Source organism: Colius striatus, chromosome Z (assembly GCF_028858725.1).
Source record: "Colius striatus isolate bColStr4 chromosome Z, bColStr4.1.hap1, whole genome shotgun sequence".
Classification (NCBI taxonomy): domain Eukaryota; kingdom Metazoa; phylum Chordata; class Aves; order Coliiformes; family Coliidae; genus Colius; species Colius striatus.
In genome coordinates, this window is record NC_084790.1 from 81,022,465 (window position 1) to 81,166,643 (window position 144,179).

The following is a 144,179-nucleotide window of genomic DNA, read 5'->3' on the forward strand; positions in this document are numbered from 1 at the left end:
TGAAGGGTATGGAGCACAAGTCTGATGAGGGGCAGAAAGATCTAGGGGGGTTCAGTCTGGAGAATGAGAGCCTGAGGGAAGACACAATCACTCTCTAAAACTCCTTGACAGGAGGTTGTAGTGAGGTGAGGTGTCAGTCTCTTCTCTCAAGTAACGGCTGACAGGACAAGATAAAATGACTTCAAGTTGCACCAGGGAAGGTTTAGATTGGAGACTAGTAAAAACAATTTCACTGAGAGGGTTGTTCAACACTGGCACAGGCTGTTCAGCGAGGTGATGGATCCCCACACCTGGAGATATTTTAAAGGCGTGTAGATGAGGTACTGAGGGACATAGTTTAGTGGTGGGCTTGGCAGTGTGAAGTGGGTGGTTGGACTTGATGGTCTTCAAGGTCTTTTCCAATCAAAATAATTCTATGATCTGTGAAAAGCAAGAAAATTCCCATCATCTCCGCATTTTGTTCTGAGAGTCAACTCCCTTTTTAACTATAAATATGCACCTTTTCTCCATTTGAATTTGCCTTGTTTCCAGTCACAGACTCTTGTTAAGACTTTATCTTTAAAATTCAAGATCTTTTTACAACCCAATGTATTTCCCTTAGGAAGCAATCTGCCCATGATTGCAAAGGAAATAACATATAATAAGGAACCAAACCTTACACTCTGAAATCTCAGGATAATGCTGTGATCATCAGCTCATCCGTGTTGTTGACAGCACTTTAGAGAACAGGGATGAATAATGGTTATTAATGCGTCATGCAGAAAGGGTTTTACAGGTGAGTCTGTGAGAAAGGCTGCTACCTCTGTCTCTTCCCGTCATGGCAGCTGGGGCACCAACAGAAGAGATCTGTCTTTACAGGATATAAATGGTTCAGGATCTCAGCAATGTATAGCTCTGGCCTCTCATGAGGCAGACTGTTTCCTAAAATTCTGTTTCAACCTGTTGCTAATATAACAGTAAATGTCTGCCTTGATTGTACTCTGATTTCCATGGACCAGATGGTGCTATCTGCAACATTGCAAGCACCAGGTGCCCATGAATCTAGCATCCTTCCTCTTCCTCCAGCTTCCACTCCTGGCACCCTGAGGTTATTCTGGCAAAGACTCATAAAAGGGCAAAAACTTTTATGGGAAGTGGCAAATTTCTTATATGAGAAAGCACCCTCCCTCTCCCTGGAACTTCACCTTGCCATTGTGAACTGAAGCTCTGCTCTGTGTCTGCTGCAGCCCCACATAAAAAGAAAATTGTTTCTCATAAATTACTTCAGAAATGCACATTGCATGTTAATTGTAAAATAAACAGTTTAAATTCATTTCATTGAGCACAACATCAGAAAGAAAATGAGCCAACTGCAGTAGATTATTTTTGTTGGATAGGTTTCAATCATCTTTACTGATGCCCTTCATTCTTCTCGTGATTACCATCACTAAAAACCCCCACAGCAAATTTCATCTGGGTATCTAAAAATAGAGATATTTATAACTTGGCTGTTTTTGTCTCACATCTCTCCTTCCCCTTTCCTCCTTGCATTTATGATCAGACTTATTTCAGATTGTGGTGAAATACACAAAGCTTCCATACATGGACTGTGTACAGATCGGAATCTGAGGGCTTCACCATTTGATTTTCTACCTATACTGTAGCTGATCAAAGAAGTAATCCCAGTCCATTCTCAGTTTCTCTGTCAGGGGCTGGCTGACTTGCTCTCTGCTGTCTATGTGAACAGTGCCTATTGTCTTTCAGATTCAGTCAGGTTAGTAAAGAATTTCTAATTAGACTGGTTAAGGTAAACTACATCATTTTCACTAAAGAGAGAGTGAAACAGAACACACAAATTGTCCATGCATCAGGCCAGTGAGAGCAGATGTGAACAGATGGAGTTGAACAGGGAGCAGCAGCTTCCTCAGCTTTTTGCACTACAACCATGGAGATGTGTGATCAAAGCCTTAGTGCAAGTCATCTGGAAAAAAGTGGCACAGCTCTAATGACTTCACACAGACGAGGAGCCATCTGATAAGGTGGCTGCAAAAATAGCAAGTTTTGTAAGTCTCAGAGACAGGTGAATGTCACCCTTCTGAGTTTCTCTCTTATCTTTTGGTTGGCATCCCAAAAATGAAGCAATTCATATTGAAGCCAGGTGTCTACATGTTGAGCCTGAACGATCACTTTGTAGGTTCTAAGTCATACTTTTAGGCACAAGATAACTTGAAACTTAGCCCAGGCTTGTTTGAAATTCAGCTCAGGTTCATAAAGCTACAAACCTCAGTGAACCCTGTGAACTTGGCTCAATTTTAACGGTCTGAACAGTCCAATTCTAACCATATTTAAAATACTTTTTTCAAAAGCAGTCTGGGCAATAACTGAAAGCCTTGGGAAAAGTTCCTTTGCATAAGAAAATAGCTAATGCATCAAGTTATGGTTTCTTAATGGCATTCAATTAACACATCACCGTTGTTAGTTGATTAAAAATTAACTGTGAATACACATTTAACATTTAGTACTTACAAATGTTCCTTGATTTATTAAAATTGTCAGCAGTTAAGGAGTCTTGGGATAAGCAAGGAATATTTTCTTTGCCTATTTTGGTAACTGTAATGAAGCTAGTAGCTTTTAATAAAGAATTCAGACTTGCTGAAAACTTTTCTGTAAAGTACATTATAAATCATTCTTCACATATTAAATACTCACTTTGCTCAATTCATGTTTGAGAAAGCGTGTATCGGCTAGCAGCAGTTGCACTAGAAAAAAACACCTTTTTCAGAAGTGCTAAAAGAAGGGGCTATTGTTTAGAAGATTCCTTCAGGAATGCAGCTGAGTTTCCATTTGTGTCTGTGTTTGCTAATGGGGAATCTTCTCCAAGCTGAACTGGGTTGCAATATACCAACAAATGCTGTCATGTACCTTTTGCTGCACAGCATCCCAGTGCCACTGCTACAGCCTGTGGTCAGGAGCAAGGAGAAAGGTCATGATCAGGAGAAGCCCAGTCACCTGCTGTACAGTGATGTGCATCCTCCACATAGAGGGTTTTCAAGAGACTGACAATCTCACTCAACTTCTGATGTTCCTTACAGGACCAGCTCTGGCAGATCTGTCGATGCAGACAGCCTGTATTCCCTATCATTTAACACCAGCATAGCTATGTGTGATCATCCTAAATTTGGACATGTTAGTGCTCATGCTGTATACCGGGCTGACTCTGACTGCACATGCAGTCACTGAAATCACATGTTCAAACAGACATTTAAGCCTCTGAAGAAATATTTGTACTCTCAGATGTGGCTAATGTGTTTATTGAACCAAGTCCAGGCAATGACAGGCATGAGGACACTGCGAAAATAGAAACAGTCCAACCAAGAAGTAGCAATAGCAGTGCAAAGTGCTCAACATTTCAACCAAAGAAGTCAGGGGAAAGAGGGTTTTCTTCCTACCTAAGCACTGACACTTCAGATCTGCCTGCTTTAGTCCACAACTGTGCCTCTTTGATTAAGTGTGTGACATACGGATGCAGATCATGAAAACAAGACACCTACAATGTGAGCATTTGGTCACCCTGCTCGCAAGACACTGACAAAAGTCTTTTAAACACAGAAGTTCGTTTCCAGCACTATAATTTTCTTCCTTTGCCATTTCATATTGCTCTACCCTCAGTATAACTCAAAAACAAATGAGAAATAAAAAATAGGGAAAAAAAAATTAAAAAAAATTGAAAGGTTTGGAGCACTTTAAATCACATCCACCTCTGACTTGCCCCCAGGGAATGCAGCAGTGTTTTTCCCTAGTTCTGCACCTAATGAAACTCTTGTCATGATGCAGGGATTAATCTGACTATTTATTATTTGCATTAGGATGATACCATCTGCCTTTCCCTCCTCTCTCCTCTCCTCCTCGCTGCATGATTAGGGATCTATTGTGTTGAGCAAGATGGGTACTGTGTTAGGAAAAGGTTGTTATCCCCATTTAAAGGAAGGGAAGTGAGGTGGGGAGAATTTAATGATTTAGGTGGAGCACAGTCACGAGCATCCTATCCATTTCTGTGGGCTTCGCATAAGGCTCTAAGCATAAGCTTACTCTGCATAAGACATCACTGAGAGATGAGATACAAATTTATTTGAAAATAACTGTGTGTCTGCACTGCAGCATTGCCACCTAAAGAGATATTAGCTCTGGCCGCAGGAGAAGACTGGCCATCCCAGCTTGGTGCTGCTAAACTGAGATCTTGCAGTCTCCTCATTCAGAACTGGCTCAATAGAATTACAGAATCCTTTAGGTAGAAAAGACCTTTAAGGTCATTGAGTCCCACTATTCTCTCAGCACTGCCACAGCCATCATTAAATCATGTCCTTCAGCCCCATAGCTACACAGCTCTGGGATTCCTCCAGGGATGAGGACTCCACTACTGCCCTGGGCATCCTGGGATGGGGCTAGACAACACTTTACGCGAAAAAAATTTTCCTAATCCCCAATCTAAACTTCTTGTGGTGCAACTTGAGACCATTTCCTCTTGTCACCTTCCTTTCAGCTTGGTAGAACAGAACAGCACACAGCTCTCCACGATGTCCTTTCAGGGATTTTGGGAGAGTAATACAACTCTGAATCCCCCATGAGTTTTCTTTTCTCCAGGCTGAACACTCCTAGTTCCCTCAGCCATCTCTCATCAGATTTGTGCTCCAACCCTTTCCTCAGCTTGGGTGTGCATCTCTGGACATGCTTCAGCCCTTCAGTGTCCCTTTTGGGGGTGTGGCCCAGAACTGGACACAGAACTCAAGGTGTAGTCTCATCAGAGCTGAAAAATCACTGCCCTTGCCCTGCTGGTCACATTATTTCTGATATAGGCCAGGATGCCATTGGCTTTGTTGGACATTTCAGCACACTGCTGGCTTATATTTAAGTGGCTGTCAACCAAGACCTCCAGGTCCTTTTCCTCCAGGCAGCTTTCCAGCCTGTAGCATTGCCTGAGGTTGTTGTGATCCAAGGGCAGAACTCAAGTGCAACATAGAGTGCACCAGGGTGTATTGACCACAAATGTCCAGAATAATTTTCCTCAATTCACCCAAGAAGCAGTGAAATGAGAAAGTAATACTTCCCTTTATAAACTCTACTTTACCACTGCCATGTTGATAAACGAGGGTTTGGGCTGAATCTCAAAGCAAGACATAGCTTTCACTTTTGTCTCTTCTCAAGTCTGCTGTCACACTTAGTATATCCTTCACCATGTCTAAAAAAACCTATCCAGTAACTAAATGAATAACAGTTTCCTAGAAAAAAACGAAAAATATTGTTCTATGATACCAACAGTGCAACTTTAAATGCTCTGTCAGAAATGCTTTTAAGTGCTTATTTTTGAAATAAGGAATTTTCCATGTAGAAGTACTAGAAGAACTTCTTAAAGAAATATAGATACTTGAAGATACTAACAAGTGGTAACTGAAGTTAAGAAAAGAAGCTTATCTTTTGCTGAAGTTAATGGGAACGAAATAAACAAAAAACTTTAAAAAATCTTCCATTGCATCTGCTGATCTTAAATCGAAGCATCCTTGAAAATCTGTGTCTTGTGTGCACTCCACAAATGGGATCCCATTGTGCATGTCTGACACTCCTGTCAAAGTATTTTGCTAGCATCACTTACAGCCAATGATGCCTCAAGAGAAAGCTTGCACTAACAGCCCCTTTTGCCAAGTGGGGATGCTGTCTTTCACATGGTTTAAAGTCCATGAGCTGATGACCACAATCCCAGAGCCTCTCCAGATACACTCTACTCTATTTACTAGACTAATCTAACGTCAACATCTTCCCACACGAACCACATCTTTGCTGTTACCGGTATTTACTGCTTAAGCCTAAGCCTGACATTCTTCAAGAAAATTAAGGGAAAGGGCTTACTCCCCACAACGCTCTTCATGTAACAAGTATGACAGAGCTTAAATACCTCAGAGACAGAGAAGGATCTATCCAGGCAACAAAAAAAACTCTCAGAGAAAGCAGGTATTTGTCAGGTTGTGAGATAAAAAGCTCATCTCCACAGACACAGAGGAGCACAGAGCATAACTATGGGGATAGTAAGGGTCCTGAATAACTTCAGAGGAGAAATATACCCCTGCCATGGCCCCTCCCATGTCTGCCCCAGGAGACCATCACCCCACCATGGTAAGTCATTTCTCTGAAGCACCTTAGAGAGGGTTCACAGCCTATGGAGACAGTATGGGGTGCACAGGAAGAGTGTTCTGTGATTGATTAGGACTTACAGGATATCTTGGAAAGGAAAAAATTAAAAAAAAGGTTGGGAAAGTTAGGCATAAAAGTATCTTGGGAAAGTCACAAGTGTGTGCATAATGTTTGTATCCCTTGGAGACAGGCTGCAGCCTCAGGACCTCCTGTGTCCCAATACTGGCAACATAGGGGAAATAAGAATTCACATGCAGACTGAGTATCTGGGCTGAGCCACTGTAGGATCTGTATTTTATGCATCCATGTATACTTTGCACAGACAGACTTTCACCCTGCCCAGCCAGAGAAGGGACATGATGAGGCTGTTGGTGCTGATGACATTTGTGTGAATGCTTTCTGTGTCTGTGATCCATATGGATCTGAACACATCTATAGGTCAAAATATACATGCTGTAGATGTGTGTGAAGATGTGCCTGATGGGAACATATGCTCAGTTTCTCTACTGACCGGACCAGTGATGTGGGTCTACAGCAGACTCAGCTCTGTTAGACTAAATTCAGTATTTCCCCAACAATATCCTCAAGCCATTAAAAAATGCAGGACTGCAACAAACTGTCATCTCAGTATTTGGAGTCAGAGGACTGTAGAGGCTACTATATCATTAACACTCTGTTTGATAAGCTTCACCAGTCAGATCCGAGGAAGGGAAGGAGAAAAGGAGGTACCTTTGGACAGGTTTGCCAGGCAGATGAACAGGGGAGACTTTCTTTTCAATCAAATAATCACAGGCACAAACGCAGGGAACAATTCATGGTACAAAAGGAGAGATAAAAAGAATGTGGAGGAAATTTTCAGATAACAACTGTCTTCTTACTCTCTCTCTCTCTACAGGCAAATACTGCTTCATTTTCTGATACTCTTTACATCCGAGATGACTCTGATTTCTCTTGATGAAGGCACAAATAGCAGTTGGGTGCCTAAAAATCTGAATATCTCTGTGGACATAGGTCTAAAGACCCTGAGCAGTCAAAATTCAAAATGGAGTTAGATTGCAGAACAATAGTTTTTACAGCCCTTTGTCCTCAGACAGTCTCAAAGTCTGGAGTTGGAGACTGTAATGAGAAGTTTAGAGCAATTGATGTCTCTTTTTTTCATATTCGTCTGAATGAGGATAGCCTGGAACCTGAGATATCTCAGAGAAGTAAGCAGAAGAGACTCCTTCTTCTGTAAGCTATGCAGCATGAGTTACCTTCTTTATAGTTTTGTCTTTCTCTTTCCCTTGTAAGACAGAAACAGGATGCTTAGCTTAGCATAAGAAAAGGGAAGGCAGAAAAGATAAATTCTGCTCTTTCTTCCCAAAGTCCTTTCCTAACCAGAACTGAGTTTAAATCAGAGAAAACTTTGGGAACTGACCACCAGTTTAAAAATCTTATTGTGTAATTGAAATACATTCACTAGCACAATACAGCTTGTTAATTATGAGGCATTAAACATACGAGGCCAGATTTTGACATCTTGACAATGATGGCAATCTTGTATACAAATAGTTCTGCTGCAATAAATTGGACCATTTGTGCAATGGGATCTACCCAAGGCTACAAGTGACTCAGTGTGAATCCAAACCTGACACCTAATATTTATAACATGGGACTGGATGACTCAGGGCTTCAGAACAAAACAGAGCTTTTTTTCCGCCTCTGGCTACCTGCTTTAATCTCACCGCTGTCAGCCGTGACAAAAAGTCAGCACCACATGACAGCTGTTCAGAGACATCCTAATGAGCGGGTGATGTTGGAGGTCCGGGTGGACATCACCCGGGGAAGCAGTGTTTCTCCTGGGCTTCTGTGCTGGCAGCTGTGGTGGAGGAGCCATGGCCTGCAGGTCAGGGTCAGAGCATGTCAGGTGGCATAAAGAAATCGGCACCGCCGCAGCTCCTGCAGCATCTGTGTGAGGAGAACGTCACATTTCTGCTCCCCAGGCACAGGGAGGACAGAGCTTCCCATCAGCACGTATAACCAAAAATAATCCCCCCTTCCCCAGACAGCTTTGGCTCACCAGTGAGGCCTAAAATATGTATTCTTTGGGGATCACAGTAAACCTGGAGACCATAATTAAAATATGTTAATCTACACTGGGCACTTACCCACAGATAAACAATTCCATTTGGCACAATTTCCTGCAATCTTCTTCAGAGATTTGAGACTGATCTCAGAACCCCATCCCTTTTTCCCTTTTGACATTTTTGGCCTTACTTTTGAGCCAAAAAGAAATTAAATTGGGGGGGGGGGGGGATTAAATAAAGTGGGAAGGGGAAAAAGACAGTGAAAGGAAAAAAAAAACCCAACCAACCCACGCTTGTTTTCTTCGTAAGCCTTGCAATTCCAGCTCATTTTTACTGGGGGTGAGGGAATGCTGTAGCTAAGCTATGTGTTCATTACAGCCAAGGGGGAAAAAATGAGGTTGGCTCCTAGTTTTGCTTATGTTGTTAAAAGAGCCTCTGAAGCTGCAGTTCTGGAACAGGTCTCCTCTTTCTTTGAAAGCATGCTGTTTGATAGACTGTCATTTGTCCCCTCCTTTCAGAAGAGCCAGCTGGCAGCTAAGTGCTAAAGCCAGTGACTTGCATGTGTTTTTCTGACATTTAACAAATGGGAACAGCTTGCAAATCTGCATTAACTCACTCTGTCTCACAAATAATCATCGGCTACGCGGTGTAGACATTCGGAACATTAGCACAAACACAAAAGGGAGCGGGAGTCTGTGGGAAAAACAAGTTGGCAAATAAAAGATGTTTTACTAAGGGACAGATACTGCTTTCTGGTTCAGATAGAGGGTTTGGATATAGATCCTGAAGATGGGGGGTGGATGGAGGTATGAGAAGCGCATAGCGAAGGGAATTAATCCTCTCCCTCGAACCACAGAGGAAGCTATCGGATTTGCACCTGAAATGAGAGATTCTTTCACCTATCATTCACAAGTGTTTATCAGTGAAGCATTTTCATTTTACAGCCACCACCTGAGATAGTCTGAGGAAAATACAGAAAGTGCACCCAATGCCAAGTTGTTTCCTCATCAGTGAATCTGTGCAGGAGCTTATGGATGTCCCTGAGATTTTTCTCTTTGTAAATTAACATAAAAGTCTGTTACTAGGATAATGAATACTATCAGATGGTTAAGGTAATAAAGAAGCAGGGATAAACCCAACAAATGATCAGTTCTGAGGCTAAAATATAGCAAGCAAAACACCTTCTAGGCTTAGGTCAGAGATTTGGATTTTTCCTTTGAAGAAGAAATGGATATTTAATTCCTTTAGCCTTTCTAAAAACTGTAGCCACAGCTTTTACAGAATGAAAGAAAAATACAGCTGTTATTTAATCTTAACCTATTTTTGTTTTCTCCACTCTGGGTACTGAGAGAGGCACATCCTCTGGTAACAATGTGGACTTTTTTGCCTGGTCTGAAATAAACCCCTTTCCTTTGTAAGTTAACAGTCCTGTAGGTCATAAGAAGACATGTAACAATCGGGTAAGAAAGCTTCAAGTATGGGCTATATCAGTTTGGGGTGATCATCTTCCTTTGTAATAGCACCCAGGTCAGGACTACAGTATTTACACCAAAGCATCTTTCTTGCTGAGGACTGTCTTGTGCCTGGGAGTCCTCACTGAATTGTGGCATGTACAGATGCATCTCTCGAGGTCATGAAGAGTGAGTTGCTGTAACAGACTTAATCCCTCTACTACAGCAGAGGAAAACTACCACAACACTGGTACAGTTGAGCAAATATTGAGGCAGGAGACATGATTTCCAGGAAGTACTTGATGGATCTGAGTGCCACTAAAATTGTTTTGATGGGCAGATAGGTATGTTACTTTGCATTACTAGTAGCTGAGAAGGAAACATGCCTTGGCTGCCTCTATGGAGCACACTAACATTTAAGAAGTTATCACTCACTGTGAATGAATTCATAATCCACAATATTTCTGAGATAATTTAACCAAGAGGATTTAAGCTGTATACTAATCACTTTGGCCCTGAGTTGTCCTTCCCCACACTAGTTGCAGCTTAAAATACCGACTATATGTGAACTTTTAACTAGGATCAGACTTCATTACAGGTTTTAGACTAGGCAGGATTCAGCAACCTGCAAGATTCCATGAGGACATGGCCCTTCAGGAATGTTCCTGGCCTGTAGGCAAAGCCTTAGTGCATTCATGAAATTGTAGACAGCTGGACTTTTCTTCCATGGGGAGCAAAAGCAGCCTCCTGCTTTCCTGGGTGTGCCTGAGACGTTAAGCAGTTTTTGGTATGCAAAACCTCTCTCAGAAAGAGCAGCAGAGCCATAGGTGCTGACTTGCTGTATTTCCCCTCCCCTGAACATCTGCAGGCATGTTTTTTGTCTTTTGAGGGAAAACAATTTAGGATTCTAGGCAATCATGGGTTATTTTTTGTACTCAGCTCTGTTCCACCCACCTTTCCCCTCACAAATATTTAGTCTATAGTAAAAATAATCTGATCTTTCAAATCAGCTACAGGAAGTTCAAGACCATGGATGATAAATTGTATGCACCACTTTTAATTACTCTGTCATCTGTTTTCCCATAAGTACCAGGCAATTTCAGTGAAGGTTTAAGTAGGGAACTCAAGAACCACTTCCTTATCACATGTGCACTGTAGTATGTTTGACTCTGAAATATAAGAGCTGCCATTTTTCCTGTAGCATCAACATTTCTCTTCACTACATCTCTCTACCTCTTTCTTTCTCTCTCTCTCACAGCACTTGGCAAGTTCCTCCCTGGTAAAATGTCCATCTGTAAAAAATAACACCTTATAGGCATGATGTAAGTGTTGACTGCATTTTATTTTTGTAGAGATATTTATATATTTAATTAAATACAGTCTTGGTAGCTTTGTAATTGCTTAAGAGTGTTCTAACAAAAGCCTAACTGTTGAAGTGGGCAGAATTGCATGTTCTTTCATTTTTTTCTTGCTCTCCTTTAGTGTACTCTGTGCAGTTCAGCAATGAGTGTATGATTTACTATTGTCCTGGAACAATCTCTGCAAAATGTTACCTTTGATCCACCCCTCCACCTTCAAATGTTCACATGCACAGACAGACACTCTGTATCTAGAATGGTCCCAAGGGAAGATCAAATTCATCCCTTGCACAGCTACCTTGATGTCAGTGAAGTTTCACCACCACAGATGAGTTCGGCCCCTTCAAGCAAAGCTCTGCAGTAGTTAAAAGATATATATGTGAAACAGCCCAAAAGGTATTCCCTTTTCCCTTCCACACTGTGAAGCAGCACATCAGACAAGTGAAGAAACAGACAGAAACAGATAGGATTTGCTCCAAGAAGAAGAAATAGTGACATTTTAATGGTTGAGCTAAGAGCAAAGCAGTCCTAGAAAAAAATTTTGAAAAGAAATTCAGGGACGTGGAAGCAAGTTGCAAATAATGAAATTGAAGTTACCAACTGAAAGACAGAGGAAGTGTTTTTAAGCACACTTCCATCAGGTCCTGTGCTTTAACCCCCTTGATATTCTAGGACACATCCATCCAGCCGATATAACCAGTGTGTGACTTCTGAAGATGCTGTAGCATATCTTTACAAATCATGGCAGAACAAGACAAAAACTACTTCCAAACAATCTTGATGGTCAAACTCCAAAACTGCAGGGTAAAAGTTACATTCAAATATTTTGCACATAGACTCACTACCAAAGCTAAATCGTTGAGTACAAAACTATTCTGTGAGAACAAATCTCAGTAATGAGATCAACGCTATGACTATTCCTGAAACTTTGTTTTCATGAAAAAAGTTCCTGCTCACAGAAGCTGCCGTGAAGATAATGAATCGACTTTGTCCTCAGGGAGAACTTGTCCTTTGTGCTCAAGGAGCTTTAGATCAGCCCTGAAGCTGTTGGTTTTCTGTGATGAGTCTTGGTGTGGGCAAGAAAAGAAATATGAAGAAGCAGGCAGAAACTTACTTTTTCCTAAAGAAAAGTTAGGCTTTGATAAAAAAGTCATCTGTACAAAGTCTCTGGATGATCTAACACTTTGCAACATTTTTAGATGCACCTTTCTAACCTTAATGTCATTCATGATTGTTTGTATAAAGATATAGCAGGATTGTTTGCTTCTGTTTGTTTGGTTTAGCTTTTTTTTTTGCTGTTGGATAATCAGAGATACCAAACAAATATTTGCAGGTTTTAGAGCTCAATGGCACAGAATACCTCAGAGAGAAATAACTTTGGATACTTTTAAAAGAGATCTAGAGGCCTTTTTAAGAGGAAAAAAAAAAAAAAAAAGAAAAAAAAAAAAAGAATAAGAATCAGCCTAGCCTTTTGATGTACATTAAGTAACTATATTGATCTGGATACCTCCGGGGACAGTTTATAGGCAGATCAAGAAGAAACGCTCCCAGTTGCACAGCAGGGTGTTCAATGGGAGGAACTGCAGGGAGGCATTTTTTATTCATGATTTCCTGGAAAATCTCAGTAACTTCTTCATTGCTCCTCCTTGCTGTAAAAATTTATGTGAGGAATGGACTGAAACCAAAGCACCAGATTAAAACTATGGAGTCTGGGATTGAATGAGAGAGGTGTGAGTGAGGTAAAAGAGCAGAGTGAATGGGAATTTTGATTCCTAATGCTATAAAGTTGGATTGAAAGTCCAAAATATGCAACCAAGGTACATCTTCAGATTTTCAGCTATCCACTGCAATATCACTCCTATATTCCAAGTCACTTTTAGATATTGCCAAACATTGTCCTTTCTGGAAACTTGAGCTGCAAAGAACAAAAGCTGCAATTGAGCTATGTTTTCTCTACATCCTCCTTCCTATCTCTTCCAGCCTTTCCCCCAGAAAACAGAAAAGTTGCAAAAGGTAGCACACTGACATTTAGGTCTCTGCAAACATGTGTTTGCATACATGTGAAAGAGAGAGATGGGGAGAGGATTCCTGCCCCAGAAGTGTGATTAACTCCAAAACAGGTTGATAAAGGATCTGCTGTAGTAGGATGTATTAAAAAAGAGAGTTATTGTATCTTCTGAACTGATCAAGGTGATAAAGTAACTGATCACACAGAAGAACTGCTAGAACTGCACCCAATTCTACTCTATGAGTAAACAGAGTCCTGTGGCTCATTCAAGAGGCTATAAATTTAAGCTTAGTATTTCAGGTCTATATCTAAAGACTGACAGAACCTCATATTTCCTGATTCATCCAGAAAGAATGCATCATCTTTTTGTACCAATCTAATCAGGAACTTTTTTGCCACGTCCATTTTTCTTTTTAAGTCAAAAAAGGCACAGAAAAGATTTAGTCTCCTTTTTTTGCTGTTGTTTTTTTCCTCCTGGATACAGGAAAAATAAAACGAACCTCGATTTCGCTAAGCCTCTGACACAGGTACCCGGACTTTAGTTCTCACAGTGGAGCAGTTCGTTTCAACCCTGTGCTTTAAGTACCATCTAGTGGTTAAAAATATATTTACATTTCTGCCGTGGAGGGACTCTTTGGATTCAGATTTCTATGTCTTTTGGAGACGAACTAGTCTCATCATTTTCTGGTATCAAATTATAAGAAAAAGAAACATTTTTCCATTTATTATTCTTCTCCTTTTATTAACAAAAATAAAATCTTCATGTCATTTTGCTCATCTTGTCTCAGTCCCACCAGAAGCACTGCAACATTTAGCAATTTCAGAGAAATAAGAGCTCAAGAAAAATTCTTGTATATCTTTTTTTCTCTTTAGAAAATAAATGGCAAATCACGATCCTCCATTTAATTATATTTAAAAGCAAATAACAGATTTCTTCATAAAGAACTCAAGCCATATATCTCTGAATATGCATTTGAGAATTTGCCTTCAATTTGAATCACTTATTACTCTTGAAAGTATTGCTCCATCTATCTATCTGTCTTAAATTAATATCTCTCTTTGTGTGCTCCTCTTTCCATATTGTCTGCCATCTGTTACATGATCACTGAGAGATAATGCCTGATTTACTTGTTTGATTATCTTGCTTTCTGTTTCAGTGGACATTGCTTAAATGTAACCACAGTGCTACCCTCCTGCTATCAGCAAAGTTAGATCATTAACTAGTACAGGTGACCTCCTCCTTTCCACCAGATCAGTGTGATTCTTTCCTAGTGTAAAGCTCCAGATGATAGTTATGCAGAGTCATAGCTAGCCACCTTCAAACAACCATTTGGGAGAAATTAGATTTTGTATCATCCTAAACTAGACATTTACGATAGATTAAATTAAAATATTGCTTAAGGTACCTGTCTTTTCCCTTGATTACAGCAGAAGTATCAAAGCAGGTCAGGTGAGGCCTCTGGACCCAGATTTAGCTCCTCACACTCAACCTCCATTGTTGGTCAAGCTCCTCTGGGCACAAGAGAGCCTTTAGGAAACTTGCCATCTTCCTGACTAGCAGTCCAGGCCTGGAGAGTACTGATAGCAGGCTCAAAGGCCCTGGAATCAGATAGTTTGAGTTGAGTCCCTGTGTGTGCAGCCTCTCCCTATGTGCAAGGAAGACCTATCAGTGCAGCCCATGGAGCCCAGGGATGATGATACTCACTCAATAGCTGTTACAAGGACTGCTTCATTACCTCCCTCAGAGCCAAAGACAGCACTGACTAGTTCCTTACCAGCTATAAGGACAGCTTAAAGACCAGCCTGAGCATAAACATCCCCAGGTGTCCAAATTCAGATGTTTTCTTACACACACTATCCCTCCACTCAATATTTTAGTCAGCTAAAATCTGTCAAGATAAATTCCCCCTCAGAAAGTTGTTAATTTCACCTTGTAAGTCTAACTGGCAAGTGATGTGAGAAAAATAAAGACAATAAAACATTTATCATTCTCACACTGCCTCAGCATGGGTTATTACCCCTTCAGAGTTTGTCCCCACAAACATTCAATTTGGTGTTTGTCACAAGTGATAGAGCAGGATTCCATAAAGAAGGTCTCAGTGCTGCTGGAAAATTTTTCTGTCCCATTTGTTGCTCCCAGCTGCTTACTTGCTCCCCCCTACATTGGAGATTTCCAGCCAGATCTGCATGTAACCATTGTGTAACCCTGGAGATACCAAGAGCAAGTGCATGGGAGGGATCGTTACATGAAAGTTTTTAAAGGCCAGTTAAGTTCCTAAATGAGAACAGCAAGAATCATTTAAATACTTCCCATTTGACAAACTTGAGAGATTACCTCTTTTCCTGTTAGATCAGATCCCGTTTCCTCAGATCATATATTATAAATTGCTGCCTAATGTTGAGTTGGGAAGTATCATCCTAGAAATTTTGTTGGAGACACTTTGACATGAGCACAAGATTTATTGCTGGGCAGCTGGAGAACTTTAGGGCTGTGATGACAGACACTGGATTTTTTTTTCAAATGAGTATAATGACACTGAAAAGAATGCATCCCTGAAGTGTTTTCCTGTGAGTTGCAGATGTACCCACATGTAGGTTTCTGAGGAATCCTCATCAGCAGAAACAGCAACACCAAATAGGTTATCAAGAAAGAGAAATGTACATGTTTATTTTATAAGGCAAATGCATTTTGCCTGCAGGAGTGAGGGGCAAAAGGGCATGATGTAGTCCTGGACTGAAGCTAAACTAGTGAGGAGATCCTGCTCTTATACTGGAAGATATTGCACATCTGTGTGCTAAAGCCCATTTCTGTTATGTTACCCAGAGTGAATAGTTTATTACGTATCATTACCTCCAAACAACAGATAATCAATTTGGATGTGTCCTTATTTACCTGGACAAACACTGGAAGCCTTTGCAATTTAATGGCCTAAGTGTTTGTTAGAACAAATAGACCTATTCAATTCCAAGATCACAGTCAATCGGACTGTTTATAGCTTGCTGGTTTCTGCTTTTGAACTGTAAAACTCTGACTTGTTTTCAAGGTGTAAAATTAGCAGTAACATTTTCACATGCTAATGGATAAGTCCCTTATTGAAACATATGACTGCATTTGGTCTTTGCAGAGTGAAAATAGTCTTGCTCAAAACCCCAGCACAAAGCTTGTGGCCTGCCTGAATTTCACACAAGCCCTGATGTGATGCCAGGTGTGAACCGGCCCAGATACTGGCCGTCTGTGCAAGAGTAAATTTCAACTATTAATTTACAGGTTGAAGCAGGTTTTCCATCCATTATTAGATTATGCTATATGTATACAGCTCTGTAGAGCAGAAATAGGGTGCTTGAACCAAACACAAGCATTTAAAACAGTAATTCTTCATTTCATCTTTGAAATGTTTAGCCTTGTTAAATCTTTCTTAACACTGAAAAGTGGTGTTAAACCATGTCTCCTTAGTTTAGCAATACATTCTATGTTGTAATCACACCCTTGTAAATAAGCACAAGATTAAAAATGAAGGAACAGATGATATCAAACCTTTCCCTTTAGATCTTGGAAGCTGAAGGAGTCAGAACACAATATAAAGAGGAAAAGGAACAAGAGGAGAAAATACATTTTGTTATATTAATGTGTTGGTTATATTTCCTGCTTGGTTGGGTAAGAAAAAGTAAAGCCTCAGAATTGGACAGTCAGGTAAATTTTGAAAATATTAAAATGGACTTCAGTGAGAGATTTGATGATGGAGAAAGGAAAAGTGGGACAAATGAAACAGGCTGCAGAAGTAGCAGGTTCAGTGAAAAACATCAGGCCTATAAATCTGCTTTTTGGCCAGCATGGAATGAGTTTCTGTTTCCCATAAAAACATCAATGTATCCAGTAATATCTCAGTATTAATCTGCTTGAGAAACTTACTGGAGTTTGGACTTCTAAAGAAGACACTTACTAGGACCACTGCAGTATATATGGGGAGGATATTTGATAAGGTGGTACTGAAGAATATAGAGTGGTGTTCAAAGAGGGTGTCTCAAAGTGGCATAGGGATGTTTCCAACACACTCTGTCCAGAGGGCAGCCGCACACAGTTATGCAATATGTCTGCATTTATCTGAATCTTTCATTCTTTTTCTTTAATATATCTTCTCCTACTTTCAGTTATTTGTCCCCATAAGGAAAGATACTGGTATAGTGACAATATTACTTCCCTGCCCTTCTTCATTTAAAAACTCAATCTCTTTTAATCTCTCCACATAAAATAGGTTCTGTATTCCCCCATTAATTTTAACAGTTCTTCTCAGTTTTGAATTTGCCTTTTTGTGGCCATCAGTGTCTCCAAATTCCTGTTAGAATTTTTTTGTGCTCACCTTTCTTTTAGTTGCATTGGTTTCATGATTCACAGACATCACACAACCTCTAAAGTCCATGTTTTCCCCCTTTCTCAGTAATAACTGATGATCTCTCTATTTAAAACAGAAATAGGTTAAAATTCCTCCAAAGCTTATGAATGATATCACAGAAATTATTCAAAAGGGATTCTACCAGCAACGTGAAGGAAAGTTTCATATCTGACACAATGTTTTGATAAAGTCCATTTATATTTTGGTTATCCTACTAGTGTCCATGCTGAGATTGATTACTTTTTATTTAATAAATATTACTATGTGAATCATAAAGACTGAATACCACAATTTGCTAAATTGTGTATTAGATAATTACCAGTCTACAGAGAGCAGATACCTTATTAGATATATCACAAGCACCTCAAGGAGCTTGTATGTGAGAAGTAAAACTGCACAAGACACACAGAATACAACTGCTCTGGTAGCTCTAACCCAGACAGGGACATCTCGGTTTCCAGTAATACCATAAAGATCTCTGTTTAACAGCTCCATCATCCAATAATAAAGCTCATACACACTGCCACTTAGATTCTACATCACAGGCTCATAAAGTGCTCTGAATCAGTGGTATTTTGCTTACTCTTCTAAATTCTTATATTTTTTGTTTTCAGTTCTTGGCATAAGTGACCATATTTGTTATCTTGTCTTGAATTTTCAACTGAAGGTGTTCACCAAATGGAATAAAATTTCCACAGTGAATCCTTCTCCTTCTTATTATCACTAATGTTATCATTCTCATTACCTGACATGGATATAAGTTCTTTAGCTCTGAGGCTTCTTGACTCAGAATATCTGTGTCATGCAAAAAGGCTTTTATGGGAGGTCCAAAACAAACTTCCAGAAACAATTTTGGACCAGGGTGCTATGAGGATTTCCTAAGTTATTGCCAGGGATTCATCTTTAAATTAACTGTGCCTTTATAGTACTAAAATTCTGCTTTTTCATTAGTGACATAGCTTAATTGCTTCACAATCAGGGGGAAAAAAAATTAGAAATAAGAAGAAGCAAGAAAAAAAAAGAAGTGTAGCAAATACCTGCCTGACTTAACCACATTAAGCAGCATGGTGCAGAATATAACTTAACAGTCCAGTGAACTGTCAGTGGCAGAAGTAATTGGAAATTGGTGGGATAGTTCTTCCTGTGATGGGGATGGGAGTTTTTCATGCCTATTTTTAATGGGCAAACAGCTCTCAGGGCAGCTTCATATTCTGTCATTAATTTGTAAAGATCCTTTATAATGTAGAAAAGTTAAGATAGCAAAAAAAAAAAAATTCCAATTATATGTTTAATGACTTGGCATTTGTGGTAATGCTATCTAGCACTAATTCACCTGTTAGAAAACAGTCTATCTTTTAGCCTCTGGGGTTAATAGAGTGCAAAAGCCTAGGCTTATCAGAGGGTGGGAGAAAAGTGATTAATTTTTTTCCAGCAAATAAGAAAGAAAAGGAAGAATGACAAAACTGATTAAGAGTTTTCAACTTGTTTCTTTGAGTTTAGACTATTTATTAAATACTTTTAAAAAGAAAATAATAAACTTCTAATACTGGTGTCTTCTGTCCCTCAGTATTTTGCAGAGAGGTGAGGGAGGACTTCAGAACCTTCATACCCAACAGGAGCACCACTGGAGTGAGGCATACATATTGTGTCATGGAGCTGCAGAGATGGTGCCACATAGCCTGCCCTTGAGATCAAGGCTTCCTTCACTTCCTTCGCTTTATTATGGAAATGGGATCCATAGCAAAAATATGTGGTTTGATCAGTCAATAGGTGGATGGATGGAACTAACTTGTCGTCAGTTGCATACTCATAATGACACAAAAATCAATAGTAGATGCTTAAATGAAACTAAGAGCGGAATTTGTTTCCCAACAGCAAAGAAATGCAGTTTATGCAAACATCCATGTTCATTTATATGTCTGCCTTTATCAGTCACTGCTGTATTTGCATCTCACCTTGGATAAAGGGCTAGCAAAGGTGATAGTAATGAACTCTTCCATTTTGGAACATTTAAGTAGTTTGTATTATGAATTGCATATTCTAACTGAATGCTCTGGGATGAATTTTCGAGTTCACTGAAAGGAAGAGAAGCAGCATTTGCCATGTTTACGCAACATCTTCCTTTGCTCAATGCCAGATTTGTCTTTGTCAAAGCTAAACCAGGATTAGCAGCAGAAATACTAAACAATGTTAGAATTCATGCAGTCCATGTAGAACACAGAGATACTGGTAATAACAAAAAAAGCCACAGAAAGCAAAACAAGTAATTGTCATCAGTCTAATCTCTAAACTAGGGAGTTTCACCTTAAAGATAAGTGCTGTCTAATGGCTGGAAAACAAGCCTAGAAATCAAGGCTTATCTCCTGCTTCTCACTCAGCTCATGGTTCATCTTCCAGGAGCTAATGAAAGCTGAATGCTGAGCATCCAGAGTACTGAAATCCAGTGACTTCACCCAGAATTCTATAACCTTGGATTTTCTGAGCAGTCAGTTCTTATAACCTGTTCCTGAGCCCTTTTGGGTCGTGCATGGTTTTGCATTAACTTCTGCTGGAACTTTATATTCTCTGTACCTCAGCACCTCCCATCTGTGTCATGGAAGCAACAAATCCAGTGTACTCTAATATGGACATGCCTGGTGCTTAAAGAACTAACACTTGCCCTTTAGTGACCTCCTGGTTACAGAGAAAATACATAAATCTCAACTAAAGGGTGGGATTTGTCTCATTTAATAGCTCACAAAAGCTGTGTGTAATATAAGCAAGTCATCTAGGTTCCCTTTACAATTTTTTTGAGAAAAATAGGATTGCAAACAGCAGTATGGTCCAGCCTCACACAATCATTAATGTTGTGATTATATCACTCCTAAAGTTTACTATCTGCTTCTCTTGACACTGGAGCAAGGTGAGGCTTGTCTAGACAAGGGAAATTACGTATTCTGACATAAAAATACAACTTAAAAGAAATTAGCAGTCTTTTGTTTATTGTCTGAAGCTTTATCTGCATTGAAAATTGACTCTTCTGTGAGTGGATGGACGGATGGACGGATGGACGGACAGACAGAATCAACTTTGCCTTTACATACATGGTAAAATTCATGTTTCAGTTTTGCTTTGGTTTTTTTTGGTTTTTTTTGTTTTTTTTTTTAAGTTCCTATTATTAAAAAAAAAAGACAAAAAAGTTTGGTTCTTATTCTTCTTGATCTGAAAGAGGTGTTCAGCCACTTTGGGGAAGCATAGGGTGCAGGTGAAAGTATGACCCACTCTTATAAAAGAGTCAAACTTGTTTTCCCTAAGTTAGTTGAAAGTGATATGCCCTCATTCCCATGGCAAGGAACATACCCTTTAGTGAAGCTGACAAGTTTTTCAAGGTGTTTCTGCACATCCTGTAGGGAAAGCAAATTGTCATCAAAATTGAAAATTCAGAATATGTTGGGTTTTGTTTTTTTTTTTTTCCCCTGAAGGTCTTTAGGGCTCTTGAAATGCTAAGTAGAAAACCGAGCTCAATGCATATGGAGGAGATTTTCATATTTTAAAAGACAGACAGAGTGTCAGCCGGCAGACGCAGCAGCTCCAAGCATCTTCAAAAAGGCAGAAGCAGGAAAGTTTACTGCTTGTTTGGCGGACACGTTATTTTAGCTTGTGTTCTGCAGATTGAGAGGTAGATTGCCTAGGGTCAGAGGGTGCCACTGCCCTGCAGAATGAGCATTATTCCTTTTTTTTTTGTTTTTAAGTGCAAATTTACATTTGGCTGCAACCTTCCTCCTTAATGATGGATCAGCCTTTTGTGCAGGTATAAGCTCTGATTGATGGGGCACAGGGATAGGAGAGGAGAATGGGGAAAACAAGTTTATAAATTTGACATAAGATTTGAATCTCAGCAGGAACTCTGCCAGTCTCCTTAGGCATAAAATTGGACTGGCTAGAGATATGTACTGCATGTGTGATGTTTCAGCACTTATTGCTTTCATTATATCTTTACTTACTCAGTTAACAGACTACTGAACTTGCAAAATTTGGCAGATTGGTTTTTTTAAAAACAAATTTTACGACAGAGTGAGGGGAGGAAGGAACTGGAAATACCTGAAAATTATACAAATGATCTTCATCAGGTGTAATCAAATGTCATTTAACTATTCTCATGGGAGTTTTACACTGGTTTTCTCCAGCGGATGACCTGATTCAATATTTTTGTTTTGCTTTAGCTTTTTTTTTTCCTCTTCTGAACAGGATGTGTTTCATGTTTCCTACTATTATTATCCTTTTCCCTTCTTTGTTTTGGGAATTATATGGATTATTGACTAAAAGGCATTAGAAAAGTAAACTCAGTGGGCCAAACTCCTACCCAGTGCAACTTTATTGAGTTCAAGTTATATAGAGATGAATGAGTTCAGGGACTCCTCCAAAGAGAGTTATTGGAGAGACTGATTCTATAATAAAAGGGAAGTCCACAGGTTTTTTTTTTTTTCATTTCAATGCAAATTAGGAGTTCCAAGAAGCCCAGTACTTTCATCTTCAGCTGATATGATAAAATCTAAGGAGGGTACTCCTCAACACAAAACATAAAATCTACTTCATTTTAATGGATTAGAAGAAATCCTTTCATATTGTCAAGAGTGCATTTAATAATATACCCTGGAGCACTCTCAGCTGTATGGCCAACTATAATGGCCACAGAGTAAGGGACTCCATTGATTGATACAACATCTGTCCCAGGAAAAAGTTGAGACTGCGAGGATTTGGCTCCTTAAAATAGCAGAAATGCAGTACCAATCTGGAGCGGTCTCAGAGAAAACTATTATGGACAGGACAAAAATAAGAATGTGATTGCTAACCAAGGTGTTTTAGGACAACCTTCTCATGGTCTTAACGAGGCCAAAACTTTTTGCTTGTAAAGTGGAATTTGCTGAGACAGACTGAAACAGTTGGGCCTGGTAATAGTATAAGACAGGATTGAATGTGTGCAGAGGTGCCAGAAGGTCTAGGATTCCTTAAGCACAAGGAATGATGCTGTTGTTCTTAGACAGAAACGTGGGGAAACAAGACCTTAGAAAGTTTCTTCACTGGTAGTGTCACCTAATGAAAAAAGGCCTGGAACACACTAGACAGAAAGTACTGTACTTCTTAATGGAGTGTTTCTGAACTAAATTCTGCAATAGCAGAGCACAGCAGAAATGCAGAAGGGTAGACGGCTCCTTCCTCAAATTATTCTAAATCTTATAGTCATTAGTCATAGAAAAACATAGAATCTGCTGGAAAGTGAACCTTGTTGGGTAAAATATCATTCCATAAACCTAAGTTACTGGTACTGTGAGTTTTCAAATAGACCTTTATTTATGGCTTTGTGTTATCTGTCTGAGAATCCACAGAACCACCCTTGTGAGAGCCTCACCTCTCTACAGAGATAAACGCTGCTGGCTGATCATTATTGGACATTTGCTCCCTGCCCCATATGGTCTAGATCTGAATGCCTTCTGAGTACATTACAAGGAGATTTTTCTTCCAAGTCTGGAATTGTGAGAAGGATCAGGCTTTTTGACTCAAACGAGATTGTTAGATTTACATTTAACTACAAATTAAGAGTTTGGTATTTTTTTTATAGCTAACTATTTTTCTGCGTGGTACTTAAAATTATTCAGTATCTCCAGTATATGAATAAATTACTTTTTAATGCACCTATAAATAAATGTAAAACACACATTTGAGGACAGGAGAGACATATTCTTTTCTTAAAATCCTTTCTCCTTCACTTTTAAATGAAATATAACTACTCTGTTAACCACCTATCCATTGTGGTTCTACAAACCTGTCTGTCACTGTGGTATCCAAAAAGCAAAAACTCTCTCTGCTGTACATCCAGCATCTAAAGTCTTTCTCAGGATACTACCAGAGGGAAAAAGGCAGTTGCCAATTCAGTTTTGTTCCAGTTCATTAGTGACCGAAAGTCATTACCATCTGACAGCTGTACTAAGGGTTATGTATAGTTATTAGTTGTCTCAGTCCAGTTTCTAGTGGACAGATGTCCACATTCAGAAAAGATGAAACAAAGCAAGTCTGACAACACAGATGCTTTCAGCAACTTTGATGAAAGTCTCTATCAAGAATGTGGGACCTGGTTGAACATCTGAACTGATGACTCCTCTTGCTTATCGTGGTAGTCTTGCTATCAGAAAATAAACGGTGTATGAGGAAGCAATGCTGTCCTCTAAAAGATGGTATATATTTCTTAGTAAGATTTAGGTTACATATTTCTCTGTGACTATCAATCTTATATGAACTGTGAGTGATACTTTTTCTTCTAAACAAGACAAACAGCTCCATTTCCTCTAGAAAGTCAAGTCAGTACAGAGCTCTCTGCTGCTCTCACGTTTTTTTGATGCTTCACCTCATCAGGCTTCTAGGACCTGACAAACCATAAGACTGAAAAACGGAAAAGGGATGGGGCAGATTTTAGTGCATGAACAAAGCAATGAAGAATGTCAATCTCAAGCTTGTCATAGGTTTTCCAATGACAAGAATGGCATACTATGAGTGAGTATCTAAATATAGGTGTAGCTAGCCAGTTACTGTAAGTCTTCATAGCAAAAATAGATTTCTTTTTGTTACCTTTCTTCAAAAAGAACACAGGAGAGGTGGCCAGGTCAACAACAGCCTTGAGCATGAGGCACCTCTATGGGTACGAGACATTAGTCCAGAACTGGAGGTCTGCTCAGTAGAGCCCATAGCTGGGCCAGGCAGGGCTGTGTTAGAGCAGGATTGGTATCTGTGGCATTGTTGGGACATGGAACTCCCTAAAACAGAATCCTGGACCACGAGCAGGGGAGATTTATGACCATTAAGGTCTATTAGTTCCTCAAGTTCCTTTCAGTCCCATCCCAAATCCAGAAAGGATTGATGCCCTTTTTCTGTTGGCAGGATGAAGGTCAGAGTTTGTTTTACATTGTACTTAGAGCATTATTAATCTTTACGCTCTGGTTCAGTTCTAGACCTTGTTCTTCTATCAGATAGCCTGCTATCTGGACCTTGTATCCAGCTATCATGGTAAGTTGCCTGGGCAGTGTGTGTGTGACTTCACACACAGATTCTCTCCTGGAATATACTTATTAGCCTCCATAAAGATAAAATCAAAGTAGAGTAGCCAGGAGAGCTTGCTTACAGGTGTGCTGCAGACTGGCAGTAGGAGAACAGATGTGCCTTGTTTGACACCCAGTATTTGGAATAATCATACCGTGCTTCAGTAGGCCAGAAACACTCAACCACCACTATATGCCCTCTCGCCATGCCCTAGTTGTCAAGCTAGAAAAACCTTCCTGCAGGCCACAAAACAACCCTTACATTACATCAGTCACTTTGGTCTGGAAAACATACAGAGAAATAACTGTGTCTTTTGGACACAAGAGTAATCACTGAAGCTTACAGGAAAAAAAACAGAGCAAATATTATTGCAGATGGAGTACAGATGGACCAGTCTGCAGGGGCCAAGTCGCGATAGGGTAGATGTGAGTCACACACACTACTTGGTTCAGGGTATGTAGCCTACAGTGGCAGTTTTCAGCAGTAGAGATGTTGCCATGAATGTCACGTTCCCTGAAGGATCCATAGAAGTGGCAGCAGAGAGTAAATGGGATAATGCCCTTATCTAGCTCCACATCTGCTCTGTACCAAATGGCCCTGTTCAGCTTTAGCATGCCACCTTGGTTGTAGCAGTGTGACATGTCATACAGACACTACACCAGCTCAGACATCTGTCACCTCCAGCAAGATCTGTGCCAGTAGTGTAGGTAATAACTCCCAGACACGTATGGTATGTTCATCGCTGTGTTTTTGAAGTACTTTAGGATCCTTCAGGGTGAAAAATACTTTATCTGCCCCTACGGCGTACATAAGAATTTGTAAATGTAACGTTATTAATAGAAAAAAGTATTATAAAGTGTCGTCTTTGACTGAAATGACATCATCTGACAATTTTGTTGTCCGAAATGTCTTTCCTATAGATTTTTTTCTTAGTTTGCCTCCCACGGATGTAATTTACTTTCTTGGTTAGACACATTGGGATCTGAGAAAGCTGGGATGCATACCACCTCAAAAACTCCTTTTAATGCCAACTTCAGAGGTCTTCTGCACTTTTTATTTAGCTTTTTTTTAAATAAGTAATCAAAACTTGAATAAAAACCCCAAATTTTTCTATAATGGTGAAATCAAGGGTGACAGTATTTAATCAATAATAATTCCATAAATTGAAAAAGGATCCAATTTTTCCAGAGAAAAAATATTATCAAAATGAACACACACATGCCACTTGTGTACACACTGAGATCTGTATTGCTTGGCTTTAAAATGGTGAGATATATTTGTCTTTTAAATTTTTACAGTTTTATGTTTTACTTCTTCTTCACGGCCAAGAAGAGCAATACTTTTGGTTATCTTTGTCATAGAAAGCAGAGATTTTACATAAAAAACCTAGGCTGGATAAAAGGTTTGGGTTTTGTTTTTTTTTTAATTAAAAAATTCTTTTAACATCATCTGTGCAAAGGACTTTGTTAACTTAATTCTGTTTAAATTACAATTTGGACTCATGAAACATGCCAGCTTGGAAGTAATGGAAACCAAAGGATTTAGTGATATGTGGTTCTGGGTCATGGCCTTCTCTAATTTCCTAGTTGTTTTAGACAAAAAAGAAAATAAAAATATCTAGTCAGAGCACTTGAGGGGAAAAAAATAACATTGAGGTGAAATAGTCCTTTTCTTAAAGAAGGTTCTTGTTTCAGCCTCTTCCCCCATTGCTGCTGACTTGCAAGTGAAGAGGACTGACTGACAACATATTCTTTTATATCCTTCTGCTAATGGTTCTTGCTGTGAAAATGGAGAAGAATGTTCTGGTTCCAAACGACAATTGTCTTTTATTAATACAAGCAGCATGTGCTAAGAGACAGCACCTCTGTCTTGATACTTCCTGAAGACTAACACTGCTGTATGTACAGTGACTGAGCTACACAAAGTATTTTTTTTTACTTTTCTTCATCAGCACCAAGAAGTTCAGTGGTTGTGATGGATCATAAAAACACAAATCTTCTCTTTAGTCAGCCCCAGATGCTTTGTCTGTGTAAACAGATTATGCATAGGGTAGTAATAACATGTATATTTTTGTCAATTAGAAGTGACTGCAATCCTTATTAACCCTCAAAACACTAAGGATTGTTTAAAATCGTACAATTATTTACAATGTGTAAGTTGTGGATGATTTTCAGTTGCCAATGTCAGATGTAGGGTCATTCTGTACTCATATTTTAAAATTTGTTTTCTATTAGTTGATGCTTGCTGACAGCTAAGTCTTCAGGAAAAACAAAATAGATGAGCAACAAATACCCTCAAATTAAGCATAGTGAGACTTGCGATAAAATCACCATGACGACTTCAGTGATCAACCAGCAATATCCACATCCTGCATGTGTTTGCTGCATGGTGGTAGAAGGCAACTGCCACTTCTGCTTAGCCTACTTCAGAGGAATCAGTAAAATAAAGGCATAATCCTTAAAATTACCTGACTGTCCCTAGGGAAATTTGAAGTACACAGTTTCCATGCCTCACAGAAGTAGACCACACTGTAACAAGGGCATAGAAGTGTTAACAGCGTCACATATGTTTTATTCTTCTTTGCTTAGGTGATACTAGATGCCAGAGATTTAAGACTCCCCATCTACAAGCATGAATGGGACATGGAATGATGAGAGAATTTCAAGAAAGGAGTTTAAAGTTCCAAAAGTGCCAGTGCTGCTGACATGTCGTGTGGATACCCTCAAGTGGGAGACTGCAAAATCAGCATGATAAACAGCCAATGGTGGGAGCTTTACAGCTGCAGGACAATTAGAGTTTAGATATAAATCATGGGACAGATCAGATAGATAACTTTGAAACAATTTCAGCAAGGCCTCAGTGTCCAGAGTGAGATCTTTGCTTCATTAACTGAGAAATTAATATTAGTTAACACCTCTTTAACACCCCTAAGTATGATAATGAACTAGAAGGAGAACATGCTAAACATATATGACCACGATCCTCAACTCCGGATCCAATTCCTGCTAAACATCACCCTGCATTGCATTAGGTAGGTGAGAATAGGGAGTTTATTTCCTTAAATGGAAATAGGGTGCGTTCTGCCTCTTGGTGTGCTGGCATTAGAAAGAGAGACCTCCCATGCACCCAGCACTGTAGGAAGGGAATGCTTACTTTCTAATACTCAATGGAGTGTAGGAGAGTCTCTTCCAAACCCATTTTTTGTAACAGAAGGGTTTCAAAGACAAAGCATTTGGCTGCAAAGTGGAGAGATGCTTCTGTGAAATCCCGGTGGTGCTGAACCTTCTGACACGAAACAGGAGTCAGAACCCCGAAACCTTCAAGCACATCGCTCTGGTGACAGCGGCCCTGCCTTTTCTGCTCTCAAGCCGCGACGAGCAACCATCTCACACTCAGCTGTGGAAGCAGCCATCTTGACACGCCTCTCATGGGAGCAGCCATCTTGTGTGCCGTACAGGTGGTGACAGCCATGACAGTGAGAGAGGGTTCGGCTGGCGGCCATTTCGGTAAAGGGCCCTTGCAAGGGAGGCTGTAGCATTCCGCTCCTTCCTCCCTTAAGCAAAATGGCGGCTGCGGCGCATGCTCAGAGCGAGGCGGTTCGTGGGGCCGAGGCAGTCCGGTCCGGTGCTGCTGTCCGCGGGTTCTTGCGTTGGAGACCGCGGGCACCACTGCAGCGGCAGCCGGGTATTCGCGGTAGCAGCGGCAGCAGCAGCAGCCATGGGCGAGACAGAGAAGCTTTATTACGTTTATAGCTGCGACCTGGACATTAACGTGCAGCTGAAGATGTAAGTGAAGCGGGCCGGGGACTGGCAGCACCCTCCTGCCCCGCTGCGTGCGGCCGCGGCTGTGTGGGAGGCGGACCGGCTCCTGCTGCCTCGGAGTAGGCCCGTCCGGCCGCCCGCTCGCCGGAGCTGTGCTGGGTCCCGAATCCTGGCTTCCCCGTGGGCGTCCCCTCACCAGCCCTGGGAGTTCCTGGGAGCCGCCTCCCGTTTCCCTCGGGGCTGCCGGGCGGGGGGCAGCGCGGCCGCGTCCCGGGGAGCGTCCCCACTGCCGGGCACGGGGCCGTGACAGCGGCAATGTCGGAGTTGTGAGCTTGGCTCTAAACTTCATACAGACATTCACGGCCTTGAGTCCCGCGGTGTGGTACAGTGCTCTAAGGCAAAGACTATCTGTCAGTTCAGCACTAGTGCTGCTGGTAGCCTTTCATCTGCTGGTGTCACAGCTCTGCTTCCCCCTCCGTATTCGGAGGAAGAGAGAAACTGTCGGCACTCTCTTTCCTACTTATTTGCGCGCTGCTTTGGAAACAAGTTGCTGTTAGTCCGATACTTTGTTATAGGCAGATATAGATGCTGCAGCACATAAATATGTTCCTAACTGGGTATGTGCAAGCACTCTTGTTGAAGCTGGTTTTTATCACACACAAATGTATTCATTTTTTAAATGTTTAAGTTTATGGGTTTTTTTCTGTATCACAGCAATAAAATATATAAGTTTCTGTAGGAATGGCGTGTCTGGATCTAAAGACATAGCTAATGCTGCTGGACTATGGTATATTGCATTTGTTTTTGAAGACTTAGGGAAGTTATTCAGGACTTGATTAACTTCTGAATGAAAAATCTGGAGTGTTATTGTGATACAGGTAGATTCTTGTTTGCCAAAAGATTGATCTTACATGTTTTCCTATCACCACAATTCCCTTTTTTGTGTGTGTTCAGATATACATCCACAGTCAGCTACTTATTATGCATGGTTGTTTTCATCACAGTACGGTTGAGGCCTTAGACCTTCCTTTGGTGTACTCTTAGCACTAGCATTGTACACATTGTTGCAGGAATTTAAGCAAGTTTCATTTAAACAATCTGATTAGTTGAGCTTGTGTAATCAGATGTTTGTTTAGGTGTTTTAGTAATAGCAATGTGTGTCATCTCATTTGATGCTGTCTGAGAATCTACACATTGTACTTCAAGAAGTTCTCTCCACTGAAAAGGCAAACAAGTCATTCATCCCTTCTCTGCCTTTCCATGCCACCTGTAAATCTGCATAGCAGTAAATTCTACTTTTGTTCAGCATTTCATCCTGAGTTCACCTCTGATACACTGGCTAGTAAAGCAAAGTGAGGATAGCCTCAGTACTGAGTAATCTAAATATAAGCCATGGAAATGGAATAGGAGTTTTAATATAGATAAAATTTTGATTTATGTTTGTTTTTTTTTTTTTTTTCTCTTCCCTCCACTCCCCCCTGCAGTGGCAGTCTGGAAGGGAAAAGAGAACAGAAGAGTTACAAAGCACTTTTGGAAGATCCCATGCTGAAATTCTCAGGACTGTATCAAGAAACTTGCTCTGACTTGTATGTAACTTGTCAGGTGTTTGCAGAAGGGAAGCCTCTCGCTCTTCCAGTTAGAACTTCCTACAAGGCTTTTAGCACTAGGTGGAAGTAAGTGACTGCCTTTCATTTCATATACTTCTTACTTACTGGGACATGAAGTTATATAAATAGACTTGTATGGATGTCATTTCTGTCAGAAAGAATTGTTTTCTGTAATCTTCTTCAAGTAACTTACATTTCTTCAAATGTCTGTGTGGTTATTTAGTGTTACCCTGACAGCACAAACCAACCTTTTAGTGTGATGTGTAAGTGATTGTTACTTGGGTGTTTAGGCATTGCTCGCTACTTAAATAACTTCTGGGGCCTGGACTAGGATGTTTTCATTCTGTTTACTGGACAGACTGATCTTTGGTTCTTAGTCATCAAGCCAGACTGTTTTCCATTTAGTCTCTAGCCTTTAATCATGCTCGAGGCTATCTGAATGGTTGAACTCAGGAAAGTAGTCCATGTATCCTTACAAATTAATATACCAAGGAGAATCAGTGTTGTATAAACTTAATAGAGAGTAACTTGAATTCCAGAGTTTTATGACTAATGAGAAGTGTTTTTCTGCAGCTGGAATGAATGGCTGAAACTGCCTGTGAAGTACCCAGACTTACCTCGCAATGCGCAGGTGGCCCTGACCATCTGGGACGTGTATGGACCTGGTAAAGCAGTTCCTGTGGGAGGAACAACGGTCTCGCTCTTTGGGAAATATGGGTATACTGCGTTTTCTTGTGTATAGATTTGAAGCTCACTTGTGAGTAGTAACATAGCAGTGTACAAGAAACTTACTTTGAAAACTTGTTTTTTTTAAACCAGCTTAACAGTTTTGTTCTTGAAAAGTCAGATACATGGATAGTTTGTTTCTTCCCAAATGTAACTTCATACATGCTACATTGTTTTAATACAGAGTCTTCTCTTCTGTAACACTTAAATTCAAGGGTTTTTTTAAAGGTAATGCACATTTTCAGTTACTAATTCAATTTCAAGCATAGGTGAAGAAAATGGTGTGTGGAGGATTGTGTGTGTGGTGGTTTGTTGGTTTTGGGTTTTTGGAGGTTTTTTTTTTGGTAGTTTGGCTGCTCAGAAGGCTGCTTTTTATCAGTTGGTTTTAAAGGGAAACTTGGGTAGTTTTTTAGCTGAGTATTTTTCTATCAGACCTAAAGTCAGTGTTACAATTTGCAAGTCAAGAGGAATAGCACCAGCTTCATTGCAAATAATAAAACTGTGAAGGCTAAGCTCAGTCCTCAGTTTGTATCGCCCCACTGACTTTCAGAATTACCTGTTTTTCTTCCACTTGCCAAATAAACTTATGTCAAGCTCTCTTTGTTTTCTTCTAAACTCTATGTGTTAGTGAAAGTAGAAGCTGTAGAAGGTGCAAGGCACTTTTGCAGCTCAGTTAAATTTTGCATAGCAGTACATGTTTGTATGTTTGGTGAAGTAAGCTATTTCATTTCTTGGAGCTGCTGCTGTGCTTTTGTTCCTAACAGTGGCGTTATTTTGAATTTATTGAAGTGATTCTGCATTTTTCCCTGCAGTATGTTTCGTCAAGGAATGCATGATTTGAAAGTCTGGCCCAACGTAGAAGCTGATGGCTCAGAGCCCACCAAAACTCCTGGGAGAACCAGCAGCACAGTCTCTGAGGATCAGATGAGCCGCTTGGCAAAGGTAATAGAAAAGCAAGTAACCTTCAAGATGCTTACAAAAAATATGCACTTTTGCTGGAGTGAAATGAAGCCAGGCTTTCTTGAAGATAGCCTTCTCATATTTTCTCAGGTGAAAACTATCACCTTTGTTTAGATGATTTAGGTTTTCAGAGGATTTATACAAATAAATTAGATGTTACTCATTTGCTTCTGAAGTATTTTTTATAAGGGGACATACTTTTCAATATTTGTAGCATTCTGTTTTAGCAACTTAACATCATAATTCTTTGTAAAGAATGACAATGTGAACATGCTTTGAAGACGCTTGAAGCCAGAATTCCATCAGGTTCAGTAAGAGCAGCTCTGAAGAGTAACTTCTGACAACAGCCTGGTTTCTCTCAGTAGCCATCCTTTAGATTTAAGGCTATCTGATGTGGTCTTCAGACACATGTGGTGTTCCTCTACACTAGAAAGAATCTGAGAACTGCAGAAATTAATCAAAGTTTCATTCATTTAAGCTCGTGGATATGTGTATATGTTAGTATTTTTGTCTGCTAGCTTGATGGCAGATTATATTTTTGCTATTAAAATTACTTCTGAAATTGATCAGTAAAAGTTAGTTATTGAACTGTTTTACTCAGTTCTGCCTCTTTCTTCAGGTAAGCTTGCCATGTGGCTCAACTCACTTTGTGTACCTTCTTTTTAATCTTGGTCTCCTAGTTTTCTTCCTCACTTTTGTGAAAGATAGGCCCAATGCCATGAATGTGTCCATTTTCTCATCTAGAGGCTTGCAACAGCAATAAACTTTCATTTAGGATCTTTCTTTTATTAGTCTGATCCACTTTGAATTTATAATGGCAAACTCATTAAATCTTTTTGCTACTGAAGATGTCCTATTTCTTGATCCTTATTGAATAAATCTCTTCTAGCTAAAGGAAGCTTGAATAATCATGCTCAAGGCTATCTGAATCTAGGCTTGTTCATGATTCATGAAATGGTTACATGATGTAGGCAGTGGGTCTTTTAGAAAGGGTTTTAGAGCATAGGCCTTCCCTTTCATGTCAGTTCTGTTATGCAAACATGATCATACTCTACCAGTGTGTTTTTTCTCTTCTTCCTTTCACTCCTTTGCTCCCTAGCTGAAAAAATACAAATAATACAGATATTTCAGTCATAAAATACGTGAACGCTTTCTAGCTTGTTCTTTTGCCACATGGAAAGTGAGGGTTCAAAGCCTCTGAGGAAGAGGAGGGAATTCTCCTTTCACCATCTCAACTGGGAGTTCTAGTTATTGGCTAATGGAAAGCTTATGACATCACTGCCAGCATTCTTCTCTTCTGAAAGCTGTTTTTGGAAATACTAATTTCTGAAAGGCAAGAGTGTTTTCACTAATATTGTATTCATTTAAAAAAATGTTTTACCATCAGGTGCTAGCAAAGTGAATAGGATTTCTGGATAGTATGTGGGAACTTTCATTTGCACAGTTGTTTAAGCAGAAGTTTTTGTGATGTGCCATTTCTAAATAGCCATTGTTTGGACATAATCAGCTTCAGTTTCTCTGACTTGCTTATCTGTTGTTGAGTGTCTCCTGACACTACTGTATGTGAAAGTATAGTTAAATGTAGGTAAGAGGAGTAGGACTAATTAAATACAAGGTTAGTTTGTGTTCACTTTTTTGCACTTGTGGATTTTTTTTTGTTTATTCAACAAACTTACCATTTATAAGTGTTATGCTAATGATTCATATCTGATACCAGAGGTCAAATTAGATTCCTCCACATTGTAAGTAACTTTTGAGAAGAGCTTGCTAAAGGTCCTTTTTCTCCATCTAAAAGATATCTTTTTATTTTCTTGACATCCTTCTGAATTTATGTGTATGCCTGTGATATTTATTGTAGGGAATATGCATAAAATCAGTGTCTGCCTCTTGAAGTAGTTGCATCCTTTTACCTTTTGATACCCTGGCAAGTCTGTCACTTCATGTGGAGGTGCTTTATGGTTGTGCACTTACAGACTATGTGAATGTTGCTTGTGAAATTGCTAGTGATGGAAAAATCCATACCTTTGTATCCCTGTGGTCACTATCAGTGCAAGTTTTTCCTTTACTAAGGAATATTGATGGGTAGAGTTTGGAATACCTTAGTACTCTCAAATATTAATGATATTAAGATATTTCTCCCATAAATGATGCATGAATTTATTCTACTTAAAGTACTCTTAAGGTTTTTTTCTATCCATTCATTTCCCTCACACCTGCTGGCTGAATGAAATTAGATAACAACAATAGTACCTAAAGGGATGCCTCTTATTTAGTAGCAGATGATAAATGCTTCTTTTCCTGAAGGGAAACTTCTATCTTATTTTAAGCTCTGAATATTAATCCAAGGCAACAGTTCTTCATGTTATATATATATACCTACATATCTTCTGGGTCTTGGATGCAGGCCTAGCTAGTTACTGTATTATAACTTTTCCTATAAGGGAGGTTTAAGTTTGCAGGTTTAAGAGACTAACAATTTTCCTGTGAAACATACAGAATGACTTTTCTCTTTATTCTCTAGTGCAGTGAACAAGAAAATGAACTAAGAATTTGTGACCAACATATCTAAATAATGTTTTTATTTTGCCAAGGCTTTGCTAAGTGCTGTCCTAAATCTCTGTATCAATGCTGGATGTCAATATGTAGTGTTCTGAAAAATCTGATGATTTAAAGTACTGGAAATAAGAAGGCAGCATTCAGTAAAAAATAATATATTTGTTAGATTTACAAAAAAGAAAAAGTAAGGAGTAATCTAGAAGTGGTTAAAGTGATGGACATGTAAGGAAAAGGAATTTCTTTATGACTAAGGATGAAAAGATTCTGAACTAGGCAAGACATTTGTGAATGGATTCATTTATGATGTCCATCCTACCTGAAACAGCGTTTTGGATTACAACTAGTCTACACGCTGCTGATTCTCTTTATCTTTGAAATAATAAGGTCACATAGAGTCATAGAATGGTAGGGGTTGGAAGGGACCTTTAGAGATCATCTAGTCCAACTTCCCTGCAGAAGCAGGTTCACATAGATCAGGTCACATAGGAACATGTCCACATACAAAGGGCAAGTCTTGTGTTATCCTGGCACACTATTTTGTAACATTGCTGAGATAGAATTTGATGAACTGACTGCAAAATAGAACATAAAATAGCAACATTAGTACTGTTTTGTGCTTGTGTTTATAATTCTGATGATAAGTTGAAAGAAGTTAAAGACTCTGTTTCTACACTTTGGTTACTGAAATGTTATGAAGTAATCAAATACTTTGCCTCTGCCACCTCTGCCTTTCATTTTCCTTTTGTACTATTAAGTTTCTGAAGTTGATTGAAGCTAATTTGAGGATTAGCTGTCACAGAGTTTACTGAAGACAAAGTAAATTTCAAAGCTCGTAGTATAATCTGATGGAGTTAATGAATTCTTAGGAGTTGCAGTGGTCTTCGAAGTTTATATCAAAATCTTACTACTTCTGGCAAGCTACTCTGCGGACTATAGCCTAAAAAGGTATTAGGTGAATCATATGCTTTAGTTGCTAATCAATTACAGTTTTGTGGAACGTGTTCAGAAAAAAAGGGCATCAGATGCTTATTGGTAATTTACTGTTTAGTGCTTCTTGAAATTACCAGTTCCTAGCAAATCTGGAAACAAGTTTAAAAGCAGAAGATAGGGTTTTTCTCCCAATATTCAATGGAAAATTTTGAATCTCCAAGAACTGAGCATCAGAAAAGCTGAATTAGTTAACAAATTTCTGAAGTGAATTCAAATTATTAGAGGACACAGTGGCCATGGCATGGGCTGTATTGTATTCCAACTCTTTCTGACATCAAGTGTATGAGAAAACTAAATTAATCAAGAATAATTGTTTCCTGCTTGGAGGCAGGAACCAGTGTCCAACTTGTTGTTGGACTGTGACACTAAGTGAAACTTTGGGGAGGTGAATAAGAGAGGAAAAAAAAAACCCAATGAACTTGTTTTTAACAGTAAGAGGTCCCTTTGTGGAAAGTGAACAAGCAAGATGGTTTGCTGTTAGATATGAAGGGGCAGTTGATCAACAATATGTAGATGTTGGAGTAAAAACTGAACTACTTTTGAAATTACTGAAAGGGAGCAAGCTTTCTGACTTCCATTAGGTCTTCAGTTGACCTTCTGCCGTGTATAAGCCCCAGTATGAAAACTTGATCGGGTAAGGCTAGCAAGGATAGAATTATTCAATAGTGTTTGAAATATCTTCTTTCTGTTTGGCTTGGTAAGTTAATATGGAACTTAACAAAGTCGTTTCTTTTTTTTTTTTTGTACTGTTATGTGGCTGTGCTTAGAAAATAAGTTCCTGTTTTTAATATGCTAAAAATGAAAGGGTGATGTGCTTGGAATATGGTTTTTGCCTTTGTGAATGATATTTGAGATGTAATTATTTTCATGATATGACTTAACTGTTTACATGTCTCTGCTGTGTGTTTTCTGTAGCATTTTTTCCAGTTTATTTTTTCCATTGATTTCATGTGTCTCTGCTGAATTACAACTTTAATACTAATTTTCTTGCTCTGACCAATTTAAGTGTTCCCATTTTGTGTTTTTTCATACAGCTCACTAAGTCTCATCGGCAAGGTCACATGGTAAAAGTGGACTGGCTGGACAGATTGACCTTTAGAGAAATAGAAATGATCAATGAGGTAAGTCGTTACACATCAGACTTGTAATACTTTTTATCTTACTTATATGGAACTTTTGCTTTCTTAGGAGACTAATTCTAAGGGCTAGTCCTATTTTGCATCAGCTGCTGGTTCATATGATAAAAGAGAAAGAAAAGTTTATTTACTTTATTGGTAATGGGAATCATAGAGTAGGTTGGAAAGGATCTTTAAAGGTCCTCTAGTCCAAGCCTCCCACAGAGAGCTGGGACATCTTCAACTGTATCAAGTACACAGAGCCTGACCAACCTGACCTGGAATGTTTCTAGGAATGGGGCATCTGCCACCTCTGGGCAACCTGTTTCAGTTCTTCACCACTCTCACTGTAAAAAATTTCTTCCTTGTATGCTCTGAGTCTCCCCTCTTACTCCTCTTACCACAATAGACCCTGCTGAGAAGTCTGTCCCCGTCTTTCTTATAAGCTTTCTTAAAGTATTTACAAACTGAACACAACCCCACCTCAATGTTTCTTCATAGGACATGTGTTCTGTTCCTGTGATCATCTTTGTGGCCTCCACTGGACTCTCTCTAGCAGCTTCATGTCTTTCTTATGTTGAGAGCCTTAGAGTTGAATGTGTCTTGCCAGAGCAGAGGGGCAGAACCACCTCCCTCAGCCTGCTGGCCACACTGCTTTTGTTGCAGCCCAAGATGTGATTGGTTTTCTGGGCTACAAGGACATGTTGTCTCATGCCCATATTTTCATGCACCAGAATAGACAGCTGTCATTTTGTCAAGTTTTCAGCATCAGGTGAACGTGATCATGAAAGACAGTTAATTAAGAATTTGGAATAGCTTGGAACAAATGCTGTTACAAATAACCAATTTAACACTAGGATTTATCTTGTGAGCGGAAACTTTCTGGACATAATCTGTTTGTTGCTTGAGACCCCCTAAGCTTGATTGGTTCTGATTTTGGGTACTAAGAAAAAAAAAACAAACAAACAAGTTGAAGGCTTTGAATGAATATTTTCTTGAAAATCTGGGAATTAAATATCTGAATCACCCCAAAAGTATTAGTTGATTATACTTGTCTTGCTCAACAGAACTCTGTTGTTTTCTGCTTTGCACTCTCAGGCTTTTGTTACTACACCTTTCAGAATCAGATTCTTTTTGAACTAATGTTTTTATGAACCTTTATGACTTTTTGTTTGTTTTGGAATTCAGCTTATACTCTTTTTCTTTTTAATTTATTCCCTTTCTGTAAAAATAGAGATAACTAAAAATTCCAGATTTCTAGAGCCATACCTTAAGTGCAGAACCACTTTGCCTTGCTGGAACGTTAATGCACTGTTAATACAAGGAAAAAAAGCTTGGGTTGCTTGTTATTAAAGGGGATATTTATTTTCTTTATCAAATATATGTTCCTGATTTGCACCTAGATTTAAAAATTCTTAGCACTTTTTCTAGGTAAAGCCTTTCAAAAAGGCATGCAAGAGCAAGTCTTCCTCTGAAGCCGAATGAGCTGCAAATCTAATCTTGTAGCCCAAGTTTATTTTGTCTCTTTCATGGTTTATCTAAAACTATGATTTTTTTTTTTTTATCTTCTGGTTTTTGACATGCTTAATTTTGTGTTGTCTTGTTTTTTAAAACCATTAAAAACTCCAGGTGTCAACTAGTCTTCATTGCCTTTTTGCAGACTTTCAGTCCACAGTTGCAAGCCACTTACAAAAGCAATGTAATATTATCTGTTACATGTGGACATTTATCATAAAATGGGAATATAAGGAAGTCAGAATGTCAGGAAGAAGGTGATACGGTTTCAAGTAGTTCTATGAAACGATTAACTGAATAATTACTGCAGCAACTGATAATCTAATTAATCAGTTACAGCACAAAGGAAGTAGAGTAATTGCTGTACGGAGAATGTTGAAAATTGATATGCTTTAAGACATGGTACACATCTGTGGTGGTTCTCTTCTCAGAGGGAAAAACGAAGTTCGAATTTTATGTACCTGATGATTGAGTTCCGTTGCGTCAAGTGTGACGATAAAGAATATGGAATAGTTTACTACGAAAAGGTATGTGCCTTGCAGGCTTTATGATCATCTTTAAAGAGCAACTTATGCACTGAAAATGGATAGGTTTTTCTGCTGAGATGAAATATTCTGCCGCAGGAGAGTGGCAGGCAGCTGTCAGTGGCAACTGTTTATGTATATACAAATCAAATGGCATAGATACAAAAAGATTGCAAAAGTAAATCATTTGTGTAATGCAGTTCAAGTTTACAGAATTTAATAAGTGTGAGTGATTAAAAACTTTTTGATTTATGGTTCCTTCAGTCATCCAGCAGTACTTTGAAAGTAACTGTAGAATTATGTCTTAGATCAGGAAGAAATGTACCTATATTGATTGGTAACTTCATAAAAGGTAAGTTATTAAAACTTTGCACAGGAACTCTGCTGGTGAACGTTTTCTGTAAAGTGAACAAATACAGAAGTTTAGTGTTTCATGCTGAAAATACTTTGGAAGTCAATTAAGCAAAAGACTTCTAGATTGCAGTGTCTTCTGTCTTTTTGTCCTTTTTACAAAATAGATCTCCAAAGCAGTGACTTCAAAGTTTTTTATGAGTCTGGATTTAATGGAACAAAGGGTTAACAGTGACCTTAATAAACATCACTGTTCAGGTGAAGGAGCACAGGAACAGGCTGCTCAGGTGGGTTGTGGAGTCTCCTTCTCTGGAGACATTCAAAACCCATGTGGACGAGTTCCCGTGTGACCTACTCTAGGTGGTCCTGCTCAGACAGGGAGGTTGGACAAGATGATCCTCTCAAGATCCTTTCCAACCCTTAAGATTATGTGATTCCATGGCATTGAGAGGAATTATTAGTGCTTTTTATGAACCTGTGTATGGTGGAAAGACATACTGAAAGAGGAAAAAATCTATAATTTGCCTTTTTTAAAAAAAAATTGTCAGTAATTGCCTCAAAATATTCAGCATTTTTAGACTCAGAGAAGTCAGAATATTACTGAATAAGGCAGCTTTATGGGAAAGAGAAAGAAGGTAGGAGACTGGAGACCTGTTTAGATCAGAGGCACTAACTTTAAGGAGCATGTATTCTAAATTTTTTTTCAAAATCTGTAATTCTGTACCAGTTTGTTATTAGAATGGAAAACAGATTACAAGTATTTCTATGCATGTGATATTAGCAGTTGATCTGGACAGAAGAATTGTGATCTAACTTAATATTTTTTAAGGTAGCAAAAAGTGTAGTAACAAATTACAAAAAGCAGAATTCCACAAAAAAAAAAATCTGAGAAGGCACAGATCTGAATTTGCAAGATAAAGCTTGTGAATGCTTGAAAAATGAACTGCTGTATTCACAATGAAAATGAGTGGCTGTTTAACAAATCTTCTGAGCCCTTCTCAGAACTGTGTCTTGTAGACATGATATAAAAATAGTGCAGATGTCCATACTCTGTCCACATATCCCATGTAGTTGTATCTGCATTTGTAATGCTTCTGGAGGAAATAGCGGTTCCATGTGGAACTTACTGTCTCCTCCCACAACCTGGGACAAATATCTGAGGTGTGTTTTGGGGAAGAGAGTTTTGTGGATTTTGTTGCGGTGTTTTTTTGTGGGTTTGATGGCTTTTTTTTCTCTTTGATATTTTGTATTTTTTTTTATTTATGCGGGGGTGGTTGTTCATTGGTTTATTTTTGGGGGAGAGGTTAGGTTTTTTTATCAGAGGGGTGTTTCGTTTGTTCTTTGGGGGTTCTTGTTTAGTTTTTTTGTGAAACTGTACCTTAGGCAGATGTCTAGGTTAGGTCTGTTGTTTTTCTTTTTGAAGACTAGTTGACACCGGCACCTCTCCACACCTTTGCAGGCCTTTTTGAATTTAGAATAGCTTTGAATAGAATCACTTTGGCTGGAAAAGACCTTTAAGATAACTTTGAGCCCTACCACTCGCCTCACATTGCCAAGCCCACTGCTAACCTATGTCCCTCAGCACCTCAGTTACACAGCTTTTCAATATCTCCAGAGATGGGGACACCACCACCTCCCTGAGCAGTGCTTGACCATGTCAAACAACCCTCTCAGTGAAAAACAATTTCTTATATCCAATTTAAACCTCCTGTGGAGTAATTTAAGGCCATTTCTTATTGTCCTATCACTCACTTTATGGGATGAGAGTCTGGCCTCCCCCTCACTACAACCTCCTTTCAGGTAGTTGTAGAGAGTGCTCAACGTCTCTCCTGAGCCTCCTCTTCTCCAGGCTGAACCCTTCCAGGTCCTTCAGCAGCTCATGGTAACACTTGGACTCTAGACCCTTCCCCAGCTCTGGTGCCCATATCTGGACAAACTGCAGAACCTCAATGACCCTCTTGTAGTGAGGGGCCCAACACTGAACACAGCACTTGAGGTGCAGCCTCTCCTGTGACAAGTAAGCTTGTTTCAAGTTCTTGACCCTTTTCTGGCAGCAATAGGAAGTGGTACATAAATTAATGCCTGTCTTCTCAGTTTTGTCATGCTTCCAATTACAGTGTATAGTGTAAGTATCCAGCATCACCAATCCACTGTACTGAGTCTAATGAAAGTAGGTTCTGTTGTCACCTACCTGTGACCGATAGTTGAAGTGGAGATTACTTGTCACAGTTTTGTTGATAAATTTGTTTTCAAGTGTTTACGAAGAACTAGCCTGTTAAACAGTAGCTGATAGAATTGGAGATTCTTTGACTCAGCATTCAATTACAATGAAGTGATAGCAGCTCTTTCCATGTTCTCTCTTCAAAGTTAATTTTAATACAGCATTCCTGATGTGAAGAATAGCAGTCTACTAGTAATGAAAGCATTGTTTCTGATTCTTGATTTAGGCAAAAATTCCATGTGCAGACTTCAACGTGGAAATAACACCAGCATTTATCATGAATATGCTTTGTGTGCACAGTTCAAGTGAAACCTTTGTTTGAATCAATAAATTGATTGTACTTCTGCATCTGGTTTATTTAAAATCAAAAAGTAGTCTAATGATCAGCCTTTTTCACAGCTTGAGTGAAACAAGTGGTGTCTGCAGAATTGGATGCCCTTGTACTTTGTGTGTAATAAGATGTCATGAAACTGATTTTCAGGAAAGTGCAGAAGAATCTTAGTGGTTCAGAAAAATTCTGCAAATTTTATTGACTTTCTTCAGTTTCTTAATATTTATATAAAGGCACACAAACTGACTAATGTAGTGAAATACCTCTAAAGCTTTGTAACATAATAGTATGAAACAAGTTAGTGCTGTTTAGTATTGCAGATGCTTTTGTTTCCCAGTGGCAAAATAGCAGGTCCTCTCAGGTTCTGGGTATGCTAGCATGTCATGCAGTCAAGGGGAGCAGATTTCCAGGCTGAAGAGGTTGCTCAAAGCCCCGTATCTGCACTATGTTTGTGTGCTTGTGACTACATTTAATGACTTTTAGCAGTTGCAGGTTATCAGGTATTTTTAAAACTTCCATGACATGAAATAAAGCTCATGACATGGGAATTATCACAGAATCCCCAGAACTTCCCAAGAACTCCCCTTCCTTCTCCCCCAGCAGCATAGGGGATGGGAGGTTATGGTCAGTTCATTACAGATGGAATTTGCCACTGCTGCTTCTCAGGGGGAGCACTTCTCACACTTCCCATTGCTTCGCTGTGGGGTCCCTCCCATGGGAGACAGTCCCTCACCAACTTCTCCAGCGTGGGCACTTCCCACGGGCTACAGTTCTTCACACCCTCCTCCAACACAGGACCTGCCACAGGGCAGCTCCTCACACACCGCCCCAACGTGACTTACCTGTGGAGAGAACAGTCCTTCAGGAACAGACTGCTCCAGCCTGGGTCCCTCATGGGATCACAAGTCCTGACAGCAAATATAGTCTGGCCTGGGCTTCTCTTTCCCTACAGACTCCCAGATCCTGCCAGGAACTGGCTCCAGGGTGGGCTTCCCACAGAGTCACAGCCTCCTTCAGGCATCCATCCACTCCAGTGTGGGCTTCTCCACAGGCTGTGAGTGGATTTCTGCTCCTCATGGTCCTCCATGGACTGCAGAGGGACAACCTGCCTCACCATGGCCCTTACCAGAGGTCACAGGGGAATCTTTCTTTCAGAGCCTAAGCACCCTCATCCCCTTCCTTCTCCACTGACTTTCATGTCTGTGGAGATGTTTTCACATTCTCACTCCCTGTTGCTGCTGCAGTTTTGCAACTGCACAACAACTTCTCAAATATGTTATTCCCACAGGCATTACCTCCATCACTAATTGACCAGGCCTGGGTCAGCTGCAAGATCCATCCTAGAACTGACTGTCCCTAGCTCTGTCAGCTACAGGGGAAGCTTCTAGCCACTCTTTGTTTGAAGAAGCCACCCCTGTAGCTCCATCCCGCTACCAAAACCCGGCCCAGGAAAAAACACTACAAAGATCTGAAAGATCTGTCTAGTGAGATGGCAAAGTTTTTAGTACAATGCAAGTGCTGTTCAGTCAACATAGCTCTGATGCAGTAGTACATTGTTATAGTAGAAATACTTTGGAAATACTATTGATGAGCATAGCTTCAACTTAGTTGTATAGAATTATTCAGGTGGTATGGTTTTAAAATAGACAAACTGGTGAACAAATACCCTCCTTGTCCTCTTCAGTGTTTGAATGTGTACTTTTTTCAAAGACTAATGGGAAAAGATGTTCTGGGACCATCATCAGCTACAGATTGTACATATATTTCCCTTAACTAGGAAGGACGTGTGTGTACTTACTACCATTATTTTGCCTATAAAATTGTTACTTCAGGAAGGCATAGGACACTAATAAATATAATGGCAGTGTCTTCCTGAATGTGCATTTTAATAACAAGAGATCTTTTACCATAGTCAGCAACACAAAATTTATGTAGCTGGGAAAAAAAAATGTTCATCCTGAAAGGTTAATGGCAATTTTAACTCCATCTTGGTGTGTGATGAATGATTCTTTTCTTCCCCTCGATATAAACCCCTCACTTCTTTGAAAGTTATCTCTGAAATATATAGAAACAAAGCCATCTCAAGAGACATATGTGATTGGAAAAGTAGGAGAAACAAAAAAAAAAGAAGGATGGGAGCAGAAGCAAACCTAGACCAGATTATCTTAAAGCTTACATTATTGAAAGAAATGTTAATATGTAAAAAAACCTTTATTCTGAGCTGAAATTTACTGTAAAATAAATGACACCAAAGTAAGTGTAAATGTAGCATAGCACACTTTATGCTGATGCTGTCTTTTTTTCCCCTGTTTTACTGTCTTTTAAATTGAATGTTCTCTGTAAGTGGTGTCTGTTGATGCCTAGTTACACTTCTAAGGTAAAAAAAAGCAAAGCCCAAATCCCTGAAAAAAAAATAAAACCCCAAAACCTTGCTATTTGTCACTGGAAAAGGGAAACAGTTTCTATTTTCTATCATGTGGTGATGAGCATTGCATTTTTCTCTTCTGCCTGGTTCAGAAAGGAAACTTTAATCTTCTGCCGTCCCTCATTTATGCAGCCGCAGGTTAGACTCTCTAGTCTCCTATCACACTGCTTCAGAGCAGCACACAATGATCTTCTAGAAGATACTGTCATGCTCTGTGTGGAACCTATCATAGATAGACACACACTTGTCTTCCTAAATTCATCCATATTGAACTGTTAAATCTTGTCTGCAACAAAGTTGTTTCAGTAGAAACATGGACTATGCTTTGGTTTCTCTTTGTGTTTGCAGTGGATGTGTGTCGTGGTAATGGCAAATTTCTCCATAGTCCTGCGTGCCATCATGGTAGAGAGCTGCCAAGCTGCATCTCCTCAGATGAGCCTTCATCTTGACACTTTATCATCTAGCAAAAGCTAGAAAGAAAAATAATCCATTTCTTATTTTCCATTTTCTCGTTTATAATTATCAAAAGTTTGTAAGGTGTTATTGAATCATTCTTTCACTGTACTGTAATTCACAATTTATATAACATGTTGTCTTATTCCTAAAACTTGTGATGTTTAATATGCCATTAACTTTTTGTCATTCAGGATGATGAATCATCTCCAATTCTAACAAGTTCTGAAATTGTTAAGATTCCAGATCCACAAATGTCTATGGTAAGCATACTCCATGTAATGCAATATGTGTTATAGCACTTTGATTGAAGTTTTCATAACCAGAGATGAAAACTTGCCTATATCACTGTCGTCAAGATTTTAAAAATACAATGGAAAGATGCATTTGAAGCAGTGAGAAAGTTCAGTGGGTTTGACTCTTTTTTTCCTGCTGCAGCTAGATTAAAATGCAATAATTGATTTAATGCTTATGTTAATTTCCTTTACATCCCTAGTATACTTGCTTCTGAGATGTAGAAAAGCAGAGAAGGGGGGATTATTGGCAAAAAAAGTCAGAGGGTGGGAATGTAAGGTAAGAGGGAGCTGACAGAGGATGGTGCAGTAACTCTTGGTCACTTTGTCTGTTAAAGTATGTTCTCCCTACACTCTCTTGTATGTTGTCTTTCATGTAGACAGTGCCTAAGTACAGTTCTAGAAAAGATTTCCATTATTGTGGATGCCAATTCAGTGGGACTGGTATTGGCAGCTTTGGGAACCTTAATGTAAGTGGGCTTCTACGGGCAACACTTTGAGCACTGTGTAATCTAACACTGCAAGAGCAAGTCTGACAATGCTGAAAACTGCCTTGGCTGCTGAAACCTTGTTGACACTGTGGCTCCTGTTGTGGCTCCTACTGTTGCTAACATGGTATTAACAGTGGGAAAACTTTTTTGAGATGTTTTTCTTGCATACAGAGCTTTGTACTGCAAACATCATCCCCAAACATGTTTATAAAGCAGCTAGCACGTTTGAGTGCTGTCTAAATCACGGATGTGTTGACTGAAATGCTTACGTTTTGCAGCAATTCACCAAAAAGCAAGATGGGGCTTGTAAGTGGAAGTAATAAATAAATAAATCCCAAAACTCAGTTTCTTCAACAATTCTCATGTTATTGAGGGTGTTTCTTCTAAAACAGCAACAAAAAAAAATCCAGAAGATGTGAATTTTAATTGCTTATGCATTATTCAGGGTAATGGTGAGTCTTTGTGAGATGGTTTCATTTCAGTAGTACTTTTCCCTGGAGTTTAGGTATTTATAAAAACTGACTTACTGTCTGCATTTAGGAGAACTTAGTAGAAAGCAAGCATCACAAACTTGCTCGAAGTTTAAGAAGTGGACCTTCTGATCATGATCTGAAGCCTAATGCAGCTACACGAGATCAGCTTAATGTAAGTCATGTCATGACTAAATCCAATTTCATTAGGTGGGTTGGTATTACTATATGGTGTCAATTAAAGGAAAATACAGTTAATTTCAATTTACAGAAATTTATTCATGAAGAAATGATTTGAAGCGTTGTCTCAGGTTTGGTTACATGGATCTGACTCAGAAAAGACGTCACTTGCTTATTCCTTTGTAAAGCAGTCTTAGAGGCATAAGAATACATATTGTGCACATATCAACTAGGTATTAATGATAGTCTTAAAGTAACTCTGTGTGCTTATCTTTACCGCCAGTTCAATCACATAACTTAGGGGCATCACCATGATGTCATGAGAACTTTGTGTTGTTGGAAAGACTATTTTCCCTGTTTCTGTGTATTGTCAGTGTTCAACTTTGTCACAGTATAATCAGTTAACTTGTTGATTATGCCTGTTCACGTTTTTAAACTCACTTTCTGACTACATACTTAATAGATCATAGTGAGCTATCCCCCGACAAAGCAGCTGACGTACGAGGAACAGGATCTAGTTTGGAAATTCAGATATTACCTTACTAATCAGGAGAAGGTAAGTTCAACGATTTGAGAGGACTTACTAATGTGAGAGGACTTACTAATGTGAGAGGTGCTGCTTCAAATACTCATTTTTCAGTGTCTTGCTTGCAGAGATACAGAGCTTCAGTGTCTTAGAAGCTAGTCAAGATAATTTTAACTTTTTCTATAATGTTACTGATTTTAAAATTAGTGTCAGTAATTACTCTCTTAAATCATCTGAACTGGCTATTACTGCACCAATATTTCTGTAAACACTGTCAGTTTAAAATATCAGTGTGGTTAATTTTGTCTTCAGCAAAGAAAAATCATTAAAGAGGAACTTCTTCATCCCTTTGAGAAAAGAGTTTGCATTACCAGAATACAGCACACCGAAAGCCAAAGTAAATAACTAATTAATACCCCAGCAATGGACACTTTTTAATGTAGTGGTTAATTGTGATTGACCAGTAACCATTGACTTGAGATTTTAGTTAAAAGGTAACTCAGCTGCAGTTTTTTGGGACATATTCAAACAATATTGTCACGTACATCAGTAAGATTCTCCAGATGCTGATATAAATATACTCTGAATCTAGTTTTTCTTTAATGTGAAACACTGATTTCTGAAATTGTTTGTTTAGCCAGGTTTTCCACTAATTAATTAACCAGTCTCTTTCTGTTGAGGCCTTGACAAAATTCTTAAAATGTGTCAACTGGGACCTACCACAAGAGGCAAAGCAAGCACTGGAGCTACTAGGGAAGTGGAAGCCCATGGATGTGGAAGACTCTCTGGAACTTCTGTCATCTCACTTCACCAACCCAACCGTTCGGCGCTATGCTGTCGCCAGGCTTCAGCAGGCTGATGATGAGGTATTTGTTGGTCTGTGGGTGCATGTGAAAGTCATCTGTTCTCAGCAATTTTAGTCTTATTGAATATTGTTTGCTGCTTTTTCAGGCATTCAATTGAATAATAACGATGAAAAAATAAGAAAATAATGGAATTCACTGAGGTGCTATTTACTTTCTGGAGCAAATTCTTCACGTTATTAAGTGCCACTCATTGATAATTGTCTTGGTGTGAACAGCCAGTGATAGCTGGTTTTGTCAAAGAAGGTGAAACAACCATATATTCATCCCTGAAACCAGTGATAAATTTTGAGTGTTAACCTTTCTAGAAGTGCTCTGAACTTAAATAATCTGACGGATTTCCAACAAATCCACTTGGTAAATTGAAGAAGTGTATCATCAGACTCTTTTACTGAAAATGTTTGTGGAAATAGGTGTTTCTAATTGTATCCTGATTAGAATATGATAAGCTATGATTTATGAGTAGAGCCCACTTAATAGATACAAATCTGTTACATTTTAATTATTTATATATTTTCTTTAATTTTTTTTACCATAAAAAGATACTTTGTCTATATTACCATAACTCTTGAAACCTTAGCAATCAATAGTTGAAAATAGGGAGATAAACACACCAAAAGTTTGCAAGCCTTCTTGAATAGGGAAGGTCACACTGCTTTGACTTTAAAAATGTTTTCTTTTATGGAACATTTGAAGGCAACTAAACAGCAAGTCACACAGTAGAGGAAACAGTTTATTATAAACAAATGAATAAAATTCTCCAGTCAAAAATAGGTGATATGTGGTACTGGGATTTTTTTGGTGTGTTTTTCTGTTTGTTTGGCTTTTTTTTCTTTAATCCCAGATACACAATAAAATAACTGATAAAATCAATATAAAAAGGATAATATATAAGAGAGCAGAGATTTTGATCTCCTTGTACCATGGTCCAGATTTTATGCTTGAATTTTTTTCTTGGGAGCCACAAACTGAAATTTTTATTTTGTGGATACTGGAAGCAAATAGGATAGCTTAACTAAAGGGAGCTTTTAAGTGGTAATTGCACTTCAGTATTCACTTAATTAGCACTTATACCTTTAAGAAACAAAAAATTAGTAGTGTGGTAATCCTGTATCTTTTGAGAGTTAAGTTTTTCTATTGCATATTGTTTACTAGGGAGACTTCAATTTCCATTTCTTTATAGGTCACTAAATCTTGATTAAATTTTTCTAGAAATCAATTTTGAAGAACTTAGGGAGTCGTGGTCAGCTTTGAGTGACCTCCTGAATTAATTTTCATTTTTCTTCCATGAGGATTTGCTGATGTACCTGCTGCAGTTAGTCCAGGCATTGAAATATGAAAACTTTGATGATATAAAGAATGGCTTGGAACCTAGCAAGAGGGACAGTCAAGGTTCAATGTCAGAAAGCATGACAACATCTGGAACTAATGGTGCTGAAATAGACAGGTAAGAAGCGTAGATTTCTAGTAGAAAAGCAGAAACATGTAACATTGTAAGCCTTAAAATTCTTTCTCCATTGTAGGGACCATTGCATATTCAACATCCTATAATATGATATAAAAAAATTGACCTCTGGACATTCACAAAATGTATTTCCTGGCTGTTGATGGTTTACAGAGCAAGTGTTGGTAATCTTGAAGTTGTGGCCTTTGACCTTACTGCACAAAAGGAAAACAACTTCTGGAGAGCAAGAGGAACACTGCCATTGCTTCCTTCTGTCCTTGAGTAGTTAGGATGCCTTCAATTAAGTTCTCTGAGGCTCTACACTTCCCACTTTGATAAAAAAATATGCATCTGAAAGTCTGATCAGTCTGAAATGGAAAAAAAATTTCTTCCTTTTCCTGCAAAAGAAAAGTGTAGACAAAGCCCTATGAATGTAAGGAATATAGGAGAGGACAGTTCTTTATCCTTGCAGGAAAGATAGGCTGAAATATGTAATTTAGTATTAAGGAAGGTGCAGATGAAACTTCATTGGCTGATACCTCCTGCTAATATTTTTTTTTTTAAAAAATTAGTTTTAAGCTTTGATATCTAATCACTTATATTGCTAGGGTATACTTTTCATATTACAAGTATACTGCTTTTCATTGATCTTGGTGCTAATCTCTAGAGTGAGTGTCCTGGGATGAATGGTGTATTTTGAGACTGCAATGACACTTAGACATTAGCAAAGATGTTTGATTACTTCCTTTCACATAAATTTACTGTCTGATAATTTTGCCTTGCAAGCGTTGGGTTTGTCTACTCTATTATGTGTAATTGCATTCCAGAGAAGAGTGCTTGCAGGTGTTGTGTGTTAGCAATTTCACCTTAAGAACATTTTCAAAAAGTTTATCCCAAAAATGTGAATATATCCTATCTATGTCTGCTTATTTTTTAAGGAAGTTGAAACAAAATGCTAAGTTTGATGTATGCCATAGACTGTTTAACTCTCCAGGCACAGATTTTTTTGCCATTTAAGTTTTGCTGTTCGTGCAGTTTGTTCTGAAACAGGATTGATATGCTGTCTTCAAAGATATTCCTCTTCCAGTTTTCTGAATGATTATTCTGTGGAAGTGAAATGCTGGTTCCATGCATGTTCCTTGGCCCACAAGCAGGAACTTTGAACCATGCCAATTACATGCTTTCCTTTGTGTAGTTCCCAGATCATGAGTCCTAGTCCACCTGTTTCCTCACCACCTCTTACTTCTAAGACAAAGGACCTTTCAGATAATGAAAACCTGGATGTAAGTCAAATGCTTTACTTTTTATTTTAGATACTTTTTTGGTTACATGATACTCTTTCTAATTTTTGTTTGTGCATATTTGAATCTTTCTACTGTAACTTGCTGAATACTTGAAGAGCTCAAAAAATATAATTGTAAACTAAATGCTAAGAAAATAGCAATAGCTAACTGCTTTTTTTTTCTTCAGTGGACCAACTGTCCAACTGACCGTCAGATTTGAGACAGGAATTTGTCTCTCAAAACTCTACAATTATTTGTGTGTTTTTCCTTAAACTTCATCTGTCTCTGAAGTGCTTAGACACTTTTATAACTTAATTTTGCTTTTCTTAAATCCCATCCAGCAAGACCTTTGTACATTCTTGATTTCACGAGCATGCAAAAATTCCACGTTGGCAAACTACCTGTACTGGTATGTTACAAATCATTTACTTGTACTGTACCAATGTCAAATGGAAATCAAAGCTATAAGGCCCAGAAGAATATACAGCAAAAGATGACCTGTTTTGAGAACTTGAGAATCTCAGTGTCACTCAGAATGAAGTAGTAGATGTAAAACAGTAAATGTTTTAAGAGAATAATTAGTAAAAGGAGGTTACTGATTTTGAAAATGCACAAATATGCTTTACTGTTAGACAAAGGAGGGTGATTTGTGGGTCATTAAGTACAGCGTTAAAAAAAGAGCCTAACTATGATTTCTAAATTGTCATTCAAATTGTTTATGATGATAGGGAGAGGATAAAGTTCCTGTCTGCTTTGCTCTTCTGTTTGATTTGCGTTTATAGTTTTTGACAGTATTGGCTGTATATTGAAGTTACACACTTTAGTAATAATCAAGAGTGTACTTTACGAAGGTTTATAAATCACTGATTTTTTTGTACTAATCTATTTTTTTAGATTCCATTTGTGGTTATGTTGCAAGCACAAACAAGATATCATTGCAGTTGTGTGCTTTCTTAAGGGAGAGCTTTAGGTGTGAATAGTCTTATAATAGTGGAATAGTGGAGAGGTAAGATTACATAGCTAAGGATCTTGTCGTATTTAAGTGACTTAAGAATTAAGTTAGATGCCTAAATTATTCTTCTGCATGCCTTCTGAGTAAGCATTTGCAGATAGGAATTATGTTATTTGAGAGCTGAGGTGAAGAGAGCTCTGTAAGTGTGTGTATATATTAATGTACATGTATGCATATTTGTAACACAAAGCTATTTACTTCTATATACACAAGTATTTTAAAATAGAAACCTTGGATACTATTTACATGGCTAAATTTAAGTCAAATGTTACTCATTTTTATCCTTAGTAGATGGATCTAAAAATTAAGATTATTAATACACATGGTCATATATTAATGTGCTATGAATAGCAACCACAGACAAGTCATGAACTGAGGACACTGTGATATGTAAACATAAAACAAAATTCTTAAGCATCCTAACCTATCCTGAAAGTGGTTGCATTTCTAAATGTCTTATACAGTTCTAGTGTTCCATTATTTTTTCAGTATTTCCGATTTAAGATATTTAAGTGCATGACTTTAGCTTGGAGTTCTTTAGTGTACATATTTCTATTGCAGCGGCTAAAGATAATATTTGGCTTCAGAAGAAGAGTGCTTTTAAATAATTAAAATAATTGCAAACGGAATCGATGTGTGTAGCAGTCAAATACTTGACCTAATCAAATATTCTTCATTAATATAAGTGTTAGTATCTTAGCTTATTTCTTTCCTATAGATAGAAACTATGCAGTTAGATTTCAGCAACGTCTCTGTTCAATCTAGAGAAAGTTCAAACATCCAAAACTCTGAAGTTTTAGTCTTAGGACTTTAAAAACAAGAGCCCAAACAAGCAAACAGAAAAACCCCACCAAACAAAATATCTCAGTCAATTTATTACTTATTTTCTTTTCAGACATCTCAATTTCTCAGTGACGAAATACAAATGTTGCAGCCACTTTTTGAGCTGATGCAGCCATAAATCCTCTTGACTGCTGATCCATTGCTTGTTTCAACTATCCAGACACAGCATGCACCTGAAATAATCAATGGAAAAAGTACAGTAACCCTTGAAAATCAAAACTCCTTCTCAGTCACTTGTCGTTGTAAAGCTATCCTGCTCTTTAACAGCAACTACAGGAGTTGCTGGAGCTGCTTTTTTTCTGTCTCTTCACACATACAAGAGACTTGCCCAAGTATGAAGCATTATTTTTCATTTCAAAATAGCTTTGAAAAATTGTCTAGGAGTTTTTAACAAATGAAGATGAAATTAAATGTTTCACTTTGTTACTTCTGTTTTTCTTGAAGTTTTAGTGCAGAGGCTTTGTAAATATGGACTTATTTTTATACACATTAATGCAATCCAATTTTGTCATTTTAATGGAGGAACAGTGTAGAAAAATATATTAGCAAAGTCCTAGAATTAATCTTTGCCTATAGCTTTCATTGAGATAATTCCAGCTGTCAGCGTAAAGTCCAACTGTATTTACTGACTTGCTAATTTATTTTCTTTTTTTTCTAATAATGGGATTATATGTGTTTACTAGATAGTATTAGGAGATGTACTGATCAGCTGAAAGACCTTCCCTTCATAGCTGCTTGTCAGTGCAGATACATACAAATAGGTACAAAAGTATTTCAAACAACTGCTTAATAAATCAAAATAAATATTCAATATAACTGTCCAAAATTGTTTGTGCACTCGAGTTGTAATTTTAAAAATTAAAACTTATTTTGGAATGTTAACTTTGTAGAGTTGCTTCAGTACCAGTACTGTTTGTACCATCATTGGTAATGGTAAAAGAGGTCACAGGTAGAGGGAACTGCTTTTTATTTTTACAGATGTTTGAATAACAAGTTTTCAGCCACTACATAATGTAGAGGGTTGTAGCACAGGTGGAATGCCTGCTTCTCCCATGTGTACTGCTTGATTCAAGTGTTAATATGATTTGGACTTCTGATTTGCCCCATTTGAATCATGCCAGTTCATTAGGCTCTCCTGAACTGTGGGAATTTGTGACACTGCAATTTTGAAGAGTTCATTTTTTGGTGGAGATTAAAATCTTAACTTTATTTTTAGTTCCAGGTGTATATAATAAAGGGCTACTGTGTTTCACTCAAATTGCATATCACTGAAGTACAGTATAACTTGGGTTGTTTTTGTGCCGCAGGTATGTAATAGTGGAGTGTGAAGACCAAGACACTCAGCAGAGGGACCCAAAGACTCATGAAATGTACTTAAATGTCATGAGAAGATTTAGTCAGGCTTTGCTGAAGGTAATGTCTCTGTGTAATAACATATATAATAGCTTGGGATAGGCATTCTTTAAAGAGACACAGGTGTTTAAGAGGACTGCTGTTTTTATGTCATATGTATTGAAAAGTTAAAACATGTTAAACTTTTCCTTGATTTTTTGAGTGAACCAAAGAAACTACTGAAAAAGAAAACACCAAATATTGAGAACACTATTCTATGTTTTAGTGCATGTTCCTGTTAGTAACATGTTGGTCATAAAATCCTCTGCCCTCTGTAATCAGTCTATTTACTGTATCTACTGGAAACACCTGGCCTTGCGGTGCAAATTGAGACGAGACTTATGTTTTCGATTTGCAAACCGTGTTGTTCTGCGTATCAGCAGCAGAGGGAGCTGGAGGAGCAGGGAAAAAAGGCAAAAACAAAAAACCCACCACTTCCGTGGATTGCAACCTACAATTTAAAGCAGATGTGCTGTCTTTTCTGATTTTTGTTTATGTCACACTTTATATTCATTCCAATTTGAGGGACGATACTTAAATCTTGACTGTTATGCTTCATATGAGTATTCCATGTGCTTATCCTTACTAACTTCATTTGGCTGTGTGAATAGGTTTGTCATGCATGATTGTTCACCACTGCAATTATTAATGCAAATTGAAGTGCACCGGTAGGTCAGATAATTGATTGCCAGCTACAGTGATTCTGATTGTGTTTTACAGAAAATACCTTTTGACTTGACAGGAAATTGATTGTTATTCACTTACCTCTTAAAAGCCCAAAGGTCTCAGAATAAAGGAATAATTTCTAGATAAAATAATTACAGAACAAAGAACTAATTTTGTTTCTTTTAATTCACTTAGGGTGATAAGTCTGTCAGAGTTATGCGGTCGTTGTTGGCAGCCCAGCAGACGTTTGTAGATCGACTGGTTCATGTAATGAAAGCAGTGCAGCGTGAAAGTGGTAATCGTAAGAAAAAGGTAGCTAAAGGATTAAAAAACTTATCTCTGGCTAGAATTTTACAATAGGAATGTTGACTTTTCATTGAAAACTCCTAGCACTGAGATTTGTAGCAGATGTCCATCTGTCCTGTAGTAACTTCAGCTAACTTTAAACAGACTTCAGGAGAAGTTTACATGGATCCAAGTTCCAAAGTTTTCTAAAAGTCTAGATGAAAGACATCAGAGCCCCTTGAAAAATCTTGGGATATTTTGGTAAAAGGAAGATATGAGTATAATTGAACAGTTGATAATCTAACAGTGGATGAATTGAGGGGCATGGGAAAGTAGCAGAGGTTTCTGTGGGATGAGAATAATGAAATTTGACTAGCAGCAGTTTCACTTCTTCAAGAGCTGCTCTTTTATAAGGGATGTTTTTAGTAGAACTTTACTTTCTGTTGTGACGAAGAGGATTTCTATCATAGGTGCATTCTAAGAGGAATTATTATTCTCAGCTAAAATATTTCAACTGAATTTGACAGTGGCATATAAGGAGGAAGCAGGAATGTTGAAGGGATTTTTATTAATATATTTCCTTTTTCTCTAACATGTATCAGTATTTTTAAACTTGAATTTTTCAGTGTATTGCTTTTTGTCACCTTTCCTTAAATCTGTGGAGTAATATGTGCAGGAAAATGAAATACATAAGTATTGTATTGTTTTTATGAAATCTTGTGCATATTTTGTGTATTGGTGATAAGAATGTTTCACTGAAAGAGAAAGAGGATTTTTCAATTTTTAATATTTCTTACTTATAAAAATATGTGACAGAATCCCAAGGTATTGCACAATTACCACGTTATTTCTGTAGAACTAAGGAACACATAGCTTTGATTTTTGTATACAAAGTCTAGCTAGCAGTAAGTGACCACTAGAAGTACTCTTAACATTATTGGGCTACCTTGCTGTGTATCTGTACTTACTACATTCACTAGGGCAAGAAACTAAAGACTTTTTTTTTGTATTTGACCTCTGTTATGTAGGACACTAGGTATAAAGTAGTCAAAAACTGACTGGTAGTGTGTTTCTGGTAGCTACAGATGTAGGAATGTAGAGCAAGCCCAAAAATCACATCTATACAAGCTGTTGGCAATTTGGTTCATTGCTGTTAGGGAAGTTAGGGATTTAAATGATTAGACCTGAAGACTTGAATCAAGTTTCTGAAACAGAACTAGCTTTTGATACTGGTGTGGAAATCATCCTGCTACTTGTGCAAGGCAATTTAGAAATAAATTTTCTTCAAACTATTTAATGTTTCATATATTACAAAATTTCGTTACAGTGCTGAAACTGGGTGGAATATCTACTTCTTAAGTGAGATTACTGCAAACAGAGCATTTTCACTTCATTGGATTTTAAGAGTGAAACCATGATTCTTTGGAAGAGTAAAGAATTCAATAAATTAGATGTTTATTAATAATACATGATTTGTTAAAAGACTTTTAAACTGTATATATATACACGTAATATGTGTTTTAGGGTTGGATTTTTATTAAACAAGTTTTTATTGTTTTAGAATGAGAGGCTTCAGGCATTGTTAGCAGATAACGAAAAGATGAATTTGGCAGATATGGAACTTATTCCACTCCCTCTGGAACCTCAGGTGAAAATTAAAGGGATAATCCCTGAAAAAGCCACACTCTTCAAGGTAAGATCTTCTGAATAGCTGAAATAGAAACAAATCTAATGAGGACTGGGTTTAGAAACATCGGTTAATTTAAAGGGGCTGATATAGTAAAAGTGATTTACACAGTAACTGTAGCATGCTCTTAAAGGAGTTGTTTTCTTTGTGATATTTTTTTCAAGTTAGTGTACAAACTTTAAAACAGCTTTTCTAAGGCTGATATAGTTAACAAAGTTTACGAAGTCCTCAAGCATGCTTCACAATTCAGAAGTTCTGAACTTTTGTTAGATTGTAGTCAACAGGAATGATACTAATGACTGAAATCATACAGGTCAAGTCAAGGTGTGTTGCATCTAAGCTAGATGGATGCATCTGTTCTTTTACCAAATAAAACTTAAATTGGTGGATGCTGGGGGCTAAAACAGTGGTCCATTTCATGCAGTTGCAGTGGACTGACGGGTAGGCCTTGTATTCCTATGTTTGGTAAGTCCTTAAACAAATCTGTAGCAGATGTCTTTGGTCATATGATCATGCCTTCATCTATTTAATAAGTCATATACTGTTGAAAGGGCTAGGGTTATTTTGCTTCCTATACTGCTTGGAGTGTAAATGCTTATTGCCTGAAATGTAAGGTATTAGCAATGTCCAGATATGTAGGACCTCTGTATTAATTTGCTATAAATTTATATAGGTGACTTATCTAATTTTAATAAACCAAAATGTACTTTACAAATGTCAGGCCAATTTCCAGAAGGCATTGTCTGCTGTTTTAAAACCATACAAGCTTCTGTGACCATCAATGGCAATCAATCATCTCTACAAAGTCATAAATTTATTATACCCAGAAGTTCGATACTATGATAAGCTGCTTGTCGATTGTGCTATCATTTGTGTTTGCATCAAATCAGGGGTGAACATTTTTGCATAGTTTTCTATCTTACCATCTCTTGATTTCCCAGCTTTGATTTTTGCTTTATTAAACCAGTTAGTCTCATGGAAGAGTGTGCTGCTGCAATTGCATGCTCTTGCACATCAGGTTGGGGACAACATTGTAAACATTTAATGTGAAGGGCTGGAGGAAAAATGTCTACAAAAAGACTACTGGAACAGCAACTAAATACATACTATTGAGAATAATAGCTTAACTTATCAGGACAAGCTCAGGTCAGATAGTCTTCTATGTATTGGTCTTCTGAAGCAAAGCAGAAAATATAGGACATGAGATATAATTTGTTTCAAACACAGAAATGGTTTTCATTCTTCTGATTTTGAAAGGTTACAGATGTTCATTTAGTCTTATCATTCTGTACTATGCGATTAAAAAACCCCAAACAAGCCCAAAGAGGGAAGAGTGACTAATTTTTGATGCTCTTTGACAACCCATGGCAGCTTTTGTAGGACTATTTAAAAAATCATTTTCCTTTTGTGGAACTCAGTAACATTCATTGCATGTAAGAATCCAATATAACTGCTCAAATATTGACCTCTGTTTTGATTGTTTGTTTTGGTTTTGAAGGATCTGACTTGGTCAGTTGCAATAGATTAAATCAGTCATGCAATAATTGATCCTCTTCAACCCATTTTATACAGAAAAATTGCAAGCAATCAAATTGGCTTTCACAAAAAAGAATTTAAAAAGGCATTTTTGCTTTTACTAAATACATTAGGGAAGCAATTAATTGTTTTAGATGTCTTGCCCCTAGCATTTCTTTGACGTTTATCCTGTAATTGTGTGTCTTTTTGATCTGGTCAGTTTAAATTTGTTTTGTTGTGACCTTTTACATAGTGCTTCTGTGTTGATTGGAATTACATGCATGCAAACAAAACTTGGGTGCTTGTGCATTTTCCTCTTCTGCAGAGTAAAAGTGTAGAGGGGGGAATGTATCCTTTACACTTTTTGCTAAAATAATGAGCTTTGAGGTGGTGTTTTGGTTTTTTGGTTTGGTTTTTTTTTAAAAAAAAAAAAACTTAGATCATTCTTGGTAATGGGAAATGGTATGTTTTAGCTTTTGAGTCCTAGACAGTGAGTTACTTTTACTCACTGGGTAAAAGTAACTAGTTTAGAATTGCTTCTTTTCTACTAAACTTGAAGAACATGCAAAGAGCTCTGGAGCTCACTGTCATTCAGCTGGTACACAGATGGCACTATTCTAAACCTTTGTATAAGAGAACTTGAATCCTGTGACCTGCTGTGTGCTTAATTCACTTCTGATCTACAGTGCAGTAAATGAAGATTTATATTTTAAAACTTCCCTATAGCAATGTGTTAATATGAACACTACTGTGAATGAATTCAGTAGACTTAAGTTTACTTTTCCAGAGTGCCTTAATGCCTGCTCAGTTATTCTTCAAGACAGAAGATGGAGGCAAATATCCTGTAATTTTTAAACATGGTGATGATTTACGTCAAGATCAACTTATTCTTCAGATAATTTCACTCATGGATAAGGTGAGAATCACTAATGTACATTCTTGCCCTTCTCTGTTCTTGATGTTCTTTGTCAAGAACAAGGGTATTAAAACCTATTAATGCAGCTTGTGTTGCTAATACATTGCAAGATTCTCAGCTGTTAGGTGGCTTTTTACTTTTTATGATCCTGTCTAGATTTTTTTGTGTTTTCACACATTACTGGTTTAAAGGAAGAACAATGGAGATCAATACCCAATACACAGTCCTTTGAGAAATAGAAGCTGTCTTTCTCTTGCGTTCGTCTTTGCATTTGTATGTTGTGGTTTTTTTCCAGCTTTTAAGAAAGGAGAATCTGGATTTGAAGCTGACACCATATAAAGTTCTGGCAACTAGTACAAAACATGGTAGGAATACTTTTTATTTCCTAAAAATACAGTATTGAGAGGAATATTATCCTTCTGTTAACAAACTATGTTGTAACAAACTATTTCCATTGGACAGATTTTTCTTTTTACTGAATTCCAGAAAACAGCTCAAGTGTGTTGGAAAATCTTGTAACAATATAAGTAATGGAAGTAACCAACCGGTAAACACAGCATTCCAGTCAAATTAGAGAAGCTTGGTTTGGATTTTGCAGTATGTGACAATATGTATTCTTATCTTTTCTGTTTGCTTGCTATGTAATCTCAGACAAAGAGCTTTTAACACTGTTTATATATCTTTACATGAAATGGAGGGAAAAAAACCAAGACAAAACAAAACGAAACTTTTTTTAGGTACATTCTGGATAAATAATTAGAAATCCATTTATTTTCTCATGAAAACTTGGAACAGCAGACCTTTTTCAAGTTAGTTTAGTGTTAATGACAAATTGTTTTAAGACTACTGAAAGTAGACAATTGGGACAAAACAATTTATTGTTATTGTTACTATTATCATAATTATTTAGTGTGTATACTGTTGTTATTAAACGTGTTATAGAGTGGCATGAAAGTTGTGTGCTTTGGAGGTTTTACTTTTTGGTTGTGTTCTATCACAGGCTTCATGCAGTTTATTCAGTCAGTACCAGTTGCAGAAGTTCTTGCTACTGAGGAAAGTATACAGGTATGTAATGGAGGATTTTTACGTCATCTCCTGATCAAACAGTATAAACTGCAAGTCACATGCAGAGCTTTAGTCTCTCAACAGTTTTCTATCAGTTGTTAGAAGTTAAATTACAGGTTGAAACATAAGGATATTTAAAGCACATATTTTGCTTAAAAAAAAAATACTTAAATCAACACATGAGTATCTCATGTACTAAAAGTAATACTACTTCTATACAGTTTTGTTTTAAAGTGTTTCTGGCATTCATTCAGTAGTTTTGGCTTAGTACCTTTTCAAAGTATATTTTAATGATTTTTTTTGTTTTGCTAATGAAACAAATATTTTGTTTATGTAAATCTCCTGACATAGTGGATGTATCGGTGCTTTGGGATTTTATTTTATTTTCCTTTAATTAATAAACTTTCTGTAACTTATGGAATTAAGTAGAGATATAACTGAATAATAGCACTGAAGTTCATGCTAGTTTCAAGCACAGAACATATGCTGGGTAGCAGAGCTCAGCTGGTTGAGATAAATATAGTTAGATAAAAGCATACCAAATTGCCATATGAGATATACAGCTAATATTTTTTTTAATGAAAACACAGCATGTTTACAGTAGATTAAATTTGTCACAGTACCTTTTTTCCTTTTTTGTAGTTGATACTGAAGTTTGTATTTGTTCATACTCAGTAAACTGGGAGTCAAAACAAATGGCTCCCAGCTACCATAAACTACATATATTAAAAATACAGAGATTAAAAAATGCTTATCATTTGCTATTATAATTTTCTTAACAAATAAGCATATTACATGCTGGGTTTTTTAAAAATCTTATCATTACTCAGGCAATGGCCAGCATCAAAGTGCATACATCTTTTCAAATTTCCATTCCATAAAGATTGTCATAAGAAGTGTCTGCACATTCAGTAATCATACAGTTTGCCAAGAAAACACTTGATAATGTTTTGTAATCTTAGTAATATACTATTCATATTCTAGTCCATTATGTGTTTTGTATAAAACCATGTATTTATAAATGCTCATGGAATTGTCATTTTTTCAGGCACTTTTACCATTCCAATCTGAAATAGGTGCCTCAATGTTTTAGTTGCTGTGCAGACATAAAGAGCAATTCCTTCTGTGAAGAATTACTCATATAAATAGATCAGAAATGTCTAGGTTTAGGCCCATCAGGGAACAAAAGACGACGATTAGCCTTAAGTACCGAAGAGGCTGAGAATTGCCAAGGGGCAGGGAGAGCTTAATTGCCCCTTAAGGTTCAGGACAAAACAGACCAGGCTACTGGGCTTGGGGAAGAAAATAATTTAATGCAACTTCAACTAAAACATAACCCCCAAAACATAACCAAAATAAAACAACACAGAGTAGTACAACAATGAAGAGTCCGACCAGCCCTTTAGGAATACCTTCTTGACACACCTCCCCTCATCCCGGGCTCAGAGCCTTGATCCCGGTGTTTTTACCTCTGGACCGGCTGCTCCGATGTGCATTTATCCCAAAAGCTGCAGCTCATCTCTGCCTCTCATGTGGGGCTGCTCTGTGGCATGCAGGCTCTCCAGCATGGCTTGTGCCATGGCCGTCTTACCACACAGTCCCTCGCCCGTCTCGCTCACAGGGAGCTGCTGGCAACTCTCAGTCCTGCCATGGGTCTCCATAGGTTGCAGGGGCACAGCTTGCATTCTCGCCACGGCTTGCAGAGGAGTCTCTGGTCTATTGCTTCTCCTTCCTTCCTCCTTCTCTGGCTGTAGGGTCCGCATGGTCTCCTCCATCTTGTATCACTCTTACACGTCCTGCCAGCACTTCAAATTCCCGTCCCTAAATAGTGATGGCAGAGGTGCCAGATTGGCCCAGCTGGGCCAGAGTTGGATGTGAACCCAGGAGCCAGAGGATAGTCCACAAACTCTTTACTGGGTCTTCACTACAACCTGCTCCCCCTGTTACCAAGCAAAAGCTGCTCCTTGCTAAACCAGGACAAGAAGCTAAAAGAATGTGATTTACTTCACAGATCAATGCAAAATATGTTATAAAGCCCAGATTTTCTGCACTAGATAAAATAGGTAGGCATTGTAGACGAAAGAAATAAAAACTTAATGAACACTTTTAGATGTTGTGTAAGTTTGGTTTATTCTTTTTGTAAATGTTCATTTTGAGTGTCAGAGCTTTTTCTAAACAGGGTCAATGTATATTAGTATTAGAAAATGTTTCACTTCTTGAAAGATTTAAAGCAATTAATCTAATACTGACTGGTATTGAAATCTGCAGGAGAGAAAAGAGGTTTTGATGTTAATTACCTTATATAAACCATCTCGAAATTATAGTTCACGTCTTGGAAATGTTTGTTCTACAATCTACCATTTAGCATTTGAATGGTCTGAAATCTGGCTTTCTGTTTGGGTTTTGTTTTTTTCATACAGCATATAAAATATTGGAAATATTGGGGCACTGAAAGTAGATTGCTCTAGTACCCTGTTAAGCTGATAAAACATTTTCTTCCACATTTTGCTCAGGGATTTTATTTAAAAGCATGTTTCTACTCTGTCAGCTTTAACAAATCTCAGAAAGCCTTGTTTTTCTGTAAGCAAAGATCATTAAAGCTTTCTCCAGGACTTAAGACTCTAATAGAACTTAGAAGAAGATAGCTTTTCAAGCAAAACTTCCTTAAATAGCCTACAGGTACCTTCCTTCAGTATCTCCTTCTCCTTTTTAAGATCGCCTTCATTGTTTTCATTATTATTTTAGTCACTTATATGTCATCCAGATGCCTACAAAACTCCTCTTATAGTGCTTACTTAGATTTGGTTTTGCTTACTTGGAGAAATTTGTGCTTAGACTTCAATTTATTTTAGTTCTCTTTCATCTCAGTAAAGAAAAAGAAATTTCTTCTGAGTGGTGGCAGGCCTTTGTCCCAGGCCTGTCAATCACTAGACTATTTCCCTAAGTGCAACGTCCACGCATCTCTTAAACATGTCCAGGGACAGTGACTTCACCTGACAACCCTTTCAGTAAAGAAATTCATCCTCATATCCACCCTGAACCTCCCCTGTGGCAACTTGACCTGTTTCAGATCATGTGGAATAACTAAATGTGTTGATGACTTCTTCTCCAGAACTTCTTTAGAAAACATGCACCTAGTGAGACTGGACCTCATGGAATAAGTGCAGAGGTGATGGACACATATGTTAAGAGCTGTGGTAAGTTACAGTTTTACTTCAGCTATTAAGTTACCAACTTACCAATTGTATAAGAGACGATAGATGAGATAATAAGACATTTCTGTTTCATCAGTTGCAGACAGGGCACTAAGCTTGTACTTTCTGTCAGGATACCTGTAAAAAGAATGGTTTTCAGCATGGCATGTCATACACAATTTCTCTCCTCAGAAGTCTCTGGATTCTCCTTAATGGAAACTAGAGTTAAATACTCTTTGCTTTGTAGGAATAATCTTACATCTAACATCTCTGTGCCTTGAGTTGGGCGTGTTCATAATTCAGGGAGATGTAAAGCATTCGTGTAATAATCAGTCATCTGTATTTCAGGCAGAAAGTTGGAATTTGGCTTTAAAACATTGAAGTGTTTTTGGGGATGAAGGTACATGCAATTTCTTGTTCCATTTGGATTATGAATGGTAGTGTAGGTCTTATTCAGTAAACTGGTGGAACTGTTAAAATACCCCATTTATTATCTAGTTAATTAAAAGCAACTTCATTCTACCAAAAAAAAAAAAAATCAACCCAAAAAAAAACCCCAACAAATCAGTTGTTGCTCCACAATATCTTCTCCTTTTCTCTTTCTAATGATACAGACTTTAGAACTGCCTCAAATTGTTCCAGTTACTGGATAGAAGTAACAATTAAAGCAATTCACTATTTATCACTGCCTGGCTTACTGCTTTGCTTGTGAATACTGCTGACTTACATATTCAGCTTCATGTCAATGTCTAATGCTTGTTTACAGTTTCCTTAAAATATCTCCAGTTCAAAATGTCTATCTTAATTTTACGCTTAAAATACTTCTTCTTTGAAGTAACTTAATTCCCAATATGGAATGAATTTAGGCTTTTAGTTTTAGGCATATAATTGTGTACTAAGAAATAAAAATTTATGGAGTACTAAATTTCGGCGTTTTAATTTATCAGCACTGTGAAGAGCATTTGAAGTAGCAATATTTATTATTGTTCACCAACACCACCCTTGCCCCCAGTCTCTGTGGTATGTTTATGTTTAGTAAACGAGAACTAAGGTAATATCATATGGTGGTGTTAATTATGTGGAACTTGTTACTCGCCAGGAAAGGTACTTATATTAATGTTTACAATTTACTTGTTACAGCTGGTTATTGTGTAATTACATACATCCTTGGAGTTGGAGATAGACATCTGGATAATCTTTTGCTAACAAGAACAGGTAATTCTTTTAGCAGTATAACTTTATAACAGCAGTTATTTAAATTCTAATGTGTTGGTACTGTTTTGCTCCATTTTCCTTTTTATTACCACTGAGTATTGTAGACAAGAATATGTTTCTAAAATAAAGTTATATTGGCTTATCTAAGATGATATTTGTTTCACTGAATCAAAGTTTAAATCTAAAATATTCAGTGTGAAGTGGCAGGTGAAGGATAAGAAGGTAAGCAGATGAATTGCTCTCTGATCACATTATTAGGCAAAATATGATATAATGTGTATGTGATATCGTTTGATGTCAGTTTAAAACCCATTTATACATCTGTAGGTAATGGAAGTCTAATTTTACCTCAACACAGACACTTTTATAGACACTCGAGTATTTTGTATACTTTTCAGTTGGTTTATTTTATCCTCCTGTGTTCTACTGTCACATATTTTACACTGGAAGATGGACTTGTAAGTTTTTCTTTATGAAACAAAAGAATTTTGTTGAACAATATCTTTTTTTGAAGGTAATATGGACATAGTGTACAATAAAATTTGAGTGCTTTTACCTAAGACCAGGAAGCATTTCACTATTATCTTAAGCTTGGCTAAGATCACAATACTGGGTTTTTTTTTAATAACTCTTGATCCAAAGATGAAGAAAAGGATGCTTAAAAAATATTTAAGTGACCCCAACCATCCTAATTCTTTTTCAAACCATTTAATTTTTCATTAATTAATTCATTATTTCATGAATTTTAACACGCTATCAGAAAAAAAAAATCAAGATATAGTAATTGAATGCCAGTTGTATTTTAACAGCTACCAAATAACTCAATTTTATGTAGAATATTTCAAATACAGCAAATGTTTAGATAAATATTATCAGTAATCATATGAAATTAGATATAATCATGATGATTTCACTGAGATAGTTATGCAAATTCTTATCTGAGTTTTTACTTTCTTTTAAGCAGTCACTCTTTAGTTTTTTCTAAGAAATTTATGTGAAACATCACACAAGAAGGAATGTTATGAGACAAGTCAGAACAAAATACACTTCAGCATTCCCTATGAGTCTTGTGTTCTTGATGAAACAGGGCAATGTTTCATCATCAGCCTAACTAAGGTGGCTGGACCATTCAGCTCTGGTTGAGATTATATGTATTCTTTTTAGTCTTTCTCTGAAAACAAAGAAGGAAACAGACTTTTTAATGTCACAAATTACAAGTTCACAGTGAGGGGAGAAAAGTAGTAGAAGTTACCTTTAGTCAAGTACATCTTTGCAACAAAACCCTTGTGCTTTAAAACTTCAAAATAGCATATTTTGAAATAGCAGTCTCTAACTTCTTTTAATGTTTTTAATGCTACTTTTTGTATGGATTAATAACAGACTAGGTAGAGTGAATAGTGATTCTAAATAAATAGAAGATTTCTCTGCTAGCAGAAATGAAGAATTTGTAGTTGTGTAAGTAGTTTAATTTTCAATCAGTGCCTTGGCGTGAAGACAAATCAAAGTGATTTCACTGATTAGTTTGTGTGTAGCTGCATGGACACAAAAACATTTGTTATAGAGAACATTTTTTTCTGTTTAAGTTTTTTTTGCTTGCTTACTTTTGAACTACAACCTCCCATGTGAGTTCTGATGGTTGATCACCTTCATTACTTCAAGAGTGAAGAGTTAGGAGTTATGGTTAAGTGTTTATTATAAAGTGAAACAGTTACTGATTAAGAAATATGCAAATAAGAAATTATATTTGAGGTGAAGAGGCACCCACATGAAAAGCTTGTTAGTTTACAGATAAGGATGGAGCATATCTTACTTCAGCATGCACTGTATGAAAGAGGAGAAAAATAACCATTGGGCCTTTATTAGGATAAAAGGTCTTTTTCTAAGCACACTGCTTGGAAATATACAAATGTACACTTAAAAATCTGCCTTGAGAAGTCTCTGTCATTTATCTATGGTGACAGATCTATATCATTCCATAGAAGGCACCACTTGCATCTGCAGAATAGTGATACTGTAGTGTCTAGATTTGGATTGAAGTACATCTTACTCATCTATGCTGAAAAGTAACAGCACGATGCCTGCTTGACTTAGGGGAAGAATTTAGACATTACAGCAGAGGGCAGCATGCATCCATGGTATATCTTGAGTCTGAAACTATTCCTCAATGATGCCTATGCACTGTCACATACCAAGATAGGTTCTTTTGAGCTATCAGTAAGAAAAAAGCTAACTTCATTTTTATCTTGAAGAATGGAAGCTGTATGTACTTTTCCTCATAATTGTATGACCGTATGTGTATCCTTTATTGGTGATATTTGTATAATGAATTTAAACTGTTGTTAAGGGAGGCTGAATACCAGCTGTGAATTCACATATCTTTATTGGGTTTATATGCTGACATATGTCATTACTTTTTTTGGCTCTACTATTTAGTTTGGTGGATGTAGTTACATCTCTCTTGGACTCCTTTTGATAGAATTGCTGTATCATCTTCTAGCATTCAGATTTCTGTGCATGAAATAAGTAGAGTGTAATTTAAATATCAAGCAGTAGATACCAAAGATCATAAAAGGAGATTGTTTCCTGCTCAATATTGGAAATCTGGGGTTTTTGTACTATTAGACAAGCATGTCTGTTATCTGAGTGAAATAATTTCTGCTATCTTTGACTGTTTTATGCCTGCAGTTCTAGAATTAGAGTGACATTTTTAAAGTAGTCTTAAACAAAATGTCTATATTTTCAGATTTTTAAATGCAGTACCATTACCTTCAAGGGCAGCTGTAGAAGTTGGATTAGAACAAGATTCAGGAAATTGTCACTTGAAACATCTGCATCTATGAGTCTTGTTAAAAAATTACAAGAATATTTGCATCGTTTTCACAACTGTATCTTAGCATATAAACTAAAGGTCACATTATATAGTCAGTGTTCCATGACAGGAAAATTTATTTTCTCCAAGAACTTTCTTACTTTCTCTGGCAATAAAATATATTATCAATTACATTATGTTTTAATTTGTTTCTAAATTTATAACAGCAGATGTTTTTTACAAGTCACAGTAATAAGACACTATTTTGCAGCTGAATAGTAAGCTTTAGGTAACATGAGTGCCTTGTTGTAAGATTATGGGCTGATATATGTATTAATGCCAGCATCAGATTTGCCAGCTAATGTGCCCTTTGCTTCCTTTAAAGGAAGAGTCTGGATGGTTGTGAAGATGGATTGTGGTATATGAGATGTAGCATGTTCAGTTAACTTTCATGTAATGTGTGTTATGCTAATACATTTCAGTTATGTTATTCCTTCCCTTGAAAAGACCTTCTTTCTTTGTTTCAACCTCTATTTATGATTATGGAGGTAGGATCTAGCTACTCGTAAAACACTCAGGCATGGATATCTTAAAGTGGTAAGACAGTACAGTCATCATTAGAGCTTAGGAAGTGCTTTAGCTATGATAGCAAGTGAAGTCTGTTGTCCCACTTGAGATATCGTACTAACTTCAACTTCCTTTACAGACAAAGGTTTCACAAAGGTCTTATCATATTTACAGGCTATATGTAGATATTTTAGGATAACCTATACATTCAAATGGCATTCTTGAGTAGCACTGAATGGGTGTGTCTGACCGATTAACTCTTACCCTAGTGACTGGCCAGCTTAATTTTTCAATGACCCTTAGAGTCCTACATGTGAATTCAAGTTCCTATTATAGACTCCTTTAAGTACAGGTGCTTTATCTGAGCTCTACACCTGAAATTGCTCTGTAGCAGTAGAGCAAATTGATCTGTGGCTAACATTAGGTTATTAATATCTGAGAGTAAGACAAAGACTGAAGGCACAGAACTTGAAAACCGTGTTTGCTTTTAGCATCATGAGTGTATAGGTTAAAGAACTGGACTGTCTTTTCATTTAATGCTTAGAGGTATAGCTATTGTGGTCTTCAGTGTGAAATGCACCAGTTGATATCTGATTTATTCTTCAGTCTTGGAAAAGGTTACCAGATAAGACAGTGTTGTGGTTTAAACACATCAGGGAACAAAAGACCATGATTAGCCTCAAATACCAAAGACCTGAGGACTGCCAAAGGGCAGGGAGAGCTTAATTGCCCCTTAAGATCCAGGACAAAACAGACCAGGCTACTGGGCTTGGGGAAGAAAACAGAAAATAATTTAATGCAAACTAAACTAAAACATAACCTTAAAACCCCAAAACATAATCAAAACAAAACAACACAGAGTAGTACAATGATGAAGATTGATCAGCCCTTTAAGATCACCTTCTCCCCACTCCTCCCCTCTTCTCAGGCTCAGAGCCTTGATCCTGGTGTTTTTACCTCCTCCCCCCTTAAAGGGCCCAGGAGGGCAGGGGGTTTCAGATAGTCTATTCCTGATAGCTTCTGCCATTTGTCCCTCCTCAGGGCGGGACACCAGTGCTCCCTGCATATTCATGGGGTACCTCACACACACAGCAGCCCTACATGGGCTGCTCTGATGCGCATTTATCCCAAAAGCTCCTCTCTGCCTCTCATGTGGTTCTATTCTGTGGCACGCAGGCTCTCCAGCATGGTCTGTGCTATGGCCACCTCCCCACACAGTCCCTCGCCCATCTGGGTGCACTCCCCTGGAGCTGCTGATGGCTCTCAGTTCTGCCACAGACCTCCATGGGTTGCAGGGGTACAGCCTGCATTCTCAGCATGGCTTGCAGAGGGGTCTCAGGTCTGGTGCTTCTCTTTTCTTCTTCCTTCTCTGATTGTGGAGTCCACAAGGTCGCCTCCATCTTGTATCAGTCTTACACATTCTGCCAGCATTTCAAATTCCCATCCTTAAATAGTGCTGGCAGAGGTGCCAGATTGATCCAGCCGAGCTGGAGGTGGGTCTGAACCCAGGAGCCAGGGGAGAGTCCAAAAACTCTTTACCTGATCTTCACTGCAACCCTCTTCCCGTTACCAAGCAAAAACAGCTCCTTGCTAAACCATGACACACAGCAAAAATATGAACAAGTCCATATGTGAGTTGATACCATATGTTTGTACTTCCAGTGCTTTTCAGTTCAAACTATCTATCCCAAAGCAGGTTTGAAGATGACAAAAAGGGAAGAACTGTAGGATTCAAACCCTCTCTGTCAGTGCTTTGATAAGTACATTGATAAATAAATTTGTTAGTGTGCTAAAACACTTTATCTTATTAGGCATCTTGAATGGTATTTTTCATTTAACAATACTTGTCTGAAATCTTTTCATAAATATATCTACATGAAGTGTAGTTTGAGAATGGACAGCTCCATGTGTGAGGTGGGGGAAAATTACAATATTTAGCACAAGCTGGGCCCTGATCCATTATATAGATGATGATGATAAACTTTATCTCCAACTGTTGCTGCGTGTTGAGATTAAAATCTGTATACAGAAAAAGTCTTTAATTCATCTTACTTCCTTTTATTTTTGTATAGCCTTAGTGAAGTTCTAACATAAAAATGATGACCGTGAATTAGGCAGTCAGATATTGTTTTTGTCATGGAAACGCTCTGTTAGTGAAGACGAAATTTTGAAGGTAAAATCAGAGTTTTTGAGGAAAGCCAGGAAACCACCCCATCTTTTCATCCATTCATTTTCATCACAGGAATTTGTATCCTATTACTTTAAATTTTAAAAAACAATTCAGTTAAATTAGTCTCCAAATTATACTTTTTTTCTATAGAAATCAGGTTAAAATAGTAGCAGGAGTTACAGTTTAAAAAAAAAAAAATCAGAGCTTGAGGGCATTTGTGTTTTGGGAAGGTTTTTTTTCCTGCTTCTTCCCAAAATTGGGAACAGATGAGTTAAAAAGAATTGGTAGGGCTTTCTTACCTCTTAAGACAATTGCTGCTAGACTGATTTTTGTTTCAGTAATTGCATCTAATTTGCTTTGCCTTCTGCATTTTATTTAAGAATTTTAGAGTTCTGTGCAGGTGTTCACCAAAGGACTGTTAGGAAAAATTGCTGAAGTTAAATCATTTCAGTGCTACTATGTGGGAACTTTCTCCTATACTAAAATCTAGGAAATAGCGGTAAAAGTGATGGACAAATCAACCTCTCTGGCTGCATGTTATTAGCTATTGTAAGCAGCAAGTATCAATTTTTAGTCTCCACAAGTCCATGCTTCATTTAATCAAAGATCATTTCACTCTTAAGGCTGAAGGAAACTTGTGTGAGCTTTCAAACACTCATGCTCAGAGTAATAGGGAAACTTTCCATGTTTGATGCCATTTCTTTGAACAGTCTAAGGGCCTGTCCTGTTTATTACATATGTTAGAAAACCAGGTGTTCAGTAAAAAAATATAGTTGACTACATAAAACAAACCAACCAACACAAACCACAAAAACAACCCCAAAACAAAGAAACAAAACCACATAAAGCCCCAAATGTAAAACACAACAGTATCAGCTTTTAGATATTGAAATAAATTAATTTGTGTGTGTAATGCGTTATTACATACTTCAGGAAACATCCCAACCTCTTCCAGACAGTAAATGCCTCATATCTTGCTTTTTCTGTAGTAAAATAGTTTTAATGGGGATAATTATGGCACTGTTTTTCAAGGTAAAATACTCTATTTGAAGTCTGTCCGGCAAAGATTCCTAAAGAAGGACAATATCATCCTTTAGACTGAGGAGTGAACCACTTTCAACATCAGAAATGTTTGTCCAAAGCTATGTGACTTTGACTATATGTAGGTGCCTACATACAGTCTTGCTGCTAGCCTTGATACAGGGTTGAACATTCATGCATACCTGGGGGTGTTCTCAAGATGTTTCTTGAACTGTTGTGTTTTGTTTTTTCAGATGCCTAAACCCCTCCATTTTTATGAGGAGTTCAGATTTCTAAGTAGGTTTTTAAAGATTTTTATATGTAAATGCTAGATCAAAGGACTTTAGTCCATAAAAAATATAACAGGCTTAGAGCATGAAATCTGTTTCACCTGTTGTTTTAGGTAATTTCTCTTTTAGTTTAAAATGGTATGGCCTCATCTGGAGTCCTGTGTTCAGTTCTGGTCTCCCCAGCTCAAGAGGGACAGGGAACTGCTGGAGAGAGTCCAGCACAGGACCACCAAGATGATCAGGGGACTGGAACATCTTTCACATGAGGAAAGGCTGCAGGAACTGGGACTGTTTAGTCTAGAGAAGAGGAGACTGAGGGGGGGGATGTTATTAGTATTTACAAATATCTAAATAGTGGATGTCAGGAGGTTGAGACATCCCTTTTTTCTATAGTAGCTAGCAACAGGACAAAGGGTAATGGGATGAAGCTGGAACACATAAAGATCCACTTATATTTAAGAAAAAACTGTTTTACTGTGATGGTGAGGGAGCTCTGGCACAGGCTGCCCAGAGGGGTTTGTGAGTCCCTGTGCGGGACTCTCCCCAAGTTCCCTGTCCCTCTTGAGCTGGGTTGCTCAGAAATGGACACAGGACTCCAGATGAGGCCTCACCAGGGCAGAGGAGAGGGGAAGCAGAACCTGCTGGCCACACTCTTCTTGATGCATCTCAGGATGTTATTGGTCTTCTTGGCCACAAGGGCACATTGCTGACTCATGTTCAGTTTGCTGCCCACCGGGACTCCCAAGTCTCTCTCTGCAGAGCTGTTCTCCAGCAGATCAGTCCCCATCCTGTCCTGTTGCCTGGTGATGTTCCTTCGCAGATACAGGACTTTGCACTTGTCCTTGTTGAACCTCATGAGGTTCCTCTCTGCCCAACTCTCAAGCTGGTCGAGGTCCCACTGAATGACAGCACAGCCTTCTGGGGAATCAGCCAGTCCTCCCAGTTGGATGTCATTAGAGAACTTGCTGAAGGTACATTCTTTCCCCTCATCCAGGTCATTGATGAAGTTGTTAAACAAGACTGGCCCCAGAAGCCATCCCTGTGGAACTCCACTGGCCACAGGCCTCCAACTTGATTTATGGTTGAGTCCCACCAGTAACCCAGCTCTACTATATCTACCACTAAACCATGCCCCTAAGCACTACCTGTACGTGTCTTCTAGATAATCCCAGAGATATCTTGAATCTTGCATCTTTAATACAGTAGTTTCTATATCAAAGTGCTATTTTTTGTTTGAAGTTCATGGAATCTGCAACAATTGCATTATGTACAGCTGGAGTGTCCAGGTTCATATTTTTTTTTTCTACTCTTTCTGCTACTTTTTAGTATTTTGTTGCACTACATCTTGTCAAATAAGTACCAGAAACTTTCTTCAACCTTTTTCTTATAATAGAGCTTTTAGTTGGTGGTAGTGTAATCATAAGTATTCATTAATAGTGTGAAAATGGCATGTTCAGTGCTATAACTTGATATGAATTTTACTTAAGATGATCATGAGATATTAGCAGCCTTTTTTAATCTTATTATTAAAAGATTTCAAACCATCAAGTTTATTAACTTGTTAAATTTATCATTTATTGAGCTAAAGAATAACATAAACTTCACCTCATTTTCAATACTAAATATACAACGAATTTTATGTGTTCAAAACAGGTTTGTTCTTGTTCCAGTTGTAGTTCATTTCTTGAGGAGAGCATAAGTCAGACTTCTCTGTAGAATGCCCTAAAACTACAGTGCCCCCTCAGACTGGCTTGTTGCTTTTTGCTGGTGTAGCAGCTTCAGTCAAGCACCAAGGGGAGCCTTCTGTCCATATTCTGTGAATGGGTGTGTTGATCTAATTGATCTTGGAGGAGCTGCACGAATGAAAATGGGTTAAGTCTGTCTTTACTACATGGATTTGAAAAATATTAAATATATTTAATGTATTTAAATTAAAGCTTTTGACATACATTTTGAGTCAGCATAAAATCTGCTGAATCTGGAAGTTACAGCTAGGGAAACTATAATGCAAATGCAAGATGGCTCATTTTATACTTTCATACTTAATTCCTAAAAGTGCATAAGAATTTGATATCTAATTAATTTATATGATTTTGCATCAGTCAGTTATTAAAATGTTTTTGAATGTTTTAGATGTATCTTTGTTACCAATTCAAATCTATTAATTATAGCCTCTTATTCCCTATTTCCAGAGCAAACTAAAAAAAAAAAACATTCAATTACTACCACAAGGTACTGTTTTATTCAGAATTTTGTTTCTTGATGCTTCAAGGTGACAGATTTGAGTAAGTGAACAGAAAACAGACTCCTCCCTCCCCCAAACTTTTTAATTAAACATTTTTTTCTAACTTAATAGTGGGAGGGAGTTGTACATATCAAAATGCTTGCTTCAAACAGTTGGTGTACACAAATGAGCTCTGAAAAAACTCTTGTAACAGCTTGAAAAAACTACTGAAGGGAAGTTTTTTGTAGCACAATTAGTTATGCAAAATTTAATGGTTGTGGCATTTCTCAAATAGCAAATACTTTGCCTGGTTTTTAAGCATCCTTGTGATCTGCCTTAGAAATTTGTGATGGAATTTTTCTTGAGTGGAAGAAGAGTGCTTATGACAGATCTCAAGCATACTTCTCTGACGATAGAAAATTATTATTCAATAAAGTGGTCAAAGGGGAGTGACTAAGGGGAAATAAATACTGTTCAGTTTTTTTCAAGAGTGTTGAACACCTAGGCTTATGAAAAAATTAACATAAATGCTGAAGGTTAAAATACCCCTTGGTAAACAGATCTCTGTACCATGGTACTGTTCATCTCTATGATTCATAAAATTATGACACGGTAGGGGTTGGAAGGGACTTCTAGAGATCATCTAGTCCAGCTTCTTGATAAAGCAGGTTTACCTCGATCAAGTCACGTAGGAATGCATCCAGATGCGTTTGGAAACCTCTAGAGAAGGAGCCTTCACAGCCTCTCTGGGCAGCTTGTTCCAGTAACAAAATTTTTCTTTATGTTTCAGTGGAACTTTTTATATTCCAGCTTATGTACATTACCCCTAGTTCTGTCACTGGACACTGGAGAAAAAAAGCTTTGCTTCAACCTCCTGACATCCACTCTTTAAATACTTGTAACCTTTAATGAGATCCACTTTTACTGTGCCAGAGCAGGGCCACCTAGAGTAGGTCACACAGGTAGGTCCACAACCCATCTCAACAGACTGAGCAGAGAGCGCATCTCGACAGAGAGCACTGTTCCAGTGCTGTGTCACCCTCACAGTGAAGAAATTCTTCCTTATGTTTCTTTGGAACCCCTTACATTCCAATTTATACCCGTTGCCTCTTCTCCTGTCATTAGACATCACTGAGAACAACCTGGCTCCATCTTCCTGACACCCACCCTTTACAGATTTGTAAACATTAATGAGGCCACCCCTCAGTCTCTAAACTGAAGAGCCCCAGCTCCCTCTCTTTTATCATAAGGGAGATGCTCCACTCCATCGTCATCTTTGTGGCCCTGCGCTGAACTCTCCAGCAGCTCCCAGTCCTTTTTGAACTGAGGGGCCCAGAACTGGACACAGGATTCCAGATGCCATCTCAGGAGGTCAGAGTAAAAAGGGAGCAGAACCTCTCTTGACTTACTGCCCACAGCCCTTCTAATACACACCAACATGCTATTAGCTTTCCTGGCCATGAGGGCACATTGCTGGCTCATGCTCATCCTGCTGCCCATCAGGCTCCCCAGGTCCCTCTCCCCTACTCTGCTCTCTGAGTTCATTCCCCAGCCTGTACTGGTACGTTGGATGATTCTTTCTCAGAGGCAAGACTCTATGCTTACCCTTGTTGAATTTCATTAGATTTCTCCCTGCCCAACTCTCCAGCCTGTCCAGCTCTCATTGAATGGCAGCACAGCCTTCTGGTGAATCAGCTAGTCCTCCCAGTTTGATGCCATCAGAGAACTTGCTGAAGGTACGTTCTTTCTCCTCATCCAGGTCATTGATGAATAAGCTGAGCAAGACTGGCCCCAGAACCCATCCCTGTGGAACTCCACTGACCACAGGCCTCCAAGTCAACTCTGTGCTGTTTATCACCAGTCTCTGGGTTCTGTCTTTCAGCCAGCTCTCAGTCCAGTATGTTCTGTGCTATCTGTGACTGTTTATGTAGCCATTATGCTAATAATTTTATGTAACTGTTCAAACTCAAATCCATCGCCTTTTTGTACTTCTTCATTTACTTCCTTATTACTCATTAGTACAGGTTTCAGGAAGATGATTTCTCTCTATCATAAGGAAGTATTTTTATAGATATTTTTATTATATCAATATTTCTTGACATATCTGCATTCTTACCATTTTTCATTGTTTACTTTCTGAATTTCAAACTGATATTTTGTTTGCAAAATGCTTTGAAAAACTTTTTTCCTATTATTATTATATTCCACTTATATATCTATATATAGATATATGAACCAACAGTGTTCTGTGGTGGCCAACAAAGTCAATGACGTCCTGGCCATAAATATATTAAGATATATATATAGGGGCCAACAGAACCGGGGCATTGATTGTACCTTTATACTTGGCACTCATGAGGCCACACCTCAAGTGCTGTTGGGCTCCTCACTCCAAGAGGCACTTGAGGGGCTGGAGAGATGGACACCGGAGCTGGGGAGGGGTCTGGAGCACGAGTCTAATGGGAAGTGACTGAGAGAGCTGGGGTTATTTAGCCTGGAGAAGAGGAGCCTGAGGGGAGACACGATCAGTATAACTCCCTGACAGGAGGTTGTAGTGAGGTGGGGGTCAGTTTCTTCTCTTCAGTAGTGAATGATAGGTCAGGAGTAAATGGCTTCAAATTGTATCAGGAAGGCGTAGATTGGGCATTAGGAAGTACTTTTTCCCTGAAGTTATTAAGCATTGGAACGGGCTGCCCAGGGAAGTGGTGGAGTCACCATCCATGGAGATGAGGTGATGAGGGACATGGTTGAATTTAGTGATGGGTTTGGCACTGTGAAGTTAGTAATTGGACTCAGTAAGCTTAAAGATCTTTTCCGGCTGTAATGATTCTGTGACCTAAGAATGTTCCTAAACTTACGAATTGTACTATTTTTATATTTTTGCCAAGTTCATGCTGCAGAAGCATTTTAAAATGTAGGCAGTTGGTCTGAGAAGGGAAAGGTATCAAATGATCAGGTAGTGTAAGTCATGCATTTTAGTACCCAAAAAGTGTAAGATGGCCTTTGGCACATTTGAAATACAATTTCAGATTTGGAATTGTAGTGATGTTTCTCCAGTGTATTTGAAAACACTGATGATAAATTTTAACTTTACTCAAAGAATTTTGAAACAGTTTTGTCATCATCTGTTGGACTGAGGGGCTTCAAAAGGTTGTTCTTAGGATCATGAATATTATTTTTGCTTTGGTAAATTTAACATACAATTGAAATAATGTATTTCATGCTACAGCAACTGAGCAGGATACTACAAGCAAGGAAATGTGTGAATTAATATTTTAATTTGTCAACAAATTCTAAAGAAGGCAGAAAGAATTAGTAATGTTTATTACATAACTCTGCATTTAGTATTTACCAGCCAATTTCAACAGTGATTCAGTCGTTGTCAAAATACTCCATATATTTTAAAAAAAGATCAGAAAAACTAATTTGTTAGTACTCTTAATCAATTTGAAATAAACTTTCCTTTTTGTAAACCCGTAATTTCAAGTTGGCAGCTGCAGATACAAAATATACAGTTATAACTCTCATAGAAGACAGTGAATTCTGGATTTTTTCAGCTGCTATCATCTTCTGAAGATTACCCTTAAAGATTTCTTTTTTCTCCAAGTTTTACATCAATATTTGATACTATGTGAAATATTTTCCTTTCCTTCTTCTACAGGTAAACTATTTCACATTGACTTTGGTTATATTTTGGGTCGGGACCCTAAGCCTCTGCCTCCCCCAATGAAGCTGAATAAGGAGATGGTGGAAGGTATGGGAGGCACACAGAGTGAACAGTACCAGGAGTTCCGTAAGCAGTGCTACACAGCCTTTCTTCATCTCCGCAGGTAACAATACTGGTTTTATGCTAAAATTTATTAGAGCTGCTGTAAAGCAGGAAAGAAATAGTGTAAATGAATCAGAGAAAGGAAGTATTTCTGTCAAATTCAAAACTTGATTGAAGTCTGAACGTGGATACAAGAATTTGTACAAAACAAAGGAATGATTAGATCATAGTATTGCTGTTACATGGAGCTCAAATGTAATCGTTCTTCAAGTTAAGACTCTCTGTTTTGCTTGTTTAATATAAATATTTTTATAATTACTTATGTGGGTTGGTAAATTATGTCTTGCTTTTTTTGGCATGTTTTTGATCTTAAACAACTTTCTCTGGTTATTGATGATCAAATAAATGTCCTAAGTGATTATCCATTTGCTGCTTTACTCTCCTCTAGAATAGTGATGCTCAAATTCTATGGTTTGAAGATGTTACATACATAAAGCTTATTTGGGTTTTATCTCGCAGGATAAAAATTAGCCACTTACAGTGTGACAATCAAGTATGTTTTCAGTTTCCTCAGATTCCCAGAACTGTGACAGTTCGCACCTCTTTAGACTGTATTTATAGACCAACAGATCTCTCCTTTCAACTAGGAAACAGCTTCATGCTTTTGCAGTGACTATATTACTTACTATTAACTTTGCACCTAATAGATCAGCTTTATTTTATGTGAACAGAGCACAGGTAAGCTCTCTTGATCTATCCAGTGATTTGATTTAGTACGTCTTCAGTGGAGCTGAAAGATGCCAAGATCGTGTAGTGTAAACCTCCAAATATGTGGGGAAGAAAGTTAGGAGTGTGGAGAGCACGAGTGGAAAGTACATGTAGCATAAGTAGGCAGTCAATGATAAAAACCAAAAATGCTGCGTATAGTTCTCCACTTGTTAAAAGCAGAAAGAGTAAGGAGTCGGTTTATGAGCTGACGTTATTGATGGAGAAAAAGCAATTTAACGGCGTGAAAATGCAGCATCATTTTATTAGCAAACAATACTCGTGACATCAATGAAAAGTTGGGAACGCTAATTATATACCCCATGTTCTAAATTTTGCTTAAAATTGTTTTGCAATGCTATATTTCTTTTTTTTTGTGAAATCCTTGAGTTGTTTTTATTTTTTAAACCTAGCTGTTTCAATGTGAAGATCTGTTATGTCAATGAGGAATTGTCCATTACATTAATTTATATAAGTGTTTACTACAAAAATCATCATTAACTGTGGAGAATAGCAGTAATTTGTGTATAAAACTGAACTATAATTCAAGATGGTTTCATTTTTAGTGTCTAGGCCTGTAGTTGTAATTATAGTCTCTCCAATATTTGTTCAGTTTAATAGGGAAGTATTTTTAAATGGCTCTCTAAATATTTTTAAGGCTTTCAACAAAGAAAACATAATATTATTATTACTGTAACAATTACTTTAAGCAGCTAGAACTAAGAATGATTAAGATTAATTGCTTATTGAAAAAGCATAATTGGAGGTGGAATAGAATAGTTCTAACAGTTCTGCATGTTGACACAAACCTGTTGACAGATAGTGTGAAATCATAACCTATTATTGCTGAGACAAAATGCAAACTGTCATCTCTGTTTAAGTCTGTCTTTCTTCATTTCCCTGGGATATAGACAGTTTTATGCATCTTTCAAGATTCCTGGTGGAATGGGTGTTGCATCGTGAAAAGTACTAAAAGCAAATTTAAAATTCCAAAATGGAAAAATAGTTTTGTTCATTGTTTTGGGTTGGAAGCAGTTTAGAGTGATCATTGGCATGCAGACCTTTGGGTTTACTTTTTTTTTTTATTTCTAGAGGACAAAGGAGATGCTTTCTATGTTTTTGAACGACAATAATCAGTTATATGTGTTTTTAATGAGGGAGTGGCGTCAGTGTTCTAAATGTGTTGAAGAGTAAATTGTGGCTGGAAGCAAAACTTGGGCTGACATCCCCACTCGGGCTGTAGCAGCCTTTTATACCTTCATCATGCATATTGAGTCTATTTAAAGATGTTCAAGTGCTGTTACATGTCAGCATTTCCCTTCCTCTAAGAATTCCCAGTTTATACATCCCCAGCAGAGAAGAATCCAGACACAGCATTTGAGTTTTTTCAGGAGAGAGGTTCTAGATTGTGTTACTTCTTCACAACTAAGTATTTCCCCTGTTTTAGTCCCATGAGAAAGAAGTCTGATGTTCAGTTTGAGTTAGTGGGCATAGGTAACAACAAAGAAGCAAGAATCAGCTAGTGACAGAATTAGTTTGGGCTGAGATTTGCTCTGTATGGGTGGGGATATCCAACTGGCTTGACTAGAGTTGTGTATCTCAGTGTTTTCTCAATGGTATAGTGGACAAAGGAGACAATAAGGAGACCATTCTTATGAGGAAAGGCTGCAGAATCAGTGCCTGTGCAGCCTGGATGATAGGAGAGTGAGGGAGGACCTCATTAATACTTCTATTTAAAAGGTGTATGTTAAGAGGATGAGGCGACATTTTTTTCTATAGTGTCCAATGACAGGAGAAGGGGTAATGGAAAGAAACTGGAACACAAAAAGTTCCACTTCAACTGCAGGAAAAACTTCTTTACTGTAAGGGTGAGGGAGCCCTGGCACAGGCTGCCCAGGGAGGGTATGAAGTCTCCTTCCCTGGAGATTTTCAAGACCCACCTGGATGTTTTCCTGAATTACCTGATTTAGGACTAGATGATCTTTAGAGATCCCTTCTAACCCCCACCATTCTGTGATTCTGTGATATAGATCTGAATGAAAAATCCTACAGTCAACAAGTGGAAAGCTCTGATGAACCTTGGGAAGTGCTGATTCTTTGAGAAGGCTGTAGCTGACTGTGCAGAGGGTAGGCAGTCTTCTAAAAGCTGGGGGTAGCTCATGAAGACGGAAGAGCAAAGGTGAAAGTGGATGTAATCAAGTCTGGACTGTGAGGAAATACTTTTAGAAGAACAAAAGCCATAATTTATTATAGCTAACTGGGACATGATAGTAATTTTGAGTATACATAGACTTGAGAGGATAAGAAATGAGTTCTGGGAGTCCCAAGTTTACTGCAGAAAAGGCGATTGCATTTAAAACTTAGGATTTTTTTACTTAAGACAGGTAAACAGAGCTTTAGTTTGGGACTGCAGATAACTGTACACCTTGCTGATCTATTTTTGCAGTAGCAGTTTATGGCTTTTAGTTTGATAGAGTATTGCAATGTTAACAGCCTAAAGATTTGGTTGATTTAGGACATCTCTATGCAAAGGGGCTGGTAAATTGTTGAAAAAATACATAAAGCAGTCCTTAGGATCAAACATATTTCACGAGATTTATATACTGCAGCTGTTCTCAGAAAAGATAGAACTTCCATCTGATGTGGCTTTCTTTCTTAGTATATATGAGAACTCTTCTGTGTAGGAGTAGGGTTTTGTTAGATTTCTTAAATTTTTACAGATCTTTTTTGGCACTTCATGTTCTAACTGTTTATCAGGCTCATGTAGCTGAGTGCTCATCAGTTTGTAAATTAATTTGTACTGAGCTTTGTGGAAAACAAAGAATGCATTTGCTGGAGAAAGACTTAGGGTCAGGTTTGGGTGCTTAACTGAAGCTCCTTAAACCTAGAAGAACTCAGCTCTTAATTCGTTCTGGTTGCAGATGGAGGTTTGCCATTCCAGAAGCCTTTGTAACATAGATGTCAAAGACAAGTGATATGACTTGTCTGACTAAGGTGTTACGAGTCAGATTCCGAACTTGGCTGTTTCAGAAAAATATCTAGTCTTAAGATGAATTTGGCTGTCAGTTGACCAATTGTGAACATCTTGTCATCTTTGCCAAGAACGTTGCCTATGGGAAAGACGACTGCCACCTGGCTAAAGTGGGAAGCTCTTACCTTTCTTATCAAATCCCAGTTTCTAAATTTTCTACAAATCTGTGAAATGGGACAGGAATTCTAGAGACAGCTAAGAAATTTACTTAATTGTTTACTGTGTTAAAGAAATGTTGGTGTGGGGGGCACAGCAGAGACCTGCAGATATAGTGAGCAGCTCTTTCCTAACTTTTGTCTCTTCACACTTCATACTCCCACCAAATTTCCTTTTCTTGAATGTTTTGGGGAGGGAGTGGGGTGTTAATTTAGGTTCTTCAGTTGTTCTTGTGATTATGATACTTTTATTTTAAGCACCAAGAACCAGAAAAAAGTTAGTTGTATGGAATAAAACCAGCTCTTAACTGCCATGCAGTAACGATATCTTTGAAATCTCTTTTAAAAACCTCCATCATTTAAATAATCGTAGTAATCTGTAGTGCTCGTGAGGTCTCAACTTCTTTCTGTGTGATTCAAGAGGAAAACAAACTCTCAACTCCTTGGTCAGGTCAAAAGAAGGGCTACCAATGAGAGCACCAATGACCTAGGAAAAGACTTGAGAGAATTTAGCTGAAATATTTAAGCATTTTTAAAATGAGATTCGCTTGTTTCAGGCAAGTAGAAAAGAAAAAAAAATCCTTAAAATCTGTAGTTTCTGTTCCTGGTATCAAAGTAACTTGAGTGCTAGATTTCTCAGTCAGACCTGAAAAAAAAGTGTAGTGTTACCTTTCTTTCTTTTAACTTACGATAAAAATATTTTTCCTGATTTCAGCCCCTTGCCCTCTGGAAGATGAAGCAGAACAGATAAATTAGACACTGAGGACTTCTGCCCAAACAGTTCATTTTAAATGCTTGTGTTATAAAGATTGGAATGTGTTAGGTAGCGTAGTTCCAGATAATAGTAAAGTTTCTGATGGAATTGCAGTTTTATAGAGATTCTTTTTGTTGAGCATTTATTTTACTTTGAAAATTAAACCTATGAAGCCATCCTTTTGTGTGGTTTAAATACTTTCTACTCCTTCCAGTTGTCAGCTTCTATATATTCAACAGCTTGCTAATAAACAAGTTTTGCTGCTAAGAATTCATTTTCTATCATCTCTGAAGCACCTAGTGCTCTTAGCAAAACAATCTTTCAGTTTTTGAAGACAGATATGTATTTTGTCTCAGAAAGGGCACTAGATTCACAGCTTGAAAATTATTATTTCCAAAAGCAACTTAGAACTAATTTCCTGCAAGGGCGAAATGGTGTGTTCTTAAAAATTCATGAGTACTTCCAACACCATGGCAAAACTGAAGACTCTGCTCTATCTTGCCTTTTTTACTGCTTATAAATAATAGTTGTTCTTCATAAGTGTAGGCTCACCCCATTGTTAACTGGAGCTTAACTGAGCAACTGCAGACTTGGATCTAGTTAAATCACTTATATTCTACTTCTTATGGCAACTTGAAAAATAATTCCTTGTAATTGTGAAGACTTCAGCTTTTTGAGTGCTAGTTTCTATAATGTTACTATATCACTGATATTCTTTAATAAAAAATAACCTTTGAATCTGTATTCTAACATATGTTTGTCCTAGTAGAGGTAGAACATGGCATTAAATCTTACAATATTTGAAACCACAGTTTATATTTGTGTCTCTGAATAAATGTTCTGAAAATTTTTAGAAAATTGTAGTCTGTTCAGTTTTGGCAGTTTGAGGGTTAAACTTTCACTGCTAATATCAGGTAACATATTTTTAGCATGACTGTATTCAATTAAACTATTGTGAATGCATCTCCTGAAGCATTACCAGTTCACACTTATGATGATGTGTTCCTCAAGTTTTTTTACAAAATGTATAAAATACAATTTATGTAATTTGCTCCTCTGCTTAGGTATTCCAACCTGATCTTGAACTTATTTTCCCTCATGGTGGATGCCAACATTCCAGATATTGCTCTTGAACCTGACAAGACTGTAAAAAAGGTAACTGGAAAGCTTTCCTTGTGTTTCAGTAGTCTTAAGTCATGATGTCACTAAGTACTCAGTCACTTGTGGTGTCTTATTTGTAACTAACCTAAAAATACTTCCTCCTGTTTTGTAAGTTTTGAGCAATTTCTAGAATCTGTGAAGTTAAAGACAGGAGAAAATGGTTTTGAGATCACTTAGCACACATGCCAATACAGAATTGCTCTTTATCATCCATGCAGAGGTTCAGTCTGCTCTAACAGTCTGTCCTAAGTGGTATTTTAGTATTCTGTTAAGAGCAGTGATCTCACCTTATGAAACTTGATAAGTGAAAAAATCAACACTGACCGTGTTGTGAAAAATTGTTCCATCTAGACTAGAATGCTGCAAGTCATGAATGGTTTGATTAAAACAGTCTACTCTTAGCTACAAAAATAGTGTGCTGAAGATTTAGAACCAGTAGACATGTGTATTATTACCAAAAAATTTTTGTGTTTTGTGAAAGTAAACTCATGTCCCATAATTCTGACTTAGTCCCTTTGCACCAGCCAGAATAATTCTTCTCCACTTGATATTTCAGCAACAATTAACAGAAAAATACTATGAAGTCTGCATGTCCAATGAAAGTCAGTTCAGTCTAATTTTTATTCAAGCTCAGTGTTTTCAGTAAGCTTTGAAAGCCAAGTTTCAGAATCTTTACCATTTCAGGTTCTAATATCATTCCCTTAACGAAAACTAAATTGTGACTCCAACCAAATTTTTACTTTTACCTTCAAAAGTTCATTCCTGTTCAGATTTTCTTCCTTTCAAATTGATACAAAGAGTTCATGTAGCTATTCAATTTCATTTCCATGAAGACTGAGCTAGCCAGAATTTCTGTATTTTTTAATAACTTGTAATCTTGAAAAACTAGCAGATAATTCTTTTTCCATATCAATATTTGAAGATTACCTCTGTTCCTTAGTGACCTGCAAAGATTATGTAGATACTCAGATAGAATATAGACAATAGAAGCTTAAAGTAGAACAACAAAATGGTACAATATCTAACAAGTTCTAAGAGTATCTATGTTTTAGTAGAGAGAACTAAGACAACCTTCCTAACAGCTTGCAGCATGTCTGGGAATTCTGCCTACTGGAAAATGGGAAGAAGCATTTTTTTTTTTAACTTCCAAAATATGATAAGGGAGGGAAAGCAAAATGTACAAATAAATGGACAATAAATTGTGAGAGAAATCGAAGTATATATCTACAGCTAGTAGAGGGATTAATTTTGGAAAGTTTGTCATGGACTGAAGTAAGTGATCAAGAGATCCAACTGATGGTTTCATGGAATTTTGGAAGTGCTGATTCTTTCTTCTTTGCAGCAATAAGTTTGATACTTACCATGTTTTTTAATCTTAATAATTCCTGTCCAGAGTTCATTGTTGCTTGAATATGGTACTTGCTTATTCTCACCTTGGATACTGTCTCATGAGCTCTGACTTTTTTATCAAATGGAATCTCATGGTATTCTCTGTCAATTAGCAAGCAATATCCTTGTAATATCCTTGTTTATTATTAATATCTTGCCATTGTATTTTATGTTGGTTAACTCTGCAGAAGAGATGCTCATGGATATTTAGCTTTCTGTAATTAATAATAGAATATCAAGTTCTGTAGAGTATTTGTAAAAAAATTGTTTTAATGGAGCAACATCTGAGTGTTTCAAACATTCCTAATAGAATTCTTTTAATCTATATAAACTTAATACATAATTTTCTTGAAATTACAAGTTGAGATACAGAATTGAAAGCCAGCAAGTTTTTTCTGCAGCTCCTAAGTATGTTATAGTTCACTGATCAAAGAATCAGAGAATCTTAAGGGTTGGAAGGGACCATGGGAGATCATCTAGTCTAACATCCCTGCCAGAGCAGGACCACCTAGAGTAGGTCACACAAGAACTCATCTAGGTGGGTTTTGAATGTCTCCAGAGAAGGAGACTCCACAATCTATCTGGACGGCCCCTTCCAGTGCTTCCTTACCCACACGGTGAAGAAATGTTTCCTTGTGTTTCTTTTGAACCTCTTACGTTCCAGCTTGTACTTGTTGCTCTTTGACCTGCTGGAGAGCAGATCTGCAGGAAGTGAACTGGGAGTCCTGGTTGATAATAAATTGAACATGAGCCAGCAATGTACTTTTGTGGCTAAGAAGACCAATGGCATCCTGGGATGCATCAAGAAGAGTGTGGCCAGCAGGTCAAGGGAGGTTCTTTTCCCCCTCTCCTCTTCCCTGGTGAGGCCTCATCTGGAGTCCTGTGTCCAGTTCTGGGCTTCTCAGCTCAAGAGGGACAGAGAACTGCTGGAGAGAGTCCAGCACAGGGCCACCAAGATGATCAGGGGACTAGAACATCTTTCTTATGAGGAAAGGTTGCAGGAACTGGGGCTGTTTAGTCTGGAAAAGAGGAGATTGAGAGGGAATATTATTAATATTTAGAAATACCTAAATGGTGGGTGTCAAGAGGTTGGAGCATCTCTTTTTTTGATGGTATCTAGCATCAGGACAAGGGGTATTTGGACACAAGAAGTTCCATTTAAACATAAGAAAAAACTATGTTGCTGTGAGGGTGATGGAGCAGTGGCACAGGCTGCCCAGGGAGGGTGTGGAGTCTCCTTCCTTGGAGGTCTTCTAGACCTACCTGGACATGTTCCTGTGCAACCTGATCTAGGTGGGCCTGCTTCTGCAGGGGGTTTGGACTAGATGATCTCTAAAAGTCCCTTCAACTCTACCATTCTATGATTGTATCATTGGACATCATAGAGAACAGGCTGGCTCCATCGTCCTGACACCCACTCTTTACATATTGGAAACATTAATGAGGTCACCCCTCAGTCTCCTCTTCTCCAAGCTAAAGAGGCCCAGCTCCCTCAGCCTTTCATCATAAGGGAGATGCTCGACTCCCATCATTCTCTTGATGACGCTGTTCTGAACTCTCTTCTACAGCTCCCTGTCCTTCTTGAACTGAGGGGCCCAGAACTGGATACAATGTTCAACCCCTTCTAATACATCCCAAGATGCATGCCACTGGCCTTCTTGGCCATGAGGGCACATTGCTGGCTCATGGCCATCCTGTTGCCCACCAGGACCCCCAGGTCCCTTTCCCCTACACTACTCTCTAAGAGTTCATTCACCAACCTGTACTGGTACATGAGGTGATTCTTTCCCATATGCAAGACTCTACACTTACCCTTGTTGAATTTCATCAGATTTCTTTCCAGTCTCCAATGTGTAATAGTTAAAAATGGAGTTCATGTAAAGTGTGATTGCATTGTATCTACTTGGAAAGAAGCAAAATCTAAAAGGAAATTCCAAGACAGATGAGTTAGGTCATTGTGGTTGCTTCTAAATTCCCTTACAAAGTATAAATAACAGTGCTTTTTTTGCATGAAGTGAGCATAAGCTGAATTGTTATATGAGAGATCATTATTAGGGCAAACACAGCAATTAGTTATTGAGATACTGAGCTTTGACAATGTGACATCTTGGTGAACTATGACTTTAACACCCTAGTTGGTTCAAGTCTGTCTGTTCACAGAGGCTTTAAAATGTGGAAAGAGTGAAAACTGAACCAGTAAGGCAGGTATTTCAGATAAGGAATGCAAATTGGTTTCACACCTTCAAATATTTTGAGAGGGAAAGATTTTTACTTTCCCAAGTTCTGCAAGTTCATTTATGATCTGATTTTGACCCTTTATAAAACAAAACACAGTGAAAGATAACTGAATTATTTAGCTTGTTCATAAATGTTTTTTTAGTTTGTACACTTTTCAGCCCATCCCCAAGTACTGTGATGTTGTATGAACTCTCATTTTATGTCTGACGGCTCAATTGTTTTTTAACTCTTGTAAACAACTCAGATTTAGTCTTTTTTGTTCAAAAATTATCCTTTGAATACACACCTGAAATTTGTGCAAAAATAATATGTTATGATGGGATCCCTAAAAAGCAGGTGACCAGAGGGCCCTTCCATAAAGCGTTTGTTGGCATTCTGATCTACTGGATGCGTATGACTAGGTACAAAACTCCTACAACAGTAATTGTTTTCTTTAGTTCTCAATTTTTTATTTTACTTCTTTACTTTTAAAAAATAAAAGTTTCCAAGTCAGCTGTAAATGGACTAGTATTAGAATTACAGAATTAGGTCATTATTGTTTTTTTTTAAAAAATGTCTTACAAAACTTGGTTTTGGATACTAAATGCCCAATAGCCTATCTCAAATCAGTTATGAGCTTTATTATAACCAATGAAAAAAGAGAACAAGGCGTCTTGCTCAGTCATTTAACAAGATAACACTGTACCTTGTTGTAGGAAAATTGAATAAATTCTTTCAGCATTTCAATTGATTTTTATTTTTTTCTTAAACCTTTAAACAAAAAATCCATATATATTTCAACAGACTCAAATTAGCTAAAGATCTATTTTGGACTGACCTGTAAAATTAAATTACCTTTGATGTGCAAGTCAAGTCAATAGTCATTTCAACTGTAATAACACTTTCATGGAAGACAAAGGTGGAGATTTACAAATGTTTCTGTATCTAAGAGGTTATTCTTCATAACAGCGTAGGTGGAAGTTCATGGCCAGTGTTTTCCTTATTGATGCTGTAGTAATACTCATTCTCTGTTTTGCAGAGCCCTCAATTACCCTTAAGGGGGGGCTGGTGAGCCAGTGAGGCTCTAATCTCTCAGGCAGCTGAAGTCCAGTTACTTAGGTAACTAGATAAGTTATTTTCATCTAAATTTGGAGATAAATCAGAATATACTGGGCTGGGGCAGCGGGGCGGAGAGAATTTTCTTATTTTGGAAATAAAAGAATGCTTACTGAAAGCACTATTGCACTTCAGTTATTTTTCTGTTCTTTGACATTGGAGTTTTTATTAAGTGCAGCTGTACTAATGCTACCCAAGTAGGCATGAATTATGCTAAATATCATTTCTAAAGAAAGATTTTTCTTTAGTAGTCACAGTTTTGATTCCTCAAAGTAGAGATATTTACGTGTTAGATGGTAGCTCAAGTTACGGTCTAATCTATAGCTTTGCAAAGTGACATAATGCACTAGTCTCACTTCTGATAGGCGAGGTGTTGCTTTACACTGCAGGAATTATCTGCCTGCTGATGAAAAATTTAGCAAGATATTGAAACATGCTAGTGAGTAAAACCACCTTCGGAAATATTTTTATTATTCCCCTTTTCAAAACTTTCAGAAAGTAATCTCCTGAGTGAGACAGGATAAAGGTTTAGTTTTTTAATCATATACATGTTCTAAAGAAAAATAAAATTTGGATACACCATCTGATAGAATAAAATAAATTGAAATAGAATAAAGAATATGACTGTAACTCTGGCTTGATTTTTTGTGTTCTCTTTTATTACTTCCTGTAATGATACATGTATGTATGATAACAGGCATCTCACTAATTAGAAAAGATGTTTGCAAGTCATCAGTCCTTGGACTTTCTTAGAGAATCGTAGAATCTTTTCAGTTGGAAAAGACCTTTAAGTTTATCGAGTCCAACCACTCACCTCACACTGACAAAGCCCACCACTAAACCACGTCCCTCAGCACCTCAGCTAAACATCTTCTAAATATCTTCAGGAGTGGCGACTCCACCACCTATCTGAGCAGCCTGTGCCAGTGTCTAACAGCCCTCTCACTGAAAATATTCTAATCTCCAATCTAAACTTCCCCTGGTACAACTTTAGGCCATTTCCTTTTGTCCTATCACTTATTACTTGGAAGAAGAGACTGACCTCCACCTCGCTACAATCTCCTTTCAGGCAGTTGTAGAGATCAAGAAGGTCTCCCCTCAGCCTCCTTCAGACTAAACACCCACAGCTGCCTCAGCTGTGCCCTGTCAGAGTTGAGGTCCCAACCCTTTCCCAGCTCCTGTACCCTTCTTTGGACATGCACCAGAATCAGACCAATAACACTCAGAAAATTAAAGAAACAAAGTAAAGAAGCAATTTTGTAGAATAAGTCCTCTTCATTAAGGCAGTGGATGATTTAAAATGTGGTTTTAAAAATAAAATCTTTTAAAGAATTTTAAACTGATATGAGAAACAAGACTTTTCATAAAAATCTGAGTGCAGAAAGCACTTCTAAGCGATTTTCTTACTAAGCTGAGAAGAAATTAAAGGGAAGTCAGGATCTTAACAATTGGAGACTGGTTTTGCCATCTACCTTCCAGTAACAACATGACATCCCAAGGATCTAACTGGCAGAATCAATCTTAATGTCTAACTGAAAGCATTTTGCGTAGCTATTGTTTCTACCCAATAGTTGTGAAAAGCTTTGTGAGAAATATGTATCAAGTGAAGGCAAAATTGGAGCAGCATTTTGTGGTAAAATAAGTATAGATTCCAAGACATTGTTTATGGTACAGAATGGTGTAAGCAGAACTGAGCCCTCTGTTCCTGACATCTGTGAAGGTCCTTTCATATTCTTGTTCAAAAGAGAGGAAGCTTTACCCAAATTGATTTAACGTAGTGGAGAAAAATGACAATGTGGATATGTTAGCATGAAAAGAACTGGCAACTCCTATTGACTTTGATGGGAAGATGCTAGAACACAAAAAGTTCCATTTAAACAGAAGATAAAACTTTTACTGTGAGTGGGACAGAGCACTGGTACAGGCCGCCCAGGGAGGATGTGAAGTCTCCTTCTCTGCCACTTTCCAAACCCACCTGGATGCTTTCCTGTGCCCTCTAGTAGAGTTGAACCTGCTATAGCAAGATACTTGGTCTGGGTGGTGTCTAGAAGTCCCTTCCAACCACTGCCATTCAGAGATTCTGTGATACCGGATTAGAGACTGCCTTCTTACTCACTTTGCATTGTCACACCTAAAACTGGACTGAAAATGAGTCATGCAGCATTGCCCTAAAACAAAACCAAAAAAAAGCTCTCTTTCAAGTTTCACAACTATTCTTTGAGAGTGTATGGAAAAGTGCTTTTTCAACTAGTTATCCACTTTCAGTGTGAATATCTAGTATCAGTAGATAAAGTGGTTAACAGTACTCATTTGTAAGAAAACCTTGTTTTTGTGACTCACCTCTTTTAGTCTGGTTTCAATCACCACTTTTCCTTATCGAAAAACTCAGAAAACAGTGATTACCAACTACACAAAATTATCCCCATCCTCAAAACTGTAGGAGCCCTCTTTGAATTCTTGGTGCTTTGTTTAATAGTAAAATGTTTGTCAGTTTTTGACCAAGAAAAAGTAGCTGCAGAACTTAAAATTAGTTATCTTTTTGATCCTTTCATCTTCTGTCTTTTTCCATTCTATTAATAAAGAAAATTGTCAGACTGGTGTGCTTCACCTCATGGTTCATGATCCCATCTGCCCCTGCCACCCTCTGATTTAGGCTTTTCTGAAAACCCACTTTGGCTTAAAAACGTCACAAAAAGAAATTAAATTGAAAAGTAGTGGAAGATCCTCCTCATTTTACCTGTCTCTCTGTGACCTCTGAGGTAATGGTCTTTAAGTTTTCTACTCTTCCCTTATGCTTTTCTACTTACTAGTTTTCAGGAAAAAAAAGCTTGACTGAAATCTCTTCATCTTGATTTGTCAATGCATAACTGATAATACAATGAAGATTTCCCCACATACATCTTCTTTTCTGCCAGTGCTTCTTGCTTTTTCATTTCTAGTACAGCTCCAACACCAATTACTAATTGCTTGGCTTTTTTAAATTAGCCAGTGCTGTAAATTTAAGTAGTAATGACTAAAATCTGCAGTCAATTATAAAGAGCAGTTTTGTGTAAGGGATAGGCCATCGCTCTTCAGATGCAGCTAATGTATTCAGCATTGTCACTTCCTAACACAAAGAGCTTTTGATTTTTCTACAGGAAAGCCAGATGGTTTCTGTCTGTCCTTCATAGCAAATTTGACCTTTAAATTAGAAAACGTCAGGGACCAGTGATTCATTGGTGCACAAAGAACTCAGCAGGCATTAAAGGACAGTGTCCTAATTGACTGAGCTGTGTTTCAGGTGCCCATTGATTAAAAAAGATTCTGCAACTGTTTTATTTACAGGCGAAGTTATTTTGAATCATAAATACCTGGCTTCTAGCAAGCAGCAAGTAACTGCTGTTTGTGAAAATAGCTCCATTCATTTTTGATAGAACCTTTGGATATACACAGAAAAGGCTAAAATCAAATTATTCTGGAAAGTGGAGTATTTTCTTCCTTTGCAGAGTGATAGTGAGAGCACCCTGTGCATTTCCTAGTCTGTGCAAACATTGACTAAGCGTCGTCCCTGTTGGTGAGAAAATGAGTAGTATAATTGTTTGGAAACCAGCACAAAGAGACAACAGATGTATTTTGTTCCTTTTATATTAGCCAGATCAAAGTAAAATGATTTTTCTTCTAAAGGTATAAAAGATGAAGCAGATACGATGTAACTTATGAAGAGAATTTCTGAGCTACTTTGTTTCTGAGCTGATTTTGCCCATTTCTTAATCCAAGTAAAACTCCCTGTATTCTTTACCATTTCTCTGACTATCGCAGAAGTCAGTCAGTGGATAATTGAGAGCTGACTCCACAGGTTAGTGAAAGGGAAAGGACTTGTGCTTTGGTGCCTGGCATGCCTTTTCCAGCAATGATTATCTATCCCTGCCTGAAAATAGAACTATTTGTTAAAAGGTGGAGCTAGGAAACATTGCTGAAGTTTGTCAATGCTAAGATGAAATTTACTTTTATAGGAGAAACAAATTCAGTTTTGCTTGGTTAGAGTCTTTTTGTTAGAATGTTTATATTTGCTTGCTGCTCTGGGGAGCTTTATTCCTTGTAGAAGAGTCAGATTGGCATGGTGCTGATTTTGCCTAGGCAGACGTTAATCTTTCTGTCCATTTGGGTAATAACGCTACAGCTGCACATCCAGCTTTTCTGGCTTGAGGCTGTTGGTTTTGCATGTATATTAATTAATTTCAAAATGAATTTTTAAAAAATAGAATAAACATTGCAACATAAACCATTCTAAGTATGAGAACACTCCTGTACTCCTCTTGCCTTACATTACACTTCTTGATACGTTTTTGGCCAGTATAATGAAATGTTCTGAGTGGGAACAGTATTATCTTTACTTACTGCAGCAGCTGAAACCTGCATTTCTGTGGAAGTTCAGTTTAGAGATGTTCATTAACATCTTTACTGGCTTCTATTTAAAAAATATAAAAAAAAAAAAAACCACAAAGCCTACATAGGGTTGTTTAGAAACTGCAGTTTGTTCAAATCAAAACCTTGAAAATAAAAGCTGTTGTCAGAATAGTCTTTCAAATGAAATTGCTCATGCAAATAGAGCATCTGAATAGTTTGTACAGTGAGTTGCTTGGATTGCAAGCAATAGGGAAAGCAAAAGAATCTCTTGCTGAAAAAGATGATGAGGATTAAAGGCAAGCATTTAATACCAATTTCTGCCACATGAATGTTAGGTACTGACTGTTGTTACAATTACAAGACAAAACAGTAAAAAGAATTATGATAAAAACAACTAAATATTTTTTTTGCTATTAGTTGATTTTTATGTGGGGTTTTAGTAGTGGTCAGGGTGCTTACATCCAATGCTTATTATGACCCAACAATAAAGACCATTGAAGATTCTCTTAAATTTGCAATTTGTTTGAAAACTGAACAGAATAGGGAAAGTGTTCTCATATGTACATGTGTTACCACAAAATGCATTACTACCTTCTTCAGAAATTATGGAAACATAAAATGTTAATGAGGTATTGACTGGGATACTGGTTGGAAGTTTCTAAAAGCTTCCTAAGAATTTCTAAGAAGTTTGTCTTAACTTTAGGCCTTAAGTACCTAATCCATTTTAGGTAATCTTTTAGCAGTGAGAAATGCTTGGTAGTAAAAAAAAAAAAGAAACAAAAAAAAAAGAAAAATCCTGAGTTAATTACAAGAATAACTATAGCTTGTACTGTAAAATAGGTCACAGTTGAGGAAAAAAAAATCCGCGTCAATCTGTTCTTTGGTGAAAGAGAAAGAGCAATCTTCTGGTTAAATAGCAAAAACTGTAGGTAAAATTGTACTTCTACTTTAAGATCATGTTCCCCAAACAGAGCCAGGGATGTTAAGGACAGTAATAAGGCATTTTTCAAGTACATCAGCAGCAGAAAGATGACAAGGGGGGATACGGGCCCGCTGCTAAAAGCTGAGGGTGCCCTGGTGACTGAGGATGCAGAGAAGGCCGAAGTACTGAATGTATTCCTTACTTCAGTCTTTATGATCAAGGCTAGCCCTCAGGAAGCCCAGTCCAGCAAGGATAACAGGATGTCCAGGACAACAGAGGATTTGCCTCGGGTGGAAGAGGACGAGGTTAAAGACTCGTTGGCCAAGATTAAGGCTCATAGGTGAATGGGTCCTGATGGGATGCATCCTAGAGTGCTGAGGGAGCTGGCTGATGTGATTGCTAAGCCTCTCTCCGTCATTTTTGAACAATCATGGAGGACAGGCAAGCTGCCTGAGGACTGGAGAAAGGCCAATGTCACACCAGTCTGCAAAAAGGGCGGGAAGAATGACCCAGGAAACTACAGACCAGTTAGCCTCACCTCCATCCCTGGGAAGGTGATGGAACAACTCATCCTGGATGTTATCACTGAACATATGAAGGATAAGATGGGTATCAGGGAGAATCAACATGGCTTCACCAAGGGGAAATCCTGTTTGACCAACCTGATAGCCTACTATGAGTGCATAACTGGCTGGCTAGATGAGGGGAGAGCAGTGGATGTCATCTGCCTTGACTTCAGCAAGGCTTTTGACACTGTCTCCCATAACATCCTCATCAGAAAGCTCAGGCAGTGTGGTTTGGATGAGTGGACAGTGAGGTGAATGGAGAGCTGGCTGAATGACAGAGCCCAGAGGGTGGTGATCAATGGCACAGAATCGAGTTGGAGGCCTGTGGCCAGTGGAGTTCCACAGAGATGAGTTCTGGGACCAGTCTTGTTCAACATCTTCATCAAGGACCTGGATGAGGGGACAGAGTGTACCCTCAGCAAGTTGGCTGATGACACCAAACTGAGAGGACTGGCTGATTCCCCAGAGGCTGTGCTGCCATTCAGCAGGATCTTGACCAGCTTGAGAGTTGGACAGAGAGGAACCTCCTGAGGTTCAACAAGGACAAGTGCAGAGTCCTGCATCTGGGAAGAAACAACCCCATGCACCAGTACAGGCTGGGGATTGACCTGCTTGAGATCTGCTCTGCAGAGAGAGACCTGGGACTGCTGGTTATATTGATAATAAACTAAATATGAGCCTGCAATGTGCCCTCGTGGCCAAGAAGGCCAATGGCATCCTGGGATGCATCGAGAAGAATGTAGCCAGAAGGTCAAAGGAGGTTCTTCTGCCTCTCTACTCTGCCCTGGTGAACCTGCTTCTGCAGGGGAATTGGACTAGATGATCTCTAAAGGTCGCTTCCAGCACTATCATTCTATGGTTCTATGACTTCCTACTTTGCTAATTTCTCATCTTCTGTTTGATTCTGCAAGTGATAATCACCTTTTTTTCCTCTTCTCATCATCAGTTCAACTTCAGTTAATTTGTACTTAAATGCTTCTCCCTTCTGCCCTCACATCCCCCACCATTTTCTTCTAAACTGTCCCTTGTGGTTTAAGATTTCTTCCTATTTAAATTTTTATTTATGTTATCTTTTGAAAAAGAAAGACTTTATCATAGTAACTGATAGTAGCTTTCTTATAGGACATTCCAAGTTTAACTGAACTGTAACAAAATTTCCAGTCATGCAAGTTCATATAACTCTGCAACCCTGTTCTTTTACACTTCATGGACTCTACGTTTTGTCCAGCCTTTTCATCCTTAAACATTCAAATTCTGCTGTTGAGATATGATGTTTAAAGTCAATGTATGTTTACAGGGTGAGGTTTAAAACTTTTAACCAGATTCATAAAGTATATTTCTTTTCTCTTTGACAAATACTAATGACTAAACTAAAACAATTCACTTAGTTTAAATGCCAAATTCCACTTTCAGGTGGAATGTTTTTGTTGCTTCACTGTGGCCATTCTTAAGTGTGTGGAATCAGAGAACTGTATAACATATCATAATTTGACCCCCAAATTTTTTGTTTACACCATGCCGAAATCACTTCTAGTTTCACTTCTTCTGTGAAAAACTATTGTCTTTTAAAATACATTATTTGCTTGGAAGTTCAGAGACTTCAGATAAGAATTACTATTGGTTTTGTAAGAAAGAACTGTAAGTCAATGTGTATTAATCTTTCTGATGCAGCACAAGAGGTAGTTCATCATCTTACTATGTTTCTCCCTGGCTATGTTACAGCAGTTAGTTTTAATTGCAATGCTGAAAAACTTACATGCAAAGATCTAGTTTGCGGTAGCAATTGATCCTACTGTTAATTGCAAACTGATTTTAGAATCCAACTGTGGGCAAATTTCTTTCCACATGTAGCAGTGTGCCAGTCTGTTCTTGGGGAAGGTGGAAAGTGAGATTAAATAGTCATTGGTTCTATAGAATGGAGCTGCATCTGAATACCACCACCTGCAAGAATTTCTGATAAGTTTTCTATGAGCAAATTAGAAGACTGTTGAAGTGCTTGATCAAGTGATGGGTTTAGCAGTGTTACAGTAGTAATTGGACTTTATCATAGAATCATAGAATGATAGGGGTTGGAAGGGACCTTTAGAGATCATCTAGTCCAACCCCCCTGTAGAAGAAGGTTCACCTAGATCAGATTGCACAGGAACATGTCCAGGCGGGTCTTGAAGACCTCCAAGGAAGGAGACTCCACAACCCCTCCGGGCAGCCTGTGCCACTGCTCCGTCACCCTCACAGTTAAATTTGGTTTTTTTATGTTTAAGTGAAACTTTTTGTGTTCCAGCTTCATCCCATTACCCCTTGTCCTGTTGCTAGATACCATCAAAAAAAGAGATGTCCCAACCTCCTGATGCCCACTCTTTAGATATTTGTAAATGTTAATAAGATCTCCTCTCAGTCTCCTCCAGACTAAACAGCCCCAGTTCCCACAGCCTTTGTTCCAGTCCCCTGATCATCTTGGTGGCCCTGCACTGGACTCTCTCGAGCAGTTCCCAGTCCCTCTTGAGCTGAGGAGCCCAGAACTGGACACAGGACTCCAGATGAAGCCTCACCAGGGCAGAGTAGAGGGGGAGAAGAACCTCCTTTGACCTTCTGGCTACACTCTTCTTGATGCATCCCAGGATGCCATTGGTCTTCTTGACCATGAGGGCACATTGCTGGCTCATGTTCAGTTTATTATAAACCAAAAGTCCCAGGTCTCTCTCTGCAGAGCTTATGATCTTAAAGGTCTTTTCCAGCCAAAATTTCCAGCATTACAGTATTTGGGATTGGTTTGTTGTTTGGGTTTTTTTAAATATCATTTAGCATTTTTACTGAATTCTCATTACATAACCTTTTCCATGAACATGAAAATAAATCTATTAGAGGTCTGTGCTCTAATCTGGGGAGATGTTTATGCTTGAGTATAACAGCAAGCATGTGAATGGTCCATTCAATTCAGTTGGACTCTGTGCTTCATTGGATATCAAACTGCTGTGTCTGTGGGAGATACTAACCTTCCTTCTCATCATATTTGTTACAAAGATAAAACTTCTATAATATCAGCCTGAAATATCTTCTAAACTATCCATGGTACTTGCTTCCTTGAGAGTTTGAACTTTCCTGGCTTAATCTATTCCTTCATATTGATCAAACTTCTCTTTGAGGAAAATTGAGGAAAAACTCAATTTATTCTTGCTTCACACATACCAGCCACAGACTTATAACAGTATTTTGAGAGAAACAGTGTTATCTTTCCACACTTGGCAGGCTAATTTACACTTTTTATTGGAGTGCCGAAGGGCACTCTTCTGGAATACATTGGCTTTTAAAAGAATGCGCAGTAATACTAAACTGAAATCTCTTTAAGTATTTTACTAACATAAAGAATGTGACTGTATATGCAGTATCCTTGAAATATAAAAAAAATACAACATGGGAAGAGAAGGTAGCAGCATCTCACAAATAAGACCTTGTTAAGAACATCATTGAAATAAGTTGGCTTCCGTTTTTGTCATTGCTTTTTTTTTACAAAAAAAAGGAGTCCACAGAAAACATTCAAGAAAGGCTTGATTCTATTTTGCAGTCTGTCTCGTTAGTCATTTTCAGGAGAAGGTTAAGAAGCAACTTAAATCATTTGATGCTTGCCTACATGAGAGATTTCTGATGGACAGTTCTTTAATGTAAAAAGTTTCAATGAGCTCAACTGTTTCAGATGGAAATTGGACACATTCTGATAGGAAATAAGTCACAATTGTTAAATAGGGTAATTAATCATTGAAACAATTCACCAAGGATGTGAAGCATTCTGTCTCAGTGTAGAGGCTCCATAAAGAGATTCTCACAGATAAACTAGAGGTTATGTACTTGATGCAGAAAAATATTTTACAGCATTTACGTAGCTCATTATGCAATAGACTGAAGTAGATTAATTATCATGGTCTCCACAAGAGCTCACTACACTCAAAATTTATCTTTATGACAATAAAGTGTGTGATTAGGTGGCAGCAATTAATTTTCTGCAAGTAAAGCAAATTTGCTGAGCAATTTTCATATTGTGGTCAGTACTGCTTTGCAAAGTGACTAGTAGTTTTACATTTTGAGGGTAGCATTGATTAGAGAATGCTACAATCTAGACTCAATGAAAGAGCTTTCAACTAGATTTGAAGGGGAAAGAGGGTAAAACCAACATCACTAAAGATAAGCCTGGGGACAGCACACCAGTGTTTGAGAGACAGTGTGCTAGTGAGATCCTTCTGTCTACTCAGTGGAGGGAGGGGATGAAGATGTATGTGGTTGCAGAGATACAAGGGTTATTGATGTGTGAGAAACCATGGAAATGCTTGAGAATGGATTAATAACCCAACTGAAGTGCATCTACACCAGTGCACACAGCATCAGCAACAAACAGGGAGCTGGAAGCCATTGTGAAGCAGGAAAGCTGTGACACATTTGCCATCATGGAAACAAGGTGGGATGACTCACGCAACTGGAGGGCTGCAATGAATGGCTAGGAACTCTTCCACAGGGATAGGCAAGCAAGGAATGAGGATGGAGTAGCCCTCTATGTTAAAGAGTGTTGTGATTGCCTAGAGCTTAATGACAGTGATGATAGAGTTGAGTGTGTATGGGTAAGAACCAGGGGGAAGGCCAACAAGGCAGACAACATGATGGATGTCTGTTCTAGACTATCCAACAAGAATGAAGAGGCAGAGAAAACAATCTATAAGCATCTAGGAGAAGTCTCATGGTCAGTCCTCCTTGTCCTTTGGGGTTCTTACCCCATGTCTCCTGGAAGTACAATATTGCACAGAAGAAATCTCTAGGAGGTTCTTGAGTGTGTGGAAGGTAATATCTTGACACAACTGCACAGCTGGTGAGAGAGCCAAGGAGGGAAGGTACCTACTGGACCTGTTGTTTGCGATCAGGGAAAGACTTGTGAGTGATGCCCTGGTTGGATGATGGCTTGGGCATAGCAATCACAAAATGATAAAGATCTTGATTCTTGGAGAACTAAGAAGGGAGGGAGCAGAACTGCTACCTTGGACTTCTGAAGGGCAGTCTTTTGCCTGTTTAGGAGCATGGTAGACAGAGTCCATTGGGAGGCAGTCTTGAATGTCCAGGAAGGCTGGACATTGTTCAAGAAGGAGCAGGCCAAGAGCATCCTGGCTAGTATAAGAAATAATGGAGCCAACAGGACCAGGGCAATGATTATTACCCTGTACTCAGCGCTGGTGAGGCTGGACCATGAATACTGTGTTCAATTTTGTACCACTCAATCCAAGAGAGACACAGAGGTTCTGGAGGATGTCCAGAGACAGGAACTGGAGCTTCAGAAGGAGTTGAAGCACAAGTTTGATGGGGAGCAACTAAGGGCTCTAGGGTTGTTTAGTCTGGAGCAAAGAAAGCTAAGGGGAAGACGTGATCACTCTCTACAGCTATATGAAAGGAGGTTGTGGCTAGGGGAAGGATTGGTTTCTTCTCCCAAGCTACAGGTGACAAGACAGGAGGAAACAACCTCAAGTTGCACTAGGAGAGGCTTTGATTAGAGATCAGGAAAACATTCCTCACTGAAAGAGTTGTCAAGTACTGGCATAGGCGGCCCAGGGAGGTGAGTCCTCCGTCTGTGATATTCAAAAACTATGTAATTGTGGTGCTGAGGAACATAATGTGGTTTTCTGGTGGCTGTGGCAGTGCTGGGTCAATGGTTGGACTCAATCTTAAAGGACTTTTTCCAACATAAATAGTCCTATGATTCTGTAAGTACTGCATACTTCCAAAAAGTGTTAGCATCGTCCACACTCTTCCAACACTGTATTTGATATACAACATTGAGTGGTTTTTGTCAAGTTGCATGTCGTTCTTGTTTAGTGAATGCTGCGTATTTTCACTTATTTTTCATAGCATTTCAGTCCTGTTTAAATATGCAGGTACTTCTCTTGACTTTTTGACCTCAAGCTTTGAAATCACCAGTTGAGGGGCTGAGGTTTAGGAGACTGCTTCTATCTTATTTAAATACTCATTTTTAAGAAACAGTTAAAAATAGGCATTTTATGTAAAGTTGTAAATTTCCAGTAATCTACTATAACCTTGAAGTATAAGAGAGATTCTCTACAACATTTCTGTAACTGAAATTGTTATGTTTACTACTATACGTTTCATATAGAATAGTGTGTGTTTTAACTGTTGAATTAAATTATTTTTTGTCATCTCCTCCCCCATTCCAGGTACAGGACAAGTTTCGTTTGGACTTGTCTGATGAAGAAGCTGTCCACTATATGCAGAGTCTAATTGATGAAAGTGTCCATGCCCTCTTTGCTGCTGTGGTGGAACAAATACACAAGTTTGCACAGGTGAGATACTCTCTCAGTTGGTGGTTTCTATGAAAGCTAAGTAACGTGGGAGACTGTGAGTGTTAAGTTCAAGACTTAACTTGTTTATCATTTTTTAACAAGATAAAAGTGTTCCTACTGCCAGGACTGGAGGGCAAACTCTTGGTGTTCCCAGGAAATATTTTAGAGAACATTGGCAAGCATTTCACTGTGAAGATTACCAAATACTAAGACAGATTTCCCTGAGAGGTGATGGAGTCTCCATCTGTGGAGATACTTAAAACCCAACAATCACAGTGTGCTGAGCAACCTATTGTGTTGTCCTGCTGCAGCCAGGGGGTTGGGCTAAATGATCTCCAGAGGTGTCCAATCCACCATCATGCATTATCTGATTCTTGCTGTTGGTCTGGAGTGGCAATACATTATTGACTCTGCAGTTTATGTTATTGAAATTTACCCTTGCTATAATATGGAGAATGAAGTGTTGAATGACATACATATGCTGTCTAACTACAAGCCACAGTAAAAGAATAAAATGGTCACTTCTCGTATTGAATAAAACTGTGTTCACAAAAACACTTCTTTGAATTTACAGTGGTTTTTTCCCCTAAAACATATATCATGTTTAGTTTGCGTTTATCTGGGATTTAAGATATTCTATTGTTTGTCTTAAGCATTAGATTCATGACAAGAAATGGAATTGAGAGGAAAAATGAAACTGATCTGAAAAGCCAGTCATTATCCCAGGTTTCTTTTTATTGATTCTTTCTTCAAAAGACTGATCAAATTCTGTTATAAACTGAGAGCTGTATTTATGGCTATCCATTTTGCTAAAGGTCTGCCAGCTAATCTGTTGTTTCCTACAAACTTAATTTTTATTTTGAAGATTGCACTCCAATGCAGGGTAAGAAGCAAAAATATCATTTCTATTTGCATATGTATTTAATAAAGGTGATCATTTACACAACATGGAAAAAAACCAAAAAGGAGTGTCATTATATGAATACATTGCAAGATTTGACATCATTCATTATGGTTTACTTTGATCATAGGATGGAGGACAGTAATTTCATAAGACAAAGAAAAAAGGTCAAGCATCTACCTTGAGGTTAAAACAAAAAAGCCATTACAGAGATTCAAGATGGAAATTTTAAATGTCTCCAATGTGTGTATAGACCTTTCTTTTAATCACATACTGCCAGTCACTTTTTTAAAAGACGTGTTTTTACTTCACTAGTTTTAAGTGACTGCCAAAATGCAATAATTGTTATTGCATTTCTGAGACTGTATGAGTTTACATGTTGGATTTAGATGACCTTTCCTTTTTCTGTTCAGAACTGTTCTTGCTTGACCTTTCTTCATCACTTTCAACTGCTTTTAAAATTGCAAGACAGATTGAAAATATTTATAAGAGCAAAGAATTTGAACCCCAGGCTTCTAGCTCCTAGGAACGATGTTCTAAGCAACAGGCTGATACACACAGCAGCAGGCACCCACTACATCGTCCATTCATCCTTAGGGAGCAAGCCCACAGTGTATATTGCTCTTTGGATACCAAATAAGCAGATGTGACAGTCAGTAATGCAGACCTGATGCCGTTGTCTCATGTTGGGGTTTTTACCTCTCCAGCTGGTGTATGCTGGGTTCCAGCATGGAGACTTATTCTTCCTGAGACCCTGAACTCTCCTCATGGTCTACTGCAAAGTTTGCTGCTTACTTTCTTTTGTGCTTTTGGGATCAGGTGTCAAAAATGACCACAATAGTATGTTGCTTTGTAAGTGCTTAAGACATCACTTAGGCCCGTGTAGTATCAGGTTCTTCTACTAGTTTTGGAATTCAAAGTATATTCAAAGCCTTCATTCATGTTCCATAAGCAAATTAGACTTGAAGGCTCTCCCCTACGAGAGTACTGAGTGCTTACAAGTGTGAGCAGGACACAAAAAGAGTAGTCACAAATTAATCAGCATTTGACAGGTCTTAGGAATCTGAGCTCTACTTTGATATTTTTTTAAAGCCTACAAAGAAATCCATCAAAATATAATGTAATTAATGTCTGTTTGTATTGCAAGTGAGATAGAGCAGTTTTTAGTGATATTTAGTACTTCATTAGTCAAAATCATTATCTTTCCTTTTTGTTTGAGGCAGTCTTAAGAATGTTCTGCTGGAGTCTTCACAGAGTCTCTAAATCACTGAACAAATGAACAATTAATGCTTAATTGAATTTGCTGTAAAGGGGTCATCTTACACAGCGGCCAGCTGAAGCTTTCAATTTCCTCATGTATAATGCTGCATTGAATTGCCCATGGCCTTGCTCTTTATAGTAATGTGAGTTGCCTAAAAAAAAAAACCAAAATGACACAGGTATTGTGACACATGTTTAAATAGCAGATTTTGCCTTAACGTTCACAATCTTCCCTTTGAAATGCCCCTCAACGTGTAGAGTTTTTTCTTTATCGATAGATATTTATTCTCTTATTGCCTCTAACATAGGCCTACAAGGAATCTGTGCTGCCGACTGCAGCAGTTAAGGGGTTTTAATAAGGTTGGTTATTAAAGTAAGTGTTGTGTATCACCATTCTGTGTCACTTTGTAGCAAATAAAGCTCTTAGATAAAGCAGTATAGGTATTTTATTGTCAGCTTGATATTATTCTTTTGTAACAATATTGTAAACTGGGTTCATTTTGAAGCTGAAAGACTTTAGTTTCCAATATATCGCTAACCTGTTACCTTATCAAATACTTTACACACCTTTCTACATGATATTTTGTCCTTAATGATTGTCAAAAAAGTGTTGTCTCAGAAGTAAATAAATTTAACATTTAGAACAAGTTAATAAGTGCATACAAATTTTAGTTGATCCTAATGAAGACTGAAGAGCCATTTCTCCCAGGAGTCATTTTCATTGTGGAAGCATTGTTTATTTCTGCAGAGGAAGGAAACAATCTCCATTTGACATGACTAATTTCACATATTATTTCCCTTGTAAATTTGCAAGACAGGTCAATTGCATTCATGGATCACATTCTACAGAGATTAAAAAAGTTATTCCTTGAGGGATTAGGGGTGTCCCACCAAAATGTAGCTGTACAATTTGGGTTTCTACTGATGCTTGGCTATTTTCTGCCAATGTTGTTGTAAATGTTATGTGGCTTTAGACTTATCTCCAAGCTGTGGTCCCAGTGGTACTGCATGCCAGAATGCAGCTGTGGTTTCTCCCCCTCGGGACAGTGCTTCTGTTTCCTACTGTTGAATGCCAAAATATAATAGGGAACAACTACCAGCAAGATTGTGTAGACTAGCTGAAAGCATTTGATAAGCGTCAAAATAAAGTTGGTTTCTATGACTTTTTTTCTCCTGAAGGATTGTGAAAATCGCCTGCCTTTAGGCATTTCACCATGATTCTAAACACAGAGGTCAATTTACACATAACTTTTGTTCTTTGCGAGTAAACCAAGTTGAATAAGTGCTGGGCTATGTGATTTTTTTATCATTATTATTTCTTTCAGTATTGGAGAAAATAACCCTTTTTCCTGCCTGTGATGGAAAGAAGTGAATGCTCAAGAAAGAGACTTTTTCAAGCTCTTGTGGACTTCATCAAGGAGTTCTGGAAGGCAAAAGTTGCAGGTTTGATAGCATGGGGAATTGAGAGCTCAGGAGGTAGAGAGGCCTTTTGAGTCTCTGTTCAATGAAGGTTTAAAAACAAACATTTTTTAAAGGAAATGAGCCTCATCTTTGGGGCTCCAGATGCTGTGGCATTTCTTTCCACTAAAAACATAGGAGCCTCAAAGGCCAAAGTAAGCAACTTCCTCTCAAGCCAAAGATAACTGGAAGAGGCTAGATTCAATGGTAAATTCTTCTACCTGTTAATATATTTTCATATTTAATAATAGAAATTATTGCTGTACTGAACACAAGTACATACAGTTACAGCAATGAGGCCACATTTCCTCAGTGCAGAAAAGCCACAAAACTATGGCAATCTCCTCTCTTCTGTTCCCAACAGTATGTTATAAGTATAATTCATATGATCCTTCATTTCCAACCTTGAGAAACGTTATCGTTTGGAAAGGACAACCATTTCTTCCTTACTTACAAAAATGTTTTAAAGTGCTGATAAGTTAGCCAGCTGTAGGCAACCAATTAAATTGTCACTAACAGGCTCAGCAACTGGAATGCACAGTGAGCAGTTCAGTATTTCATGTTTTAACTCTGAATGTTTTCTGTACAGTGATTATATATTCTTGAGTCTAATAAACTCTTTGTTGTTGCAGTCTTGAGGTGTTCTGTTTTGTCTTTTTAATCTTACCTGCTGAGATGTGGCATACTAGAGGATTATGTTCATAACTGTTGGATTTTTGCAAGGTTTTTCACTTCTCAGTTCACTTGATGCAAGAATAAGGCCACTCATAAAATGGCTTTTGTGCCGCATGTTGAGTTGGTAATGAATCTGTTTTGAATGATCAGCAATGTAATTAGCTCTTCATAAATGTGTGGATCTCTTCAAAGGGCGCTATTATACGCCTGTATGTTTTTAAGAACAATTTGAGTCAGGAAGAAATCCCTCTCAACTATAAAGATAAGAAGGACAGATTGGGATCTCCATCTGACTGATATTTGTCAGTCAGTCTTGCTTTGTGGTTCTTTTGCTAGCAAAAACCAGAAGAGCTTTAATGGAGGAAAATCCACAAGGGCTCTGTTGGGCTCTCAGTTATTTCAGCATATTACCCAAATTTGCTGCCTAAGCACAACGTCGATTCCACCCACGTTTTCCTCTATATGTGTGACTTAGTTATGTTACAGAGGAGCCACTGTGGTACCTCTTATCTTTAGTTGACTCTTCTTTGGAGAAGTAGTAATTATTACTTTCTTGTGGGGTTTTTTGGACCTGCTTGATCTGGCAGAAATACATTTTTATCTACTATCCTTTTTTCCCCCAAACTCATTCTACATCCACTGTTTTATGGTATCTTCCACGAATATTTCTGAGAGCATGAACTTTTCAGACATTCAGAGTTAATTATGGGGGAAAAAAGACTTTTGGGGATTCTTTTTTCAATGTGTTTTAAAGGTGGATCCTGCATGCTCACACAGCTTTGATTTGTGTGATATAGCAACACAAGAGTTGTCTGACTCTTGATCCTCACACCTTCCCATTGTATATGTTCTAGGATTTTTCCTCTATGTCTTTTGAACTAAACTTCCTCTCCTCCCTGCTCAAGACAAATAATGAAGGATATGACCTGCAATGTACCAGTTGAGTAGACATAAATGGGTTGTCAAGACTTCTCTGGAGACATTCAAAACTCACCTTGACGAGTTCCTGCATAACCTACTCTAGGTGGTCCTCCTCTGACAGGGGAGTTGGACTGGGTGATTTTTCAAGGTCCTTTCCAGCTCTTTAAGTTTCTGTGATTCCTTGTTAAAACCCAAAAGACATCATGAACCTGATCCCACAGCACATTTCATGTTGCAGAGAGGTTTGTAAAGTATTCAAAACAAGCTATTAAATGTGTACATGTACTGACTGAGCACTGGCCAACCAACTGGATATGTATCTGATCCAACTAGTGACTTTTTGGGGGCTGATCTGCATATTCTGTTCCCAGCTCCTATAAATCCTTAGAACATGAAAAACAGGACAGGCCCAGGACTACTACAACATCCTAGATGTAAGTAAATTTCTTACTTTAATCCTTGCATTCTATGTACCAAATATTGTTGAAAATTGTTCTTAGGAGTTCACATATCAATAGGTTTTTGCATTTTTAAATGCTCCTGTACAAAGTAAGTTCTGATTTTATTTTGTAAAATCTCATGGCTTTTAGCACTTCATGCAGCATCACCTATTAAAAATAAAACCAAAAAAAACCCAGACTTGGGGGGGATAAGACGTGTTATTTTAAAATAAGGATTGGTTTTTTCAGTGTATTAGTCTAAGCGTTAACATACTGCAGTAGGAATGTTTAATAAGTGGTTTATCCTGGTTTGATATCTCTAAGTAACCAGTACTGTGAGTGAATTGCATGTCTGTCTAATAACTTCTGAATCCCTTTAATAGCTGCTACCAATTTTGTCTTGAGGACAAGTCCTAAAGGTGAAGTCTTTGTTTCTTTCACAAAGGTAGATCCTAAGTCACATGAAGGTCTCCAGGAGAATGTCAGGCAGCAGTTTCATCCTGCATATGTATTTGTATGTATGTATACATCTGTGGGGCTACATAGACTCATAACATTCTACATGGTGTGAGGCTGTGAGCTCCATCAGATGTATCAAAACATGGGGCAGTAGTTGGTAGGAAAGCAACCTATACCGTTTGTATGGCAGAATAACTTCTTAAAACTCATCCTGTTAAGTCTCTCCAAGAAGCATTGCAGAAAAAAAACAGATCAGTGAAAAAAAAAAAGTTTTACCATAGTCTTGTTTGACCCGGCAGTTGTATTTTGTGTTACTAAAGAGTACTATAACGCTAGGTTGTGGGTGCTTTATTTGCTGTGTAACATCCATCTTGGTTTCACACCAGCTCTTTTCTTCTGGAATCACTAGTGCTCTTTCTTTTGAGACTGAGGGTGAAGGAAACAAAACAAATTATTCCATCTTTTCTTTTTTGTCCCCTAACTGTAGGTTGTCATTGTTTTTAACTGCCAGTGCTACAGGAGCAGGAAGAGGCACAGTTGTCTTTTTTTTCTTTTAGGGGAAGCAGCAGTAATTGCTAAAGTAGTATTTGGAAGCAAGGTGGTGGGGAAGGGAGGGATGGGCTCTTTGCTTTCATGTAAAAGGCATATATCTTTTTGGCAAGAAATGTTCCAGTTCTTAGAGGTGGTTACGTGGCTTTGTCCTTTTTGAGTGCAATCTAAAATAAAAGACGCTTTTGCAATGCTTTGGAGGAATAATGACTTTGGGAAAGGGAAGGAGGAATCTTAACACCTCCTCACAGAGTGGAGGTAGCAGCAAAGAGAGGTAATATCATTAAATGGCCTGCTTTTTGTAGTCAGCAGAGGTTTTACTCACAAGACCTGGTGTCATCAGTGGATGGTAAAATACCATGGTTATTATGAAGCATCTGAAGCGCGTATACTTGAGGAGTCTTTAGGGAGTCATTCAAAACAGATTGCAGGTGAGTTGTGTTAAAATACATTTTTGTAACCTCTTCGGCTGATGTGGTGATTCTTTGTAATAATGGACCTACTTGAAGTGTCCTTCTGTCTTCTGTGATTTAAAAGGGACTCTGCCTGGCAAGGGGAAGAAATTTCACTTTGGAGGGTGAAACACCTAACCCCAGTTACTTCTAGAGTATTGTGCAGTGATGTGTTACACCTGCACGTGTACAAACTTGAAATGACAGGAGTGTTCCTTGCAGGGGAATTTGTTGCTCATTGATACACAGACCTTAATCAGTTAAGCCGTGTGTGAGATGATGCTTTTCAAAGGGGTTTAAGCTGTAATACGGGGAAGTACATAAATTCAGAATAAAGCCTCTCCTCAATTAGAAGTTGTGCCAAATTTAACAGAGCCACTTTGGATTCCTTCCCTTGACAAAAACATGTTTGTCCTAAATCGTCCACTTGCCTCAACAATGGCAAGTGATAGGAAGGTGGTGATTTTGCAGACTTGCTCTGAGGAAGATATTTGATGTCAAATAACAACACTTTCCCTATCTCACTTGGTGCTTAAACATTAATTGGAATATGTAATGGGTAAAAGACATTCCACAGTGTCAAACTAACTGCTGCATTTGTCCTTGATGTGTAAAGGACAAATGTGTCTTTTCTTCAGTGTGTTTCTTTCACGGGGAGTCAGGTTGTGAAATTAATTTGTAACCACAGGCTTTTCTCTCCCATGTCTGTTTAATGTAACGTCTCTCGCTGATTAGAGACTGAAGAATCCATATTGCAAAAGAGAAATGGCTGTTTTGTTTGGGGTTTTTTTTAAATGCATTTCTTTTATGGCAGAGTCCTAAATAAACAGTTTTCTAGCTGAGAAGATGGGAAGTAATTAGGAGGAAATCTCTGCTTTAAACAAACCATTTCTTTGAACTTTAGGTAGAATACCAATCTCCATGTTTTCATGCAGTTATGCAGGTATTGAGAAGGGCCTACTTATCTTGCCTAGCTGTTATGTAATGTCCTGTGACAGGGACACTGTGTCCACAGGACAGGGACAGAGATTTTTTTCTCTTCCAGTAAATACTGGATTGTTTTTTTCCCTATATCTTGCAATGTCAACTGTACTCTTTTACTCCAGTCAGCTGTCTGTCACCTTTCTAGTGCTGTATCATCAACTGACATATCAGGGAAAAAACTTCCGCTGAAAGCACAGCTGCTCTAGCTGAGGCAGGCAGCTTCCATATCAGATTAAACTTGGGTTTTTTTTCCCTTTGGCTGTCCCTGCTGGGAGCCATTCTTGTGTGGATAACTGCTTCAGTTCTGACATTCAGGTCTGACGATGCAGTGGCTGACTCGGATACGAAGTTTTCTGACCCAGCAGAGATAAAGGGGATATGGTTGGTTCTGTAACGATTATCTGAGTCATTCAACAGCCTCAAGGGTGATGACAGAAGCATGCATAGCAGCAATCTTTTTTCTTTAAAGGAGTGATTCAGCTGAGATCTGACCAAGTTCTACCAAGTCAGTATTATACTGGAAACTATTTTGAAGGGAAAGCACAGCAACTGACGTTGGGATAATGAATGAGGACTTCTTAAAAATGGAGTACATGACAGAGTGCTGGCTGCTGTAAGAACTGTACTTGTTGAAACCCTGAATGGGAGGAAAAAAATGTGGCTATATAGTTCCAAGGTGCTCTGTGCAGTTGGCCTACACAGTTTGCTAAAATCTGTAAGTTGTATCTTTTTAAGGATATGGGGCCATATTGCATTTATCTCTTCCAAGTTGTAAACAACATGCCAATAACAAAGTACTGAGTGGCATCTTACTCTTCAAACAAGGAGATGACAGGTCTTAGCTCCCATTCCACTTCTAACTTGACAGATGCTGTGTTTGGAATAATAGCTGAGAGACTCCATGTTACAACCCTGGCTGTGGCTCTTGTCCATTGGCGAAGATTTTTTGCTTTTTGAGCTTTCATTTCCCTCCCAGCTCTGTAAACTCAGTAGTGCAGGACTTATTTTTAACTTGTCTCACACAAGAATTACTGTAGCTTGGGGCTTTAATTTCAAATGGATCTGGGAAGTGCAGTTGTAATCTGCCAAACTGCAATGTGCTTTGATTGCGTTTTGCATTCAGCCATGGTGTGTTGGCTTCTATTTGTTCCAAACGATAGAGCTGAAGGATGCTTGGAGAAATGTACTTGCTGGAACTCCTGTTCCTGTCAAACACTCTTTTGATGGTTCTCTCCATCCTTCTGTCCTAAAAAGCTGTAGTAAAAATACATAGAATTAAAATCTTTCTTTCATTAACTAATCCTAAAGCCCTGTACATACAAAAAGAAAGCTTAACTGAAATCCAGCAAAAATACAATGCTTAAGCAATCAATAGCCACAAGACACATTCTCCAGACCTTTTTATTAGGGCCCGTGTTTTCTGCATCTGTGTCATCCAGCTTAATGGGTACTTGATCCTGATTTAATGTGCTGCAACAGATAAATTCTTTTATTCAATGAAGAAACATAAGGAGAAGCTAAGAGCTGTACACTTTTTTCTAGTTTAACACCATATGGATTGTAAATGAGCCTGTACAAGAACAAGAACAAGAGAAGTTCCAAGGATTATTTTTTCATTTACTGTTTGAGCTATACCATAAGCATGAAAATCAACTCATTTAAGACTCATAAACCAGCATAAATCAGAACACCCACAGTTCAGTCTTACATCTCCATTGTCTGTGTATACAAAAGGCTTACTTAGCATAGATTTTTCCACTATTTCAATATTTTGTGGCCCATGTTAATATCTCTGTTCATGTACCTACTAATGCTCCTCAGTGGTAGTTTTAGTGTTGAACCTATTCTTCAGTCATAAAGATTCTTTTTTGTTTGTTTGTTACTCAGTTTTTGCATATGGAGTTGTACTGCATTAGTGGTGCAGCTTGCCATTTTTTAGCCATGGTATTGGTACTAGTGCAAAGGCAAGCATGGGTGTGGTGAGAGGGTTGACCTTGGACTAGGGTATCTCTGAAGATGCAATTACTGCTCAAGTACTTGACTACAGTTTATACAACGTACTGGACTGTAACACAGGAGCGTGAAAAAGGAATCTGGGACTGCAGATTCTCAGCTGCAGTTACTACCGTACAAGCACAGATTTGGGGCAATTAATCATACTACATTCAAGCTGCCAGGTGTCCTAATCCTGTGGATTACACTATTTACAGGATCATGTTCAGTTCTTTGCTTCCCGTGGGTAACTATTGAATTATCAGTTCATTGCCATTTGTCTTGCAAGGCGAGCAGGTAAGGATCATCAGCCTTAGCTTTATATTGTGATATTTGGACCACAAATTAGGGATTTCTAAAAGAGTTTGTTTAAGATGGGTCCCTGATATAAGCAGTATCCCTCCTGGACTCTAGCTGTTGCTCCAGAAGAATATGGGTTAGCCATGTTTTCCATGTCATATTTGCCAGCCGGTTAATGGAGGACTTTGCTACTCTAGGCCATTTCAAATGACACTATGTGCTGTTTTATCCAAAGTAGATCAAGGGTTATTGTATATACTTTAGGATGAGCTGACTCTAAATTTACCTGATTTCACTGACTCTACTGAGTAGATTTTTGTGGACCATGCTGGGAACTTAAATATGCCTGTTTATGTTAATCTGGAATTCAGACAGGACACTTCTGTTGTCTAGTATTGGCTTGTTCCTTGAAAAGACCAGAGGGATCTCCCAGTCTTAGGGCATTTGGATAATTTTAAGGACGTCTGAGATCCTTCCAGTTGGCAAGGGAGAGGTACAATGCAACAGGCCATGTCCATTGCTAAGAGAAGGGCACAGGTTTTGGCATGCAGACCTTATGTTACTCTCTGAGCAGTGTGAGATGTGAATTAATTGTGCAATCAAATCACATTTAGGCTTTAATTTGTGTGACTGTGTGGTCACACACTTGTTTTCTGAGAGGAGTCATAAGTATAAGAATGTTGAATAAAAGGGTTAATGATGTTCTCATCCACCTGCTTACCTTAAAACAATCATTGTTTCCATGAGCCTATATCCTGCAGAAATTCAGAACTTCACATATAGTAAAGTATAAGGAGTACAGCCTCACTACTACAGACAGAGATTCTTTTCCCACATTCAAATCGTCATAAACTGAACTAGAATGGGAAGTCTCCCCACAGAACCATAGGAGGTGGTGATGTCTCAAGAAGACAGACTACTTTTACCTGAATTTATTAGTGGATTATTATGCAGCAGAGTACCACCTTTTAGAAAGGCCATCTTCTCAGAAGCTGGGATAGAATCAAATGCATTTCACACAACTAGGCACATCACCCAAGTTTAAATCACAGTGCAGATAATTACATTGCCCCAGGAAATCAACTCACTGTTATGTTATGCCCAGCATTGAGTTCTAAATCTTCATGTAGCTTCCAATTGCCATGGTAGCTAAGCTTCATCTGTGCTTGCTCTGATCTCCATTATTTTACTGCTTTCAGGTCTTTTGTGATGCTTAAAATGACTAAGGTATTCCAGTCCTGCTAATGGAAAGATAATAGGTGAGGCATAAATTATTAACTTTTGTAAGGCTGAGATTTACATGAATTACCTGAAACTAAACATTAATTTATATTCATACAGCAGATTCCTAATATCTCTGGAGGATTTTATTGATTATTCCCCTCCTATTTTGTGTAATTCTATAAAATCTAGCTTGATTTAGAGTGGGAAAGAGGCTACATTTCTAAATTCATTTTTCAGTCTAAATAGTTTGAGAAAGGGGCTTTACTTGAATTTGAAATCATTACAGTGAATTTCTCCTTTCAGAATAAAGAACAGGCTTGATTCCAGTGCTCTACAGATATCAGGCCAGTTGTTTGCTGTTTCATGTTTATCGAGTCCTTTAAATCCTATATATTTGGCATCAAGGATCCTATTGGTTCTTATTTCATCTGTTGCATCCATCTGTGTTGTCTTCTCTTGACCTTTTAAATTTGTAAGCTCTTCTGTGCAAGGATCATTTTATAACATTTGCTTAGTGATTCTTACTGTAGGTGAAGCATTTCTGCATTCCTATAATACAGATAGTTCTGGAGGAAGCCAGCAATCCAAGCCCTAATGAAAAGGCACATGGAAATAACAGCTGGATTTTGATCATTAAAGTAAGGGTAAAATGAGGAGGGACACTAGGTAGCTACGTAGAAGACAGTAGATCAGCTGGTCATCTTGTGGTGGAAGGAGATGAGGTTAGTCAAGCAGGACATCTAGTAATCTGCATGTCAGAAGTTAAACAAGTCTTTGTTGGAAAGATGAAAAGAATTAAAAAGATGAAAATATTTACAATAAAGCAATGTCTATGGATATCTATCTTGTACAAGGAGATCCCATTATTTCAAACCCCTCCAGGCATCTAGTCATAGGTCACGGTAGCCAATGTGGCTTTGCTGCTGTGTTTGTCCTGTCCTGAAATGAATATAATGCATCTAGGGAATAATGAGGTGAGTAAAAAGGTTAAGCAAAGGAACAAAATTACTCCCAAAAAACAATCATCTGAACCAGAAAGCTTCAGTCTAGAAAGGAAGTAGATGGAGAAGGATGTGACAGGTCTTTAAACTCAGCAAAGGGCCACAAAAATGATTAAGTGACTGGTCCATCTTTCCTATGAGGAAAGGCTGGGAGACCTGGGATTGTTCAGCCTGGAGAAGAGAAGGCTTAGGAGGGATCTTACCACAGTGTGTAAATGCCTAGAGATGGAGTGTGAAGAAGAGGTTGTCTGACTCTTCTTGGTAATGCCTCCTCAGCAACAGGACAAGAGACAACGGGAATAAAGTAAAACAGGAAATTTAATCTGAACACAAGAAAACATACTCTATTCATAGAATCATAGAATTGTTTCAGCTGGAAGAGACCTTTAAGATCATCGAGTCCAGCCTTTGTCCCAGCCCTAACAACCACTAGACCATTCCCCTAAGTGCAACATCCACCTGTCTCTTAAACACCTCTAGGGACAGTGACTCCAGCACCTCCCTGGGCAGCTCATTCCCATGCCTGACAACCCTTGCAGGAAAGAAATTCCTCCTCATATCCAGCCTGAACCTCCTCTGGTGCAACTTGAGGTCATTTCCTCTTGTTCTATTGCTTGACAGGCTCCTGCCTCACTACAACTTCCTTTCAAGTAGTTGTAAGGAGAGATAAGGTCTCCCCTGAGCCTTCTTTTCTCCAGGCTAAACAGCCCCAGATCCCTCAGCTGTTCCTCATATGAGATGTGCTCCAAATCCTTTACTAACTTGGTGTCACACCTCAATCCTCTCCAGCACCTCAATGTCCTTCTTGTAGAGAGAGGCCCAGAAACTGGGCACAGTATTCGAGGTGTGGCCTCACCAAAGCTGAGTACAGGGCAATGATCATGTCCCTGCTCCTGCTGACAACACTGTTCCTGATCCAGTCCAGGATGCCCTTGGCCTTCTTGGCCACCTGGGCACACTGCTGGTTCATCTTCAGCCACTGTCAGCCAACACTGCCAGCTCCCTCTCTGCCTGGCAGCTCTCCAGTCATTCCTGCCCAAGCTTGTAGCACTGCTGGGGGTTGTTGTGGCCCAAGTCCAGGACCCAGCACTTGGCTTTATTGAAACTCATGGCATCGGCCTTGGCCCAGACATCCAACCTATCTAGATCTCTCTGTAAAGCTTCCCTACCCTCAGGTAGATTGACACTACCACCCAGCTTGGTGTCATCTGCAAACTTACTAAGGGTGCATTCTCTCCCCTCATCCAGATCATTAATAAAGATGTTAAACAGGAGTTGCCCCAGCACTGAGCCCTGGGAGACACCACTTGTACCAACTGGATTTAACTCCATTGACCACAACTCATTGGACCTGACCATCTCACCAGTTTTTCACCCAGGAAAGTGTCTGCACATCCAAGCCAAGAACAGACAATTTCCCTAAGAGAATGCTGTGGGAAACAATGTCAAATGTCTTAGTAAAGTCAAGATAGACAACATCCACAGCCTTTTCTTCATCCAACAAGCAGGTTACCCTGTCATAGAAGGAGATCAGGTTTGTTAAACAGGACCTGCCCTTCATAAACCCATGCTGACTGGACCTGATCACCTGGTTGTCCTGCACGTGCTACCTAGTAGAAGTTAGGATGATGTGTTCCATCAGCACAGTCAAACTGACAGGCCTGTAATTTCCCAGATCATCCTTCCATCGGTTCTTATATATGGATGTTACATTGGCTGACTTCCAATCAAATGGGACCTCTCCATTGAACCAGTACTGCTGATAAATGATGGACAGTGGCTTGGCAAGTACCTCTGCCAGTTCCCTCAGCACTCTGGGATATACCTAATCCAGTGTGGAACACCAAGTCACTGACCATCTCTTCCTGAATTGTAGGGGGGACATTTTGATCCTTACTCTGTCACTGGGCTTGGGGCACTGACTTTCCCCAGTAGAAATACTATTACTAAAGACTAAGGCAAAGAAGGCATTAAGCATCTCAGCCTTATCCTCATCTTTTAATACCAAATTTCCTTCTGGATCTAATAGAGGATGGGAGCTCTCCCTGGACTTTCTTTTATTGTTAATGTATCTCTAGAAACTTTTCTTATTGCCCTTTACATCTAAAGCCAGTTTGACTTCTAGCTGGGTTCTTGACCTTCTAATTAACTCCCTACGCAATCTAACAGCGTTGCTGTGCTCATAGTGAATGGTCCATAAATTCACATTTTCCCCCTGATTTTAATCCAAATCTCCCTATTCAGCCAGGCCAGTCTTCTTTGCCTCTGCCTCGTCTTACAGCATATGGGGGTGGCCTGTTCCTGGGCCTCTAGTATTTCCTTCTTAAAAAGTGTCCAGCCTACCTGGACTCCTGTACACCCTTCAAAACTGACTCCCAAGGGATTCTGTCAAGTAACCTCCTAATGAGGTCAAAGTCTGCCCTTTGAAAGTCCAAAGTGTCAGTTTTGCTGCCTCACCTTCTCACATCTCTGTGAACAGAGAATTTAACAATTTTGTGCTCACTGTTCCCCAAACAGCCTCCAACTGCCACCTTGCTGTGGTTTAGGCCCATCAGGGGAACAAAAGAGCACGATTAGCCTCAAGTACTGAAGAGGCTGAGAATTGCCAAAGGGCAGGGAGAGCTTAGTTGCCGCTTAAGGTTCAGGACAAAACAGACCAGGCTACTGGGCTTGAGGAAGAAAACAAAATAATTTAATGCAACATCAACTAAAACATAACCTTAAAACCCTAAAACATAACCAAAGTAAAACAACACAGAGCGGTACAACAATGAAAAGTCCAACCAGCCCTTTATGACTACCTTCTCCCCACTCCTCCCCTCTCCTCTAGGGATCAGAGCCGTGATCCCAGTGTTTTTACCTTTTCCCCGCCCCCCGCCACCCCCCCAAACGGCTCAGGGGCAGGGAGTGGGGGTTTCAGTCAGTCTATTCCTGATAGCTTCTGTCATTTTTTCCCTCATCAGGACAGGTGAACTCCACGCCAGTCCTCCCTGCAAGTCCATGAGGTACCTCACACACACTGCAGCCCTGCACGGGCTGCTCCAAAGTGCATTTATCCCAAAGGCTGCAGCTCCTCTCTGCCTCTCATGTGGGGCTGCTCTGCGGCATGCAGGCTCTCCAATAAAGCCTGCACCATGGCCGCCTCCTGACACAGTCCCTTGCCTGTCCGGGCTCGCTCACATGGAGCTGCTTGTAACTCTCGGTCCTGCCATGGATCTCCGTAGGTTGCAGAGGCACAGCTTGCATTCTCACTATGGCTTGAGGAGGAGTCTCTGGTCTATTGCTTCTCCTTCCTTCCTCCTTCTCTGACCGTGGGGTCCACGTGGTTTCCTCCATCTTGTATCACTCTTACACCTCCTGCCAGCACTTCAAATTCCCATCCCCTAAATAGTGATGGCAGAGACGCCAGATTGGCCCAGCTGGGCCAGAGGTGAGTGTGAACCCAGGAGCCAGGGGAGAGTCCAAAAACTCTTTACCGAGTCTTCTCTGCAACCCGCTGCCCCTGTTACCAAGCAGAAGCTGCTCCTTGCTAAACCATGACACACCTCCTCCACTAGACCTTCTCTGTTCACAAACACCAGGTCCAGCAGGGCATCCTCCCTGGTCAGTTCACTCAGCAGCTGTGAGGAAGTTATCCTCCACACATTCCAGGAACCTCCTGGTTTGTTCCTTCTCTGTTGTGTTTCCAGCAGATACCTGGGAAGCTGAAGTCCCCAGCAAGAACAGTGGCAAGTAACTGTGAGATTTCTCTCAAGTGCTTATAGAATGTTTTATCTACCTCATTGCTCTGATTGGAAGGTCTATAGCAGAATCCCACAGCAATATCAGCTTTATTGGACTTGCCCCTCAACCTAGTCCAAACACTCTTAACCCCATCATGACTATACTTAAGTTCTGAATATTCATAACAGTCCCTAACATACAGGGCCAACCCATTGCCTCTCCTTCCTTGTCTGTCTCTCCTGAAGAGCTTGTAGCTATCAACTGTGGCACTCCAGTTGTGGGAGCTATCCCACCATGCTTCTATGATAGCCATCATGTCATAGTTTTCCTGTTGCATCACGGCTTCAAGCTCCCTCTGTTTGTTGCTCGTACTTTGCTGTAGATGCCCTTCAGATGAGATAATGGTCCCAACACCTACCTTTCTGTGAGTGTGGGAGCAGTTCCTACCAGATGCTTCTCAAGTGTTTCTTTGAGTTCTAAAGCATCAACAACCGTTGCCTCTTCATTTCTCGTTATAATTCTATCTCTTGTATCCCCTGAGAAGGCAGAGTGTTCACTAGCATAACATCCTATGAGCCTAGGCATGCTTCCCTTGGACTTACTCATAGCAGGCTTAGTTTTATCCCCTTCCCCCTTTGAAACTAGTTTAAAGCTCTATCAATGACCCCCCCTAACTCCTGCCCCAGAATCCTTTTTCCCCTCTGACATAGATGTATTCCACTTGCTGTCAGCAGGTCTGATGTCTTGAATACCCACTCGTGATCAAAAAACCCAAATCCCTGCCAACAACACCAGTCATAGAGCCAGGAGTTAATCTGATGACACTTCCTGTTAACTCCCTCATTCATCCCTGCCAGTGGAGGAATAGAGGAGAACACAACCTGTGGTCCTGATCCCTTAAGCAGTGGTCCCAAGGTTCTAAAATCCCTCTTAATTGTTTTTGGGCTTCTGGTAACCACTTTGTCACTACTCACCTGAAATACCAAAACGGTATAATAATCCAAAGGCTTCACCAGAGTGGGAAGTTTGTGTAACACGTCTTTAACCAGTACCCCAGGGAGGCTGCAGACTTCTCTATGAAGTGGGTCCATTCCATTCTTATTGTAAGAGTAGTTAAAATTGGAGACAGCTTGCCCAGAGAAGCTTTGAAGTCTTCATCAGTGAAGACGCACAAAGCCCAACTGGACAACACCTGCTCTAGATGGCCCTGCTTGAGCAGGGGGGTTGGGCTTGGTGGTGTCAAGAGGCCTCATCTATCCAAATGTATTTTGTGGAAAATCCTAATTGATATGGAAAAAAGTGAATAAGAAATTAATTGGGTTTTTTTTTCTCATTCTTAATGAAGAGATGGTATAAAAAAGAAATTAGCAAGAGAAAGGTTTGAAACAAGTATAAGGACCTGCTTTTTACATGGTCCATAATTTAACTAAAGAGCTCCTTATTGTGGTGTTTTGTGGATGCTACATGGCAGTTGGATAAATGCATGGAAGAAACATTCATCAAGGTTAACTAATGAGCCTACAAGCCATTGGAAACTGAGAGAAGAGAACAGAGAAATATTAATAGGTCCTTGCCCTTTTCCTCACTCTTCACTTTTGTTACTGGTCATAGTTCATTGGTCATTGTATCGTGAAGACATGATACAATGCAGCTGACCTTGCATAGTTGATCATATGCTAGAAGTGTAATGCTTGTGCACTTTATAATCCATTTCATTGCAAATGCTATGTTAGAAAAAGCAGAAGAGATAAATAGGTGTGGATCTTAGAAAAAAGAAAATATACTTTATACAGAGAAAAAAACTGTTTGCATAGAAGCCACATTTGTTGAACATGAAAGTTCTATTCTTATGTATGCTTTTGACAAATACTGTATTTTAAGTTTTTTCTTTTTAATTCATATTCAAAATATAACATAGGAGAAGCCACAGTGAAAACTATTCAAGCACAAATGAAAATTTAATATGCTTTTCAGAGGTTTGGTATAATTCTGAGGTTCATAAGTATAAATAAAATTGAATTAGTGTCAGATGGGAATCAGGAAATCTATTCCTTTTGCAAAACACAGGAGTATTGCTGTATATCAAGATATTGAAGAGTCTGCCATTTTAAAAAGTAAATTGTTCAGTTTCAGTAAAATCTGGAGCATATGCTGAATAAATTGTTCATCATAATTAATTCTTAGGCAAAATAGTTCAGAACTTGATTTGCACCAGATAGAAAACTGACAGTCTCTGTAATGGAGTAAAATTGAGGAGACTGAGCTCTAGGGGTTGGTTTTGATTATGACAAATAAAACAAATTAAAAAGCAGCTACAGTCTTTTAGTGCAGAGAAGGAAAACTCTGGATAAGAGAATTTTCGTATTTCTTTTTTAGCTGAAGACCTGTATATTGAAACTGAGAAGAAAGAACAAGAAGAAGTGACAGAATGTTGTGCAAAGAATCTTTACAAGGTAGAAAATGTTGAAAAATTAGACAACATGGGGATTAATTGAAGTCTGTGTAAGAAAGTTCTCTCTTGAAGATGAGAGCAGCTGAAGCTGCCTTTGAACTGATGTCAGTGGGACACTGTGATTAAATATATCTTGTTTTTAAAGCACTACTGGCCCCTGTGGAGCAGTGATTAGGAACTCAGATCAATTATATGTCTGTATTGGTTTAAAACTGCTTTTCTTCCTGCTGTTACCTGCATTGCAAGCCTCTGGAATGAGATGGTAAAAGGAAGGAGCTCCAGGCTGCTAAAACCTGGAAAGGCTATTAGTTATTTTAGGATAGAAAGAGCCTCATGGAATGTCACATCTGTTTCTAAGTTCTTTTAGGATAGTCCAGCTTTTTTTTTTTTCCATGTGTGTTTATTTCCTCTCCTCCCACATCCACCCCTGGTAAGTACTGACCTGCTGTGGCCAACAACTGAGCCTGGTGCTTGCTGTGCCTTCAAGCTGTCATGAGCTTCATTTGAAGGACTGAACGCAGCTGTGAATGTTCTCAGTCCCTTTGTCTGTAGTTTGATTGCTTTGATAATATTCTTCCCTCATGTGTGATGACAATTAAAGAACGTTTAAAGCATCAGACACAAAAGAAACATGAAGGAGCAGTGCTGGATGCAGGGGAAAAAATGCGTTCCTTTAGAAAATAACATCTAGGGGAAAAAAAGGAGAGAACTTGGGTGCTTAAAATGGCTTTTATGCAGAATTTGAGTATCTGTGATACTGACATTACCCATTGGTGTCAGGCAGGACTTTGACAGATCCCTCAATTGCTCTCTTTGACCTTAAAGTTTGGGGCTCAGGTGGAGCTCAGTATTACACCTGTTTTGCTAGGCTTAAACAACATCAAAACTTAAATCAGGATTCTGAGAGCAGGTGAGTCTCTCAGTTTGCTCAATCTGATGGATTTACTCTGAGGAAATGCTAAAAAGTGCCCTTCAGGGAACTCATACGTCAAGTAGTCACACCAGCCACACCTCAATCTGCAGCTGATAAAACTTCTCCAGAAGAATGGCCAAGGTCTGTGCCCGTTCTGGGCTCCAGGCTGCAAACCAGGGGCTGAAGTCTTTTCTCTGAGCACTGCCCCTTTCCACAGATGGTTCCATGATGTCCCTAGGAGAACTCTCTGTTGGATGACTAAGTGAAAATCCACCATTACTTCAGGGCTTAGAACAAGGAAATGATCAGAATGCCCACTGTGTGACATGGTCCACCAAGCTGTTGGATTCCCTGGTAACTAGAGCTCAAAAAACCAGCTAGTTTTGATGACTAATTGGTATTAATTACCTTTAGGATATAGTTCCTCCTGTGTCTGACTATTCAAATACTTGCCTGGGAAGTCAAGAAAGAGAAGAAAAATTGCCTCTTGGAAGCTGTTTCCATACAAATTATTCTTAGCCCATTGACTGCTAATTAATCACTGCGTGTGAGCTCACAGTATTGTACATTGCAGAAAAGACACCATGAAAGATGTTATAGATATCATTTATGAGCACAAAGAGCTTTGAAAAAACACTTTTGGTCCATAACAGTCAAGCTGAGCCCACACTCCAGTGAATCAATTGCTTCATATACGCTGCACAGACTTGTCTAAAACTCAGCATATAGTGATTTGGTTCTCTTCAGTCATTACTTGCTATGAAAGCAAACCCTGGCCATAGTGACAAATGGAATTGAAGCCATTGAGGTTTCCTTTTTCCCCAAAGTCAAATCCGTGGATATATTTGTATTTAGCTCATGTTAGTTTTCCCAACCCTAAGTGCAACATCCACTCATCTCTTAAACACCTCCATGGACAGTGACTCCAGCACCTCCCTGGGCAGCCCATTCCAATGCCCACGAGTGCACATTGCTGGCTTATCTTTAGTTTATTATCACCCAGAACTCCACATGAGATTTTCTCTAGCAACAAAACCAGTTTAGGATAGGCTTCCACTGTCCCAAGGGCTCATGCTTGCCTGCATGTGGTACTGTGAGATCGTGTGTGATGAAATCATCCAAATTAACACAAAGCACAATATCAAATCCAGATGGTCTCTAAAGGTCGCTTCCAACCACTACCATTCCATGATTCTATGACTCTTACAAATGAAAAAAAGATGACAGGTGAACAGATAAAGAAATGAGACAAGAGATAAGAGAAGACTTTAACTGAGGAATGTAGTTAAAGCAAAGAAGTTAAACAAAGGTATGCCTTGTTAGCATTTAAATGGACATAAATCTATTCCTGTGCACTTCTTAGAGTCCCCAAAAAGCTGTGATACAAGCGGAGAATCTCTCTGCCTGACAAACAATACCTGTACCCACTGAGCAGTGCCATGTAAAGAAGGAGACAGCTCAGAACTCCTCCTCTAGTCCCTGGGGAATGTCTCTCTGCTTTGAAAGTATGTAGCTGTTACGGTCACACCTTGCTACTTAGCTACAATTAGGATGTGACTGCTCTTTCCACACACCACCTGCAAGCAAGTCCTCTGTGCCCAGTCCCCAAAGAGCACCATTGCTCAAGTTCTCTGTTAATGTAAATGTAGTTGAATGCAACAGTGTGGTGCTTCCCTCTAAAGACATCTGAGCTCTCCTTTTCCAACAAGGCCCAGTCCTTTGTCCATTATCTTGCTGCCTTCTAAAAGCTTTCTGGCAGGGGCTGAAATGCTTTGGAGGAATTTCATCATGGGCTGAAGGTGGTTGAGAAGATTGGTGCCCATTCAGCTTGATGCTTAGTCATTTAATTATAAACATAAAATAATCCAGTAGGACAACTCAAAGGCATAGAGTCCTTTAATGAGATGGATTAAACTTCCCTGCAACAAGGGGTTTAATGGCTGTTAAAAGCCATTAGGCATCTTTACTTTCCTCAGGCATGCCAACAAAGTTATAGGAGACTGCTCTGGAGTTTGAATTGGGTGAATTAAAGCCATTTTCTAGGAGTGAAGAAAAGTAAGCAGAATATCACAGAATCAGTCATAAAAAGAGAAAAAAGACAGAAAAAAAGGAACCCAGAGAACACAAAGTGAGCTCTTGGCTTACATTCTGGCTTCAAGAAGCCTGTTTTACAAAGGAAGCCATGCTACTGTGTGGTTTCTGGTTTGTGGAAGAAAATACTTGATGTATTTTTTGTGAATTAGAGGAAATAAAAGACCCACAGTAGACTGATATGGTGATAACAGGAAAAATGAATAAACAGCACTAAATCTGATGCTGATTCTTAGTGAGTCTGTTGCTGATTTCCTGAGGTTACTCAGCTATTTCTGTGATCTCTTTTCATAGACGAGGTGGATGGATAGACTGAGACAAAGAGTGCAACATGGTCATCGTCCATCACACCTTTGCTTTCTTACAGTGTTAACTTTGCTCTCTTCTATGTGCCAACTGAATGTAATGGAGCATGTCTTGGACACTCAAAATAATGCACTGAAACAACCTGTCCTTTAACAAGTGGAAGTCTTGAACTGAACAGACTGGTTTGTGATGGAGCACTGTTCTTGTGCTTGTTAAATTGCAAATAGAAACAGTGCTGATTGTGTTGGTTGTGGGTTTTTTTTTCCCTAAAGCTAGGAGTTCATAAACATTTCCGATGCAACCTCTCTGTTTAATGATTCTTGCTCTCACACTACAGCTGTTTTAATCAGCAATTAATAAGGTCTCCCTTCTTGATTAAAGGTTCATTTCCATGAAGTATACTGTAGTGATTTAACCCCAGCCTGCAGCTAAGCACTTGCTTACTGTCCTCCACTCCAATGGGACGGGGAGGAGAATCAGAAAGAAGAGTAACTCCATCCCAGCCAAAATCACAACACATGCGTTCATATAATATCTCTGGCACCTCCACATATCCACCTCCACCACATACACTGGCCAACAGCTTCAGCAGTTATACAGTGAAGAATGTGCAGACGAATGAAAAGTGATCACATAAACCTTCCAGCTTCAGCATAACATCACTAAAAACATTGCTCTTGGCTTTGATGTCTGCCAAACAGAACTATACTAGCTAATGTCTTCCCTGCCAATCCCCAAAATAAGGCCTATTAGGAGCCCAAATCTTATAAAAATTTAATTTATGTACCAAACATGATTGCTTGTTAAAAAATACTGTTTTATCATTTTGGATCCAGAGAGAAACACTTCATCTTTGATATAAAGTGTTAACCCTCATCTCTTCTCACCTGCACCGAACAAACCAGTTTGGTCCACCTTTTATTGTTAAATTTAAAACAATCAACATTGTCTGTAGTTTCAGCTTCTGAGGATTCCCTTTCCACTACCCTTCAACATCATTTCGAAGAGCAAAGGGCAAATTTGGCCAGCAGTTCCATGAATGGAAATGTAAAATACCTATAATAAAATCTGAACCTATCCCTTCAACGTCCTGGCCTGCAATTTATTGCAAACAATTTGAGCAGTCTGAGTCTAATGCAGGTTTTAAAAGTCCTGCTATGCTACTTGAGGAGCCCCTCAACTTTATATACCCAAAGAGGGAAAAGAGCTACATTTTGCTGGGATTATGCAGAACTCAATCAAGGTGCAGCAGTAATAACAGTTCTACCCAGATTTGCAATTCTGGCTCCGAGCATTCCAATAAATTACTGTTTCCAAAGCCTTGATGTTTTGTGATTTCACATCTCTCTCAGAGGATTCGAGGTTTTTTTTTTTCCTTCCAAGCTTCAATGTCTGCAGAGAGGAGAGGCTGAGTGGCTGCATGTGAGACGAGGCAGAGAATGGTCCCTCTGGCTACAGCAGGGATACAGTTAAGGGCACAATAATCTCTTTGTCTCAGAGAAGTGATGGAAAAGCTCTGTAATGGAGCAGACGTTCCCTGAACTGTACAGATGTCACATTAATGCCGTACCCAGGTGCACAATGGAAGCTAATTGAGGCAATCGAGCAAAAGATCGGTACATGGCAAAAGATGTCAGTCCGGCGTGCAGAACCCAGGTGTTCTGTGGGAACTAATTGGATCAGGGAGCAAAGGCAAGACGGGGCCTTGACAAGGGAGCCAGAAGGCTTGGGAAGGAGAGACAGCAAAAGGAAGGAATAATTAAATTAAGGAGTTTGGTACAGGAAGGAGAGGGGGCAGTGGTGAAAAAGAGGCACAGCAGCTGGCTTTGGGGCAGTGACTGGGATTTGATGAAGGTCCCACGATGACGTGCAGGATGATGTCTGTTCCTTGTTGAGGCTCCCAATGCTGTTGGTCCTGCCATGGCAGGTGCTCAGTTGCAGCATTTGCAAGTGAATGCCCTCCAGCAGAGCCTGGGGTGGGACTAGGGAGGCAGAGGGACCTGTGCTCTAAGATTCCCATTATTCCCAGCTGAAATCTTTCTTGAGAAATGTCTTGCATATCCAGAGGCAGTCACTGGAGTTGGGGAAGGGTCTAGACAACAAGTTTGATGAGGAGTAGCTGAGGGCCCTGAAGGTGTTTAGTGGGGAAACACAATCTCTCTCTGCAGCTACCCAAAAAGAAGTTGTACTGAGGTGGGAGTCTATCTCTTCTCCCAAGTAATGAGTCATAGGACAAGAGGAAATGGTCTCACATTGTGCCAGGGGAGGTTTAGATTGGAGATTAGGAAGAACTTTTTCAGTGAGAGGGTTGTTAGACACTGGCACGGCTGCCCAGGGAGGTGGTGGAGTCCCCATCCCTGGAGGTATTTCAAAGCCATGTAACTAAAATTCTAAAGGACATGGTGTAGTGGTGGCCTTAGCAGTGTGAGGTAAGTGGTTTGTTCTTTTCCAACCAAACAATTCTATAAGACAAACAGCAATAGCAGTGCTGCCTTTCTGATAGAGAGAGGCTCTCTCTATCCACCCATCCATTGAAGATTATCTTCCTCCATATACAAGCCTGTTGTAAGGCTGCTCAGAGATGCTGTGGGAGTACAGATACGTTGTCCATAGGGGATGTGGAATGCTAAGGGAATGCTAAGGGTATGTGGAATGCTCTTCCCACGTCCAGTACCAACTTGAGGGCATATGGAGTGGCAGTCTGCATCTCTCTTTCGCCAACTTCTTCAACTCTTCAATTTTTGACTTAATCCAGACCCAGGAGTAGTATCTGTTTCTAATAGCATAAGTTTAGCAACCTGAAAGCTTTGCTTCATCAGAATACCATTGTTGTAGGATGTGGTAACACCTGCTTGGAGAATTTGTTTGCAGTCTATGGACCACTATAATTTAACCACTATAATTTTCAGTTCTTTCCAGACTGAGTGTTCACTTCATATATATTAAGCTCTTTTACTGCTTGTTCTTACTGATGTGACATAACAATGATATGAAAATGGTGTCAGTTCTGAGTTTCCTGTGGAATTTGGCTTGTTTTGCCTCCACTCATCTGAAACAGTGACTTTCAAAACTGTAGGCTGTGAAATAAAGACCGATAAGTTTTGTCACCCCCTTCTCTGGTCTTTAACTTGACTCCCAGTCAAAGGCAGAAAGTAAGCTATGAAGTAATCAAGTAATAACTATTCTGTAATGTCCTGGGGAAAACAAAGTGATTTAGACCTCTTATGTTCTGTCTCTTTTATGGCTTTTTATGTTAACAATTGTTTAAAAATAAAATTGAAAAGGCAGAGGGAAGAGTGTTTTAGTTCTCTGAACAGCAGCAGTTAAAAAAAATTAGATTATAGAGCATATGATGACTCATTCTTTTTAAATTGGACTTTTAAGTGATTTCTGACACCTAAATATCAAGGAATACAGGAAATTCTCATTCACTGAAAACATATGGTGGTGCTGCAGTGACTGCAGACCTGTGAAGTGGCCTGGACTCTGTATTTTTAGCCTACTGAAAACACTGGCAAAGGTGAGTTTTCTACTGTTTTATATATGAGTGGTCTTCAGAGGGTAGGATTTCTAACTTTGTTGTTCAGGGAGACACAAAATTATTTCTACTGTTTCCAGTGTGTAATGAATTGAGCTTTTATCTAATTCATAGTAATTTCCATGACACAGTGTCTTGGGTCTTTAGGTGACTCCTTGAGTGTCCATTTTTCCTATATAATTGCCTCTTATCCTCATTTAGATTCTGTAAAGTCAAAATGAGATTAGAAGCTCTGGCTTTAGAAGATCATTTATGTACATTAAGTCAGGGGAAAAAAAAAAACAAACCAAAACCCACCACACGTCACTTTGGCATTGAGCAAGGTCCTAACTGCCATGTGATCACACTGAACAGAATCTGTCCTAAGGTTTATTCTCCCCAGACAGAATGGGCACATAAACTGCTGAACTGAATGGCTCTGCTGGGAGCAGTTAGATGCTTACATCTTTCTGGCAGCATGTGAAGTTCTGTGCTGTCCCTTCAACTGTGTTGGTACAACTGTGTGTGGTGATGCAGTTTAAACCAGGTCTCTGAAATTATCTGGGTTGAAACAAACAACATAGTTTTGCTCTCTGCTTTATTTTATTTATTTTGTATGTTTTTTGATTTGCCCAGACTGTTGTGCAGAGGGGCAGGAATAAGGAAGGGGAGGGGAGGGGAGGGGAGGGGAGGCGAGGCGAGGCGAGGCGAGGCGAGGCGAGGCGAGGCGAGGAAGAGAGAATAGGGTCAATGGGAAAGTCTTTAGGGAAAGAAACTGAAAGAGAGTGTAGATTCATCATTACTTACTTTGCTCTCTTGATAGGCAAGAATTTGAGCTGGGCACATTGGTAAGGGCCAATTCCATTTGAAAAGGAGAAAAGACAGACTGTGACTTCATGTTAGAAGGGAAGGACCAGCACAGGGATATTGCACAGTGCATGCATTTTCCTGACATATATGATGGATTCCCTTTTAATACCCCCAACACTTTGTAATTTGAACTGCTGCCTGCTATTTATTTTACTTTAATCTGTGTCATTTCTCTGTTTTTTATCTTCTTTTTCACTGTCCCTCAGGTTATGTATTTCTAGCCAGGCTCCTATAATATTAGGGAGTCTTTTCAAGAAGGCAGAACTGAGTTTGTGGGGAGGGGAAAGTTCAATAAATTATCCATGCAATTTGTAACTGTCAGAGTGCAAAACACAAAGTACTTTAAAAAAGAGTAAAACAAGGCAAATATTTACATTTACATTCCATACTGGGAACTTGTATTTTAAACTAAAACTAAAGACTTTATCTGAACTGTCAATGTTATAGATGGTGCCTTTATATATATATATCAAGATTTGCATAGTTTTTTATCAAAGTGATGCACTTAGGTGATTTAAAATTCCAGCCTTTTATTTAGGAAGGAGGAAAAGATAATATTTTAAAAGAATGTGAAAAATGGATGGCCTTTATTCAGGACAGTCCATCAATCTGCCATGCATTGGTTTGCCTCGGACATGGGACCTTCTTTTGGTAGTTGTTCAGTATATAGTGTCTACAAGATGGATTCTAGATCTGGTTTTCCGTCTTTCTTTTCAAACTCCTTTTCAAACTCCTTTTAAAGTGTATCCCTACTCCCATGCTTAAGGTACCAGAAATTCTGCACTTGGTGGTGAAAGTCTTGACTCTGGAGTGAACAGACCTTTGGGATGTTAATGGACAACAGCTGAATACGAGCCAGCAGTGTGCTCAGGTGGCCAAGGGCATCCTGGCCTGTGTCAGAAATCCTGTGGCAGCAGGACCAGGACAGGGATTGTCCCCCTGTGCTGGGCCCTGATGAGGCTGCACCTCAAGTGCTGTGTTCAGTTTTGGGTCCTTCACTCCAAGAGGTACACTGAAGGGCTGGAGCATGGCCAGAGCCAGGAACCAGAGGTGGGGAAGGGTCTGGAGAACAAATCTGGAAGGGACAGGCTACAGGGCCTGAGAGTGTTCAGCCTAGAGAAGAGGAGCGACATAGATCATAAAACCATGGAATGGTAGGGGTTGGAAGGGACCTTTAGAGATCATCTAGTTCAACCCCCCTGCAGAAGCAGGCCAGCCTAGATCAGGTCACATAGGAATGAGTCCAAGTGGGTCTTGAAGACCTCCAAGGAAGAAGACTCCACAACCACCCTGGGCAGCCTGACTCATGCTCAGTTTATTATCAACCAGGACTCCCAGGTCTTTCTCTGCAGAGCTACTCCCCAGCAAGTCAACCTCCAGACTGACATAATCACTCTCTATAAATACCTAAATGGATATTGTACAGAGAAGGGAGTCAGTTTCTTCTCCTAAGTGATGAGTGATAGGACAAGAGGAAATAGTCTCAAGATGCAAAAGGGGAGGTTTAGATTGGAGATTAGTAAGAATTTTTTTCCCTGAAAGGGTTATTGGACACTGTCACAGGCTGCCCAGGGAGGTGATGGAGTACCCATCCTCAGAGATAAGTGTAGAGGAGGTGCTGAAGGACATGGTGTAGTGGTGGACTTGGCAATGAGTCAGCAATGTGCCCTCATGGCCAAGAAGGCCAATGACATTCTGGGATGCATCAAGAAGAGTGTGGACAGCAGGTCAAGGAAGTTTTGCTCCCCCTCTACTCTGGCCTTATGAGGCCTCATCTGGACTCTTGTGTCCAGTTCTGGGATCCCCAGCTTAAGAGGCACAGAGAACTGCTGGAGAGAGTCCAGCACAGGGCCACCAAGATGATCAGGGAACTGGAACATCTTCCTTACATGGGAACTGAGGCTGTTTAGTCTAGAGAAGAGAAAACTGAGGGGGGATCTTATTAATATTTACAAATATCTAAGTGATGGGTGTCAGGAGGTTGGGGCAGCACTTTTTTCAGTGGTGTCTAGCAACAGGGCAAGGGGTAATGGGATGAAGCTGGAACACAAAAAGTTCCATTTAAACATAAGGTAAAACCACTTCAAGTGAGGGAGCCCTGGCACACAATATCTAGGAAGGGTATGGAGTCTCCTTCCTTGGAGGTCTTCAAGACCCACCTGGACACATTTTTATTCAAGATGATCTAGGTGGACTTGCTTCTGTAGGGGAGTTAGACTGGATGACCTCTAAAGATCCCTTCCAACCTCTCAATTCTATGATTCTATGATTCTATGATTCTGTGACCATGCACTATAGATGGTGCAAATCTACTGTTGTTCTTCCAAAGTGCAAATTTATCACAGTCTAACTTGATCTGTCAGAACTGCTTTTCCCTGGCCCAACACTGGTTAGGTCATGTGTGTATCCAGTTCAGAGAGCAAGCCAACAAAAATACAATCCATTACTTTTATAGTATTGGATTTCTTATGTCTGAACTCACTGAACTGATTTATTCAGTAAGCTGAGGAACAGAAGGGCTGTTGTAACTGGGGCAGGATATCTGTTTGTGGCAGTTCCAATTTAGCTTATTCTGTTGAGAAGCAGCATCTTTGAACTATCTCAAACTGTTGACATAGAAGATTTTTGCTCTTAAAGTGCCTGTTTCAGTCCCTGGTGTCTCATGTGTGGTGGTTTGTGTAACCACCGGGGAAATGATATTAAGGAGTATTCAATCCAGTGCACTAAAGCATAATAGAATTGGATAGCAGGAAGTTTAGGTCAAATAAATTCAAATGGAAAAGAATGAATTCTGTCAAGGTGTTTAAACACGTTGTAAGCTTACCAAAGAAGGTGGTAAATTCACAGTGGAGCCTTTTTGCCGAGACGAGATGTCTTGCTTAACGATAAGCTATAGTTCAGCCACCAGCAAGTTATTGGGCTTGATAGTGCTCAGTTAGGAAGAAAGAAAGAATAATTCTCTCCGCCACGGTGGGTGAAATCCTCTGGCCTGTGTTAAACAGAAGGTCATGCTTGCAGAAGGCTATGATCAATTCTCTTTTGAGATCTATGAATCTCTGCTGGTAGGTGTTTTAAGGTTGCCATTTGCTATGTGTTTTACTGAATATGGGAAGGGAAGTCCCAGACCTCCACATGTGAAATTGGCTGCACTTGTATTAATCCCTCAAAATTTACCTAGTCTTTAAAGACATACACCTCAGTACAAACAGTAACAAGCTGCAGTGTCATCTAGGCACTCTCAGGCTGCTAGAACCCTAGAATTTGTGTAGTAGTATCGAAGGGTTAAATTCTCTTTCTGAGAAGGAAGTGGCAACTGGACACGGGTTCTTTATAATTGAGGCTTCTGTCCCCCATTACCTGAAGGGGATCTATAGCTTCAGTGTTCTTCCCATCTTAGAGTATTTGATGACAGAAAAAGATGGGTCCACCTCCTCCAAGTGGAGCAAGGAAAAACCCACATTAGATCGGAAAGCAGTGCATCTGAAAGCGGTGGACATATGTGTCCATGGGAAATACAGTTCTGGAAAAGTGACAGTTTCCACCCTTTGACTGATACTCTGCGCTACGTTACTCAGAATTGGGAGTTCAGAGTCCACCTAGCTGGGTTGATGGAGCTTATCTGAAGCACCAGGCTTTCCACAAGCATCAGGTAATGTCCATTGTTTCTGATGAATGTCTAACCTCTCCACTGTCTTCAGGCTTAACTGCAGTCTATTCTCTTCCTGAAGTTCTTCCTGAACTTTGATATGAAGCCAAAATCACTGTTCAAAAACTCTTCTGTTTACTAAGTTAATCTGATATAATTGTTCCAGAGTCTTAGTGGTCCATGGAATGAAATACTAACCCAATGAATACATTCTTTTCCTGTCTCTAGACCCTACTACTGACAGCTTCCTTGTACATTAGTAACACTGGAGGGTCTTCTAGACAGTGTATTGTCCACAGAAATGTGACAGAAATGGATTCCCATGCTCTTTGGCCACTGTGTGTATAGAGCCCTGACAGCTGGATTCAGTTTAGTCATGTAAGAATCTCTGATTTATTTTTTTAGAGGTGAAAATATCTCTTTCTCTGTCACTTACATAGAAGAGTTTATGGTCTCCATCTGAGAGGAAGCTGAAGGCTGCAAATCACAACACAAGGACTTCAGTTTTGTTTTTGAACGATGTAATTCTTAAATTTGAACTGACCATCTTTGGGGTAGGGAAGGGCAGACCAGTACTGCCTCTCTCAAATGCTTATAACTCCTGCTGTTTATTTCTGCTGTGGAGAAATGTGGGTTTTACTACTTGTCACAAGTATTTGAATCCAGTGCAATGGCAATTATGATGCGTTATGGCAGCTTTGGTCATAAGGGGGCAAAATCCTCCATTACTGTCTTTTCCTAGGCAGCAAGCCTCTCATTCGTTGTTCTTGTTTCCTCTTTTTGATGTTCTTATTGAAATTAATCACTTGACAGCAGCAAAAGCTTGCGACTGACCTCCTGTGGTTTAGCTATCTATTGTGGATTTTATTTAATATAATAGTACAAAACCTTCTTGCATTCAAATGTGTTTTGATGTTTAGTTAGGAGGTTCATGAGTTATCATCTCTCTCCTCACACTCGTTCAAGCTAAAGAATTACAGGTCATCCATTCACAGGTATGGTGGCCATCCAGAGTGCTTGTGGCCACTGATATTAAACTAAGCTTGTTCTGCTCCCTAGCCCACGTTGCTGCCTTCCTGTCTCCTGGCAGATAAAGGAAAATCTTATTGACAGCTTTGCACAGAGCCTGTGAGACACACTAAGGCTATGACAATTCTGTCATGCAATATAAATTTTGATCTTGAAATAGTTTTCTCTTTTGTATGTTTGTTAGGCTGTGATCCCTCTGAAACAAAAACCCTGACACAGAGTGAAAACAAATCTTGAGAGTAACCTTCCACTGAAAGATAGGACTCTTTTTCATGGAAATTGGTAGGAAATACTTAAAAACTAGGAATTTAGTCAACGTTAGTAATTCACTGGAGAAACAGGCCTGTGGTCTTGAAACAGATGACAGAAACAGAAGGAGCCTGTTTGACTGGCTTGGACTAGGTGTGTCCTGAAGCCTGGTGAGATGATTTGCAATCTCTGTGATCTACCCAAGTTCACATAGTAAGTGCAGTTTGTCTTGAAGAAACCTGGAGGTCCTTGCCAGAGCCTGACCAAGATGCTCATTCTCTCCTTCCCTGTCCCACTGACACCAATGGGATCTTAAATTGGTTTGGTAACTGAAGCAGTGAAATGCAGACCATTGGGGGTTTTGTCTCAAAATTGTACTACAACTCCAAAACAAATCACTGCAGCTGCTGTCAAATGAAACCTGGCAATCCTGTTTTCTTGCAGGAATGTTGCTGCTATAGACAGGCCCAGAACACAAGTGGGATTGTCATTGTGCCATTTCAAAACCATAATCTGTCTACCCCATCCAATAATAGTGTGATGCAATGACATGTGTGTGTGTTTCCTCTCTTGAGCAATTTTCTTCCTAAGCCTGTTGCTTAACAACTGAAATAACGTGTTTCTTGTGTTCTTTTACATTGCCAATAGATGAAACTAGAGTCCTTATTTGTTTTTTTCATTTATGGTATTTTAAATACCATTATCAGAGTAGGATTGATGATACCTCAATAATTTCCTAACATGAACAGAGATTGGTGATTTAGTAAGTGGATCCTTCTATACTAGAGAACAACAGTTATCCCCAAGCTACAGTGACATGTAGCTAAATCATCAATTCTTGTTTGAGTCCTTAGGGAGATAAAGTGTGGTAATTAAGAACAACCACATCAAACTGTTAATAGTGATGAGAGTTGAGGAGGAACTGTTAAAATCTCACAACAGGAGCTACATTTATTTTTGTCTAAACCAAGACTACACTATTGTCTACTAGATTTCTACCAGGAAAAACTATCAAGGGACTAGCAGAACCACATATGTTGCTTCTTTTACCTGCTGGGTCAGCACCATATAGGTACAACACCGATATTGTCTTTCTGGAAGGAAACTGTTTCTGTTAAATTCAAAGCCAAAGACTATCATCTAGTAATTTAATCTGCTATCAACCTTGTAATTCAATTTCATTATGTATGGTATGAATGCAGTGATTTGACCATTCTGAGTCTATTGATTTACTGATTTAATTTTAATTGTGACCTCAATTTGACCATCACGTTGTTCAGTCTTTAATTGTACTGGAAAAATGCAGTATATTAGCTCACTTGCAGGTGCTCATAAGTGAACATTTGCTTGCTCATCCCTTTAAATAAATCCATTAAAAGTATACAGAACTGTTTTATTCTATCTGCCTGAAATGTGGATCGCATGTTCTAAAGACACAATTAACCTCGAGTGAGAAATTTGCAACTCACTAAGTTATTACCCTGAAAAGTAAAACCAAGCTCTTTTCACCTTATTATGTAAGGCACTGTAAAGCCTTCATTTTCTTGCTGGAGAAAGAATTGCCAAGTAGAGATGAAAAGATAGGATGAAATGAGCAGAAATGCTGAAGTTTGGGGTTTTTCTTCTCTTGTCTCTCAGGATATCTCTCAGGGAATACAGTACTGCTAAGGGCCCATCTGGTGGCACTGTAAGCTGGGGTCTTTATTTCACAAACAGAAAGAAAAACCTTTCACAAGAGGAAAAGGGCAATTCTCACTAATGGAGCTATTCAAGTTGCAGTGGTCAAGTGACATGATGAAGCGTCATTTTAGATGCCTGTACCATCACATTGTCTTCAGTCCCATTCTCAGGATTCTCACAGGTGGGAGTATCTGATTTTTTTATTCATTTCCAGTTAAAGGAAATATCAGATAATAGAAAAATATCCCTTAATTAAATGCCAAAATGTGTGATCATATACAAAGATATGTGTGCATGTGTCTACTTCTTTTCCCTGTAGTGTCATAGTTTTGGTAACACTGAGTCTAATAAACTTATTAGCAATCTTAAGTAGAAATTCAGAAATCTGAAATGCAGATGTGATACATAGATGTATGAAGAAAGCTTTTATTTATTAGTTCTTAATTTATACCTTAAAAGGCATTCAACGTGCTCTTACTTGGAACTGCTTGTAAAGACAGCTTTGCTCTTTCACATTTTATGAATTAGTGATGGGTTAATATATTCCCTCTTCTTGGATGAAATGCATCCCTTTAAAGTTGTTAATAGTGCTGAATTTTTAGTAGCATGACTTGATCCTAATGGATCCTAATGGAGAGATTCAGGTGCGCAAACCTAGATATCCAGGGTCATTTTAGATGGCACAGCCTGTCAAAGATACCTCTTCTGTGCCGCAGGTAGTATGCAAGATGTTTGTGGCATTAACATCCTGTTGGAAAGCATCCTGTTGGGCACCATGTGGAAAACCACATGGGATTATCTCTCCAGGAGTGTTACAAGACCTTGTAAACTCAGGATGCCTCAGTCTTCTAGGGAACCAGTGGAAGAACTGCTCACATCAGAGTCTGCATATGGCATTGGGGTAGGAGCTCCTTCCACTTTCCCCTCCTGGGTGCCTTCTGTCACTTGTTTGATGCTGCCTTTAGTGTTCCTAGGACATTTGGATGAGCTTTATCTCACTAAAATGGCAACAAATATCTCTGCAGAGGGAAGAGAAGGTAACTTCTGCTATTTTATTTGATTAGATTGGTACAACAAAGTCCCAGAATCTGCTCAAGGGAGAGTGAGACCACATGGCTGTCATAGAGGGATAAAGAAGAAAGACAGTATTTTAATAGAATCACAGAATCACAGAATGTTTGGAATTGGAAGGGACTTTTGGAGATCATCTAGTCCAAAACCCTGCTAAAGCAGGGCCACCTAGATCAGGTCACTCAGGAATATATCCAGGCAGGTTTTGAAAATCTCCAGAGAGGAGACTCCATACTGTCCCTGGGACAGGCTGTGCCATGGCTCTATCACTCTCACAGTAAAATAGCTTTTTCTTATGTTTAAATGGAACTTTCTGGGTTCCAGCTTCATTCCATTACCTCTTCTCCTGTTGCTAAATATCATAGAAAACAGTGATGCTCCAACCTCCTGACACCCACCATTTATACATTTACTAATAAGATGACTCTCAGTCTCCTCCAAGCTGAATAGCCTCAGTTCCCACAGCCCTTCCTCATAAGGAAAATGCTCCAGTCCCCTGATCATCTTGGTGACCCTGTGCTGGGCTCCCTCTGGCAGCTTCCTGTCCCTCTGCAGCTGGGGAGCCCAGAACTGGACACAGGACTCCAGATGAGGCCTCACCAGGGCATGGGAGAGGGGAAGCAGAACCTCCCTCGACCTGTTGGCCACACTTTTCTTGATGAATCCCAGGATCCCATGGGCCTTCTTGCCCACAAGGACACGTTGCTGGCTCATGATTAGTTTATTATTAACCAGCAGTCCAAAGATAGGACTCTGTACTTGCCCTTGTTGAACCTCATGAGGTTCCTCTCTGTCCAACTCTCAAGCTGATCAAGATCCTGCTGAATGGTAGCACAGCCTCTGGGGAATCACCCAGTCCTCCCAGTTTGGTGTCATCAGCCAACTTGCTGAGGGTACACTCTGTCCCCTCATCCAGGTCGTTGATGAAGATGTTGAACAAGACTGGCCCCAGAATCGATCCCTGTGGAACTCCACTGGCCACAGGCCTCCAACTCAATTCTGTACCACAGATCACCACCCTCTGGGCTCTGTCATTCAGCCAGCTCTCCATCCTCCTCACTGTTCACTCATCCAAGCCACACTGCCTGAGCTTTCTGATGAGGATGTTGTGGGAGACAGTGTCAAAAGCCTTGCTGAAGTCAAGGTAGATGACATCCACTGTTCTCCCCTCATCTAGCCAGCTGGTTATGCACTCAGAGAAGGCATTAGATTGGTCAAATAGGATTTCCCCTTGTAGAATCCATGTTGACTCCCTCTGATACCCATCTTTCCCTTCATATGTTTAGTCACTACATTCAGGATGAGTTGTTCCATCACCTTTCCATGGATGGACGTGAGGCTGACTGACCTGTAGTTTCTTGGGTTATTCTTACTGCCTTTTTGCAGTCTGGAGTGAGATTGGCCTTTCTCCAGTCCTCAGGCACCTTGCCTGTCCTCCATGAATGATGGAGAATGGCTTAGCAATGACCTCAGCACTCTTGGATGCATCCCATCAGGTCCCATTGACTCTTGAATGTTAAGCTTGGCCAACAAGCTTGGCTTTAACCTCTTCCACTCAGGGCAAGTCCTCTGGTGTCCAGGCCATCCCACCATCCTTGCTGAACTGGGCTTCCTGAGGGCCAGATTTGACTGTAAAGACTAAAGCAAAGAAGGCATTCAGTACTTCGGCCTTCTCTGAATGCTCTGTCACCAGGGCACTCTCTGTGTTCAGCAGTGAGCCCACATTCCTCTAATCTTCCTTTTGCTGCTGATGAACTTGAAAAAAATCTTTTTGTTTTCCTTTGCTTTCTTGGTCAGGTTTAATTCTAATTCTGTTTTCATGCATTTGAATCAGCACCTCTTGTGTCTCCCCTGGGAGGGCTTTGGCACTCTCTCCACCAGGCCAGATGGCTGTTTTCAGGCCCCAAGCCAGCAGCTCTCCCCCAGATTTGACGTGGAAGGCTATTTTTCATCTCCCACAGCATGCTGTATACCCCCTGTGGAGCCACACACCTAACTTTGCACTCATGTGTTTTTTGTTGATGGAATTTGGCTACTGCCATGAGGAGAAGATCCAACATCTTAAAATGCAAGTAGATACCATGGGGCAGTTCCAAAAGTTACAGCAGACTGAACATCAAATTTGAGATGAACACTCATGAAAGTCTTACTATAGTCTTCAACATCTTGTTCAGCCCAGGACTACCTACTTGGCCCTCTTAGGTAGCTTAAGTAATTACATCCTAAAATGCTCCTAGATACTGGGGACATATTTCATTTGTAGTTGCTGTGAAGGTATCATTAAGTTTAGGTCCTGTTCTTAATCAAGCGATTACCTTTTAAAGAAGCCGTAGAGAGGAGTACAATGCCATAGCAATAAAAATAATTAGGGTTGGAAATGGGTCTTTGTTTCTGTCTGGGAATTTGCAGAGGAAATGTGAGTTTTGACATGCACTGTTATTGTCACACTGCATTGATATTCAGACTGATGGTTGCTCAATGAATCTCTCTCTCTTTTTTTCCAGTATAATGTGAGACAAATCTACACAAGATGAGACTATCTACGTGTTCGAAATACAGACTTTCAACCTGATACAGTAGGCAAAGAAGTTTGTAATTGAAAATTAATTCATACTGGAAAGTGTAGTCAATAGACAATTACTGAGATACAGCTTGTGTTTACTGCTTGATGAATTTTACACAAGATTTATAACAACTAAAAGCAATTACCTTTACATGTAAAGAACAGCCTCAAAATATGACACTTACTATAGAAGCCTCCAAACCTTCTTTATATTATGTAAAATAATCACCAACCAAACAGTAATTAAAATAAACTTCTTTGATGTGAAAGTCGGCATGTTATCCATGTCAAAAAAGATTACAGAAAAATCCCCATATTGTCCACAATTCTCAGAACTGTAGAAAAATTACAGTTGGAAAAGACCTTTAAGATCAAGTCCAACCACTAACCTAACACTACTAGGCCCATCACTGAACTAAACCATATGCCTGAGCAACTCATCTATGTGTCTTTGGAACGTCTCCAGGGATGATTACCATCTCCCTGCACAGCCTGTGCCAGTGCTTGATAACCCTCTCGGTGACAAGATCTTCCTAATGTCCAATCTAAACCTCTCCTGGTGCAACTTAAACACATTTCCTCGGGGTCTACCATTCATTACTATAGAAAGAGATCAACCCTCACTTGAGTAATCCTGCACGTGTTCATATGTGACCTGATCTAGGTGAACCTGCTTCTGCAGGGGAATTGGACTAGATGATCTCTAAAGGTCCCTTCCAACCCTACCATTCTGTGATTCTATGATTCTCTTCTCTAGGCTTAACATCCCCAGCTCCCTCAGCCACTCATAGAATCATTTCATCTGGAGGAGACCTCTAAGATTATCGAGTTCAGCCTTTGTTCCAGCCCTATCAACCACTAGACCATTTCCTTAAGTGCAACATCCACCTGTCTCTTAAACACCTCCAAGGACGGTGACTCCAGTATCTCCCTGGGCAGCCCATTCCAATGCCTGACAACCCTTGCAGGAAAGGAATTCCTCCTCATATCCAGCCTGAATCTCCTCTGGTGCAACTTGAGGCCATTTCCTCTTGTTCTATTGTTTGTTACTAGAGAGAACAGACAGGCTTCTGCCTCGCTACAACTTCCTTTCAAGTAGCTGTAAAGAGAGAAATAAAATCTCCCCTGAGCCTTCTTTTCTCCAGGCTAAACAGCCCCAGATCCCTCAGCCATTCCTCATATAATACATGCTCCAAGTTCTTTCCTAGCTTGGTAGCCTGCCTCTGGATCCTCTCCAGCACCTCAATGTCCTTCTTGTAGAGAGAAGCTCAAAACTGGACACAGTATTTGAGGTTCAGACTCACCAAAGCTGCGTACGGGACAATGATCACGTCCCTGCTCCTGCTGACAACTCTGTTCCTGATCCAGTCCAGGATGCCCTTGGCCTTCTTGGCCACCTGGGCACACTGCTGGTTCATCTTCAGCCCTGTCAACCAACACTGCCAGCTCCCTCTCTGCCTGGCAGCTCTCCAGTCATTCCTGCCCAAGCCTGTAGCACTGCTGGGGGTTGTTGTGGGCCAAGTGCATTACCCAGCACTTGACCTTGGCCCATTGATCCAGCCTAGCCAGGGCCCTCTGAAGAGCCTCCTTGTTCTCAAGCAGGTCTATGCACCTGCCCAGCTTGGTGACATCTGACACCCACTTTTTACATATTTGTAAACATTAATGAGGTCACCCCTCAGTCTCCTCCAAGCTAAAGAGCCCCAGCTCCCTCAGCCTTTCATCATAAGAGAGATGCTCCATTCCTTTCATCATCTTGGTGGCCCTGTGCTGATCTCTTCTCCAGCAGCTCCCTGTCCTTCTGGAACTGAGAGGCCTAGGACTGAACACAATATTCCAGATGTGATCTCATGAGGGCAGAGTAGAGGGGGAGGAGAACCTCTCGACCTACTAACTACAGCGCTTTTAATCCACCTCAGCATGCCATTGGCCTTCTTGGCCACGAGGGCACATTTCTGAGTCATGGTCATCCTGCTGCCCACCATGACTTCCAGGTCCTTTTCCCCTACACTACTCTCTAAGAGTTCATTCCACAGCCTGTACTGGCACATGGAGTGATTCTTTGTCAGATACAAGACTCTTACACTTGCCCTTGTTGAATTTCATTAGATTTCTCCCTGCCCAACCCTCCAGCCTGTTCAGGTGTCATTGAATGGCAGCAAGGCCTTCTGCTGTGTCAGTCACTCCTCCCAGTCTAGTATTGTCAGCAAACTTGCTGAAACTTCCTGAGAACTTTGCTGAGAAGTGGGATCAGAATGTGATATGGAAGGCACATGCAATGGGCTGTAAAATACAAAAAGTGAGATAGGATAAAGTAGTAGCTGCCTTTTTTTTTTTTCCTTTAAAATCTTTGAAATTAAATCTATGTACTTTGGTCTTTTGCTGAGTTAATACTGTTATGATATTAACTCACTCATTTTATCCCAAAATGGACAGAATGGAACAGAATGAAATATCCAAAATTGGGGATATGAAAATTATCTTTTTTGTTAGTAATTGTTATAATTAACTTCTATTAGATATTCATTTTGTTTTCTTCTTTTTTCCCTTTTTTTTTAAAAAAAAAACAAAGAAGATCAATATGTGAAAAAGTATTTCATGCCTTAAGATAATGAAGATCTCCAGTCTGAAATTCTGTGTGTACGTTGTGGTTGCAGAGGAGTTTTGACTCCATGCACATGTGCAGGGAAGAGAAATGATGAGAATTTGCAAATTAGTTATAGAGAGAGAACTAAGTGTGCATGAGTGGAAATTTTCCTCTGATCTTCCCTCTGCAAATTACTTCTGAGATTTAAAGAGTAATTAAAAAGAATTTTTCAAAAGCCACAATATTTATTGGTCAATGAGTCTAGAGCTTGACGTTTGTGCTGCTTTTTTTGGAGCTGCAGTAATCTTTTGTTTTATTTTAAGTACTCGTAAGACATCTTTAGCTACTGCACTGAACAGAAGTTAGTACTGAAGTGACCCAGGATTGGGAAAAATGTGCTCAAGGAAGGTGCAGGCTCCTGTGATTGCCTTCAGAGCAGCATGTCACTGGGCTCAGTGGGATGAGTTTTTCTTTGTGGGACCTAAACAATATCCCCAGGGCTTCACCTCTATTCATCTTCCACACTTGGGCTTCCTGAGTAAGGGTAGTAGTAGCAGTATTTAGCGTCAGACAGGCAGACAAACACCCTGCTGTTGCAGCCCCTTCCTGAGCTTCAAATCTGAAAGCAAAATGTAGTGATGTCCAATTACAGGATATAGGTTAACAAGGGAAGATTTTTATGTTTGGGTGTAACTGGGGACTGCCACAGCTAGAGTGACAGCAGTAGGACCAGACCTCTTGTGAAAGGATACAGTAATCCTATGATGGTCTGTTTGCTTCTTTTTCATGGGCAAGGGAGGATCTAGGACTCAATGGCAGAACAGATTTGCTCCTTTGTGAATGGCTTTGGCACAAAAGGCACAATGTGTGTGTGGGATATAATGCACAGACCTCTTGGGTGACTTCTCAGCACTTGTTTATATGTCATTATTTTGGCAATGTGAAAATGAGCCTACTCTCTTGAGAAGAACTGTTTCTATTACTCTAACAGGTTAGAGCAGAAGACTAGCAAATAGCTGTGTGGTTTTTATGATTCTATAATTATTAAGAATGTGGGACATCCAGGAGCCTAATTTTTTATAGCAAGTCCCACTCAATTGAGCAGCCAGAGAGTACTTTTTGATTTCAGTTTGACAGATGGATCAAATATGGTGTGAGCTACATGGAACCCAGTGGGACCTGGGCAGGTATCTGCATCTGATGTATCCCGTGTAATGTGGTGTCACTGAGAGCATCAGTTCTGGATACTGCACAGACAGGTTCAAAGAAACTTCCTTTCAAAACACGACTCTCAACATGATCAAGGAGCTACTTCCCTTCATATGGTTATAAAATTCAAAGCACAGATGGACGCTTCAATAGTTTAAGCTACCTTTATTGTCACTCAGTTGAAGGCAGATGGAGAGCATTTGAGGTGTGTATCACAAATGCTGGTCTTGTTATTCTCTAGTCATCTGCAAATGGCCTTTCCTGGAATCAAGTGTGTGGTGTGTACTCCTCTAGATAGTATAAAATCATGTTTCAGACTACTTATGTCTTGCCCCAAAATGTGCTCAATCTCAGGTGTTCCTGATAAGATGTCTACAACCATGCCTCAGGGAGAACTACTTTTCAAATATTTCCCTTTTATACAGATAAACTCCATTCTTACTACTGTTTTACTGAAAACCCAGTTACTTGGAATTTCTCCAAGAGAGATCATAGTGCTGGTGGTAACTGCAGTGTCAGAAATTGTACTTGCTGGGCCTGAAAAATACCACATGTGCAGAAGAGATTTTGGAAGCCCCATTTCTGAAGCTCCATATCCAGTTAGAGCGTGCCCCCATGGCTGGCTCTCCTTTTCGTACTGTCCTTCAGAGGAATGGAGCCAGCTTCTTCCCAGGATGGCTGAGGCTGAGATGTAATTTACCCTGCCATGATTGTTTCTTGGTGTGAAAATTTAGTTTGCAGGAAAGAAAAAACATATATGACAGATAACCTTAACATAAAGAAAAGACAGTAAACTAAACCCTCAGCTTATCTCAGTTTTTACAGATCTTGATACTGCAGCTTGATTATTCTTCCAAGAGTGTATTTCATGATTGTTTCTGAACCTAGTAACTTCCCAACAAAATGGAGAACTTTACAACTATAATTTCATTAAGGAGTGCTGCTTCTATTTGATAGCTTCTGCTAGGAAAAGAGCTTTACAAGATTAGTGTCCCTCTGAGCAATTAAGTAGCAGGGTCCCCTAATCTCTGAAGTCATACTCAAAACAAATAGCATTAGTAGATGTTGCTTCTCTGGGATCATAACAATTATTTATTGCTTTCAATAAGTCTGTGTTTGCTTGGTTCTGTCAGGATATCTTTTTGTAGTAGAGTCAACAGGAGTAATTCTAACAGTTAGTGGAACTGATAAGGTAAAATCAGAATTATGACCAATGTATTTTTTATTTTCTTGTGTGATGGAGGAAAAAGAGACTAGAAAAAACTCTGGGGAACTTCAAACCATGTGGTTTTCTATCTCTTTCATAAAACAAAAATACAAAACCACCCTGTTGTTTTAAAGTCACAAGTTTATAAAGCTTCTCTTTATAAAATAGTTTTATAGTGAACTTGCACTTTTCAAGGTATTACAGGATGGAAAAAACACACGTTTCATGGTTTTGGTTTGGTTTTCATCACCTGTAACATAGGTCAGGGTGCAGCTGTGATCAAGAGGATGGGAAGGAGAGTACAGCGCAGGGCCACCAAGATGATCAGGGGACTGGAACATCTTTCATATGAGGAAAGACTGCGGGAACTGGGACCATTTAGTCTGGAGGAGACTGTGGAGATCTTATTAACATTTATAAATATCTAAAGAGTGGGTGTCAGGAGGCTGGGACTACTTTTTTCTATAGTATCTAGCAACAAGACAAGGGGTAATGGGATGAAGCTGGTACACAAAAAATTCCACTTAAACATAAAAAAATCCTATTTCACTGTGAGGGTGAGGGAGCCCTGGCACAGGCTGCCCAGAGGAGTTGTGGAGTCTCCTTCCTTGGAGGTCTTCCAGACCTGCCTGGATATGTTCCTATGTGACTTGATCTAGGTGAACCTGCTTCTGCAGGGGGGGTTGGACTAGACGATCTCTAAAGATCTCTTTCAACCTCTACCATTCTATGATTCTGTGATTCTACGACCCAGCAAGGCTGTTTTCCCTCTTGCACAGGTTAGAGTAGATGCCTATAAGAAAGCAGACTGTAATGTCTCACATCAATTGTTTGTCATATGATGATATGTTTGGTCAGGAGGGGCATATTAGAACTTGAGAGGGGCAGTCTCTCCAACAGTTGCTGGAAGTGTAGTGTAGCCTGAATGATGAAGCAAGTCACAAATACATATTTTAGAAACCAATAATCTTCTGTCCATGTTCTCAAGCAGGCAGGGGTACCTCTCCAGCTCTGTGATTTTTTGCGCTGGAGAGTTATACCGCTATTTGTATCCAGTTTTACTTGATCGAGATGCTTGGTAACCTCACCTGTTCTGTAAGGAAAAGTGTTAGCAATTGTTTTGTTTTGATTGCCTTTGCCTCTTGGAGCCACATGGTGGCAGTCATTAGCATAACAAAATTACAGGGACAGCCATTCGTGTTTGTGTGTGATTATGATAGATATTAGGAATAATTTCTTAGGGTCAGCTGCTCATTCTCTGCTTCATTGTACTTGATGTGGTAACTGTCTTCTGTACACACTGATTTTGGCTGGAACATCTTTCATACAAGGAAAGGATGCAGGAACTGGAGCTGCTGAGTCTAGAAAAGAGGAGATTGAGAGGAGATCTTATTAACATTTACAAATATCTAAAAAGTGGCTGTCAGGAGGTTCAGATATCTCTTTTTTTCTACAGTAGCTAGCAACAGGACAAGGGGCAATTGGACACAAGAAGTTCCACTTAAACATCAGAAAAAACTATTTCACTGTGAGAGTGAGGGAGCACTGGCACAGGCTGCCCAGAGGGATTGTGGAGTCTCCTTCCTTGGAGGTCTCCAAGACCCACCTCGACATGTTCCTAAGCAACCTGATCCAGGTGATCCTGCTTCTGCAGGGGGGTTGGACTAGATGATCTCTAAAGGTCCCTTCCAACCCCTACCAAATCCGTTTGCCTGGATTTCTGTAGCCTTACAAAGCCTCCACCAGCTTCTGAAAGCTCTTCATGAAAAGCCAGTTCCTCATCAGTCATCACACACACTGGGTGAAGCCAGGCTGTTCTTGAAGAGTAGAAATAAAGGTTAAAAATATTTTCAGAACCATCATGCTAAGTTATATTCATGATACAGGCTTCAAAAATTGTAAGTTTGTTTTGTATGACACTTGGCTAATACTTGAATGTAGTCTACATACTTCCATGCAAATTATGTTGTCCTGGAAACTGCATGTGCAGAAGTGGACAACCATTATCATAAGCACAATCTTCTAAAACATCAGGTTATCAGGGAGAGGGGATTTCTCATTGAATAACTATTCTAGCCTTGCCCTCTCAGTACTAAATCTCAAGGGAAAGATACTCTACATCACACTCCCTCCACAAAACCCCCAAAAAGTCCTTCAAAAAATGAGTCTGTGAACTGTAATTCAAAACTGCACTGGTCTGGGCTTAGGAGAAATGTTGGCTTAAGGTGTGTTTCAGTCTCCTCCTCCATCCCTTTGCCATCTCCTACCTTTCCCTAAGGTGATAAGTCACCTGCTTTTACTCTCCATATAGGAGACAATTGCCTCATCACTGTTTTCCCTGTGAACTCTTATTTTTGCTTTACAGATACCATCAATGTTTTCTCTTGGATGATTTAACTAATTACCATATCAAGTTTAACTCAGAGCAATTATTCTTAGTCTGAATTTAACACTGACAGTTGCTGCTTCTCTTTCAGACCAAAACAAGAGCTTATGTGTTAGAATGCTTGACTTTCTCCATCTGTACCAGATACTATGTTTTCCTAAGCCCTCACTAGCCCTTAGAAACACACAAGGGCTCTAGGACTGTCCTTCTGAGTCCTGTGTTTCATGCCCTGGGGATTAGGGAAGGCATTTTAAATGCAATTATTTGATATCGTGATTTCAAATGAATAAATTACTGTTCCCTGTTCAAGTCCAGCCCCAATCTTGATGAAAAGAACAAAGACCTTTTTTGCAAAGTGGCTGTGCCTCAGAAGTATTGGACTACGGGTCTATGAGGCTAAATGGTTAAATAGTGCCTAAGGGGCCGCAGACAGATGTGACTTACTCCTCTCTGAAGACTAGACTGGTCTTTCTTATTTGCAGACATTGAGCTCACTGTCCATGCAGCAAATACTATCTTTTCACTGCAGATTTTCTACATCTTATTTGCAACGGGAAGAAAATTTTGTGAGTTTTTTTTTTAAAGCAAGTGATAGTAAACAGAGAACTGCACAAACTGAGGTAGAGGAACCCAAGAACCTCCTGTAACCAATGAAAGTGGAATACACTGAATTGGTTACTCCTGAAACCATCAACGTAGAAGGATTAGGCCATTGTCCCTCCTGTGAACTCCAACAAAGGGAGACAATAAAAAAATTCTCCCCACAAACCTCTCAGTCCAAAGGGTACAAGAGACTGTGTTGCCTCATATTGCCTGCAAGGTTATAGCCCCTACTGTAGAGTGTGAGGAAAATTTGAAGGCTGAGTAAAATGTATGGTGACAAGTCTAAAGGAGTGCATGAGCATGATTTACTAAAGGGAGGTTTAGAGGCAGTTACAAAGGTGGAGAAACAGAGGTCTGAGAGAGATTGACAGGAACAAAGCATGGGAAAATATAAGGAAAAGGAGATAAAAGGGGCCAGTCAATGCAAGTAGGTAACTGA

At 39.1% G+C, this 144,179-nt stretch overlaps 1 protein-coding gene across 2 annotated transcripts; it reads left to right on the forward strand.

Annotated features, from left to right (window-relative positions):
* The first annotated feature begins 28,112 nt into the window (after positions 1-28,112).
* Positions 28,113-103,272, forward strand: PIK3C3 (phosphatidylinositol 3-kinase catalytic subunit type 3). Of its 2 annotated transcripts, XM_062018923.1 has the most exons (25): positions 28,113-28,292; positions 29,753-29,941; positions 30,449-30,592; positions 31,414-31,543; positions 36,142-36,228; positions 38,169-38,264; positions 44,237-44,305; positions 45,367-45,471; positions 45,940-46,032; positions 46,683-46,868; positions 48,158-48,312; positions 49,505-49,592; positions 49,934-50,001; positions 52,755-52,860; positions 53,701-53,817; positions 55,352-55,483; positions 57,780-57,908; positions 58,204-58,273; positions 58,909-58,973; positions 62,086-62,170; positions 63,308-63,382; positions 76,124-76,292; positions 82,001-82,091; positions 98,897-99,022; positions 102,509-103,272. In XM_062018923.1, exons 1-25 carry the CDS (start codon positions 28,225-28,227, stop codon positions 102,521-102,523), a joined length of 2,658 nt encoding a protein of 885 aa, XP_061874907.1. In that variant the 5' UTR covers positions 28,113-28,224; the 3' UTR covers positions 102,524-103,272. The 2 variants fall into 2 exon arrangements, with proteins under 2 accessions (XP_061874907.1, XP_061874908.1); XM_062018924.1 differs by lacking the exons at positions 98,897-99,022; positions 102,509-103,272 and adding an exon at positions 83,150-83,586.
* Positions 103,273-144,179: the final 40,907 nt, after the last annotated feature.

Excerpts from the sequence above, each read along its gene's own strand:
- PIK3C3 (XM_062018923.1), top strand. The coding sequence starts at position 28,225 with ATGGGCGAGACAGAGAAGCTTTATTACGTTTATAGCTGCGACCTGGAC. Across the intron at positions 48,313-49,504 it reads AATGGTGCTGAAATAGACAG|TTCCCAGATCATGAGTCCTA; the intron begins GTAAGAAGCGTA and ends TCCTTTGTGTAG. Across the intron at positions 58,974-62,085 it reads CTACTGAGGAAAGTATACAG|AACTTCTTTAGAAAACATGC; the intron begins GTATGTAATGGA and ends CTTCTTCTCCAG.